We start from the raw sequence: 144179 nt of genomic DNA, 5'->3' as shown, positions 1-144179 counted from the left end.
ATGTTCCTTACATTGGAGATAATGGTTCCCTGTGGGGCAGGGCTAGGCGGTCGGTGAGTATGTATGATGGGAGCCTCTACGGCGCATGCCCGCTCTCGATTATATCTTCCTGTTGCTTTGCTGCGCCTTTGACCATGACGGCCGCCTAGGCTTCGGGGAGGGGGCTGGCTCCGGGTCCCCGGTTCCTTCCGGGTCTGGCAGGGCGGATTCTCTGGACGATGTTGGGTGCATGATTTTGCTAGCGTCTTCCAGGTGACTGATTTGTGCACCGTACCCTTGTATGAGAACTGCAGAGCCGTTGGGAATAGCCATCTGTATCGCACCTGTTGGTCTTGGAGAAAGAGTGCCAGGGGCCGGAGCGCCCTTCTTTTCTGGAGAGTGAGCATTGAAAGATCTTGGTAGATCATGAGAGATGAGCGTTGAAAGGAAAGTTCGTCCCCTGTGCGGCTGACAGCTGAGATGGCCTCTTTGGTAGTGAAGAAGTGGACCCTGGTGATGACGTCTGGGGGGAGGTCCGAGTCCATCCCCCGGCGTGGGCACAGTGTATGGGTGCGGTTCAACAAAAGCTGAGATTTGTCCAGCGGTGGGAGCAAACTCTGGAAAAAGTCCCCTATGTAGTCTGCCAGGTATTTATCGGGTATGGAGACCGGGATCCCCCGGATCCGGAGGATGTTGCGACAGGCCCTATTTTTGAGGTCCTCTTGCTTAAACTCTAGGATCTCGCACTTGTCTTGAAGGGCTCTGATTGAGCGCTGGACTTCCCCCAGAGTGGCTGTGTGGTCTTGTGAGCGATCGTCAATCTCTCCTAGCCTCTGCTCGACCTCGGTCACCCTTTGGTCAGTCTGTTCAACTTTGGTGGTGAGTTCTGACAAGCATGAGTGGAATTCAGTCTTAATGTCAGCCATAAAAGCCACTAAGTCCTCTTTGATAGCGAGGGCTCCTTTTTCTTCTTGGGATTTCTGCTGAGTAAGGCTGGGAGTGTCCTGCCTCTTACCCTTGTCTGATGTCGAGAACATAGTGGCTATATCTGGGTTTTTGCTGGCCTTCGCTTGTTTAGACATAGCGGCTAGGTGGGGCAGATGTACCAGAAGGTGCTGAAATTCCCCAGGGGGGTTCTGAGATCGTAGAGAAGAACTCGAAGGCAACTGTCTCTGTGTTTTTCTAGAGAGGTAAGCTCCGTGGGTTCGAGGCAAAGTCCGTCTATGTTACTGGACCAGTCAGTTGCGTCCTTTCGGTTAGGCCAATTGGGGTGGGAGGTCTGGGTGCCGTCAATGAAGAGGGGGGGACCAGGGGCTCGTCCCACTCCCCTGGGAAGGACGGTATCGCTGGGTGGGGATGTGGGACGGGGCGCCCCAGGAAGCGTTCGGGAGGTGAATCCTAGAGGGGGCCCCCACAGGAGCCGTCCAATGACTCAAGCCTTTGAGTTGTACAGCAAGGGGTCCCAATGGGTGTGGACCGTTGCCTAACGTACCAACTGGAGTGGGCGAGATTTTGTTGCGACGTGTCCCTCTGATGGGAGGGGACCTAACCAGGGGGTCCCCTGAACCCAAATTCTTAGCCCAGGCCTCAATTATACAGGGCTTCCGGGTGTTCCCCTGGAGTCTTTTAGCCTGGAGGGCGTGGGCCCGCAATGGAGGGTCAGGGCAGGCAGCAGTGGAGCGCGAAGCAAGAGGGGCCCCCCGCCACGTAGTGTTATGGTGTTCCAGAGGAGCGAGTCTGTGGGGGGGCATGTGCAATGCGGGAGTAGTGTGGCACCAGCGATATTTATTTGCTGCACACCCCCCAGGGCCGGGGCCCACTTTTGGGCTCTTATGGGGGGGTGTTAGTGAGAATTCTCATTTTATGGCTAATTTCCCTTACCTATAGAGTCCCCCAGCAGCTTTGCTGGATTTGAAGGGTTTATTTCTTTTTACCTGCTAAGAGTAAGACTCTTTTTCCCACTCTTAGGCATTTTTGCTATGTGTGTTCTAGGCTATTTTTGTGTTTAATGCCTATGGGATCTTTTCTCTCACCCATAGGAACCATCTTTATGCACACGTGTCCCACAGCACCCTCCATGCCGTGACACAGGGGTGTCGTAGCGACCCCCAAACATAGACTCCATACCCTGGGACTGACTACTGTCTCCCAGGGCATGTAAAGTCCCCATTGACATTACTAGTCGATTTTTATGAACTTAACTAGTACACCCCATCTTAATATGGAAGTACTGGAAGGGGTTAATAGTTTTTCCCCTATGTTCATTTTCGAGAGGGTACCTTAAAATCCCCCTCTACAAAGTTTCTGGCTGGTGGCAGTGGTTACTACCTTTTATATTCGACTGCAAATATTTCTCAATGGGATTTTCCCATTGTTCGAGGCTACCACTTTTACTGATAGTCTCTAACATACTGCTGGTTTATTTTATTATTAACTTTACTCCGGTAGGTTTTATTTGCCAGAACTTTGTTAAAACTTCTTTCTTGAGTCTTACTCCATTTTCCTAACCCAGGTCGGGGATCCTTTGTTCGTCCTTTTAGCGGGCTTCTGCCAAGAAGCCCTCCTTTCGGCACCACTGAGTCTGGGGTGGGTCTGTTGTTTGGGAGGGGGAGTAGAACCCTGGACAGAGTTGACACAGCAACTCAGGTCGCACTCTAACCTGATAGGCTGGAGGGTATCCCGCCAAGAAGACCACTCCACTGTGTGAGTGACAGCTAGGCTATATGAATGGGTCTCTTTCTATATAAAAGCAGGGTCCTGAGGACTGGAAGAGCAAGACGTCGCCAATGGAACCGAAGGGAAGAGAAGCCAGAGACATCTTCAGCATCTACACCACCAGTGAAGCCCTGCCGGATCGTCTCACCACTTTTCTTCCACACGACGAGAGGAGATCTTCAGCGAAGGAGCCTCCTTCTCTTGAGCTGGTGGGGTCAACCAGTTCACCTATCGCACCCTCGGACCTGCCTTGGTCGACTCGACAGTGCCCCGCACTTGAAGACCGGATAGCCAGGCAACTATCGACCAGGACTGCGATTAACCAAGCGTATCTTTTAAACTTCGTTTGGCAGCACCGCGGCTGGTTTCATCCCTGGGTAGTGCAGCGACTCGAACCTTCCTCCACGACGAGAGACTCTCTTCCTCTGTTGGACCCCTCGACCTGCAGGAACTAACAGGAACAAACCCCACCGCAGGAGCCACTTCTCCACGTTTAAGGTATATTGTTCCGCCAGGCCGCCCTTTCTCTGTGGTAGCCCTAGAGGTGTTTTAAATCCTTTAACTACTTTTGGGGTCGGCCGCCCTCTCTCTTAACATTGTCTTTCGCCTTGCATCTACCTCTTCAAAAGTTTTCTACTAAAGACTTGACTGCAGCTACAAGAACATTTTTGCTCCTAAGCTCTTGGTCCTGTACCACTGACTCTGGCTCAGGCCTATTGACTCTGGCTGATTTGTTAGATCTGCTCTCACTAGATTCGTTTTCAATGAGAAATGTGTTGATGCACCTAAATCTTCTAAACCCCTCTTCCTTCCTACTGTTTTAACTTGTGGAGTGCCATTTTGCTCAGTTTTCATTCACTTGTCTTTTGGTTAAAGTGTTACTATGCATTACTTGTTCACAAAACTTCAGGGAAGTGTTGCTAGGGGGTGTCTGAAGATATTTCGGTTTAACTTGTACTTTCCCTCCCTTTCGTGGAATTGGTAGAGTGCCATTTGTAGTAGGTTTTCACTGTGCCGTTTTGCTCAGTTTTCACTATACCGCAAACCTCTCTACAATTGAATAGGGAGTTGTATATGCTTTTCTTTTGACTAAACTTAACTTACTTTATTAACTCTGATATATGTGTTGACTTAGAAGTGTATAATATAAATATATATTCTCTCTTTAATACAAAACTTTGGTCAGTGTTTCCTTGCTCGGTAGTACTGTACTACCTATTGTGTCAACCCTGAATACTGCTCATCTCCCTCTTGAGATAAGTCTGACTGCTCAGCCACAGCTACCAACTAAATCTTTGTGGTACAGACTGATACCAAAGGAGATTTATTGCTCTCACCTATAGTCCTAATCTGGGGTAGTGCTCCCTAAGGGAACTGCCCTGGATTCTGCCTAACAGGGTGGGTGTTGGGCTGTTCTCCTGTGTTGCCCGCCCTGGTTGTTGCTCCGGCTGTAAGGGGGCCACCAGCTGCAGCCCCACTGCGGCCTCCTCCTCTGATTGCTGTTTCTGCGCTGTCCGCTACTGGAGATGGAGTCCGCTTCCGAGCCCCTTTAGAAGTGGGAGGGCTTTCTTCCTACACCGGCCGCCGCAGCCGCAGCTCCCGCTGCAAGGGATCCCCCACTAGGGCCCTGATACGGCCGTCTTTGCCATCCCTCCTCCCCGGGGTCAGGCTCTGAATGCCGGCACTTCGCAGAAGTGATGGGGGTGGTTGGGCTCTCCCTCCGCTGCACTGATCCCAGCTGGCGCTCCGGTCTCGGAAGGCCAACAAGTGGAGTCCCGCAGCGGTACTCTCCGCTGCGTTTCACGCTTGGGAGCCCGGGCTGGCTTTCCTGGCTGGTGTTCCGCTGGCTCCCCCTCCGCTCCGATGCTCCAGATGGGTCTGGGCCATATACGCAATCACACGCACGCCCGCCATCTTGGTTTTCTCGGGTGGCGCTGGGTGTTGGTATTCGGTCAGTGATTTCGGGCACGGTGCTCCTACGCTAGCCCTTCATCTTTGAACCACTTGTGCCCCACCGGTTCCCCTCCTCAATGCTGGTGTCGGTGGTTCATTTGGGTTATGGGAACTGCATAAATTTAGCCGCGGCAGTGGGCAATCCACGGACGGCTTCAGTGGAGCGACCACATGGAGTCGGCTCCAAGCCACACCCCCAAAGCACATTTTTGATGCGAGGCAATGGTACTCAAAAGAGCCAGCGCAGCCATTCTGCTGGTGACTGCTGAAGTGCAGCTTGGTGATGGAGGGGAATTCTGCTGAATGGGTAAATGTACCCCACAAATTCTCCCCCCGACTCTCCTGAGACTTTTACTGCCTCAGCCTGTTCTGGACCCCACTCCCACTTGACCCCCCCTTCAACGTGACCTCTGAGTAATCCTCAATGAACTTCCTACTGTAATTAGTCAGTCCAAGGAGGCTTCTTAGCTCACACAGAGTTGTGGGGTCTTTCAGTTTTAATAGTGATTCCACTTTCTTCTCCTGGGGACAGAGACCCTCAGGAGTTATTTCATGTCCCAAGAAGTTCACACGGGTCCTGCACCACTGTGCCTTTTGGAAGGACAGTTTTGCTCCGGGAAACCATCAACTGGGTCAGAACATAACGGATTTCCGCTATGTGTTCCTCCACAGTTGAGCTTTTTATCAAAGCATCATCCACATAGGCCAGGTTACCCCTTTCACCCAAGTCGGCATGGACTTACATAGGAAGTTGTTGAATTGGTTGGCAGAGTTTATGTATCCAAAGGGAGTCTGGGTCCATGTGGACTGCTGCCCCCCGAAGGTAAAGGCCAGCTTGTATTGATCCTCCCTACTGACGGGCACAGTCCAGTACCCATTTGTCAGGACAATGGCAGTGTATACCTTTGACCCCTAGATCTGGGCCTCCCCTTGGTCAATGTAACGGATAGGCTATCGGGACATGTGAACCCGTTTCTTTAGTTCCCTAAGGTCTGCACAGAGTCTCCATTGGCCATTTGGTTTTAAAATCCCCAGCATCAGATTATTAAAGGTGCTGTGGACTGGACAAATTATCCCACGGGACTCAAGGTTTTTGATTATTTCTGTCAGGGACTCGATGGATGCGAGAGGCAAGCGATATTGCTTCACAAACAGAGGAGTTATTCCAGGGTATGTGGGAATTGTTGTAGTATGGATCTCGGTGCGACCACAGTCGTACGAGTCCACAGCAAAGAGATCTTGAAAATGTAAGAACACCTGTTTCAACTTTTGGTTTTGCTCCAGAGTCTCACAGGCATCAGCGAGGTTGACCCGCTCTTCAACCATTTGCCTGAAGCCTGGAAAGACTTCAGGTTTTGCTATCTCAGTGGCCTCCTCCAGCTGGGTGGAGAGGTCTCTGGTTAGAGTATTGACCTGGACAGAGGGTTTCAGGTAGGAGAGGCAGTCATTGTTGACCTGGAATATCATCTCATCCTGCCTGATGTCACAGGTCACCTCTTCCTCCCCGTAAGGGCTGAAAGAGTGCAGTATGAAATTCCCCCCTTGCCGGGTGAAGAGCCTGTCTGGTGGTATGTCATCCTCACTGTCATTGTCAAAGCAGTCATATGGGATTGGTCCTATCAGTTCATTTCTTGGATCGAGGGAAAAATGTTGGTCATCAACCGCCATTCCAATAATGGTGCCTGCACCCAGCGTGATACTCCTGAGTTTGCTGTTATCCACCACTATGGGAATGGAGTTGCTTTCTACATTGACTAATGGTGTTGGGTTTAACCCCAACCCCTGCTGTTAGAGATGGGCATTGAGATGTACATATGCGTCAGGATTCTACAGTTTCTGTCCTCTTTTAATTTTTAATTCAAGTGGGAATCGTCAGGTCCGTCCTGGGATGGTGACCTCCTTTTCAATTTAAACTTCAACCGCATATGGAAGCAGCAATTGAGCTGACCGGAATGCTTTCTCAGAAACATCAAAGCCCATGGGATTGCCCCCTAGTCGGGACCAGGCCTTGTAATTTATCAGGTACAAATTAATGGCAAACCGATTGAGAATGTCACTGCCGAAATAGAATGCAGCAGGGACATCTCGCACGACCCAACAATTATGTTCTATGCTTTTGTAACCTATAGAAATTTTGAGGCAGAAGATGTTTGGAATTGGGAGTTTCCAGGCCCATTTCCTTATCAATCAATTTAAATGTGGGAATGGCTGGATCTTTTGGGAGCTTTCTGAACAACATGGCTTCGCTGATGAAGCTCTTTCGGTTGTTCACACACACTCGGGCGAGAGCAGACCCTTTCCCCTCATTTAAATGGATTTGGTGGAACAACTGTTCTCAAATTTTCTGAATATCAGATAAACCTTGAGCTGGTTTCTCATCACTTTTGACTACAGAGTTGGGATTTTCAGATTGTGAAACAGTATAACATTTCAACGTATTTCCTTCCAGTGTTGAATGCCACTTAAAACTGGAAGGAAGGTTGATTTTCAGGAATGGAGAGGAGTTCCCATCACCAGTTTGATGTCCTACAGCAATTACTGTAACGTCAGGTATTTGATTATTCTGGGAATTAAACTCAATATGATCACATTTTCGCTCAACCGTGTGGCATGTGCCATTTAAACCAACATGGTTAATACTCTGTTTTAATTTTATTGGCCTCTTAGTCTGAGTCCAGAGTACCTTGTTCACACAGTGCGAAGGATGTCATTCCCTAGTAGACAGGGTGTTCTCTCTGGAGTCACGACTATGACCGGGTGTTTCACCTTGTGTCGCCCAATTTTTATTTCCAAATCTGCAGTCCCCTCAACAGGAATTTCATTCCCGTCGAAGGTCTGGAGTTGTCCAGGAAGAGGGGTGAGAGGGATCTGGTGTCTCTCCCCCGTGCTGAATTTAGCTGCTCAAAGGCCCTTTTTGACAGAAGAGTGGCTTGGGATCCAGTATCCACCAGTGCAGAAAATGCACATTGCCCTTGCACTCGCACTGGGGCATAATATTCTCCCCACGTTCTCAAGCGGACAAAGGTAATGGGCATTTTGGGCAAGCTAGACTGTCAATTTCTTTATTTTGGATTCCGACACAGTGGTGGTTTGGACAATTTTCTGTGCCAGAGTCTGGGAATCTGTAATAAATATTTGACATCCGGAAATAGATGGGATTTCGGAATCCCCTTTTTCTCATAGCTCATAGCTCATAGGGTCCCTCCTTTACTATTTTTCCTCAGAATGGCAATTCTTGGTTTCAGGCATGGGTGACTCTGAATCGATCCCCACACCCACCCGGTCTTCATTCAGATCTCTTGAGACCCATTTTTCTTTGGGAGGAATTCCTCAGTCGCTGAAGGAGAAGATTGTTTTCCCAGAATCCTCTAAGGATTCTTCCCCTTCAATTGGAGGACACTAACTTCCTCCACTAGATGGGCCTTCTTGATGTCTTTATTTCTCCTACCCACCCGCTGTTCCCTGGGTTGCAGATTTTCGGGGGCAGGAGATTCTAGTTCCAATTCTGGAGTGTCCAGGGGCTTTTCACGGGTGAGGAAGGAAGCTTCCTCGAGGGCTTTACAACCCACTTGCCCCCGTGCCTCCTCCTTGGGATCCGGTGAATTATCAAGGTTCTCTCCCCGTCATTGTTCTGCCAGACCCTTGGTTTGAGGGGTTCTGAGCCACCATGTTCATCTGAGGGTTCTGCTGAGCCCTCAACATGCGACCCAGATCCTGTGTGAGGTTCTGGACCTGGCGCTCCAGTTGGGACACCCGTTCCGGTGTCATGATGCCTACCCTCGGTCATCCGGATCAAGCCCATCAGCCCCGGGAGCTGGCATCCAGATATTTAATAAAACCCCAGCAGCCTCGGCTGGGGGCTGTCTGGGTTCAGTCCTGGCGCCTTGGGCGCCAGGCTCATAGTCTTTACTTACCTCATGCAGACCATGCTGCAAATGAATCCAAGCCAAAGTGAAGCCTGGATGGGTCTATTTTACTACAGGGACTATTTTTTTTACTTGGGTGTGGTTCTAGGGACTTCTTACCTGGAACTACTTTGGAGGCTATTTAAACCACGCCCGAACAGCAGCACATGCTTCGCGTTATTCTGCATCCAGCAGCGTAACGCTCACCGCGCCTGTAGTCAGCATCCAGTCTTCAGCCACGCCCGTCTTAAATCCAGAGCTCCTTGCAATAGAAGAAAGAAGAAAGAAAGGTTAGAAAACAGGTATTATTTCAATCCTTACCTGAATTCCGGATCCATCACGTCTTCGAACTTGAAAAGGACATTATTCTACACACGTCTCATCGCCAGCTGCAGCGCCGCGCCATACTCACCAGTCCTCACAGCATTTTTCGATCCGGCGCAGCCTCCATCATTTTCTCTGCCGAATTTCACCATCTAGGGGACAAAGAAACATAAGGTGAGCCAAAAAAGCCAACAAATACAACCTCTCCACCATAGGCTTACCTGATTAACAACCGGAGGCATTATTCTGTAACAAACCGCAACTTCTTATGCCGCACCTGTAAGGAGAGAGAAACCAGCCATTTAAACACACGCATCTTTTGCCAGACAGTGTTGGGTAATACAGACTCTTACCTGAACAACATCAGCTGCCACAAGACAATCTTCCCTTGGACTCAGCTGTAACACAAGAAAGGAATGTACAAGATTGAACATCAGACATATTGAACTCTTTGAACTTTATACTTACGGGTTCTTGGCTGGGACCTCTGAGTCAATATTCATCCGGAACTCTTCCAACGCCTTCAAACCAGTGAAGTAACTGGTATCTACGCGCCCCTGCATTCAGCGCAGGATGGAGAGCTCATCATTTACAAACATAAGGTGAGCTCACTGAAAGTGAATATCGGTGGTGATAGTGGGGAGAACAGTGGGTGCCATTACTAGAATCCACGGGTGGCTAAATCCCTTTCTCCACTTGCAGGAGAATACTTCTATGGGTCAAGCAGACGAGGTTAGGCGGTCCAGTCCAGTCTGTCATCTCTGCACTACGCTTCACGATGAAGGAGGTCGCAGCTGTCCGGGTCCGATCGACGCCCCTCTGGGAGCCAGGTGAGCGTAACAGAACGCAAAGCCTATCTACAAATCCCCACCCGGGCGTTATGGAAACCTCCAAAACAGACCAACTAGCCCTATTATTAGGGGAATTTAGGGCAGAAGTGCACTCTGCGCGCTAAGACTAATGCCCTCAGGAGAGAACTGATTGTGTCAAAGGAACGCACAGATGATCTTGCTAGACAACTGCTGCAAAATTAAGCTGGGCAAACACCCCTACCTGGACTCGGGGGAAACCCAGCTCCTGTTTCATCGAGCAATCCTGTGCAAGTAATCCTACCAGGGGCTATTCCTTTAGCTCCAACCGAACGCTTTGCTGGGGACCCAAAAAGGTTCGCAGTGTTTATGAATCAATGCCGCTTGCACTTTTTATGCAGACCTGGAGCTTTTCCAAATGACCAAGCCAAAGTAGCCTTTGTACTATCATATCTTAGTGGCAGCGCAGCTGACTGGTCAATTCCACTAGTCAACCAGGATGACCCTCTTCTTCAGGATTTTCAGGGTTTTCAAAGAAGCATGGAAAGACTGTTCGCCAGACATTCACAGGGACAGGCCCTGGATAACGAACTTTTATCCCTACAACAGGGTAATCAGGATCTGCTAACCTATATCGCAACCTTCAATAGGTTGGCGGTGGAAACCGGATGGCCTGAGGAGAAACGAATTACATTATTTCATCGTGGGCTTCGGGGAGAACTCAAAGATGTTTTGGCTCAAGTTGTGAACCCACCTCAGGATTGCGCAGAATACATAGACTTAGTGGTCCAGTTAGACCACCGACTTCAGAATAGAAAGGCTGATCGAGCTAAGTTCGAGAGTCGGGTATGGGTTAAACCCAATGTTACCCCCAAAGGAATAGATGCATCAGAACCTATGCAGATCAGGGGGGGTTAAAGGACCCTTAACTCAAAAGGAAAGAGAAAAGAGACGGCAGATGCAATTGTGTCTGTACTGTGGAACCGCAGGACATTTTCTACGGGATTGCCCTATAAAACCACCCAAGAAAGTAGTAGGAGTGCTGACAAAAGTCAAATAGAGCCTGATTCGGGAAACAACCACTCCCGACAAGCGTAGAGGTCCTCTTGCCGAGCTTAAAGAAGGACACTCAGACCTCCCACCTAATTATACCAATGGTCCTAATTGATCCAAGGCAGCCATCACGTATGCACGCAGTAAGGGCATACATTGATAGCGGGGCCGTAGGGAACTACATGGACCACGAATTGGCCTCAAGGATGAATCTACCCCTTTGCAAAAAGACCGCTTCGGATGTCATCACCACAGTCGATGGAACTGAAATTGCCTCTGGGCCTGTAACTCATTCCACTGCTGAGCTGACACTGTTGGGTCAAGATGGGCATCGAGAAATATTGTGTTTGATTTAATCAAGGCCCCGCAATTCCAAATAATTCTGGGAATGCCATGGTTGGAAACACATAATCCTTGTATTGATTGGCGAGAGAAGAGAGTGACCTTCCCAGATTGTGCACACACCTGTTACCCAGAAAAAACCTTGAACAAAAGCCTGGCCACCGTTACTAATCCAGTTGTGCAGCTACCTCAGGAATATCAAGAATTTCAGGATGTTTTTCAAAAAGAACAGGCAAATACCTTACCACCTCACAGATCATACGATTGTCAAATCACCTAGTACCCGGTGTACAACCTCCATGCAGTAGAATCTACGCCCTTACGGAACCCAAAAATCTTCTCTACGACAATATCTGGACCAATACCTTGCTAATTGCTTCATTGATCCATCCAATTCTCCTGCATCCTCAGCTCTATTCTTCGTGCCTAAAAAAGAAGGTGACCTTAGAACGTGCATAGACTACCGCGCATTAAATCAGATTACGGTAAAAAACCGATACCCATTGCCTCTGATCCCCGAATTACTAGACCAAGTAAAGGATGCTTGTATCTACACTAAGTTAGACCTCCGAGGGGCATATCATCTGGTACGTGTAAAGAAAGGCGATGAATGGAAGACTGCCTTTCGCACCAAGTACGGGTTATTCGAATACCAGGTGATGCCCTTCGGGTTGTGCAATGCACCAGCAGCCTTCCAGTATTTTATGAACGATGTCCTTCGTGAACTCATTGACGTCTGTGTTGTCGTATACATAGACGATATTCTAGTGTACTCCTCCTCAGAATCAGACCATGTGAAGCACGTTTGTGCAGTCCTTGAGAAACTACGCCAGCACAAGTTATACACAAAATTGGAGGAATGTGTTTTTCATTCTACAGAAGTTGAATTCCTGGGATTTATCCTGACTCCAAAAGGAGTTTGAATGGACTCTCGAAAGGTGGACGCAATCCTCAAGTGGCCATCACCCAGTTCAGTGAAAGGGGTACAAAGCATGCTTGGATTTGCTAATTTCTATTGCAGATTTATTCCTGAATTCTCACATATTGTACACCCCATCACAGCACGTTTGCGAAAAAACAAACGTTTTTTGTGGACTGAAAAGGCTGAAAGAGCCTTCCAAGAGTTAAAATCGAAATTCACTTCTGCACCTGTCTTAAAGCATCCACGCCCTGAGCTTCCATACATAGTTGAAACCGATGCATCCAGTTTAGCCATGGGAGCTGTCCTGTCCCAGAAGGATCCTGAAACCGGTCAACTTCATCCAGTAGCATTCTGGTCAAGAAAGTTCTCAGCACCCGAATTAAACTATGCGGTTACTGATAAGGAGTTATTAGCCATCAAGTCCGCCTTCAAGGCTTGGCGGCATTATCTTCTCGGTGCCAGACATACCATCACTGTAATCACCGATCACAGGAATCTGCAGTATTTGAAAACAGCCAAGGCCCAATCATTGCGTCAACTTCGGTGGGCATTATTCTTTGCCGAATTCGATTTCGTGATCACTTATCGACCAGGTTGTAAAAATGGCAAGGCAGATGCCCTATCCCAAATAGGGATGGGAGAACTATATTCGAACCCGGAACCGGTGCCTATAATTTCAGAACAAAGAATTCTTGGCATAACTACTCTACAGACTCTAGAAGACATTCACTTAAAAATCCAACAACTTTTCGATCCAGCAGCCCTGCAGGACTGGGTAAAGAAAGGCCAAGATTATTCAGTCATCAATGACCTGCCTTACTATCAAGGACGTCTATTTCTACCACCCAAGGAACTACAAGAACTAGTCATCTCCAATTATCATGATGCCCTTATGGAAAGACACCCAGATATCGCAAAAACTGAAGCTAAAATTAAAAGACAATTCTGATGGCCCACCTGGCGAAAGGACGTAAAGTCATTTGTGATGTCTTGTGGTACCTGCGCCCAAAACAAAAGTCAGAAGAAAAAACCAGCTGGCCTTTTACAACCTTTTGATATTCCACCTACACCATGGCAAACCTTGTCTTTAGACTTCATTACAGATCTGCCTCCGTGTAATCGATTTAACACCATTCTAGTTATTGTGGATCTTTTTTCCAAAATGGGCCACTTTATTCCCTTAGAAAGATTACCTCCCGCTTCGATTTTGGCCAAGGAATTTCTCGAAAACATTGTTCGAATCCATGGATTTCCTTCCGTGTTGGTCTCTGACCGAGGTAGTGAATTCATTTAGCAATTTTGGAAGAAATGCTGTCAATTGGCGCAAATCGACGTAAGGCTATCAACCAGTCACCACCCCCAAACTGATCAGACGGAGAGGACCAACCAGACTCTTGAACATTACCTACGTTGTATGCTACACCAAACCGAAAGCAATTGGAAAGATATTTTATGGATTTCCGAATACGCATACAATAACTCTGTACATTCAGGAACCGGACAAAGCCCCTTTCATACCATATATGGACATCATCCTCGAAACTCAGAACTCGATTTGCCTCAACACTTAGAAATGCCTGCAGTGACTCATCTGCACTCTACTATTACACAAGCCTTTAAGGAAGCAATAGAAGACTTAAAACAAGCAAAGGAGAAATACAAGAAAAATGCTGATCGACATAAAAGTGAAACTCCACAATACCAGATTGGAGATCAAGTTTGGCTGGCTACAAAACACATACCTCTAAAGGGAACTCGAACTTTCAATCCTAGATATTTGGGACCTTACACTATTAAGGCCATTATCAACCCGGTGGCTGTCAAATTGGAATTACCTTCTAATATGCGGATTCATCCTGTCTTTCATGTTTCACTTCTAAAACCAGTTCAACCTGAGACTAGATTAACCAAACCACCTGACCCCATCCTAATAGATGGAGAACCTGAATTCGAGGTAAAGAATATCCTGGACTCTAAGATGGTTAAATCAAGACTTTTTTATTTAATCGACTGGAAGGGTTACGGACCACAAGAAAGGTCATGGGAGCCTAGTGACCACGTTCATGCACCTTGGTTGGTGAAGAAATTCCATCGGAACTTCCCAGACAAACCAGGACCAAGGGGAAGAACAACTTTAGGAGGCGCCTTGGGGGGGAGTGCTGTCATGATGCCTACCCACGGGCATCCGGATCAAGCCCATCAGCCCCGGGAGCAGGCATCCAGATATTTAATAAAACCCCAGCAGCCCCAGCTGGAGGCTGTCTGGGTTCAGTCCTGGCGCCTTAGGCGCCAGGCTCATAATAGAAATCAGTCCTGGCACCATAGGCGCCAGGCTCATACTCTTTACTTACCTCATGCAGACCATGCTGCAAATGAATCCAAGCCAACGTGAGGCCTGGATGGGACTATTTTACTACAGGGACTATTTTTTTTACTCGGGTGTGGCTCTAGGGACTTCTTACCTGGAACTAGCTTGGAGGCTATTTAAACCACGCCCGAACAGCAGCACATGCTTCGCGTTATTCTGCATCCAGCAGCGTAACGCTCACCGCGCCTGTAGTCAGCATCCAGTCTTCGGCCACGCCCGTCTCGAATCCAGAGCTCCTAGCAATAGAAGAAAGAAGAAGGAAAGGTTAGAAAACAGATATTATTTCAATCCTTACCTGAATTCCAGATCCATCACGTCTTCGAACTTAAAAAGGACATTATTATACACGCGTCGCATCGCCAGCTGCAGCGCCGCGCCATACTCACCAGTCCTCACAGCATTTTTCGATCCGGCGCAGCCTTCATCATTTTCTCCGCCGAATTCCACCATCTAGGGGACAAAGAAACATAAGGTGCGCCAAAAAAGCCAACAAATACAAACTCTCCACCATAGACTTACCTGATTAATAACCAGAGGCATTATTCTGGAACAAACCGCAACTTCTTACGCCGCACCTGTAAGGAGAGAGAAACCAGCAATTTAAACACACGCATCTTTTGCCGGACAGTGTTGGGTAATACAGACTCTTACCTGAACACCATCAGCTGCCACAAGACAATCTTCCCTTGGACTCAGCTGCAACACAAGAAAGGAATGTACAAGAGTGAACATCGGACATATTGAACTCTTTGAACTTTATACTTACGGTTTTCGGCTGGAACCTCTGAGTCAATATTCATCCGGAACTCTTCCAACGCCTTCAAACCAGTGAAGGAACTGGTATCTACGCGCCCCTGCATTCCGCGCAGGATGGAGAGCTCATCATTTACAAACATAAGGTGAGCTCACTGAAAGTGAATATCGGTGGTGAAAGTGGGGAGAACAGTGGGTGCCATTACTAGAACCCACGGGTGGTTAAATCCCTTTCTCCACTTGCAGGAGAATACTTCTATGGGTCAAGCAGACGAGGTTAGGCGGTCCAGTCCAGTCTGTCATCTCTGCACTACGCTTCATGTTGAAGGAGGTCGCAGCTGTCCGGGTCCGATCGACGGGTCCGATCGACGCCCCTGTGGGAGCCAGGTGAGCATAACATCCCGCTGGTACGAGGTTCTCTGTTCATACCTAGGGGGTTCACAGGAAGGGTAACTATCTCTTCATCCTCAGTACCCTGGGAATTGGGAATTTTGGTAACCCTCCACCCTTGGCCTCCCCTCTCCCTGATTGGGTAGTCTGGGCTCCTGAAAGCGGGGAAAGAAAGGAGGGTTGTCCTATAGGTTGGGGTCTGGTGGATACCGGCGAAAGAAATTTAACCCAGGATTAGGGGGATTACTGCCCTCCCGAGAGAAGTTAGGAGGGAAGTTTCCCGGGGCAGTACTTACCTGGTTGGACCCCCCCTTGGGGTGGGGGAATCCATACATATCCCAAGATAGACCGGTTGCCCTTGTATCTGGGACTTATATAATCAGGAGAGTTGGTGGTCCCATTGGTGGGATTACCTCCCTACCTGCCACCTGTTGCTGATTGGCCAGAAGGCCTTCTTTGCCTCTGATTTTGCTGGTTTTGGGTCGGTGCATTTTTAGGCACCCCCATTTCTAGGTCCAAAATGGGGGCAGCCTTCACCTCTACCAGCTTAGCGGTAGCAGGAGTGTTGGTTGGTTTGGTGTTTTTTACCTGATTGTTTTTTCTGCAGGTTAGATGCGGGTATCCTGTTCTATTACCCAGTTCAGGGATCTTTTATCTTGAAAATCCTTCATCATCTAGGTCATGATGTACTTTGGGAGCGCATGAAAGTAGGTAGTTATAAACTCTCTGCTATCTGTGCGCACCCTCCTGGTGGTTTGTGCAAAGGTGCATTTTAGCTCCTGCACAAATTCTTGTGGGGTCTGATCTTTTCTGCATTGCAAATTGTAGTCCACTTTGCGAGCCTCTTGTGGGCGGAAAAGTGCTTCAAGATGGTCGCTTTGTAGGTGGACCATCTTGAATGGTTTTGGTCTTCCAATCCAGCAAAGTAGCTGAAGTACTCCGGAGAGAACGTCCATTTGGCATAACCTATGCAGTTCTGGCTATCTTTAAGGTGGTAAGTGTCCATCATTTGTTCATAAAGTTTCAAATGCTCCCAGAATATTTTGCGTTTTTATGTTACAGTGTTATGAAATTCCTAATAGCCTTGATCTGCCAATGGGGTCTTTCATCAGACTCTCTTTAGTTTATTTGCCTTCTTTTGCCGCATCACCTGAGTCCACTTGCCCTCAGAGGCGCTACTGTTTGAGGTCCACTCTTGATCTTCTAGGCTCTCCCTGACACTGTGAGCTTGGGAGGGAATCGCAGAATAGTGGGGCCTAATTTCTTCTCCCCTGTGGCACACAGGAGAGTAGTCTTCTGACTCCTCCCTGCTTCCAGGGTTGGCGGAGGACCCCCCCTCACTGCCCTGATTGAGTGGAGGCCTTCAGAATGCTCTTTTGGGGCCTCATTTCATACTGTTTTCTGTAACTCGAACCAACTGGTCCCTTTGGAGGCAGTATTTCTGCAGATCTAATTCCCTGACTTTCTCCTCATAGGAGTCTTCCTTGTCAGAGACATCAGCCATAATATTTTGGTATCTATACAGGGACGCCCATCCATCCATTTCTGTGGTGCGCTGACCTGTCAGCTCCATTATGCTTAATTCTGACGGCCTCATGGTTTCTGGCTCATGTAAACCAGTAGACATGAAATCAGCAGTGTACAAAGTATTAAATGGCTTTGAGTCCCTTAGTACAGAGGTCATCATACTATGATCAGGGGTTGCCCTGTCCCTCTCTACTTGTTCGGGATCAATCCAGTTTAGATTAAATCTAGCATACTCTTTCTCCAACCTCACTAGTTTCTCCTTCTCAGCCCCTACCTCTTGATAATAGGCAAAGGTCTGAGCCTTTTGCTTGGCTATCAGGGCTTTACTGGCCTTTATGACCCGCTCTTGAGCTGCCACCTGCTGGTGGATCCCATCTTTCTCCTCACAGAGGGCCTCATTATCTTTTTGTGCTGCCTGTATAGTTTGGGAATACTGAGACAATTTGTGTTGCAGGAGATTCACCTCCTGAGTTTGCATATTTTTGTTTAGGTGTTCTCTTCCAAAGCACCTTCTACCCGTCTGGTGTGCTCCAATAACTTTTCGTATTTTATTTTGAGTTCATTTAGTTTCTGGAGGCCCAACTGTCTTTCCTGTAAATCTGTTTTTAGGTTGCTTGCTTCCTGACATAGGGCATCTTTCTCCTGATTTAGGGTGCCCCTCTGTTCAGCCAGGTCATCCCTTTGTTGCTGGATAGCATTTAATTTCTGGCGTTCTTGATCAAATTCTGCTTGCGAGTGGAGTTCTTTGCTATTCTCCTTTTTCCAACTTTTTGACCTGATCTTGCAGCATTGTTATTTGTCCTGAGCAGGCCCTGTTATATGCTAATTGTTGATTCAGCTTCTGTTGACTCTCTTCCAGAGAGACAGAGAGTCAACCCGTTCCCAACACTCCACTTTTAATGCATCTAATTGGGCCACTAGGTTAGATTAATTCTGTTGTTGTAGAGCCAAGTCCTCTATTAGCCGTTTAATGTAATTTCCAGATTCTACCTCAGAATCTTGGCTTTTTTGCCATTTCTATTTTCTTCATGCTTTGCCCGCATCACTCCCATATGGAGATACATGTAGGCCGTGATTCTGACAATTTTAATCTGCTCCTCTTTAATTTTCGGAGTCATGTACAACTCGCTCAAAGCTTGATATAGTAGGCCACCGTCTTGTCACATAGCCATGTCCATGGCGGTGACCGGTTGCATCGTCCCTTCTAGCCATACCACCTCATCTTGCTGCTGCCATTCCCCTCTAACAAATAATTTGTGCAGAAGGTGCTCCCTGCAAATATTAATCCCTACTGTGGCCATTTTGGAAAGTGTTCTTTCTTTAGTAATTTATTTCTATAAGGATAACCTGTATTTTGTTGCTTTTTGTCTAGTTTGGGGTTGATTTAGCTTTAATTTTATACACAGGCCTGATATCTAGGGCCTTGTTTTGGGAGGTGCTTTTTACAGCGTAACACAGTGTGCCAACCACACATAGTTTCACTACCTTGAAGGTTAGCCTGCTGTGTTAAGCTGTGACAGGTGAATACACAATCCCAATTCCCGGCACAAGCACCCCAGCTGTAAATGATTCCAATTGTGCGTCACACACCGGACACAGACTCTTGCTCTTAAACTAGGATGTAGCGCTCAATTAGAATACTTTTTCTTTATTTTCTATGAATTCAGGTTGAGCTGGCACCCAACCCGTCTCATGCCCCCTTTTACAAATACCATGGGTCACAATGGACCATGAACCAGGCTGGAAGGTGGGAATATAATATTTAATTAGTTTAAAATTCAATTTACTATTGGGCAGCAATCACCAATGGGGTGAATATTACATATAAATGATGAAATACACTTAGTTTGACCTTCTGTTATAACATAACCAAAGCACAGATGAATAGGAGCAATTTTACTGTTCGGGTAGATAGCACCCGAGTTAAGATTCCCCCCTGCAATGCTCCATCAAACCCCAATTATTTGAATTTTGAGGGGATAGAAAGGAGCTGCAAGGAGTCAGGGGTACTAGGCAGCAAACAGAATAAAAATCTGACCTTCCCTCACAAACTAAGAGAGATTTTAAACCCTTTACAATTGCATAAAATGATACTCGGAATTGGTAATAATTAATTTAAACGTGCAATTGAATAAATGAAGTAAATATGATTGATCACAGTAGCAGGAATGTAATATCACTAGCAACTACATGGCAAGGTATCAACAAAGGGCATACAGTTCAGAAACCACCTTGAGAGTAACAACAAAGTGCAGCCAAAATCGCATGTTGAAAAGTTGCATTTTGTCAGAATTCCTCTTCACTGGTTGACCCCGTAGTGTAGAAGATGAATTCTTCCCACCAATGTACCCCTCTGAATGGTACCAATCACACATACAGAGGGATCAATTAATTGAAAGATGTATGGAATTCCCGTCGAGACCCACGTAGCTGTAGAAGGAAAGAAGCACAATTAGTATCCAAGTATACTTTTAGGCTTCAAGCAGTTACTAACACTCCTTCCCCAATAACCTGATCAAGGAAAGAGCTGATCTCTGAGCATGGGTCGTATTTCGTAGTAAATACTGCAAAACAAACCACCCTTCTGGTTACAACCCCTTAAGTACAAGGCTGCCAACAATACTTTAACTGTACAATAACTTCTTACCAGAGATTCCAATATTGTTGCACACGTAGTCACTGACACAGACTAGATAAACGAGGAAACCAAACTCCGTATGGTTTACACGAAATGCATCAACAGAAAGTTACCACTCCCGCGGTGCAGCCGATGCTGTCCCACGGAGCAGCAGAGGCTGTGTCGCTGGATGGAAAACGCTCCCACGTTGCAGCAGAGGCTGTCCCACGGCGCAGCGGAGGCTGTGTCGCTGGATGGCTAACGCTTCCCACGTTGCCGTTGCAGTACAAAGAAGTACAAGAAGTCAACTAGTAACGCAATCCTTTAAACAAACCGGGTCGGAACCACACAGGCAGAATAGACAAGGAGTAGGCAATTTCAAATCCAGGGACAGAAGGTGAAGGTCGAAAAAAACAGGATATCACCGAAGTACCGAAACAGACAAGGAAGATCCAAAAATCAAGGTCGTGTTCAAAAGCAGGGAGTCAAGAAACCAGGGAATCAGGAAACAAGGTCAAGAACGAAAAAGCTCCAAAAACAATGCTTGATCAGAAGCACCGAACAAGCAGGGAGGCAGGGTTAAATAACCAGGAACACATGATCAGCGCCGCAACCTCCAGCCGCCTCGGAAAGCCGGGTTTTGAAGTACTCGTTTCCTGGTTGCACGAAGCGTGCGTAGCCTGGTACGAAACCCTGCATGCATAACAGTACCCTCCCCTAAAGACGGGTCCCGTCCCCTCGAGGACAAGAACTCCGATACCAATCGAGGAGCATGAATATGACTTACAGGTTCCCAGGTTCTCTCTTCCGGACCGTATCCTTTCCAATCCACATAATACATCCTGACACCCCTGGAAACCTTGGTATCCAGTATTTTGTGGACTTCATACTCATCTTCACCCTTCACAGACAGAGGAGGCGGGCGGGAAGGGAGCGTGGTACCAGGATGAAAAAACTTAACAAGAGATACATGGAAGACAGGGTGTACTTTCCACTTGGCAGGAAGAGACAGCCGTACAACAACAGGATTTATCACCGCCGTGATGACAAATGGCCCGATGTAGCGTGGGAGAAGTGCCCGTCTACCAGGAATATGCAAATTCTTCGTGGACAGCCAAACCTTACCCCCCATTGCGTATGTAGGGGCCGGAGAACGACGAACGTCAGCAAAACGTTTGGCATTGGACTGAGCATTTTTGAGATGAAGTTTGACCTGCGTCTGTATTGAAACAAGCTGCTGAATACAAGTGGAAGCCCCGGGGTGACGTGTAGGAAGAGCCGGAGAGAGAGGCATTGACCTAGGATGCCTACCATATAAAGCAAAAAATGGCGAAGAGCGTGTAGATGTATGGAGAGAGTTGTTATAGGCAAATTCTGCCATAGAAAGTAACGAAAGCCAGGTGTCCTGATACTGATGAGTAAGGCACCTAAGATACTGTTCCATAGTTGAGTTGAGGCGCTCGGTCTGTCCGTCTGTTTGAGGATGGTACGAGCTGGAATACCTTTCATCAATACCAAAAGAAGCGGTAAGGGATTTCCAGAAACGAGACGTAAATTGCGAGCCCCTATCCGAAATGATAATACAAGGGAGGCCAAAAAAACGGAAAACATTCTTTAGGAACAGATCCGCCAAGGCTGGGGCGGCAGGGAGACCCTGACAAGGTACGAACAACGCCAGCTTGGTAAAATAATCAATGACCACCCAGATGGTGTTGAAACCAGAAACCGGGGGCAAGTCCACCACAAAGTCCATGGAAATCATGTACCACGGATAGTCAGGAACAGGCATAGACTGAAGAAAGCATACAGGTTTGGAATGTGGACTTTTACATTGAGCACATACATAGCAACAAGCGATGTGTCCTGCAACATCTTTAGCCATAGAAGGCCACCAGCACCACCGTTGTAGAAGATCGAGGGTCTTCTTCGTACCCGGGTGTGCTGCTAACATCGAATCATGGCACCACTTGACGGCCTTCTTACGAATACCACCATCTGAAAGGAACAGCACACCCTTGATATGAGGCAAACCGTTAATAACTTCAATATTAAGTTTAGCTGCTTCCGTAGGATTGACTCTCACCCATTTCTGTAATTCATCCCGCAAGGTAGGTTGTAAGGTACAAGCACAAATCACCTGATATGGCAATAAAGGACGACCATCTGTACTTGGAGGAGATGACTCGCCATGGATGCGTGAAAGAGCATCGGCCTTCGTGTGCAAAGAACCGGGGCGGTATGTTATGGTGAAGTTGAACATTGAAAAGAACTCATGCCACCTAGCATGCCTGGCAGTAGAACACTTAACTGACTGTAAAGCTACTAAATTTTTGTGATCAGTGAAAACCTGAACTGGGTATGCTGTACCCAATAAATGATGTCGCCAGGTCAGGAAGGAGTCCCGTACCGCTAACAATTCCCTTTCAGTAATAGTGTAGTTTCGTTCATAGGATGTCAATTTTCTTGAATGAAATGTCACCGGATGCAACCCCTTGGTTTCCGGGCATTCCTGAGACAATATGGCACCAAGGGCAATGTCTGAAGCATCATCTTCTACCACAAAGGGTAGACCAGGATTAGGGTTTTGAAGCACCGGAGCGCTAGTAAATGCAGCTTTGAGACTCTGGAAGGCTTGATCACAAACCCTGTCCCAAAAAAAAACCTTTTTGTTGCTTGTTAAGGCTGTTAATGGGGCGACCAAAGTAGAAAAATCCCTAATAAACCTCCTGTAGAAATTTGCAAACCCCAAAAAGGATTGTAGAGCTTTCAACGAGGTGGGCGGAGGCCACTCTAAAACCACCTTAACCTTAGATTGACTCGTTTGAATTCCTTTACTGGTTATGTCATACCCGAGAAATTCCACTTCTGAAGCATGGAAAATACACTTCTCTAACTTAGCAAACAGATTGTTTTCACGCAGTCTATGCAACACGCGAGCAACGTGTGTTACATGTAACTCATAGGATGTGGAATATATCAAGATGTCGTCCAAGTAAACTATCAGAAATTGGTCCATCATGTCATGAAAAACATCATTGATGAAATATTGAAACGTAGCGGGGGCATTACAGAGTCCAAACGGCACGACTCTGTATTCAAACAATCCATACCTGGTTTTGAAGGCCGTTTTCCACTCATCTCCGCTACGGATTCTTACTAAATTGTAAGCACCGCGTAGATCCAATTTGGTGAATACAACCGACGAACCCAGTTGATCCAGGAGCACAGAGATGAGAGGGATGGGATATTGATTCCTAACAGTGATGGAATTGAGAGCCCTATAATCAATACACGGACGGAGATCCCCCTCCTTTTTGGGCACGAAAAATAAAGGAGAAGCCGCCGGTGAACGAGAGGGGCGTATAAACCCTGATTTTACAGACTGATCTATGTATTCTTTTAGAACGAGATCTTCTTTGTGGGTTAAGGAATAGATCCTCCCTGACGATAGCTTACCCCCAGGAACCAGATCGATAGGACAGTCGTAGGGTCTGTGCGGGGGCAAAACCGAACCACCTCCTTCATCGAACACATCTTTGAATTCAGAATATTCCGTAGGCAAAACACTGGTTATAACCGCTCCAACAGTAGAGGCAATATCCAATAGAGAATGGCAAGGACTATTTGCTGGGAGCTTGTTCTTCCAACACAGATTCTCACAATATTCTGACATAAACTCAATCCTGCCTAAGTGCCAATCAATGGACGGATTGTGTAACCGTAACCACGGAAGCCCCAATATGAGCTTGAACTGAGGTGCAGTTATAAGATCAAAGAAAATAATTTCTGAATGTCCCATTATAGTCTCCATTGCCAAATCCTCTGTTTGCTGGATCACCATTCCAGAAACCAGGGAAGAGCCATCCACAGCGTTCACGGCTATAGGATTCACTTTATCAATAATAGGAAGACCCAGATCTCTGGCATACAAGGTATCAATATAGTTTCCTGTAGCGCCAGAATCTATGATTGCTGTGGCTTGAACAATCTTGTCTTGTGATAGCTTGAAATTCACCTCCATTTCAACAGGTTGAACTAGCAGGGAGTCCTTGAAAACGTAATTACTCGGCAATTGGACTCCTTTCATTGCCGAGCTTTCGCGTTTCCCTGTCTTTTGGAGGGCTTCTTGGTGCAAGCTTTCAATAGATGTTCCGATGATCCACAATAGAAACACAGATTGTTTTTCTTACGATTCTCTCTTTCTTCTGGTGAAAGAGGACCTCGTGTAGCTGCCCCGATCTGCATTGGTTCTGGTGCAACAGTAGACGATGCAGGGTTGGTGTGGACGTCAGGAGCCACACCTTGTTTCTCCCCTTTTCGAGCTGCCTTGCGGGCGTCTATCTGAAGGACTAGTTCCAGTAGTTCTGGAAAAGAAGCTGGTACTACTGGAACCATAGCAAGGGTATCTTTTAAGGTTTCGGATAATCCCTTGTAAAACAAAGAGGCCTTCTTATCATCAGGCCAGCCCGTCTCAGCCGCTAATTGATTGAACTTTGCTAAATAGCCCAAGAGCGTCATATCCCCTTGCTGCAAACTTAACAATTCCAACTCCATGACTTGGGCCTTGTATCGAGTATCGAATACTTTCCCCATTGCTTCAATCAAGGCGTCACAATCGAACAGTAAAGGACTACCCATTTCCAAAAGAGGGTTAGCCCAGGCAGCGGCAGTACCTCCAAGATGGGACAGTAGGAAGGCTGCCTTTGTTGCAGAAGCAGGAAAAAAGAGCTAGGTCGACATAAAAAATGTAAGCGACATTGATTTAGAAACGTCCTGAAATGTTTTGGTTCCGCATGGAATCTCTCCGCTGGGGCCAAAGGAAATTGAGACGTAACATATACTGGCCTGGCCCCCGCCTGTGCAGGTTCCAGTACCGGGGCAGCCGGTAGTACTGGTGCTGCTTAAGGCATTGGCTGTATAGCCGATTGGAGTTCCAGAAATTTGTTGTTGAGGAGTGGCATGAGCATTAGCCATATCTGTTCTCAGATCTGCCACTAATTGGAGGAGGTTAGTTAAGGTCTCGTTGGGGTCCATGTTTAAAGGCTTCTGATTATGTCAGAATTCCTCTTCACTGGTTGACCCGTAGTGTAGAAGATGAATTCTTCCCACCAATGTACCCCTCTGAATGGTACCAATCACACATACAGAGGGATCAATTAATTGAAAGATGTATGGAATTCCCGTCGAGACCCACGTAGCTGTAGAAGGAAAGAAGCACAATTAGTATCCAAGTATACTTTTAGGCTTCAAGCAGTTACTAACACTCCTTCCCCACTAACCTGATCAAGGAAAGAGCTAATCTCTGAGCATGGGTCGTATTTCGTAGTAAATACTGCAAAACAAACCACCCTTCTGGTTACAACCCCTTAAGTACAAGGCTGCCAACAATACTTTAACTGTACAATAACTTCTTACCAGAGATTCCAATATTGTTGCACACGTAGTCACTGACACAGACTAGATAAACGAGGAAACCAAACTACGTATGGTTTACACGAAATGCATCAACAGAAAGTTACCACTCCCGCGGTGCAGCCGATGCTGTCCCACGGAGCAGCGGAGGCTGTGTCACTGGATGGAAAACGCTCCCACGTTGCAGCAGAGGCTGTCCCACGGCGCAGCGGAGGCTGTGTCGCTGGACGGCTAACACCTCCCAGGTTGCAGCAGAGGCTGTCCCACGGCACAGCGGAGGCTGTGTCGCTGGACGGCTAACGCCTCCCACGTTGCAGCGGAGGCTGTCCCACGGCGCAGCGGAGGCTGTGTCGCTGGATGGCTAACGCTTCCCACGTTGCCGTTGCAGTACAAAGAAGTACAAGAAGTCAACTAGTAACGCAATCCTTTAAACAAACTGGGTCGGAACCACACAGGCAGAATAGACCAAGGAGTAGGCAATTTCAAATCCAGGGACAGAACGCGAAGGACGAAAAAAACCAGGATATCACTGAAGTACCGAAACAGGCAAGGAAGATCCAAAAATCAAGGTCGGGTTCAAAAGCAGGGAGTCAAGAAACCAGGGAATCAGGAAACAAGGTCAAGAACGAAAAAGCTCCAAAAACAATGCTTGATCAGAAGCACCAAACAAGCAGGGAGGCAGGGTTAAATAACTAGGAACACATGATCAGCGCCGTGACCCAGCACGTACGTTGCGTCTCCCTAGCAACGTATTGCCTAACTTCCATGGCAACCTCCAGCCGCCTCGGAAAGCCGGGTTTTGAAGTACTCGTTTCCTGGTTGCACGAAGCGTGCGTAGCCTGGTACGAAACCCTGCACGCATAACACATTTTCCACTTTTTGCAGTTTTAAATGTCAAAACGTTTTTTTCTTTTTAAAAAACAGGTGAAATAGACAGAATTGGAATGCGGTTTTCAGGCTGGGTGATAGATGCACATCACAGGGATAATATAGAAGTGAAAGAGTGGCTCTAGCTGAATACCTGCTGAAACTTTCAATGTGGAAGGAGATTCGGTTTTGGGAAAATAAACACAGTTAACAGAGAAAGTCGGTTTGGAAAGAAAGGACAAGTTTTACTTAAACTAGATTATTAAGACTAGATGGTTAAAGTAAGACAGGGTAGGCTTCAAGGTTAATTTGCAATGTTTACCTTTTCACCCTGCATTCAGCTCTATGTAGGAATTACTTTTTTATTCAAAATATGACTAAGGATCTATGCAAGACAGAGATTAATAGAAGAATGGTGATAACGCTTAGAGATCAAGGACAGGATGCACACAGAATTCAGACAGATTTAAACAAGTTACTAGGTTATGGATAGGATTAATTAGAGAGTGGAACAAAGGCAAAGTATCAACATGGGGTAGGCTATGTGTGGCTATGGGATGGGGAAATACTCACAATCCGCACTTGGGTTTGGGATTTGGGACAGCCAACCGGGTTTCTGTACTCAAAGGCTCTGGTCACAGCATGGCCCGCTCTCCTAACAGCAAACAGCCGGGCCTGTCTGGTCACTGTATAGAAGGGTACAGCTGGCATGCAGGTAGTGAGCCAAAAGCCGGTCTGGTCACCGGATAATCCCAAAAGGGTACCACAGCTTTTCCCCCTAGTTATTGGGATTTTTAGTGGGGTTTCTGGATCAATGGTCCTGCCTGTATAGGGTCAGCTATGCTGTGGTTTGGCAGTAGAGTCTGGAATCTTGCAAAGTGAATGTGGAATATCTGGATACGAAAGCGCTGGAAAATTCAGAAGAGAGTCCTCGGTGAGCAACCCCCCTTTATTAATAAGGCGGGTGACATCACAGGATTTATTGTTGGGCAGAACTATGCTAGACCTACCCCTAAGAACCAGATAGGTCAGCCTATGTTGGTCCCCTCCTCAAGGATGGGGGTCAGTTCATGGAGTTGTGTTTTATGGCACTTTTGCAAATTACATAGGCAAATTGCATATTTCATACAGAACATGGTATTCCAACTCCCAGGTCTGTACAACACTGTTTCGCCCTTCTAATAATTTTTCGAGATTTTTAGTGGGAACCGCTTCACCCAAAATCCCACAATTTTAGGCATGTGTACATATTATCATAGAGCATATTTTCACTCATGTTTAACGTTCCTCCATATGTACTTTTTCCATGATTCACATTTTCCTGGCGTTTGCGTCCCATACATGCTATGGACAGCCACAATATCTTGTTTTGAGGCCACAACAATTACATTTAAACTGTAAAACTTTTATATTACTGCTTTGCCTGGTTGTAGAAATAACAGTTTATTCATTAACATAGTCTTTGGGGGCAGATGGGCTGGCCTTTGTCACCAAATGTCAGTTTAGCCCAGGTTCCCCCGGGAGTTTGTCTTTGGAGCTCCTTAGTTTGAGTGGATGGGAAGCGTCACTTCCAAAAGTAACACCTCTGATGGGCACGTTATATTCTTCCTTTTGGTCATTCAAGGTTTCCAGGGGCAAAAAGTAACACATCAGTGTCCCAGAAATCAATTATGGCTCCTTTTGGGGGAAGGCCACTCCTGATACCAGCACACAAATGTCCTTTGACGCCAAGCAGGAAACCTGTTTGGCTGGTTCCCTAGTACAGCCAATGCATTTATTTATTTATTTATTTACTTATTTAGTTCTGAATCAGAAGCAAGTCTGTTGAAATAAACCATTATATTAGATTTTGACCACGCCCCCCTACATTTCTAGGCAAGCACAGGGCCTTATTCACCATTACACTTTTAAAACAGATATTTTTCTTGTTTGCAAAAGCACATTTTGACGTGTGGTAAATTCTGCTGGGATGTCCCTTTCAAATTCGGTTTTCTCTTCCATCTGGATTCCAAACATTGTTTGCAGCCCTAGTCAGTTTCTCTTACACAGCAATCTGTTCCAGGCACAGGTCCACTGAAATTGACATATGTACAGAGAGCTAGGGTTTCTTTTGAAGCGTTTATTTTTTACATTTTGTAGGATAAAAGTCAAGCGTTTTTCCATATGGCTGAGAGTAAAGTTTCTGGTGATTTCCCAGATCTTGCCTGACATAGCCTGTAATTCAGTGAGAAATGCTTTCTTTTGCTAAAGCACAACTGGAATATGGCTGGGCATAGTTGGACTTACTGGATCAGAACTGTATATATATATTTTTTTTATTTATTTACTTCGCATACAATTGCTTTTGCAATTTTTACAAAAAGATGTTGCTAGTCATCTTAAAAGAGCCACATAATGAAGGAAAACAAAACCCTCAAGCAGTCGAGGAAAAAGCGAAGAAGTAGACTGGAAGACGAACAGGCATGTAATACGGGCACAAGGTGAGCAGAGGAAACGGAGTATAGCGACAACAGAGATCTGCACAGAACAGAAACAGATGCAAATGCCGAAACACCGCACAGGGGCTGCAGAATACAGGCCCCGACAGCCAGCTGTTCCCTGTTAGAGTGCTCATCCCACACAAGGGTCCTGACAGATTGTCGCTGTGGAAGTTCGTAAGGCGATCAGTTCAAAAGCACTTTCCAGAATGTTTACGGTTGCTATGGACCATTTCGTTTTCTCTCCTGACATCAACCTATTCCACCATGTTGTATCTACTTCTTCTAACATCCCCGAGTGGTCTGTACACAGGCTGGTCAGGTATGTGGCTCTTGATTTTCTTAACTCTGGGCATTGTAACAGAAGATGTTTTATTGTTTGTGGTTCATTTGATTGAGTACAAAGTCGACAGGCCTTATCATTTGTTTGCATCCTAATAGCCTGAATTTCACGTGTCGGGAGGAGGTTGAAGCGCGCTCTCATGAACAGTTTCCTTAGTTGTTTATTTGGAAATTTAGTGCAGTATGCCATAGGTTCCTTCAATTTATTGAAGTTTGGTGGAAGATCTTTGGTCAGTTAATTAGCGTTGGCTTTTTCCAGAGTTTCTATCCAGTCTTGTGCCTCGAGTTTAGATTCTACTCTGACTGGATTCGTTTTTAGATCTTCTTCGGTGCATGCAATCTCGATAAGCTTTTCTCTGAGTTTGTCCGTCCATTTGTTTAGGATGACTAGGTGACGGTTTGTTACTTCAGCGGCTACAATCTTATAGATTGGCGGGCTGTCAGGTAGGAGCGTATTCCTAAACAGTTGCATGTTTGTGCCACCGTCGCCTCTAGGGAGAGTAGGCCCAGCTCTCTTCTGATGAGCTCCATTGAGACTGCGTTAGGAAGTCCTAGGACCGTTTTCCAGATATGACTCTCTAGTTTCCGCCAGATGTCATTTGGCATACTCAAGGTTGCTCCCATGCCATAGGTCAAGGTTGGCACCACTTTCCCTTTCTAGAACTCTGTCGCTGGGACTAGCGAAAATTTGCCATATTTTCGGTCCACGATTTTCATTTGGGCAACAAGATTTTTTGTTTTTTCCCATAGAGCGCTTTGCATTGTTACCTCCTTCGCCGAATGGTCGATATGGACTCGTAGATATTTAAAACTTGGGACTACTTCGATTTCGACTTTATCCAAAGGCCTGTTGTAGCCAGCCTGAGTCTTTTTGGCACTTTTTCCAAGGATCACTATTTTCATTTTTGATTTTTGTTTATTTTTAGGTTATTCTGTTCCATGTATTGGGCCAAGTTGGAGATTTGGCGTTGTAAGTCGATTTGGGTTTGGTCAAGTAGTATCAAGTGGTCTGCGTACAGTAGACGCGATATATTTACCTTTCCCAGCTTGGGTGGAAAAGCTCTGACTGGTTCTTCCGACTCTTTAAGGTCCCCCAAAAAAGCAATAAACAGTGCCGGGGCCAGAGGGCAGCCTTGCTTCACTCCTCGCTCCGCCGGTATCTCTCGAGACAGAAGGCCTTGATTATTTAGACGGACTCTTAGCTTAGTGTTTGTATGTAGAGCCATCACAGGGCCCAGCAGTTCCCTAGGGCAATACCATTTTTTCAGTTTTTCCCATAGAATCCGCCTGTCAACTCTGTCAAAGGCCTGTGACAGATCTACAAAAGCTAGGAACACGGTAGGTGCCCCTTGCTTAACCTTGGCTTTTATCAGGTTGAGAATTAAGAGATTAACTGCTGTGCTACCTTTCTTTAAAAAGCTCATTTGAAAAGGATCATTAGCCGGGGTTAGTCTGGCCCAATTTCGAAAATATGTCAGCAGGAGGTTCGCAAATATTTTGCCTATTATTTCGAGTAGGGCGATCGGTCTGTAATTACTCGGATCTTCTCTGTTCCCTCGTTTAAAGATCGGAACCACCACCGCTTTTGTCCATGACGTTGGGAGGGTTCTTGTCTGTCTGCACTGATCAAAGATGGTATTAATGAAGGCAGCCCATTTCTCAGTGTTCTGTTTTAAGTCAATGTTACTTAGGCCATCGGGTCCGGGTGCTCTCGATTTCTTTAATTTGAGTATGACGTTCTTTATGTCATCAATTGACGATATATCAATCCATGCCGTTTCAGCTGGGCTTTCGGCCATCGATGTTTGATGAGGAGGTGCCCTAAACAGGTTTTCAAAGAATGAAACCCACGAGCTTTCGCTCACTGCGTTGGCAATTTGGTTTTCCACCTTCTTATATGATTTTTTGATAAATGCCCAAACGTCACCAGTTTTCTTTGTGCTTAGTGACCGCAGTATTTCCTCTGCGTCTTTATGGTACATTTCGTGTCTATGACCTCGCACCCAAGATTTATATTTTGAGTTTTCCTGTTTCCATGTCTTCCATGCCGTTAGCGAGTTATCCTTTTTAATTTATCTCTTCAATTTTCTCAGTGTTCTCTTTCTGTTCACGACCTCTTTGTTATATGTGTGGATATTTTGCAGTACCTTTCGTTTTTTTCCTTGCGTGTTCGTCCTGTACTGTAATAAGAAAGGTAAGTAGTCCGGGCTTTGCATCTTATCTCCTTGCGACTGAATCTCAGTTTTATAATTTTTGGTGATACATTCTATGTTTGCCACAGTTAGACAAATGCGGGTTTGTTGGGTTTTCAGCTCGATCGAATTCCTGTAACAATTGGTCACAGGTCGTAGCGATTTCCATTGTATAGCCAGCAGGTTGTGGTTGCTTTGCTGAGTTTTAATCACCAAATAATTTCCGATACTTGCCAATACAATAGGCTTTACGAGATGAAGAAATAGTCAATATTGGCACTGGATTCACCCCTTTCCCATGTGGGTATCTTAACATTCCAGGATTTCAAAGCTGCCACGTTATGGAGGTTTCTCGATTTCATAAGCCTCATCCAGGTTGTGCCTCTGTCTTCACCAGGAGATTTCATCTTCTTCGGCTCAGTGGTCTCCTTTTCACTACTGCAGTTTGCGTTTAAGTCTCCACAGATTATTATATGTGTTTGGGGGTCTTCCACGATAATGTCATCGATTGTTTTTGCAACTTGGTTACAGAAATCTACTGTAGTTGTTTTTTCTGGGTTCCAGTATGTTGTTATAAGGGCTATTTTCACTTTTTCACTTCCCTTTCCGCTTGCATCTTCCTGGGTCTATGTCGTTAGAACTGCCAGTATGCCATATGTCTCCGTTGTAGTTTTTAAACTGGAGATTCCTGAGCCCAACTTTATTGCTATCAGGAGCCCTGATGACAGTCGGCCAAACTGGCCTTTCGATCCTGGAGAGAAAGCTATCTCGAATCCGTCCAGAGATGGTTTTTCTGTTAACCAGTGCTCCTGAAGACATAAGATGTCAAAAGCACCTAAATCCTGGTTTTCGGGGTTCGTCAGATGTCGATGGCCTCTCGTGTTCCACGAGGCCATAGAAAGAAGTTTTTGAGGTGCTGATTCTTGATAGGTGGTCGGAGGGGGTAGATTTCTGATCCCACCTCCTGATGATTGCTATTTATCGCTGTGAGGATTCAACATTGCTTTTAGCCACTTCCATGGGCCCTTTGGTACTCTAGCTTCTCGACTCTCTGCGATCTTCATTTCCCGATCCTTTTCTTTTCTTCCCTCCTTGTCTGGTGTTACTCTGTTGTTCTTCGATAGCTTCAGGGTCTGTCCGTCGTTGTCTCTCCTTCCCTGGTTCATATTTTTCCCACTCATAGTGCCGCTTGCTTTCGTAATCCGTGTGGTACCTGGGGGCTTGTCTTTTCCGGTTGTATAGATCTTTCGTTTTAGATATGTAGTCCCATTTGTGTTCACCAGTTTCCTTTGTTGGCTGCGCCTTTAGATCAGTCTTAGGTAGGCGTAGTTCCGTCAGGGTGAACCCTGCTTGTTTTAGGTCTTTGTCGGCTTCATCCAGAACGCCTTTTAGTGCCTGACCTTTGATGTGTAAATAGGTTTTTGCCTTTTGGTCTCGATGGTAGGGTTCTATTAGTATGAAATCTTCGGTATTCAGATGCTGCAGACAGTGTATTTTGCTTAGTATATATAATACCGTTTTCCTGTTCAGCACTATATATTTGCTTTTACACGACGTTTGCTCTAGTTTGAACACTCTTGAATCCTTAAGGAAGCTATGCGAGTTCTTGGTTTTCTCTGTCTGTTGTTTATATGGCATGGGTCTAGTCTCACGCTCATCTCTTCTACTTGGATTTTCTTTGTAGTGCTGCTGTAATCGTTGCTTCAGTGGAGTTGACCCATGAGTAGGTTCAGTCTTGTTTTGCGGCGTTTCTTTGTCTTCTAGAAATGTTGGCACGGTTTTGCCTGTTGCCTTTTCGCCTTTTGCTTCCCTCTTGTTTGTTTGTTTGTTTATTTATTTGTATGGCGCACCTTACCCAGGGGCAACAGGGCGCAGGCAAAAAGATAATTCGAAGCTTACAGTGTTACAGAAATATACAGTTGAAGTAAAATAAAAATATTCAAGGATTACAGGAATAAGAAATATACAAATCTTCATATATAAAAAATCAATATCTATACAGGAGAGAAATATACAGATGTGTACAGGGCTGTTAGAGGCGAGGGCAAGGCCGCAAACAAGGGTATCAATATCTATACATAGGTATAGAATGTGCAACTAAATACAGGGGTTATTGGAGTTCAGTTGACTGATGAGGTGCTTTCTAAAGTGCAAATATGGTTGATCAGCTCTTAGGTTGTGTGGCAAAGAGTTCCAAAGTGTGGCAGCTTTCACCGGGAAACTGTTGCCACCAATGATGGAGAGTTTGAATCTGGGAATTATCAGACAGTTGGAATTGATAGTTCTTGTTTGTCTGATGGAAGACTTTCTCTTTACCTTGTCCATCAGATAACTAGGGGCAGCATTGTTGAGGGCTTTATGGGTTAGGGAGGCCAACTTTAGTTTGATTTTGTTGTCTGTGGAGAGCCATTTGTGTTGGCGTCTGGTGGTGGAGATATGATCTCTCTTATTAATGCCGAGGGCAGCTCTCAAGGCATTATTTTGTAGGATTTGTAGCCTGTGGATAATGGCTTTGTTAGCACCGCTATAAAGGGCATTACAATAATCGAGCCTAGATAGTATGAGTGCTCTTGCCAGTATCATACAGCTGTCATTGGATAGGAATGGTCTGCCTGCTCTTATTAATTTGCAAGTATACGCAGTGGTAGATGCTAGTGAGTTGACCTGTTTAGTGAATGACATAGTGGCATCCAGATAAAAGCCGAGGGTTTTTACTTCCCTGGATACTTTGATAAAATTACCATCTATGTTAAATTCGGCATATTCAAGGCCTAGTTTGTTGATATTAGCAGGGGTACCCAAGATGATGAGCTCTGTCTTGTCATCATTCAGGCATAGACCATGAGATGCCATCCATGCCTGAATGATGAGATATACCCTATTCACCAACTCTTTGTCCTTACTGTGATCCCCTGAAAGTGGGAGGAGAATCTGAGTGTCATCTGCATAGTTAGTGTAGGTGACACCCAGATGGTCCAGATCGTCGAACAGGGGTTTGGTGAAGATGTTGTATAGTGTGGGGGAGACGCATGAGCCCTGCGGGACTCCGCAGGTAATAGGAGAGGGGTCTGCTGCTGCTGAAGGGGAGAAGACTCTCATTGTTCTCTCACTCAGAAAGGATTCAATCCATCTGATAGCTTCTGGGGAGAAATGAGCAGCTGAATCAAGGTGTCTGCAGAGGACCTTGTGGTCGACGAGGTCGAATGCTGCGGAGAGGTCGAGTAGGAGGAGGAGTGCTGTCTTACCCTTGTCCCTCAGATCATCAATTTGGGTTTTCAGATCAATGAGGGCTGTTTCCGTGCCGTGGTGTCATGGTCGCAGTATTGTTCCTCTATAGATCCCACTGGGCCCTTGGGATTTTCTCCTCTTACGTCTGTATCGAGGTGTACAGATAGATCCATCAGTGGGCTAGCTCTCATAAATTCATCCGTCATTTTTGGCGATTTTTCTGTCAGTTGCTGACTTTTTGCTGAAGGTCCAGTTGTATGATTTGGTGTAGTGGGGCTTTCTGTTAAATTAATTATTACCTCTTTCTTTTTAGATTCTGGAGTCTCAGTTTTCTTTTTCTTTGTTTCGCCCGTGGTGGATCCACTTGCCAAACATACCACCACTTTTTTCTTTTGGATTGTCGATGAGGGTGATGTGTTTAAGCCCGTACAAGTGTTCTGGTTTTGCGGCAAAGGAAACTCACTTGAGCTTTTCAGTTTTTGTATACTGAAAATTGGTTCCATCTCTCCTATCTCCTTCTTCGCGGATGTCTGGCATGCTGTGTCCGTGCACTTTTGTACGATCTTTTTTTCAAGTACTACTTCTTTCCTTCCAGCCTCCAAACTGGCCCATTTCTCCTCCCACATTGTCGCCTGTTTGCTACTTTTCGCCTCTACGGCTGTAATGTATCCCTCTAAGAAGTTGAGCTTAGATTGGATCTTACAGAGAATCGTTGTGTTATCTTTTGTCGAATCACCAATTGTCTCATATAATTTGCAAAATGGTGCAAGAGCAATTGTAAGGGCCGCCATGATTGTAGTCATGTCTTGTTTTTTATTTGGTGATGGTCTTTGAGAGTCGGACACAATTTCACTGTGTCTCCTATGTTTAACCGGAGTGTTCTGAAAGTCCCTACTAGGGCAACTATCGAATTGTTGTGATGAAGTTTCGAGAGGCGAGCTCCCAACTGTGACTTCAGATGTTTCAGAACAGTTGAGAGAAGTTCTAGAGACATTTGAATTTAGTATTGTTGCGACCTTGACTGGTTTTGTCAGTTTTTCTCCTCTTTCTGTATGTTGAAGGTGAATTTTTGTCCAGGTTTGGTCTCTCATTAGAGTCTGTGATCCTGGAACACGTTCCTGGAATATCCGTGGGTCTGTATTTGATCTGTTTCCCAATTGGTTTTTAGATCTCAAATTGAGTCCTAAGAGTGCATGGTCCTCTTGTTGCTCCAGCTGATCCATTCTTGGAGTCTCGCGTGGTGGATGATGTTGTTTATCATGGGTCTTCATAAGTTTAAGTTGTGACGCCTTATCTTGTTCTATCTGTTCCTGGAGCTGGATTTCAGCTGTTGTTCCGATCGTAGCCGAAGTGTCGACACTTTGGATCGGCGTCTCTGTAGGACTGGTGTTGTCCGTAATAACAGAATTCAGTCGGGGCAAGACCTCCTCTGGTCCCAGCTGCGCTTGGCACTGAATTGTATTAGTTTTCAGGGGCATCTTTGAGAGCTCATCCGTTTCCCTTAAAGACCCCATTATGTTTTTTTTCCCTAGAGTCTTTGTTTAGATTTTTAGGTTCGGTAAGTAGAGCTTTTGGTTGGGTTTGTTTTTGGATCTGAGTGTCTCTTTCCTTAGTGATTGTAGAGTTTAATGGGCACATTTCGGTCAGATTCACGACATTGGGTTCTTTATTCTTTGGGCTGACCGACAGCTTTTCTGCTGCTAGTGGTCCCCTTTCACTGTGACTTGTTATGTTGTCAATGACTGTTTCCGTTTTTCTGGCTTTTATTACTGGAAACGAGACCTCAATTACTTCCAGAATTTCGGCATCAGAGATTTCGTCATCTGCCTAGTTTACGTTTTTTCTGTTGAGTCTTGAAGAAATTGAACAGGGCATTTGAGAGTAGAGGTTTCGGGAGCGTGCATGGCCCTGAGTCAGGTTTTTTAGCTGCCACTCGACTGGATTTATTTATTTCTTTAATACCACTGTGATTCTGATTGTGTCTCAGTACTCTGTCGTCTTGACTGTTTGAATTTTCAGGTCCACTTGGGATTGCTGTCTTACCCCTTTGTTTCTTAATGTATTGTCGTTTTGTACCACTCGGCTTATTGATCTTTTTTGGACCTTTAGCGGTTTCACATACGGAGGAGCATAGGTCCACCCAGTCCCCCAGATCGTGGTTCATTTCCTTGTTAGTGCTTTCTGTAGGCTCAGCACTAGTGTCAATACTCAGACTTTCCTCTGCTGTCCTCGTCGGCACAGATTTCGATTGATCTGTCGTTGGTTGGCTAGGGCTTGTTGCCCTTGTATGGAAATTCAAGTCTGTATTCCGGTCTGCAGCCACCAGTTTGTCCATATTTGTGTGTATTAATGCCCTGGTTAGCATCAGGGGCTTTTCTATCATCCCTGTAAACACTGGATTGTTCTCCCCGGGCCCCTTGTCTGCTGAACCTTCTGATGTTGTTTTTGTTGTACTACTTAAGGTCTGGCTTAGTTCAGTCATGTTTCGACTTGCTCCCGGGGGTGTGCTCATTGCCATTGCCCCTTTCTTGATCGGTGACAGAGTCGGAGGAGAAGCCGCATCTATAGAACTGATTCCCGGTTTTCCCTGTAGTAGTCTTTCTCTATGTTCCAGGTCTTTGTGTGCCTCAGTGAGCCCCCTGTGATTGTTAGTGCACAGAACCAGAGCAAGGTCCAGGTCAGTCCACCCTCCGGCAGGTTGAGCTGGGAGACCTCTCGCCCAAGCGGCGCTCCGGTCCTGTATTGACTCAGCGGCATCTAAGATGTTGCACCGGGTGGCGGCGGTCTCCTGAGAGGAAGCCAGATCAATCTCGGCGATGGCCTTAGCCGTGACCGTACTGGGGAGTTTGTCTGCTCCCCTCCCTCCCGCTCCATTGTGATGGGCGTACATCGCGAATGTGGAGGCTCCGCTAGACTTAGCGTCTGAAATGGAGGGCACAAGGTTCTTACCTCTTTTCCCCGGCGATCTCTGTTCAGCTTGTAGAACTGGCTTAGAGTTGCTCCGGAGAACTCTTGCGGTTTCCAACGGTTCCGTCAGTTCCAGTTCCCGATATGATGCCAGTCACTCCCCCGACAGTCGGGGACAGGGGCTCCTGCTCCCTGCATTAGCCTGCAGGGACTGCAGGACTGCCAAACTTTGCGAACTTTGCGTGCTCCGCGTTCTGCTCTGCGGAATACTGCTGGGCTTTTGTGGTTCCTCCCACAATAGACGAGCTGGAAGGCAGACTCTACTGCAGGACTGCTAAACTTTGCGAACTTCGCGTGCTCCGCGTTCCACGCCGCGGAATACTGCTGGGCTTTTGTGGTTCCTCCCACAATAGACAAGCTGGAAGGCAGCATATTGAACTGTATATTGTTTAACAGGTGAAAAAGAGCATCAGGGCGCTGCTTTTCAATTCTTTTCTTTGGTGCACATAAGAAAACGCACTGGCAGCATTTCTTGGTGTGCTCCCCTGTTTCATCTTGCCCAATAGGTGCTTGGCAAGACAGTGCAGCCATCATTTTGTAGCTGCAAAATGCAGTGTTGATGCGAGGCAATGGTGCTCAAAGGAGCCAGCGCAGCCATTCTGCTTGTGAATGCTGAAGTGCAGCTTGGTGATGGAGGGGAATTCTGCTGAGTGGGTAAATGTACTCCACATGCTGCATCTGCTGCCCATATCCCCAAAACCCTCCTGGAAAACCCCCTTGGTTGTAGAAGTATCTGCGGCCTGAACCTGCATCCTCTTGATGGCCCCCCTCTTCCTCAAAACCCCTGCTGCATGTTCCCCCGCCCAATGAAATGAAAATGAACTCCCCCCCATGGGCGGTGGTGTGAACTGCTGCTACTCTGTCCACTGTGTGCTTGCCCTGGCAATGGTGCTCAAAGGAGCCAGCTCAGCCATTCTGCTTGTGACTGCTGAAGTGCAGCTTGGTGATGGAGGGGAATTCTGCTGAGTGGGTAAATGTACTCCACATACTGCACCGGCTGCCCATATCCCCAAAACCCTCCTGGAAAACCCCCTTGGTTGTGAAGTATCTGCGGCCTGAACCTGCATCCTCTCGATGGCCCCCATCTTTCTCGAAACCCCTGCTGCATGTTCCCTCGCCCAATTAAATGAAATCTCCCCATGGGTGGTGGTGTGAACTGCTGCTGCTCTGTCCACTGTGTGCTCGCCCTGGTTAGTACCACCTCTTCCATTGTGTACTTTGATAGGTTTTTCTGTACTAGTTTCACTTCCTCTAACTTTCTCACCTCTGCCTTTTTCTTTATCTTCTCTTACAATAGCCTACAATGATGAACGATTGTAAGATGTATTTCTGGCCAAGATTTTGCCTACATGCCTATCAATTTCTTTAACTGCTTCTGTTTTTGTTCTGGCAATCCCCGGCATAATATGTGGTAAAATACTGCCACTGTTTTGTCCCATGCTTCTCGAGTTTCAAGGCGCCAAAGCTCAGGGATTGGCCTGAATGAGGTGTAAGGGGTCTTAGTCTAGTTCGATTTTGCGAGACATAATGGCTCCAATGTCTGACGTGTTCAGGTATTGTGTCCGTAAGACACATACGGGAGCCCTACAATTTGCAAACGGCGAACCATCTTGTGCCGTGTTCTGGGTGGTCACTCTGGAAAACCCTGCCCTTTTCCATATGTCATCAGCAGCTTCCCAAAGGATCACTACTAACAGTCCTTTCACGACCCCACTGCTAACCTCTGACCCTCTGTCATCCTTTCCATCTCGTATATCAACTTCCTAGCACCCGTTGACAATGATGGTAACCTACACCTCACGTTTTCCTTGTCAATGTGCTTCCATGGTATATATTGAGGTTGCCCCCCTCCCTTTTCTAGCAGGGGCATCTTTGTAAACCCTACCTCCCCACTCACGTTTCTAGTCAATAAGACCTGTCTGTCCTCGTTCCTAATGTCAGTGTACACGTCTATCGGTTCTGTTATGGGTATCCGAATGTCGTCGTTGGGTCCCTGTGGGATCCTCTTCCTGGGACATACTATAGCTGTCTCTCCCTTCATTCACCCTGGGCGGTCTCTGAGCCTTTCTACATATGGTATTAGATCATCAATGTTACATAGTTCGTCCACTGACAGTGTTGTGCGATTGTCTTTGCAACCTCCTGTTCCCACTCTACAGGTCCCTCTCTCCCATGTCACCCACTTATCCATGCTTGTCCTGTTGATCGGGGCCTACGTTGCTGCCCCCTCTCGTCCCCACTGTTTCATCCTTCGTTGTTGGACCCCAAGCCCATGTTACTGCAAAAGTCATTTACAAAGCCCAGTCTTCTCGCAGTTGTGTCCGTGCTGGGTTTCATGTTAGTCGATGTCATGCAGGTTGTATCTGCTTCCTTCCCCCTAGGTCCCTAGGCCTGGCCCATTCGGTTCCGTGTCACCCCTACCCTGTACTGTCATGTTATGTGGCTCTGCTCGTCCGTCCTCTCCTGCCTTGTCATCTCCCCATTCTGTTTTCCATCGGGTATTTACTGCCCTTATTGCGCGCTCATTCTCCGCTTTGCCCGCTTGCTCTCTTGCCAACCTGTCCACCTGCAACCTTCTTTGTTCCCACTCTATCAACTTGCATTTTCCCTGCTCCACTGCCTCCCTCTGCCTCTCGATCTCCTCTAGCTCTCTTATTCTTCTGTCCCATTGTTCCCTCTCCTCTCTCTTCCTTTCTCTGTGCTCCCTTTCTATCCTTTATTCCCTTTCTTTCTGCACCTGCTCCTTCCATTCCTCTCTCTTTCTAACTTCTCTTCTCTTTCCTTCTCCTTCCGGTCTGCTTTTTCCATTATCTCTGCCCAATCACACGCTTCTCTGCCCCCCTCAAACTGTCCATTGTCTTAGTTTCCCCTTTGTCTCTACATTTGTCTTGCCTTCCAGCTTCAAAATAATCTATCCCCCTATCTATTAGTTTGTTGCTATGCTCTCTAGCCCCTCCTTCGTGTCATGCTGCACTTCGCCGCTTGCTCCTTGCCCCGTGGTCAGCTGCCCTGCGCCTCTCTGCCCCTTTTTCGTAGTGTTTGGTGGTGGTTTAAAGGTCGGATTTGTATAGCCCTCTGCTGCTCCTAATTCTCGTAATGGGCACATCCCTTGTTCATCATCCTGGTCATTGGGGATCACGCTCGGGGGGGACCAGTGGAAAAGTCGAAGGCGGGGTCACGGGCCCCTGCACCTCCTGCTGGCTCAGCATTCACTGACGCCTTGCTGCATCCCCCTCGCCCTCTTGAAACATTCGCCAGAGCTCAAACATAGCCATGCAGCTTGCTAGCTTCTTCCCCTTATAGGTACCCTGTACATGCGTCAGTAGTGATTGCTGCACATCTTTGGAGAAATTTCTGTAAGGTGGCCATGGTTTAGTTAGCTTCCCCTCAGTGACTTTAGACCATTCTATGCTATACTTGCAAATGTTGTCCTTTTAGGGTGGGAGCATCTTGTACAGGTGCTGTAGGGGCGTATCACCCCTGCACTTCCCTTGATACATCGTGCTTGCTTTTACCTGACCTCAAATTGAGGGTTTCGATAGTCCGCTGTTAAGGGAGGAACACAAAGTAATCACAATACTTTGATAAATCATTATGAGTCTAAACCTGTCAGGCGTGCTTTGCGCACCGCCTCCTTCACACTCGTTGCCTTCTCAGGTGCAGCTACACTCTCGCGCATGCACCTTCCGCGTACCGCCACTTGTTCACCTCATCTGCCAATCCCAAGTTTTCCAATGATAGCTCCTCACCGTCTCGAACTCTCTGTGTCCTATGTGCAAACTCATGGGTGACGTCACCTATTCACTGACCACATAGCGATGAGAAGTCACATAATGTGCGCACAGTGTTATAGATTGTTACCCCAAAACACACAAAACCCTAACACAAAACCCACAGCTGCCTTCCTGCCTCCTAGCAGAGTATACCAATATTCTCTTGTGTTTGATCTGTACCTGCGGCGTCGCCTAGCAAATAATACGCCTCCTCTCAAGACTTAACCAGTCGAATCACCTTCCACAATCTAGGCCAGCTCCCTTGCTAAGCCTTACGAGGATACCGTCATCTATGACCCGAGCTAAAATGCCCAACCCACAGGAAACCACTATTTACATACTTCTGTCATCTGTGCCTTTTAGTCAATAGTTTAGTTTGTTCACCAGTTTGTTCACCAGAACCTTTTACCTCTAAACTCGAATGTGCCATAACCACAAATAAGGACGTCTACCTCTGCTTCTGTCATGACTAAGTTTAACAATGCTAAACAATACTTTAAAATACTCAACAATACTACAAAAATACTCTATACTCTCCCTCACACCCACAGTTACCGTGTGACTGGGTCAATACTTACTGCTCGGCTGCCGCGTCCCCCAAAGCTGCCACTTCCCCGTCTTGGTCTGCCTCCATGCTTCGCTGACTTCGGGCAGAATATTCTCCAAGCTGGCTCCTGACTGCCTTTCCATGGGTTTAGTTTAGGGTACGCATTTCCCGTCTTTCTCGAAATATGCGAGGGTCCTGCAGCCTCTCAGGTTCTGCGGCAGAGGAGACGGCTTTGTGCCGGGCTGGCGCAGCCAACCACCAGTTCTGCAACCAACTTGTTGGGTCGGACTATGCCAGAGCGAGGCTGGGGATCCGCAGATTTGGAGGGCCCAACACCCTCCCCAGAATAAACGGAGGACTCAGTCAGATGGCAAGTACAAACTGTGGTTTATTGCAAATAAAACCAACAGGGATCAGTACAAGAATACAGGACGGCTCTGGTACATCTCAACATTCCAGGCCGGTTTTGTATGACTCTGGCGTCATCACATGGGCCCTTCTCCAAAAAAACTATCAGCACCAGGGATTGGGTATTGAGAGTTCAATAACCTATACGGTCACCTATAGATGTTATTCTACTGGCTCTTGCATGTCAGGTGGCTGGCCTGTCCCATCCCCAAGAAACTATCTATTATTTTGTTGCAAAGTAGTGGGCTTAGCATTGGTTCTTGCCCCCCTGCCATCCAACCCTGAGATTCTACACTGTGATTAGAGCTGATGTCCCCAGATCTGGGACTCGATCGAGTACTCATCTTGCTGTGCATGTCTTCAAGGTGATGTGAACGAGTAGGTGTCTGCATTGTAACATGTGTGTACCACCTTTGCCTATGAGAATATACTCCTTACGTCGCAACACTTGTTGCAGTCTGGGTCTGGTTTGATGGGATCGGCTCCTCTTTCTCACCACGGAGGACTGTCCATTGTCTCGTTCGGCTGTACCATGTGTTTAGAGACCACAAATATGAACTCTTTGGTTCACATTAATGAGGATTTATTCTGCTTAACTGCAGCTGGTCTCCTTGTCGTCTGGAGATTGGAATGTGTCCTTGTATCTCTGACCTTGGCAGTGAGCTTGTATTTGCATGTCTTGCTCTCTGTGCAGCCTGAATCAGATTCTACTCATCCCATGCTCTGTGGCTTGAGGCCTGCTGTAATTTTCTTAAAGCCTTATTATACGGATTCTACATCATCCATGCTATGCTAGGTTCCCTGAAGGTTAGCTGTACGTGGTTTAATCAGGTTCCATATATAATTCTGTATGTCCACACGGCTATTGGCTTTAAGCATCAGCAAGCTTGCTGGGGATCTCTTGTGTTTTGTGGTTCTGCATTACTGCATTCGACTAGTGCAAAAAGAATAAAAGCATTGAAAGTATGTATATGTATCTGTCCTCTAGCTATAGAACTGTGCACTTATGTGCTTCATGTATACGAGTGTGTGTTTGTGTGAAGCAGTGCAGGACTGCGGCTGTGCTTCATGTTTAACGCTGCTACGTCGTGGTGTCACTAATGACGTCAATACCACAGCTTCTTGGTGCTTAGTCAAGGCTGTCCATATAGGCGTCTGTCCACGATCCCAGCCTCTTCTCCCACACAGGGAACGATTTGCAGTGTATTTGGTTTGTATGGCTGGCTGAGAGGATACCTTTCAGTGTACTTGTAAATCATGGGTGCAATCAGGATCTATCCAAAATAAGATGGGTGGCTACGACCATTTCTGACCTTTCGTCTTGTCATGAATTTGGGAGGGCGAAGGGGTGTTCTTGGTACCCCTTGTTCAGTCCCCTCTCTGGTCGACCTGTCGACCACATCCCGATATGTTAAGCCCTTAGTGCTTGGTTGCCATATTTTTGTTATTCCTCCGAGGAGTCTATAGTAGTTCACATGGTCTTCGAAAGTCCATTTCATATCACTGTACACTTCTTCCGGGTTACACCACACCCCTTTTCCTTCATAGTACTTCGCATCAAATGGATTATCTAATTTCATTGCCTCCAGTGGGAATATTACACTGTTTGCTGTTCTCTCTCTCAGTTTGCCTCTTTCCTCCACGTTTTTGTCCTTTGCTCCACCTATGTTCACATCCATCAGGACTATCATTCCAATTGTCTCTTCTGCTGCCTTTCGGCACTGGATGATACATATCTTCACCACGTATAGTATCACTTCCGCCAATATTAGTGCTACCAATATCACCTTCAACCCATCTGATAGCCATGATTGCATCCATTACCATATATATGCTATCCAGCTCTGGTCCTTTCCAGTCCCCTTGGCTTCTTCCTCCATTTTGGCATGCATCTGAGATAGATGAGTTACCGCTTCTGTCAGTGTACCATTATCTTCATCGTTGGCAGGTATGAATGTGCAACAGGAACTACTCCTACTTCCATTGCTGTAAGTAGATATATAACATATCTATTCTGGAGCCTCACCAACCTTACTGTTCAGAGCGCTTCATTTATTGATTTAAATGCATTCACTGTGGAGTTTATCATCACCATCAGCTCCCACTGGGTAATCTGCAACCACTTCGCATTTATATATGTCTGTATAGATGGAATAAATGATGTGAAGAACATTTGCCTTCTGCTGAACAGCCTGTGTTCTGCTGGCACTTCATCCAGTGTTGTTTCTGATGCTTCTGAGAAGTAATTAATGTCTCTCTTAACTCTACTCAATTTTGCCAGCTTTTCGCTTTTGCTTATCTGTTCTCCTTCCACAGACCTTTTCTTCCTTTTGTTGCTACCCATTTTTGGAAAGTCATCAAGCTTCACATCTTTTTGTGGCACGACCAATGATGGCACATTGATGTGTACCAATGAGCAAACTCCACCCCATTTGGGTGGCAGCTTCAAGTATGCCTTTGATCTGCATGCCGAGTAGTGATCCATTAGAACTGCAGTGCCCATCTTAATCACTGCGTGTTTTTCTATGCTTCGGCATCCTGTATTTTCTGCAACTTCCACTTCACTGTCTTTTTGGTACAAAGTGCTGATGTTTTCAGGGGTATTATAGGCATTGGTCCAGCTTCATTCTCCACCCACGTGAGCAACTTCGCACTTGTCATTCTCCTCTTGTTCCTTGTTCACTGGTGATTGTGGTAGGGTGAGCGCCTTGCTTCCCACCACTCATCCTTCCATCCTTCCATTCATCCTCTGTGTATACTTGACCATACATGAGTATCTGTTGTCTTTCCCAGCACCAAGGTTCTCCTCCTAACTCCTTCACCCTGGTCCATGGGCAGGGCAGTTCCTTTAACGTTATAATCCTCGTGTGTCCTTTCTGAGGCCCGTCAGTTATGTACTGTATTGCTTAGTCTAACTGCCAGTAATTGTTTATCACGTCGAGAGTCTTTATGTAACTATCAGTCAGAGTCGTGATTGGTCTATCTCGCCGAAATCATGTTTCAGAGGCTAGGCGCTCCCTTCACTGGCTACCAATAGAGGCTTGGGTCAAGTTAGGGTATTGGTCATAACTTTTAAGTGTAGACTTGATCAGATGCCATTCTACCTGCAGAGGCATATTATTGACAAAGTTAACGGTAGGGCTCTGAGGTCTGGCACTCAGAATTATTTGTTCCTTCCCCAGTGTAGAACATCGAAAGCAGAAATGGCGCATTCTTTTTGATAGTGCCTAAGCTTTGGAATCAGATTCTGGCGACAATGAGAAGCCAAAGCTCTTTGCAAACTTGCAAGAGAGATCTGAAAAAGCTACTATTTTCTTAAACCTTGTCCTGGACCCTCCTCCCTCATACTGCTAAAGACTCATTGGGCATCCAAGTCCACCCTTACGTGTTTCTCTGTGTTGTCTGTTCAACTGTCTGTGCCTTCATGCCTTAGGGTCCATAGTGCGCATTACAAATGATGTAATGTAATGTAATCTTCATACAGGAACGTTGCCTGAGACATCCACCTCAGTGTTGCCGTCTTCCCTTGAAATCTTCCTCTAGTCGCTACCATTGACAGGTACATCAGGCACTGAGCTCTTGATGCCGGTATTTCAGTTGCTATAAACTTTCTGGAGGCACTCATGGAGTAGGGGATTAATGAGCAGACATAACAGCTCTCCCCAGTGGTTTCCTTTCCTACTTTTGTCATGTCCTTGTACCACATACTCAAGCGGTGTCAGTGAGAAAGAGATCTACCTCCTTTGTGTCTGTGTCCACACTGCGCTTATCTCTTCTTACCGTGCTTGCAGTGCTCTCCTGTCCACCTTACATGGTTGTTCCACCCGCTTGGTTCGGGGCAATGTTAGTAGAGAATACAGCAGTAGCGTTAGCGACAAGCAAAATTCTCCAAAATATAAATGCAAATACCCCACTTGGAATAAAGAGACACAGCAATATAATAACATTCTGTATTATTTCACCCATCTTTACCTGTGCTGCTTGATCCTCCTGCAGCTTGAAGATATAGTTGCCTGCCTGAAATGCGCAGAAAAGAGCGTTATTGTTGTTAGTATTCAGTTAATGTTTAAGCCCCGTGGACCATGTAATCATTGACGGCTAATATGAACAACTGTTCCCACAGGCCCCTAATTCCAGGTGCCCTCATTATGGAAAGAACAGAAGGATTATTTTGTCTGAGTTGTGGGTACACTTGGGCCACATAATCTATAAAGGCAAGATAGTATACTCAGGGTGAACTGGCCCGAAATCTGCTGGGATTCCTCATATTGAGGACAAATTGCTTCACACACCTCATTTGCTTGCAGGTGATAGGCACAAGAGAGTTTGTTTTGAATGCCCAGCAATATAGTGATGTGCTTGAACATCTCATTGGCGAAGTAAGGGCCGTTGTCAGACCGTAGGACCTCACACACGCCCCATCTTGGGAATACTTCCCAGACCAGAAACTTTGCTGCTCTAAGAGTGTCAGGATGTGAACAGAGGCCTGTCTCAATCCATCTTGAGAATGGGCACACAACCACTATCATGTAGCAGTATCTTTGACATACTTGAATCATGTCAACATTATCGACATGTAAATGCTGGAATGGGCCTGCTGGCCGAGGTATGGCTCCTCTCACAACTCTCAACGTATGTCCTGCAGTGAATTGCTTACATATCAAACAATTGCTTACAAATTCAGCCACATGTACTGCCAAATTAGGGCAGAACAATGTTTCTCCATTATGGGTAGCAACAACTCATTTTCCTGTTTGTGTTGGATAGTGTAACTGTGTAAGTGCAGTGTTCAATAATGCTAGTGGCATCACCACATTTCCTGTGTTGTTCTGTCGCCACAGGGCATCTGTCAGAGATACTGTACATACCCTCCTGGTCCATAATTCGTTCTCCTCCCTTTGTGCAGCTTCCTGCAACTCCATAATCTGTGTTTCTGGCAATGCAATGTGCCCTTCCTTGAGTGCCATGTTCCATGCACCATCTCGAGCATTTGATGCTGTCTCCATTACTAGTAGTTCTCCAAAATATGCTGTGCATTTTGCTTCTGAGTCTGCTGCTTCTTTGCCCCTTGAGATAGGATCTTCCATTTGCGTGTGCACCTGGAACTTTACTATTGCTATCTGCGCAGGGTACTGAATGATGTCAATCAATTTGCCCAATAGAAGTGCATGCTGTACTGGTGTCCCATCTGCCCTCCTGAATTCTTGCTGCATCCATCGTGACAGTCCTGAATGTACTGTTGACGTCACGTATGCAGAGTCAGAGTACACTGTCACTTACTTTCCATTGCTATGCTCCAATATTAGTATTAAGGCCATTAACTCTGCTGCTTGTGTTGAATAATGTGATGGCAATCGTGCACTCACTACTACCTCACTTGTTCCATCTTCCCTCAATCTCACCACTGCAGTTCCTGTATGCCTTACCCTATAGTCTGGTCAATTGTCAATGACCCGTCAATAAACAGCACATCTCCCCTCAAGTGCTTCCTCATGTACCTTGTGCATGTCACTGAATTCCTGTATGTTCTCTGTGAAGTCATGTGCATAGTCACTTTCTTGTAAAATGTCTTCTAGGAAAATCGTTGGGTTGACAAGTCGGTACCTCACTATCTTTAATGATGCGTTTGATAGTAGCACTTCGTACCCGATGCTCTCAGTGTTGTCAGTGTGCTCTTTTGCTTCTGCAGTATCGCAAAAAGGGGATGCTCCATGTAAAGAGTGATGGTGCACCCCATGGTCATTCCTACTGCTTTCTCTACCGCGAATGCAGCGACAGCCAAAGCCTGTTGGCACTGGCAGTATCCTCTCATTAATGGGTCAAGTCTCCCACTGTAGTATGCTATTGGCTTGTGTCCCAAGCTTGTCTTCTGTGTCAGTACTGCTTTCATCAATACTCCGACAGTGTGTGAGAACAAGAATTCCTTTTTGTAGTCTGAGATCCCTCACACTGGAGGTGTGCATATGTCTTCTTTTAGCTCCTCAAATGCCTTAGTCATTTCTGTCGTCCAATTTATTACCTTGCGTACCTTTTGTGCTTCCTTGAGAGCAGCCAGTAAAGGTCTTGTGTATTTGCACATTTCATGGGTTTGGCTGTACAGTACTTCCTTCTGACAGTACTGCAGTTTGGCTTTGTCCACCTTGTATCCTTTGTCAGCTAATACTGTCAGCATGTGCACTGAGTCATGTCTACACTGGTCTTCTGTCGTGCTGCAGATCAAAATGTCATCTACATACTGCAGAACCCTGCTGTCCATCTGTACAATGCCTAGATCCATCTGGAGAACCCTGTTGAATATGGAGGATGACTCGCACTACCTTTGAGGAAGTCGTGTATTTTCCCACTTCCGGTTTCTATACATAAAGGAAGTCAGGTCTTGTGAGTCTGGGTGTAGTGGTACTGAAAAAAAAGGCATTTTTGAAGCCTATGCCCGTGAAGTAGGCAGCTTCTGCTGGAATGCTGCACAAAATGGTTGCTGGATTTGGAACCAAGCAATAATCTGCTTCTACAATGTGGTTTAGGGAGCGCAAATCCTGGATGAACCGTCACAACCCCCCTTTTGATTTTTTAACTGGGTACACCACCGTGTTGGAGGGGGATTTTGATGGCACTAGATTGCCTCTCTCCACTAGTGCTGCAATCATTTCATAAATGCCCTCATCTGCTTCTTTTGATAGTGGATACTGTTTGACTCTAGGTAAAATTGCTTATGGTTTCAGCTTTATCTTCACTCCCCCTATTCCTTTCAGAAGCCCCACATCATAGGGACTTGTGGTCCATAGGATGTTGGGTACCTTGGCCAGATCCTCCTTGCAGAAGAATGGTAGTACTTTCAGTGCCATTTACATCCTCTGTGGTACCTCTCTGTAATGTATTTTCAGCCAACACGTTGCACTCATTTTAAACACCATCTGACTCTCTGACCTCTCGTCCCTGAATATTTCTTCGTCTGTCACTGTGGCTGGCCTGCACCCTTCTGCCACCGCAATCACTGCTCGCCATGGTTGCCCTATGTCATCCATCCCATGTACTGCTATCCACTCGTTACTCACAACCACTGCCACTAGTTCTATTGGAACTATTGGCCCTTCTGCTTCATTCAGTGGTATCTCTGGTCTGAACAGATACTCATTTGGGACATGGAACATCTTCCCTGCAATCCCTGGGAGCCTTGCAATTGCAATATCTGTCCCGTACTGGAACAGCTCCCCGTCCACTGGCACCCACCTCTGTGCCTTCCGTCCACAATAGGCTTGGATGATCTCTCATACATTGAACTTGTGTATTCCTGGTGTGGAGCACACTAACCCTTTGTCTGTGAATGAAATTGTCATGTTTAGTCTGCTCATAAAGTCTCATCCCAGTATATTTACAAGTGCCTGTCAAGAGTAAAGTAAAGGCAGAGATGCATTGTGTTCTCCCATAGAAAGTGAGATATCGGGCCTCATTATAAGGGTGGCGGTAGCCGTGCTGGTAAATACCGGCACGGCTGACGCTGGAGTCCATTTTTTACCGGCACCCAGCAATGGGGATGTACCAGGGCATTCCAGCCCCGCCGGACCCGGTAATTCCCCGTTGTTACTGGACCAGCAACATTGTAATGAGGCCCATCGTCTGTGAAAGGAACCACTGCCTGAGCCCCAGCAAATCCTTGAGTATTCATGACATCACTTGACAATCTAAACGCTCCCTCTCGAATGCAGGACCTATTCGCCCCTGTATCTCCAAGAAAGGAAAATGTTTTGTCACCTATCGCTAACCCTATGCGAGGTTCCTCCGCACGGTTGGGTGTGATCGACAGGATGCAACATATCAAGTCCATCTGTGTGCTGTCCTATTGAGGATATAAGGACATCCAGTTCCCTGCCAATGGGTTATTCCCTACCATTGTGACCCCTCCCAGTTTCCTAATGGCGACCGTTCCCATGGAGTCCATGTGTGACATTGTGCCGTCGTTTTGCTGCATGATGTCTTGTATCAGTGGCGATTGCTGTGTGGTTCCTCGAATCTGTGGTACTTGCAAATACTGTGGTACAGATGCTTGCATCTGTGGTCTCTGCTGTTGGTGCTGGTCTTGTGTGTAATAGTTGTCCTGGACCCCTGATATGCCTGTTGGTACTGTACTCCCCAATTCTGCTTTATCCCCCGGCTTCTGCAAGCTCTCGAAATGTATCCTACCTGCCCGCAAGTCCAACACCGTGGTGGCTCTCTCCCTTACCCTTGCAAACCCCCTGCGAAATCCCCTGGGCCCTGCTGAACCTGCTGCCCGTGTCACCAAAACCCTCCTGAAAAGCCCCCTTGGTGTGAGGTATCTGCGGCCGGAACCCGTGTTCTCTCGATGGACACCCTGTTAAGATGGATTTCTGAACTCTGACCTGGAGGGGCAGGGGTTCAGAAGGCCAGCCTAGTTTCTTGGAACAGGGTAACCTCTGGACAAGCCAGACCAATCAGGGTAGTGATGGTGGCGATCAAGAATAAGTCTCAAGAGGGGTGAGGGTGATGGAAAGACCTCAATGAGCACACAAAGCAAGGACACTTACAAATTACTCCAGACAGGTGTTATATTAAAAATATAGACACATTTATTACAAGGCCTTTGTTACATCGACCATAGCAAAGAATCACAATAATACGAAAGTAAACCAACATATCACAATCAATACAATATATATACAAGACCGAGGGTTCTAAGGAGTTATGAGCACGTAATATGTAGACCACCTAGATGGGGAGGAAAACAGGCAGTGCAAGTAATCATTATACCCAGTTTGACATCAGAAATACACCTAACTAGGAGGAATTTCGAGCCCTACGAAGAGAGGAGCCTTATGCTCAAAAGTACCTGCACGCGCTGGTGCCAATGGATAAAGTAGGGTCTCTTCAAGGGTCTCAGGCAGTTCAGGAAGGTGAATGAAGTGATGAAGTCCCCACTACTCAAGCAATGCCTCCACTTGTGGGCAGAGGCAGGGCAAGAGTGTGGGATAGAGTCGCTATTTCGCAACAGCGGTAGAAAAGAAATGGGCTCCTGCGCGAGGGGCCACCAGTTGGGGTGGGGACTACTCACCGGTCCCCGACGCAGGCAGACCCAGACTTCTCCAGTTCAGTTCACGTTGCTGGCAGGTTCAGCTGCAAGGATCAGGACATCTCGACACCGTGTAGATTCTGTGTAGCAGGATGCAGGGTCGAGGGTGTCCCAAATGCAGCGGACGTGCACAGGTTGTTACCGCAGAAGGGCAACACGGCAACCGTGTTTAAACTGGTCCGAGGGCACTCGTCTCACTTCAGACCTGGGAATGCCAAGTGTACGAAATTCGGTTTGAGGGTGCCGTGGACACAGAGCAAGCAGTAGACCAAGTTTCGAGGGCTTCCCCGAAATGCGGCGGTGACAGAGCAAAGCGTCCTGCGTAAGCTGGTCAGCCCACTGGTTGGCCCAGGGACACTTCCGAAGAGGCTTACTTGCATGGTTTGATGAAGGTGCCGGGAATAGTTGATCCCACTATTCCAATGGTCAAAGCGCCTTTGCAGACCTTCTAGGACGATCAGATGCAGAGGGGTCTCACAGGACGACAGCAGTTCAGGGTGCCAAACCTTCAGCGGGTCACCAGCGGTTCCTCGACTCAGCTTCTTGTTGCAGGTTACTTGGCTCCTTATCCCTTGTTCGGTGTGAACTCAGGAGATCGACATGGTAGTGGTGTTTTCAGCCTCCTCTTATCCAAAGTTCCCTTCGCGCCAAAACAGAGAGGACCCAATGGGAAATCTGCTCACAAACACCCACACCATATGTGGACCTATCACATACCACGGTGGTCCCAGGCATTCAGGACACTCCAGACTCTCTGGCACCCAGGATGTGTATTGGGAACAGACATCCCAGCCCACATCCTGGAGGCACACACAAGGCATGCAGAAGCCAGCGAAAGCGTTGGGTTTCGCGGGAAAGTGCATGACCAAATAAGGACGGACCCGGGTCGGCTCGACCTGGGGAAGGTGAAGGGGCAAGACGGTAAGAGGACAGGACAAAGAACCCCGTGGCATGTCCATTTTGGAGCCATGCCACTCAGTTGTGCCAAACGCGGTAAGCGTGGATAACATGCCGAAAAAGGGTTCAGAACACAAGAGAAACGATAGCTGCCACTAGTCCTGTCCATGACACACTTGCACAGTTCATAATAAGTCCAGCGAGAATTTCTAGGGCCTTGGGAATGACTAGAGACCCAAGAGCACGGTAAAGTAAGTTACAGTGCACTCTTGTTTCATGTTACACAAAAGCTGGAACATGAGGAAAGGACTAAAGGAAACAAAGTCTCCCAGTTCTGACTGTCTTAAGGGCATGTCAGTTTCCCCTTAAGAATTGAGCGAAAGCCCAGAGGAGTGCGGCAGAAGGCTGCGCTTCTCATGCAAAGTCTAGATCAGGGTGTAAAACAACAGCAAAAAGTTTGGGGGTTGCCACATGGAGGGAAAATTACATACAATTATGAAATCTTTCCTAACACTCGCCCCTCCCAGACTAAGGACAGGGGGAACTAATCCACCCCTGGATGAGTTTCTTGTTCCGGTCGGTTAAACACTCTGGACAACCCATCAGCATTGCTATGTTGGACACCTGGCCTATGCTCAATAATGAAGTCAAAGCCTTGCAGACTTATGGACCACCTAAGCATCTTTGGATTCTCTCCCTTCATGTTCATTAGCCACTTTAAGGGTTTATGATCAGTTTGCACAGTGAAGTGGGCCCCATAGAGGTAGGGCCCAGCTTCCGTAGGGCCCACACAACAGAGAAACATTCTTTCTCTACTGTGGACCATCTGAGGTCTCTGTCCTTAAGATGGCGACTAATGAAGCCAATCGTGTCTTCATTACCCTTCTCATCTTCTTGTGATAGTGCAGCTCCTATCCCAGTGTCAGAGGCATCTTTCTGCATAATAAAAGGTCTTTGGTAATCAGGGGCCTGGCACAAGGAGTCTTTTAAGCCATTGAAGGCCTTCGTACACTCTTCACTCCAAGTTACCTTCTTGGGTTTCTTCGGAGTGGTGAGAGCAGTCAGAGGGGCAGCTATGGTGCCATAGTCTGCCATGAAATTTCTGTAATACCCCGTGAGTCCTAAGAAGGCTCTCACTTGGGTCTGAGTAGTGGGGGTAGGCCAGTCGTGTACTGCTTTTACTTTACTGGGTAGAGGCTGTATCCTCCCTCCACCTACTTCATGTCCAAGGTAAACCACTGAGCCTTGTCCAATCTGGCATTTACTGACCTTTATGGTCAAGTGGGCTTTCTCAAGAGCCTGTAACACAATCCCAAGGTGTTTCACATGGTCTTCCCAGGTGGCACTGAAAACTGCTATATCATCCAGATATGCAAGACAGAATTCATCCAACCCATTCAACACATGATTCACAAGCCTCTGGAAAGTGGCAGGTGTATTCTTCAAACCGAAAGGCATTACCCTGAACTGGTAAAGACCTTCTGGAGTTGAGAACGCTGTCTTCTCCTTGGCATGTTCTGCCAGGGCTATTTGCCAATAGCCTGCAGTGAGGTCAAACGTGCTGAAGTACTTGGAGGCACCCAAGGTATCCACCAGCTCATCTGTTCAAGGCAAGGGTTGTGCATCTGTCTTGGTGACAGCATTCAGAGCCCTGTAATCCACGCAGAACCTCAATTCAGAAGTACCTGCTTTTGGAACCAAAACCACAGGGCTGGACCAAGGACTAGTGGAGGGTTCAATCACCCCAAGATCTAACATATTGTTGACCTCCGTCTTAATGTAAGACCGTACTTTGTCTGACATCCTGTATCCCCTACTTTTGGTAGGTACACTGTCTCCTGTGTCTATGTTATGGTTGCACCAAGGTGTCAAACCAGGGGACTGTGAAAACAGGGGGGAAAATTGCCTAAGCAAACTTTTCACATCAGCCTGTTGATCAGAAGTCAGGTGAGGGGCCACTCGGACACCCTTAAACGAGCTACCTGAAGGACTGCTTTGAAACAGGTCAGGGAGAGGTTCAGACTCCTCTTCCTCAACATCTGAAGCTAATAGCAGTGCTGCGATTTCAGCTCTTGGGATGAAAGCCTTCAGCCTATTTACTTGGAACACTTTTGGAGCCTGTCCAGGCCTTCCAAGGTCCACTAAATAGTTGACCTCACCCAGGGGCTCTACCACTGTGTAAGGCCCTCACCATTTATCCTGTAAAGCTCTAGGCCTTATGGGATTCATGACCAGGACTTGCTGACCAGGTGTAAAGTTGATGAGGGAAGCTTTCTGGTCATACTAATGTTTCATCAGGGCTTGTCCTGCCATAAACTTGTCACTAGCCAGACACATCAGGAGTACCATCCTTTTTCTGAGCCCTAACACATAGTCTACTACGTTGGTAGTGATAGCGGTAGTGGGCATCTCCCATGCCTCCTTGACTATGGCTAAGGGTCCCCGCACAGGGTGACCAAACAGAAGTTCGAAGGGGCTGAAGCCAACACCCTCCTGTGGTACCTCTCGGTAGGCCAACAGTAAGCATGGTAAAAGAAGATCCCATTTTCTTCTTTGAGGTTCTTCCAGAGCCCCAATCATACTTTTTAAGGTTCTGTTAAACCGTTCCACCAGACCATTGGTCTAGGGGTGGTATGCGGAAGAAAACTTGTAGGTGACCCCACATTCTTTCCACATAGCCTGCATATACTTCGACATAAAGTTGCAGCCTCTGTCAGACACAACTTCTTTAGGGAAGCCAACCCTAGTAAAGATGCTGAGTAAAGCTTTTGCGACTGACTTGGCAGTCACAGTTTTCAATGGGATGGCCTCATGATATCTGGTGGCATGGTCGACCAATACCAGGATAAACCTATTGCCTGAGGATGTTTGGGGGTCAAGGGGACCAACTATGTCAAACCCTACCCTCTCAAATGGTACTCCCACAACTGGGAGTGGTACCAATGGAGCTTGGATTTTTGAACCACTCTTACCAGATAACTGGCAGGAGGCACAACTCCTGCAGTGACTTTCTACTTGAACCCTCATCTTGGGCCAGTAGAAGTGCATGGATAACCTTTGCTTGGTCCTCTTAATACCAAGGTGACCAGCAAGGGGAACTTCATGCACCAGCTGCAGGAGTAAGGGTTTTACAGCAAGGGGAACCACCAACCTCCTATGGTCTCCTTCTGTAGACTCTGTGGGCTCACTATACAGGAGTCCACCTTCCCAATAAATCCGATGCTTCCCAGGAGGTTCACCCTCAAGCTGGGAGCAGGCCTGTCTCCTTAGGCCTTCCAGAGACGGGCACTCACGATGGCCCTTACTGAATTCTTCCGTCAGGACCACCTTCTACTAACAAATCCTTTAGTTCAGGATGGTCATTGGGGTCAAATACTTCAGGCATCACCATCTCCTCGTCAGGTCTGGGAGACTGACCAACTACCTCCACTGCAGTGCTAGGCGAGTTAGGGGGAATATTCTCTTTCCCTCTTCTTGGTTTCTTGACTCCTTTAGCCTTGGGTTTCCCCTTTGGCTGGGGCAGGGCATTGGTCTTGGCCAATGCTGCCCTCGTTTGAGACCTTGTGCAGGGTCTGTCAGCAGTATTTCCCACAAGCCCTAAAGCTCTGAGATTATTGCCCAACAAGACCTTTCCTGGGACACTCCTCTGAATGCTCACTGGAATCCTGACTGCTGTACCATCGATAGTAAGATTTACAGGTATTAATGGGAATATGAGAGGTGGGCCGTCAGCCAACTTAGTTGGCATCAGAGTAGCTCTGGCAACTTCCTCTGGGTCTACCAAGGTAGAATCCACTACAGTTCGACTGCACCCACTATCCCTAAGAGCTGGAGTATCTACTCCATTGATCAGCACACTGTCTTTAGGAGGAGAAGGCCAGATTAGCAGAGTGGACCCCCAAGGTTTTGACCTTACATCTGGGATCCTCCTTCACGTGGTCAGTTGCTCCACAAGCAAAACAACATCCATTGGGTCTGTTTACATAGGGAGGCTTATTATAACCAGAGTTCTGTTTCGGAGGCTGACCTCCACTACCCTGTGAGTTCTCTTGTGTCATACCCTTATTTTTCTTTTTGTGGCCCTTTTGGGAAGAAGATTTATCAGTTTGCCCACCCTCCTTATCTTTGGACTTTTTCCCTTCCTCCTGCTTACCAGGATGAGTCTTTTCCTTATGGGACACTCGATGTGACACCCATAAATCTGCTGCAATGGCAAGCTTCTTAGGATCTATCTCCTTTGAATCAACCAAATGCTGCTAAAGCTGAGGGGAAGAAGATGCAAAAATATGTTCCAGCATGACAAGACTTATCATACCTTCAAAGGTAGAGACCTTATAACCTTCGACCCAGCCAGTCAAGTTTTTTAAGGATCCAGTTACATAAGATACCCACGTACCACCTTCTTTTTTCTTATACTCTCTGAATCTTTTTAAGTATTGGGCAGGAGTCTTTCAAAATTTTAAAATGAGAGTCTGCTTCAACATTGCAAAATCTGCTCTCTCAGCTTTCGACATTTCCATAATGGCACTGCAGCCAGAATGGGGCAGTCTGCTAAGTAACCAGGCAATTTTATCAGCATTGTCAACTTGTTGAACTTCACATGCATACTCAAATGTATTCAGTCAGTCCATAATGTCATTCTTTTCCTCATACACACTGAGCAGATCTTTTGGAAACCGTGGATGAGAGGAGGCCCCAGACCCATGTCCAGGACCCTTGGATCCATTGGCAACTTGAAGCTTGGCCAGTTCCAACTGGTGATCCTTGTCTTTCTGTTTTTCTGCCTGTTCTATCTTTAGTTTGGCCCTATTGAACTCAAGCTCTTCTTGGAGTTTGGCCATATTGAACTGAAGCTCCTTCTGCCTAAACAGCAGCTCTTGCTTCTTGAATTCAAGCATGGCTTCCCCATCAGCACTGGCAGAGGAAACATTGGATATTTCATCCTTCCTATCCTCATGGTCGCTGTGGACCAGTGCAGCGGCAGAACTGTCAGTTCTACCAGTGAGAGCAGCCCCACCTCCTTCTTCACTGTCCTCTGAAGCTATAGCGCTAAGCTGAGCTTCTTGCAAGGCCATGATTCTTTGGATCATTTCCATTTTGGTGCCTTGAGAGGAGACACCTCTCTCAGCACACATCTTTTTCAATGTTTCAGATTTAGAAGCATTTAAAGTTAACAAGGTACTTGTTTCCATACTGTTAGATAGGACTATGGGCTTTAAAAAGTTATACTACGACAATTCACTAATTGTCCTGGTAGGAATAACTTGAAATGCCTTCGCTCGTGCGCAACACCGGATGCCTTCAGTCCTATCCCACCGCTGCCACCAATTGGTTAAAATGGATTTCTGAACTCTGACCTGGAAGGGCAGAGGTTCAGAAGGCCAGCCTAGTTTCTTGGAACAGGGTAACCTCTGGACAAGCCAGACCAATCAGGGTAGCGATGGCGGCGGTCAAGACTAAGTCTCAAGAGGGGTGAGGGTGACAGAAAGACCTCAATGAGCACACAAAGCAAGGACACTTACAAATTACTCCAGACAGGTGTTATATTAAAAATATAGACACATTTATTAAAAGGCCTTTGTAATATCGACCATAGCAAAGAATCACAATAATACGAAAGTAAACCAACACATCACAATCAATACAATATATATACAAGACCGCGGGGTCTAAGGAGTTATGAGCACGTAATATGTAGACCACCTAGATGGGGAGGAAAGCAGGCAGTGCAAGTAATCATTAGACCCAGTTCGACATCAGAAATACACCTAACTAGGAGGAAGTCCGAGCCCTATGAAGAGAGGAGCCTTATTCTCAAAAGTACCTGCACACGCTGGTGCCAATGGATAAAGTAGCGTCTCTTCAAGGGTCTCAGGCAGGTCAGGAAGGTGAATGAAGCGATGCAGAATAAGTCCCCATTACTCAAGCAAGGTCTCCACTTGTGGGCAAAGGCAGGGTGAGAGTGCGGGATAGAGTCGCTATTTCGCAACAGCGGTAGAAAAGAAATGAGCTCCTGCGCGAGGGGCCACCGGTTGGGGTATGGACTACTCACCGGTCCCCGACGCAGGCAGACCCAGACTTCTCCAGTTCAGTTCACGTTGCTGGCAGGTTCAGCTGCGAGGATCAGGACGTCTCGACACCGTGTAGATTCTGTGTAGCAGGATGCAAGGTCGAGGGTGTCCCAAATGCAGCAGACGTGCACAGGTTGTTACCTCAGCAGGGAAACACGGCAACCGCATTTACTCTGGTCTGGGCGCACTCGTCTCACTTCAGACCTGGGAATGCCAAGTGTAGGAAATTCGGTGTGAGGGTGCCGTGTACGCAGAGCAAGCAGTAGACCAAGTTTCGAGGGCTTCCCCGAAATGGTGGCGGTGACAGAGCAAAGCATCCTGCGTAAGCTGGTCAGCCCACTGGTTGGCCCAGGGACACTTCCGAAGAGGCTTACTTGCAGGGTTTGATGAAGGTGCCGGGAATAGTTGATCCCACTATTCCAATGGATCGAAGCGCCTTCACAGACCTTCTAGGACGATCAGATGCAGAGGGGTCTCACAGGACGACAGCAGTTCAGGGTGCCAAACCTTCAGCGGGACACCAGCGGTTCCTCGACTCAGCTTCTTGTTGCAGGATACTTGGCTCCTTATCCCTTGTTCGGTGTGAACTCAGGAGATCGACATGGTAGTGGTGTTTTCAGCCTCCTCTTATCCAAAGTTCCCTTCACGCCAAAATGGAGAGGACCCAATGGGAGATCTGCTCACAAACACCCACACCATACGTGGACCTATCACAGACCACGGTGGTCCCAGGCATTCAGGACACTCCAGACTCTCTGGCACCCAGGATGTGTATTGGGGACAGACATCCCAGCCCACGTCCTGGAGGCACACACAAGGCATGCAGAAGCCCGCGAAAGCGATGGGTTTCGCGGGAAAGTGCATGACCAAATAAGGACGGACCGGGTCGGCTCGACCTGGGGAAGGTGAAGGGGCAAGACGGTCAGAGGACAGGACAAAGAACCTCGTGGCATGGCCATTTTGGAGCCACGACCTCATTTGTGCCAAACGTGGTAAGCGCGGATAACATGGCCAAAAAGGGTTCAGAACACAAGAGAAACGATAGCTGCCACCAGTCCTGTCCGTGACACACTTGCACAGTTCATAATAAGTCCAGCGAGAGTTTCTAGGGCCTTGGGAATGATTACAGACCCAAGAGCGCGGTAAAGTAAGTTACCGTGTACTCTTGTTTCATGTTACACAAAAGCTGCAACATGAGGAAAGGACTAAGGGAAACAAAGTCTCCCAGTACTGACTGTCTTAAGGGCATGTCAGTTTCCTCATAAGAATTGAGCGAAAGCCCAGAGGAGTGCGGCAGAAGGCTGCGCTTCTCCGGCAAAGTCTAGTTCAGGGTGTAAAAAAACAGCAAAAAGTTTGGGCGTTGCCACATGGAGGGAAAATTACATACAGTTATGAAATCTTTCCTAACAACCCCTCTTCCTCGAAACCCTTGCATGTTTCCCCACCCAATGAATTCTCCCCCCATTGGCGGTTGTGTGAACTGCTGCTGTTGTGTGCCCTGTGTTCTTGCGCTTTTTAGTACCGCCCCTTACATTGTGTACATCGATAGTTTTTTCTGTACTAATTTCGCTTCCTCGAACTTTCTCTCCTCTGCCTTTTTCTTTAGCTTCTCTTGCAATAGCCTACAATGATGAACGATCGTGAGCTGTATTTCGGGCCAAGATTTTGCTTCCATGCCTACCAAATTCCATAACTGCTTCTGGCAATTCCCGGCATAATATGTGGTAAAATACTGCCACTGTTTTGTGCCACGGTTTTCGAGTTTCAAGGTGCCAACGCTCTTGGATCGGCCTGACTGTAGTGTAAGGGGTCTTCGTCTGGTTCTATTTTGCGAGACATAATGGCTCCAATGTCTGAGGTGTGCGGGTATTGGAAACCCCACACTTTTCCATACATCATCAGCTGCTTCATCGAGGATTCCTATTATCAGTCCTTTCACGTCTCCCACTGCTAACCTCTGACCCGCTTGTTGGGTCAAACTCCCAGGTAGGGTCGAGGACTATTAGGAGTTTGCGGACTCAAAATTCAAGGAAGGCCCAACACCTTCCCTTCCCAAAAGGAATGCAGGCCCAGACAAACAGCAAGTTCAACTGCGGTTTATTGCAGCCAAAACCAACAGAGATCAGAACAAGGATAGCAGGACTATCCTGGAACCTCTCGTTGTGCCATGGCTCGCAAGCAGGTTTTGTTACTTCCTGACGTCAGAATGACATTGCAACTTGGGCCCTTCTCCAGAAAACCTATTGTCGTCTGGGATTGGGCATTGAGTGGTAGTCCACCTATAGTGAACACTATGGCCCTCATTACGACCCTGGCGGAATTCGGAAAACGATGGCGGAAATGCAATACCGCCATCGAATAGCGCTCGGTGCGACTATGACCCGTCACCGCAAAGTACGAAGCCATTAGCGACACCGTAGTGAACGCCAACGCTAACTGCACCAAGCACGCGCGCGCGCGCCATGCCAAACCGCAAACACCACCATGGCGCAAGGGTACGCCAATTCCGACCCTAGCGGACATGTACCTAACGCCATCAAGCATGGCGGAATGTACCATTCCGCCATGGTGAGAAGTACGGCATCGCGAATCAACCGTAAACGGCCCCACTGAGTGCCTGTACACCGCTCCCTGCCCACAAAGTACAACTCCCCGTAGGTGCAATGAAGTCACAATGCAACCATTGAAATGTACAAGTCACCCATACATGCCAACGAACAAAAGAAACACAACAGGGGCCAATGGGAGCTGCAGGGCACAGATGGCACGAATACAGAAGCCATCCCAATGGACATGACCACAGTCCCCCACCAAGAAACGCACGCAAACACAGGCACCTGTGACCAGCAATATTCCGAGAATCACATCATTCCACCAGTCCACCTGGCTGACCGGCATCTGTTACACAAAACCCAATCCCCCGCCCCTGAGCATGACAACATTCAAACTGTCATATTGGCAGCCCCCATCCCTGACCTCACGGGCTTCGTAGGCAAACGCGCCCAGTACAGTACCACGCAACTAAACTCCGAAGCTGGAACCCAATGCAGATCTCCTCACAATACATCGCCCCCCAAATAGGCATATGCCACATCACTTGCAAAGAAGAACGCTACACGTGCCAAATCAGAATAGAAATTTAATGCACATCAAAATCACCAAGCCCATACAGCCATCAGGCCATGAACTCCAAAACACTTTTCACCATTGTGGGCTGCATCCGCAAGAAATGACCAGCCACTACTTGTGTGACGCCCTGTTCCCTCATGGTACACAGAGCCACATTCATGTACGAAAAGGCAACATGGAAGCGCACAGAACCGCAGGGCCGTCCCAATGGGGAGGCACTAGTCCAGCTGAAAGGCCGAAATGTTGCTCCGAGCCACCAGTACTGCGTAAGGGCATGTGGCCCATTGGCGATCGTCCCATAAGATCGTAATGCTGCTCCACTGATTAACACGAAGCAGCAGGTGTCGGGAGTAAAACCCATCTGCAGGAGTGGCATACAGATGGCAGTGGCAAAAGGGGAGGAGATACCTGTCAACCAAAAGAAAAGAAAAAGAACAGAATGGCCATCAGAACTACATTCGAACAACTCACTTCAATGATCACACTAAATCCACAGCCATATGCATGCTAGCCCACTCCAAAGGATCATCACCACCCCAAAACCACTTGCGACTCATAACCATCTATATCGAGGTGCAAACACCATCACAAACGAGTGTACCTGTGCATGCGTCTGTCAAAACAGAATCCATCAGATGGGAATGTTAACGTGCATGGACACAAGTGTCTGAGGGCGCGTCGAGACAGGGAGGGCTCAACAAGGCCAGATAGACGATGGTCCCACTATGGCAGCCCTGCATCACATAGCGTAGGGGAGGCGGATAGATCCCAAGAAGCCCTGTACATGGCAAACTCTGTATCAAATCACCTGCCCATGCATCCATTCATCATTCCCTCACCCCGGGATTAAAACGCCTGAATATTTACTCACATAACATTAGAAATATCCATTGAGTCTGTGCGTTATGCAGCCTGCAAAATCCACAGTGCCCCAGCCCGTAATTCCAGTGTAGTGAAGTAACATGTATTTGGGAACGTCCGGCCTCATCGCCCACGTCGCCATTGCGCATCCCAAACCATTCATATCAATCATTGCATCCTCGCCATGGCCCCTGTCTCAAGGACATTGAACAATAGTACGTTATATTTGCAGTCAGACCTGTGGGCATTTCCTCGCCGCTAGCTGAAAACCGAAAGCGCCGCCCTTCGAATTCCTCATTTGCAACATCACGTCGAAGAGGCATCTGTGGCCGTTTGAAATCACTAATTATTCCATCGAGTGCGGCTGTGTGTGAAAATGGCAACTGCCTTCACCCACAAATGGGACGCCCCGCCCGTCGTTGCAACTCGGTACAGTGATGCATGAGGGCCCACCGTTACTCGAGTACTACGTTCCACTGACCCTTCACAAGTCTGTTCGCGACTGCACAGATAGTATGTGAAACAATGGGACCACAGCAGAATGAACATATCAACCAATGTTACACGGCCATCGGGTACAAATACATGATTGCAATAGCAAGATGCCATTCCCCGAATTGCAGCGTTGTGCGCGGGACGTGCTCGGCCAAAGGGGAGAGCAGTTTGCACAGGTGGAATGAATCACCACAGGTGGAGGCCATACAGCCTGAAAACACATAAATTGCACAGCCAGTCTCCTCCCACAACCACACCGAAATGCTACCGGCAGGACTCGCGATGTTGGCCCTGGGGGACCTGATAGCACTGCAAGTACTCCAACTCCAAGAAGAAGACGAACACCAACTACAACCGGCCGCACGGAGGAGACGCAGGAGGAGGAGGAGGCCAAGGCAGGGCCAGCAAGGGCCGCCAGCACAGCCACTACCACCACGCAGGCAGCCCGCAACCCCACGCCTCCGAGCACATCCGTTCAACCTCACTGATGAGCAGATCCACAACCTCTACCGTCTGGACCGGGACACCATAGCCGCCATTGTGGACATGACACAGGCTGACCTTGTCAGCATGATAGATAGCCCAACCGCCATCCCACCCCTACTGAAGGTGGTGTCTGTACTCCACTTCCTGGCCACAGGCACCTACCAGCACACAGTCGGACAGTTGCATGGCATTTCTCAGCCACTGTTCTCACGGACACTATTGCAAGTGCTCGATGCCCTCCTGCAGCACGCAGACGACTACATCTCCCTACCACGCTCGGAGCAGGAAATTACCAACACAAAAGTGGGATTCCATGCACTTGCCGGCATACCGGGTTGCATTGGTGCCATCGACTGCACCCATGTGGAATTGGTCGTCCCACATGCCATGGAGGCCCAGTACCGCAACCGAAAACAATTTCATTCTCTGAATGTACAAATGGTGTGTGACTCCAACAGGATCATTACACATTGTTGTGCCCGATTCCCTGGATCAACCCATGATTCTATGGTCTTGAGGAACTCTACATTACCACGCTACATGGAGCGACACGCAGGGAACAGATCCTAGCTACTCGGTGAGTCTCATTACATGCATGATAATGTGGGGTATGTGATTCGGCAATGACCTGGCAGGAAGGGGGAGGGGGGTGTGCGTACGTAGCAATGGCATTCCACATCATACGTTTCTCGTCCACATACAGGTGATGCTGGATATGCACTGAAGAGATGGCTCCTCACACCAGTCCGGAACCCACGGGACCAGCATGAGGAGGACTACAACCATGCCCACTCACGTACCCGTGTAGTCATTGAACAGGCATTCGGCCTACTGAAGGGTCGTTTCCGCTGCCTCAGCAGGTCTGGCGGGGCACTCCTGTACCGCCATGAGAAGGTTGCAAAGATGGTGATGGCATGTGTCATGCTCCACAACATGTGCGTACGTAGAAATGTGCCCATGCCCCCTGACGCAGAACTGCAAGCACCTGATGATGGTCATGATGAGGGTGGGGATGTGGCAGCACCTCATGGAGTCTGCGAGGCACCGGAGGGCCGTGACATTCGTCAGCATCTCATTGATGTATGCTTCTAGCACTCACGCCTGGTGGCTGATACATGGACACGGGACTCGTGGCACTGTGTGTGTCTGGGACATGCACAATATGGACTGTACGCCTATGATGGCCTAGTACACAAAGATCAATGTCCACACATCTCATTGGTTGATCGTGCACTGTTTATGGCATATGTGATATCATGTTGTACACCCTATCGACCCGCCACCCAAGTGAGCCCAACACACCCCCTCCACCCTCCTACCTCCCCCCCGAACACCAGTGTCCAAAGATGCTCATTGTCAGTGGGCAGTCGCTATTGCAAGCCCCCTCTGCGGGTATCAGGGGCACCCCTGCCTGTGGAGCGCAGGTTCCTCCCAGATCTACGTTGGGGGCTGCCCTGGACGGAACTTGCAACGGATGATGTCTCTGCCTGCTCACGTCCATGCATGTCCCTAAGGGTTTGCGAGAGCTCAGTGAGCACACGGCGCATTGCGGCAAGTTCGGCACATACGTCCTTGGACGTCGCATGCAGTTCCCCCCTCAGGCTCTCGGTGCATCTCTCCATTTGGACTCCCAGGCTCTCGGTGCTACTCTCCATTTGTGCCCTTAGTGTCTCTGTACCTCTCTCCATTTCTGCCCTAAGTGTCTCAGTTGATGTTTCTATGTCTGCCTTAGTGCCCCCACATTCATCGGCATGGTGCTTGAGGAGCGTGGCCAGTTGCTGCTGTTGCACGATTAACTGGTCGAGGGACTGTTGCCTCTGCTGGGCCATGGCCATTTGCGGGGGTGTCACAGAGGGGCTGTTGTCCTCATGTTGCCTTGCCACAGGGCTTGTGGGGGATGGCCAGTCGTCGTCTTGTGGGTGCCCCTGCGTGGTATCCTCATGTTGTACGGGATGGGACAGACAGGGGGATTGGGACAGGTCATGGATGGATCTGACTTCGACATCCCCGTCTTCTGTGTCGGAGCATGCTGCCATCAATGGGGTGTCACCTATGGTGCTGCTGCCACCAGAGGCAGTGCCTTCTGTGGCATCCGTTGGGGGGACCTGTGGTGGTGGTGTTGTGGGCATGCTGGCTGCTGGGGTGCCTGTTGATGTTCCCTCCTCTGTGCTGCCACCTGATTTGTGCTGCTGCCGTGTCTTGATGCGTGCAGCTGAGGTGGAGGGTCTTTGGCCGTTGGTCTTGGCCCTCTTTGCAGGTGTGCTGGTAGGGGTGTCCTGAAGCTCGTCGTTTGGATCGGACCCTGTGGTGGAGTAAAGGAGGGCGAGGGTTATTGATGGGTCTGTGGGAATTGGAATGGCATTGTATCACATGCATTGGGGTGGTACCTGAGGGTGATTTGGGTCGGGGCCTTGGAGGTGCTTTCATTTGTGTGTGGAGTGAGGGTGCAGTTGTTTGGCAGCCTGCAGTTAGGGTGTGCCTGCTGCACGTGTAGTGCGTGTTTTAGGGGTTTTTAATTATTTATGTATTTATTGTGGGTTTTAACGTGCGCTATCAGGCCGATGTGTGTGGACGTTCTCCTGGACATGTGTTTCTGTTGCACTATGTGGACGCATGGTACTTCACATGGATGGACTTTGTGGATTTGGCATTGTTTTATTTGGCCCACCTACCTGAATCTTCGGATGTCTGCACTCCTTTCTCCATCCCTCCGACTCCCTCTATGCTCTCCATTCCGATGGTGGAGGCACAGATTTCTTCCCAGGGGGTCAACTTGATGGGTGATTCAGGACCTCCCCCGGTGGCTGTGGCAATGTTGCGGTTGGCAGAGAGTATGCTGCGGACGCGTATCCGCAGGTCGTCCCATCGCTTACGGCATTGCTGTGGGGTGCGGGGTGCGGTCCCCACCGCACTTACCCGCTGTGCCACCAGAGCCCATATGGCCTTCTTGTTTGCAAGTGCCGTCCTGGTCATTTGCGTGCAGAAGACGACGGCAGCATTCTCCTGGAGGGTCTCTGTTAGCACGGTGAGTTCCTCACGGGAGAAGTGGACCTGCCGCTTGCGGTCGCACGCTTTCTTCGCTACTTTTCCCATTTTTCTTGGTTTCGCTAGGGTGGATGACGGGTTGGGGTGTGTTTCAGGGTAGTGATTTTAGTGGTTGTGTGGTTTTAGTGGTTTTATAGGTGTACGGCGGGATGTTTCCCGTTCCGGGCCCATGTTTTAACTTCCGTTTCCGTATATTTCCGGTCACCGTACTTTCCGGTAGGCGCACACTGCGGTGTCCGCTGTGATGGGTGGCGGTATTGCACCTAGGGCGCCGTACGGCGGCGGTGTGGGCCGTTTTGGGGTCATTTCCGCCATCGCGGACTTTGCACTTCCGCCATGCCGTGGTGCTCGTGCCCGATGGGTCGGAATGGGCCGCACTTTGCTCCTTCGTGCAATGGCGGAAACGCTATTTACGCTGTGGCGGTCCGGTCAGTCACTTTCCGCCAGGGTCGTAATGAGGGCCTATAAATGTTAGTTTATTGGCTCTTGCATGTCAGGTGGCTGGCCTGGGCAATCCCTGATTATCTAATTCTAGACAATGTTGCAGTGTGAGGGTCTTACCAATGGGTCATGCCCGTTGCTACCCACCCCTAGGCTCCTGAGCTGTGATTGGCTAGAGCTGCTCTCCCCAGGCCTGGGATTTGAAATGGTTCTCAGCTCAAGGTGTACCTTTTCAAGGTAATAAGTATGACTATGTGTCTGCATTGTAACTTATGTGCACCACTATTGACTTTGAGAGTGCCGTTCATATCATGAAATTCTTGCCTTCTCGTGTTACAAGCTTCTGTCTGGTGGCGTGAGACCACATCTCTTCCCAGCGCCGGTTTCGATTCATCATCCAGGCTTGGTGAGTCACGTGTCTAGAGACCCGGTTTGAGCCTCTTCTAAGCTCTGAATTGTCCTCAATATTAGAGAATTATTTGCTTTAGCTTCCGCTGGTGTTACTGTTGTTCAGGGAATGGAATGTCACTTGTATCTCTGGCCTTGGCAGCCAGCTTTGTTTCACACATTTGCTTCTGCGTGCAGCCTGAATTCAGCTCAGCTCTTCGCCGGGGGTCTGTGGCCTGCTGTGATTTTCCAAGTCATGTTATGGCTTTTGTATGTCGTGCTATTCTACACCCTCCATATGTTAGTCATACTGGACTGTCAGGTCCCATAGGTGCTTCTGCAGTTCCATCAAATTAGTTGCATATAAGCATCTACAAGCATTCATTCAGGATCTCTTTGCTTTGCGGGGCTGCATTTAAGCTAGTGATAATAAAGCGAAGGCAGTATGTGCATGTCTCTGTCCTCTAACTATAGAACTGTGCATCTGTGTTCTTGGTGTAATCGAGTGTGTGTGTGTTTCATTGTGCGGATGGCAGATATGCTTCTTGTCTAACGCTGCTAAATCGTGGTGTCTCTAACGACGTCATTGGCCTCGGCTTCATGGCGCTTTAGTCAATGCTGGTAATTGAAGTCTCCTTAGTTGCCGCCTTAGTGTCTTCATCCACTCTGGGTAAGGTCTGTACCGCCCCTTGTCTGTAAGGGTGACGGAGTGGGTACCTTTTGGTGTATTTGTCAATGGTTGGAGCACTGGGAATTGGTGCAAAATAGTATGGAAGGTCACAATACCTTTGGTTCCTCTTCTGCATCATATACTTCATTGGTTCGGGGAGGAAGGGATGATTTTGCCCATCCCTCTTCAGTCCCCCCTCTGGTCGACTTGTCGACCACATCCTTATATGGCTGTCCTCCTGCCATGGGTTGCCATATCTTCGTTATTCCTCCGAGATGCCCATAAACATGTGTGTGTAACAGCATATTCCTTCGGGGTTGCACCCGACCCATTTCCCTACATAGAACTTTGGACCATGGGGGTTGTGCAGCTTTATCACTTCTGCTGGGAATAATTCACTCTGGAAAATCCTCTATCTCAACTTCTGTCATTCTGCAACAATTTCATCTTTCGTTCCTCCTCCTATGTTCACATCCATCAGGATCTGCATTACAACTGCCTCTTCTGCTGTCTTCTTGCACCTTTCAATTCATATTTTAATTCCGAATGCTGATGCTATTTCCAGTATTAATGCTCCAGCTAGTATCTTTAGTCCATCTGACAGCCATGATGGCATCCATGACCATATGTATGCTAGCCAGCTCGTGCCCGTCCCTGTTCCTCGGGCCTCATCTTCCATCTTCGCATGCATTTGTGCCAGTTGCTCAACTGAATCTGAGAGAGTTCCATTATCTTCATCGTTAGCTGGTACGAATTGCAACATGAACTCCGATCTTGGTGCAAACTCCTCCTTCCATTGCCGTGAGGAGATCCAGGACATATCTATTTTGGAGTGCCACCAAAGTTATTGCTCTGAGTTCTTCTTTGATGGCGTTGAACCCATTCACTGTCCAGTTAATAGTTACCATCAGCTCCCAACAAGTGATCTGTAACCACTTGGCATCTGTAGTCATGGTATTAATGATGTAAAGAACATTTGGGTTCTACGAAATTGTCTGTGTTCTGCTGGTATTTTGTCCAATGCCGCTTCTGACTTTGCCGAGAAGTAATTCCCCCCTCTCTTCAATCTACTCAATGCACTTGTCTTCTCCATCTTCTCTGCTTGTGCTGTTGGTGCTATCTTGATCAACTTCTTCTTTTGCCTGTTGTCCATTTTGGGGAAGTCATCAAGCTTCACTTCCTTTCTGGGTACCACCAATGATGGCATGTTGATGTGCACCAAGGTAACTTCTTATAGGCTTTTGATCCACATGCCGAATAGTGGTCCATCAGCACTGCTGTTCCACTCCCATGCCTGGAAGCTGTTCTATTGTCTTGCATCCAGTGTTCTCACCAACTTCTATATCACCATTGTTCTGATAGCACAGGGCTGGTGTCTTCAGTGGAATTATTGGCATTGGTCCAGCTTCGTTCTCTATCCATGTCAGTAGATTAGTGCTTGTATCCCATTCCTTCAGGCATTTGGTGTTTTCTTAGTGGACATGGTTTACTGCAGATTGTGACAGTTTCAGTGCTTTACTTCCCACCACTCTGTCTTCCCAGCAGTTATTAGTGTATACTCGTCCCTAGGTCAAAATCTGTGGTCTTTCACAGCGACCAGGCTCTCCTCCTATCTCCTTCACTCTTGTCCAGGGACATGGTAATTCTTCAGTGTGATAGTCTTTGTTTCTCCTTTCTCAGGCCTGTCAGTTATACACTGCAATCCTTCATGTAGCTGCCAATAATTGTTCATCATGTCTAGTGTCTATGTAATTAGCTTCATAGGGGAAGGTCTTTTTGGACATCCATCTCAGTGTTGATGTCCTCCCTTGAAATCTTCCTCACATCTGCACCATGGCGAGGTACATCAGGCACTGCGCTCTAGCTGCGGGATTTTCTGTTACGATGAACATTCAAGAAGCACTCATGGCGTAGGGGAAAAAAGAGCAGACATAACAGCTCTCCCTGGAGGTGTCCCAGCCCACTTTGAACATGTGCTTATACCACATGTTACTTGTTACCCGTGCCGTGTCTGTGAGATACATGTCAACTCCCTTCATCCCTACATCAGCACTACGCTTACCTCTCCTTAGCTTATCAGCAGTGCCTTCTCTTTCACATGGCATGGTCGTCCTTCCTGTTAGGGATGGGGTAATGTTAGTAGGGGATGCAGCGGTAATACTCATAGCAGTATAAAGTGACTAGAACACGATGGCCAGTACGATACTGGGAATTAGGACACACACCATGAATATAATATTTGTTATTGTCTTTGTCATGACCACTTATGCTGTTGGATCCTTGCAGCTGATGAGATGATAAAGTTAACCGCCTGAAAATAGTAAAGAAAACAGTTATTGATTTAATATTGGTCAGTACCATCAAGCTCCGCAAACTAAATAATCACTAATGGTGAAAGCAAATGTCACTTCCAAGACCTGTCTCCCTCAGGGGTTTCTTAATGTGGGCAGAACGGGATATGCACTGTGTTGAAGTTGTGGATATGCTTGGGACAAATACTCTATGAACAGAATTAAATATACCGTAGGGGATCGAGCTCACAAACTAGTTTGAAAATGCTTCAGGGTGATCAATGGGAGGTAACATCGGGAGGATAATCTATGCAGCCCTCTTTACATTCACGTTTTATTACTTTCACTTGCACTTGCGTGTGCGGAAAGGAAAACAACAAACAAACAGTGTTTAATCTATCTAGACAAGTATGCCAGTGGGTACATCTGTTACTTGGGGTCTTCGAACCATTGTGTGACCTGGCTTCCCTAACTCTGTGGGATCTGTTTGCTCATGTAGTTCATCGGGATCTTGACCGTTGGCCCTGTTGGTCGCTGCTCTTCCATTGCCAGGTGAGGCCACTGCTTTGTAGAGCTTGACGTCCTGGATGTGATTCCACATAGTCCTTCCTGCTGTTCTGCTCACCTGGTATCCACAGGGACGCCACTCAGCCCTGGTTGGATGATTTTCACTCTCGAACCCTCTCTCAGTCCCTTGGTATGGCCTCTGATTAAAGATGAGTCTGCAATATAGGAGAGCTGGATTCAATAGCAGATTGTCTTTATGTTTTCCCACCTCCCTTGGCCTCAACTCCTTCCTCCCCCTTCGGCCTTCTCCTTACCTTAATATTGTAAAAGGTGGATTCTCCGTCCTGCTCCTCGTGGCAGGGGCACCTAGATGTGGGGGGGCGAGCAGCGACCAAGTTACTTCACTGGTTCAAGCCCCTCTGTGGGAATCCAGGCCTGCTGTAACTCCTCAGGTTTGCTGCGTTACAGTCTTTATATGCAGTTCTTATGTTCCTCTTAGTTCGAATAATAATGTCTTGATTCTTTCCTTTTAGGTATGGAAAGGTATTTTGGTGTTGTCATGCAGTTTGAAGATGAGCATGGGCCGGTAGGCGAAAGCACGGTGTGCGCGATGCTGTCCGGTGAGTAATGCGCGATGCGCGGCGCTGTTTAGCCTTTTATATTGCTAACCTGTGTCTTTTCTCTCCTTGCAGGTTGCGATGTTCCTCGCTGAGCACCGTAATGTTCCAGCGATGATACTGACCAGGAGATGACTACCCAGGTAAGAATTGTGTGGCTTTCTTCATTCGGGAGGAAACGTGAGGAAACGCTTACTAATGCTGTCTTTCTTTCTCCTCTTTCCAGGTTATGGTATTCCAGGATGCATGCGGTGCCAGATGATGGAGTTTGTACCTTCAGGTGAGTGGAACTGAAGTCGGCGATGGATTGAAGACAGGATACTGTTCCAGGTAAGTTCCAGGTAAGTTTCGTAGTGTTCTTTCTCTCTCTGCAGGTCCTTGGTTTCAGGTAAACTGGCATCAAAGAACTGGACACGGTGAGCGTTACGCTGCCCACAGCAGAATAACGCAAAGCATGTTCTGTTGTTTTGGTGCGGTGTAAATAGTCTCAGGTAAAGTAGTCCAGGTAAAATAGTCCCAGGCCTGCCACACCCAAAGTAGTCCAGGTAAAGTAGTCCCAGGCCTGCCACACCCAAAAGACTAGACCGCATAGCTCAGTTCCTTGTAACTGAGCTATGTGTGTGCCTCCATGTTGGCTGAACCCCCCCCCCAAGTTAAATAGTCCCAAGTAAATAGTCCCATTCTAATGTTGGTCTTCATGATGGTTATGAGCCTGGCGCCAAAGGCGCCAGGACTGACTCCAAGAGAGTCTTGGATGAGGTTTTAAGGCCTTTGACCTGGCCCTAACTGGAAGGCTGACTTGCCAGTGAGGGCCAGGGGCAAGGGTCATGACAGCACTCCCCCCAAAGCCCCTCTCACGGTGGCACTTCTGCCTGGTCCTGGTTTGGCTGGGTAATTCTGATGGAACTTTTTAATTACGCGATCTGTCTTGAGGGCCGTATCCTTTCCAATAAACTAAGTAGTATAGTTTAGATCTGGTGTATTTTGAGTCTAGGATATCCTTTACTTCAAACTCTGGTTCTCCGTCAACTAATACTGGTTTTGGTGGTGTTGTAACCCGAGTACCAGGTTGTACCGGTTTCAGGAGTGATACTGATAACTGCCACTGGATTTATTATGGATTGAATAGAATAAGGTCCCAGATATCAGGGACGAAAGGTCTGAGTCCCTTTTATGGGTACAAATTTTGATGCTAACCAGACCTTGGGCCTCATTACGAGTAGCCCAGTAAAAGCGGGTTCATTATCGGCATGCCGGAATGAGCGGGTCCGTGCTCGTATGAACCCGCTAATAGCGGGTGATTATGAGTGCGCGAGCACGCGCGTTCCCCCATGCCGGTAATGGCAATACCGCCATGCCGCTAAAGGCCCTCCAACCCCCCTATACCGGCATCGCGGGACCCGCCGATAGTGGTACAGCCTCATACCAACCCCTAAATACAGGCACGGTAATACCACCATGGTAATACCGTGTTTGCAAAAAAAGGACCCGGAAATTATGTCATCGCGCAGGAACGGGAAATGGGTCGGCGGCCATCTTTAAAAACACAATCCATTGCCATCCTCCCCAACCACCAGTCCATTTGTGTTGTGCTGTGCCAGAAAATACTCAGGATGTCCAAGGCAACCAGGAAGATGACCCCCCAGAAGCGGAAACAGCATTTCTCTGACGCTGAGCTTAATATGCTGGCAGACACCCTGGCCCAGCATGCAGACATCATCAGGTCTAACGAAATGAAGCATGCTGCTCAGATGAAAAAGAAGCAAATCTGGCAGGAGGTTGCCCAGAGGGTGTCGGCTGTGGGAACCACCCCACGGACTGTGCGCGACTGTCGCAAGTGGTGGGACGACCTACGCCTAAGGGTGAGGAACATCCTGGCAGTCAACAGGAGGGCCGCCATGGCGACAGGCGGGGGGCCACACTCACCAGCGAAGCTAATGCCATGGGAGGAGACAGCCAGTTCATTCATAGATCCCGAGTCTATAGAGGGATTCAGAGAGATGGAGATGGGCGCCGCATCATCCCCAGAAGAAGGTGAGTGACCCAGCACATCCCTGTAAGGTAAACCATGATGTGGCACAAGTGACGTGGAAGTGAGACTAGGCAAGGCAATGCATGTCCCAGGCCCACATCAACATATCCAGTCAAGAATGCGTGCCACACCCTGCCACACACAAATGCATGCTGAATGCCAATCCCAATCCCAACACACAGGCAACATGACTCGACCGTGCCCATGTAACTCACCACACAGACACCATATCAATGCCATGCCACTAGCCATGCATTGATTGCCCACATGCCCCCTCAGAACACCAAATGCCACACCCCTGTATTAATTGGATGCATGAATGTATGAACATATCACAGCGCTATAGAATATCGCTGCCATGTGATACCATCACTGATGACCTGCATCTCTTCTATCCCCCAGGCACTGATGAGCAAGATGGCAGGCAGGACAGGGGTACAAGGGCATCTACATCACGGCAAGGGACAAGGACCACCGCCACCCCCACCCCCCAGCCCGAGAAACTGGCCAGACCAACAGGCAGTGTGCCAGACCAGGCAGAAACCCAGCAGGAAACAGCTGCAGCCAGCGTGGCCCACACACATGGAGTCCAGCAGCAGCCACCCACAACAGTGGGAGGTGTTTCCATTCCCGCACCGCCAACCACCGCGGACGTTGCGGATGCTGATGTGGACACCGAGGGTGACACAGTCGTGTCCACCACACCCACCCCAAGCCCCATTACCCCCCCATACAGAGGCCGACAGCAGCGACGATCCCTGCCTCCACGACTCTGACCTCGGAGAGTCCGACATATGCCCCTTCGAGGAGGACAGTTCCCTGGACGTGGGCCCCACGCAAGCGCCATCCACCACCCTGGCTACCCCCACCCTGGCTACCATCACCCCGGGTACCACCACCCCGGCCACCAGCACTCCCGCTACCAACGACTCCTTTGAGGCTCACCTGTCGAAGGTGGAGGCACGACAGGAGTCGATGCAAGACCTACTGCGGCAACATATTGCCGATGGGAAGGACTCCATGAGGGCCATCGCTACAGCCATCGCTGCTAACACTGCTGCCGTTGAGGCGTCCACAACTGCCATGAGGGAGTGTCTGGGGGCAGTTACGCAGCCCTGATGTCCAACCTGCCTCAAATGCAGCGCCCACACTTTGGAGCAGGCATGGGACCGGCCACTGACATGTCCACTGTTACGACCCCTTTGACCTCAGCCCCCTCAAGCCCTGTGCGGATGACCCGGAGGAGTGCAAGGCGCTTGGACATGCCACCCCCGGATCCCAAAAAGGTGAAGAAGTAGAGTGGCCAGACAATGCCATTGGACAAATGGACGTTGGTCAAGGGAACAATCTTTGGTGTACATTTGGGGACATTTGGGGTTTGTAGGCAGGGTGAGGGAGTTCACTGGGGTATTTTTGGGGTTTGTAGGGCAGGTGAGGGAGTTCACTGGGGGTTGTGAGGGGAATGTTTACATTATTACATGTCTGAAAAATACACCCGTTGTGTGCAAGAAAATCAATGGCTGGACATACTTCATTTTGTGCATGTATATTTAATGTGTGATGGTGTACAGTGGCAAACTTCAAACAGAACAAGTGTACATGTCCACATGCAGCCAGTGTGTCACTGGCACATGACCTTCAGGGTCCCTGCATTTCAGAAGTATTTGTGGATTAGTCCTTGGCGTACAGCATGGCCATCCCGTGCATCACGTACTGGCAGGGGGGCTCCTTCGCCTCCATCCCCTTCATCCTCACCCGGCCCATGCATGTCAATGCCATGTGGCAGTGGTACATTCCTTCGGACGCACATGTTGTGCAGTATGACACAGGCCATGGTGATCTTTGCCACCTTCTCATGCCTGTATAGGAGTACCCCACCAGACCTGCTGAGGCAGCGGAACCGTGCCTTCAACAGGCCAAAGGTCTGCTTAATCACAACACGGGTACGGGTGTGCACACGATTGTACTCCTCCTCATGGCTGTTCTGTGGATTCTGTACAGGGGTGAGTAACCACGGCCTCAAGGGATATCCTCCATCACCTGCAAGCAGACACAAATAGGCGTGTGTTACTCTGAACTGCCACCTTCAGGGAGCACAGTCATGGCGGCAGCTATTTGGTGTGGGCATGCACATGTCCCTGTACGCATGCAAAGGTGTTACCTAGATGCAATCTATACTGTCATGAGGTGTGGTAGTCTGGATGGCGTTCAATACATGATGCAGGGTGTAATCATGCATGCTGAGGCAGATGTGCAGTGCTATTGCAACAATGTTTAGCCCCCAATGCATGCTGTTCATTCTCCACTATGCATGGTCACACTGACCACCTTGCCACAGTTGCCATCCTGTTCTTTCATGCATTGCTTGCCATCACCATGGTGGCCTGGTTGTGCCTCTTACTTGTTGACATTGATATGCATTATTTGTGATATGTGGCCCAGTGATGTGTCATGTTCCGTTTGAATGGTTCAGGTCAGGAGTGTTTAGCTCTGCATGCATTCTCCAATCACCAGCTATTGCCACGCAGGTGCAGTATTCCGCCCCCCTTTCCCACCCAGGTGCAGTATTCCCCCTTCCCACCCTGGTGCAGTATTCCCCCCCTTTGCCACCCAGGTGCAGTATTCCCCCCCTTTCCCACTCAGATGCAGTATTCCCCCCCTTTCCCACCCAGGTTCAGTATTCCACCCCTTATGCATCCCCACACATCAGTGCCCCGAAGCACTGCCATGGGATGGTTGTGCAACTCACCAAGCAGCCAGGCACGTGGTCCAGCATGTCGCTCCATGTGATGGGGTAGCGTGGAGTTACGCAGTACCATGGCATCATGTGTTGATCCAGGAAATCGGGCACAGCAATGTGTGATGATCTTGCTGGAGTCACATACCATTTGCACATGGATAGAGTGGTATTGCTTGCGATTGCAGTACACCGCCTCTATGGCATGGGGGACTACCAATTCCACGTTGGTGCAGTCGAGTGCACCGACACAATTGGGCATGCCTGCCAGTGCATGGAAGCCTACTTTGGTGTCTGCTATCTCCTGGGTAGTCCGTGGTACGGATATGTGGCTGCTTGCATGCTTCAGGAGGGCATCCAGCACTTGGTTCAACATGCGTGAAAATAGTGGCTGTGAAATGCCATGCAGCTGGCCCACTGTGTGTTGGTAGGTGCCTGTGACCAGGAAGTGTAGCACAGACACCACCTTTAGTAGCGGGGGGATGGCAGTGCGTATTTCAATGAGGCTGGCAATGTCGTTTTGTATCATGTCCACTATGGTTGTGATGGTGTCACGGTCCAACCAGTACAGGGTGTGGATCTGCTCAGGGGTTAGGTTGAAAGGCCTGGGTCTGGTGCGAGGGATTGGTGGTTGTCTACGAGGCACTGCTTCCTGTGTGCTGGTGGTAATTGCTGGGCCTATCTCACCCTCCTTCTCCTCCTGCGTCTCCTCTGTGCTGCCTGTTGTTGCTGCTGTAGTTGTTGTTGCTGTTGTTGCTGTAGTTGTAGCAGTATGGGCATGTCCTCCAGCGCCATGATTGCAACAGCTAGTGGTAGCATTTTGCTGTTGGAAGGGGTGTGGGTGTGCTCATTTTATACTGGCCCAGCCTCCATTGACTCCACCTGTGGGGATTGTGTGCACCTGTGGCAGTTGCCTTGTATCCTGATTGCTGTTTGCGGGTGGTCTGCAATGCCTGTATGGCCGGCATCGTGCAGCCCGTGATTACCGGCTTTGCGATGCCGGTATTTGCATGTCTGCGTGGGTTGGGACTTCCCCCTATTACCGGCATGCTGGTATTTGCTCCCTGAAGGGGCGCGTGTACGCGCCTATGCCGCTATTAGCGGCACCGTTATTTAGGGTGCCGCTAATACCGGGTTTGCGGGTCGGAATACAATGAAGCGGTAAACGATGCTGTTATTACCATACCGGCATCGTTTTTGCCTTACCACCAACCTCGTAATTTAGGCCCCTTGTCTCCAATTTGATAGTCAGGGGCTTTACTACGAGGTTGGTCAGCGAATTTCTTTTGTCTGTTCTTGGCTTGGAGTAAATGTTCTGCTGCTTCTTTGAAGGCCTGGGAAATAGTCATATGTAGGGTTTTAACCACTGGCATTTCCAAAGGGGTTAGGAGATCCAATTCTAAGGTATGTGGATGTCTACCCTATATAGTGTAGAAAGGGGTTTGTCCAGTGCTGGTGTGTAATGAATTATTATAGGCATATTCAGCTATTCATAAGAAGTCCTTCCAATTTCTTTCCACTTGATGTAACATTCAACGTAAGTATTGCTCGAGGATTTGGTTTGTTCTTTCTGTTTGGCCATCTGTTTGAGGATGGTGATTTGTGGATAGTCGAATGTCAATTTGGGCCATTGAACAGCATTTCCTCCAGAAGTTGGATACAAATTGACTACCTCGATCTGAGATCAAGACCAATGGAAAGCCATGTAGCTGTACAATTTCCTCCAGGAATACTTTTGCCAAATTGGATGCATTTGGAAGACCCTTAAAAGGAATAAAGTGTGCCATTTTAGAGAACAAGTCTACAACTACTAAGATGGTGTTGAATCCTTGACTGGGAGGTAGATCTGTAATGAAATCAAGGGACAGTGTGTGCAATGGTGCGGGAGGAATTTCCAATGGTTGGAGAAGACCAGCTGGTTTCTGCTTCTGGGACTTGTTTTGTGCACACGCACCGCAAGATTGGATAAATTGTATGATGTCTTTACGCTATGTGGGCCACCAATAGTTTTGTTTTACTTTAGCTAGAGTTTTGGCAATTCCAGGATGACCTTCAATCAGGGAGTCTTGATAACCCGAAATAACCTGCTCTTGTAAAACTTTACTTGGCAAGTATAGACGGTTCCTAAAATATGGTAACTGGTCTTTAGTGGTGTAATGTTCTCCTTGAGTACACCACTCTTGTGAGAAAGTGGGATCCATTATGAGTTGGATCTTGTTTTGGAGTACACCCAGTGTCAATGTTGTCGTAAGACCCAGGAATTTGTCTTCTGGAATGATGGCTACTGGATCTGGAGTTATGTATACCTTTTCATCAACACCCATGCGGGACAAGGCGTCAGCCTTTCCGTTTTGGACTCCTGGCCGGTAGGTGATCACATAGTCATATTCAGTGAAGAAAAGAGCCCACCGCAGTTGACGGGCTGATTGAGCCTTTGCTGTCTTTAGGTATTGCAGGTTTCAATGATCAGTTATGACCGTGACAGTATGTCTAGCACCACGAAGATAGTGTTGCCATGCCTTAAAAGCTGATTTTATAGCCAAGAGTTATTTGTCTGTGATAGCATAGTTGAGTTCGGGAGGTGAGAATTTTCGTGACCAGAAGGCCACGGGTGTAACTGGCCACATCCTGGGTCTCTTTGTGAGAGAACAGCTCCCATAGCCATGCTAGAGGCATCTGTTTCAACTATATAAGGTAGGTCTGGGCGAGGATGCCATAGAACTGGAGCAGAAGTGAATTTATTCTTAAGTTCTTGAAAGGACTTCTCTGCTTCTTCGGTCCAATGGAACTTTTATTGTTTTTTTCTCAATAGTGATGTAATTGGATGCACTATTTGGGAAAAATCTGTGATGAATCGGTGGTAAAAGTTTGCAAAGCCCAACATACTCTGGATTCCTTTAAATGAAATTGGTGACGGCCAGTTAAGAATGGCATCTACCTTGTGCCTATCCATTCTGATACCTTTTGGTATGAGGATAAAACCGAGGAACTCCACTTCGGTGACATGAAAAGAGCATTTTTCAAGTTTAGCATACAGTTTATGTTGGCTTAGTTTAGTAAGGACGGAATGGACATGCCTGACATGATCTTCTTTTGTAGCAGAATACACTAAGGTGTCATCAATGTAAACCAGGGCGCAAACGTTGATCAACTCCCGCAAAACATCATTCATAAAGTACTCGAATGCAGCGGGTGCATTTTCAAAGTCCAAAAGGCATTACCTGGTATTCATACACGCCGTATTTGGTACGAAAGGCGGTTTTCCATTTGTCTCCTTTCTTCACTCGAACAAGATCCTACGCTGTCATGCATCCTTCAGTCCACATCCCACATGTGTACAATCTCCCCTTACCGGCTGTGCCTCAGGCTTTGCACCCCACAACACAGCAGAGAGTACGCCCATCTGACCACGTGGCCCACCTGTAGCATTGGAGATACGGAGTGGCGTTGCCGGGCTCACGGGCACCGTTCCTTCATGCCTGGCGGGTTCCGTGGTGGCGGTGGGCTCCCTAGGCAGGTAGGCGGAGACTCGCTGTCTCGGGGCACAGAGAGAACGTCAGGCACGGGACCCGGTCACATGACAAGGCTTCATGGACTGTAACCCGTTATGCCTTCTCGTCACGTGATACACGTAACAAGATCACGTGAGCGCTCAAACTGGAAATAAAACAGCAGCTCTCCCGGAGAACATTGCTTCTCAGCTGTTTTACCTGGCGAGTGGTGTTTTTGTACTTCAGATAATTCATCTTGGCTTTTTGGACCACGGACCGTATCTTTGGACTTCCTCGCCTACTCCTTCTGCTATTCTCTTACCAAGTGTTTACTCGGCTTGACCTCGGATTGTTATATGGACTGTTTATTGGCTTTTCCCTTGGCACTTTGGATACCTACTGACTTGGACCCTTTTGCTTCCAGAGCTACATGATACTAGAAGCTTTGGTTCATTGACTCTGTCATTCCTTCTTACAGGTGCTGCTGGTGGGCTAATTGGTTATTCATATCCTGTCGCATCTTTCTCACATTCCGGCCCCCCATAAGGAACAGGATTACACTCTGATACTCGACTCTCCTTCAGTTCCACCCTCTGCTATTCCAACAGGTAGGTGATTGTGTTTTCCTTATCGTTAAGTACTGTAGGATGTGTTATTGACCTGTTCCCTTAACCTGCACATTCTTTTACAGCAGCCACTCGGAGGACTCTGTGTTCCTGTTCCATCCACCACCTATGGCCCTAATCCTCAAACAGCGAGTAGATTCTATTCTTCACTGTTTGCTGCTTAGGGACGGAGGCCCATTTACTCCACGCTACAATCAAGTCGTGACATACGCCCCCCTAAGGTCCAGTTTGGTATAGATTAGGGCATCTTTGACTTGATCCAATAATTCTGGAATAAGGGGCAGTGGATAACATTTTTTACTGTGATCTGGTTTAATGCACGATAGTCAATGCTAGTCCTCAAATCTCCTTCCTTCTTTGGTACGAAGAATAAGGGACTGGCTGCCGGTGATTTAGATGGGCAGATAAATCCATTTGCCAGGTAGTGATCAAGATAAGATTTCAAATGGAGGTTTTCTGGTTCAGTAAGTGCATAGATTCAACCACAAGGAATTTGTGCACCAGGTATGAGGTCGATCTGACAATCAAAGGGCCTATGCGGTGGTAGACTATTGGCTTGTTCTTGCTGGAACACATCTTGAAAATCTTGGTATTCATTTGGTAGGGTACTAGTCACACCTAGTACAATCGCCGCCGTACTGGGAGTAGCAGGTGTACATAAGTCTGTTTTCCCCTTTTTTTGTTAATAACAGGTGCGAGCACAATCATCGGAAAAGGCCAACTTCTTGGCACACCAATCTATTAGAGGGTTGCGAGCTACCAACCATGGCATCCCTAAGATTAGTCAAAACTGAGGAGCTTTGATGAGATCGAATGCAATAGATTCTCGGTGTCCATCCCAGCGCAGTAGCGTTAGTGCTGCTGTGCATTGGGTTACTGGTCCGGAAGCTATTTCTGTCCCATCAACAGTAGTAACTTTTTCAGTAGTCAATTTAGAGCATAAGGGAAGCCCCATCTCTGCTGCCAGATCTTGGTCTTCATAATTCCCAACTGCTCCGCTGTCAATGTATGCTTCGACAGCATGCATCCGAGACGGTTGTTGGTGATTGATCAAAATTACTGGTAATGTAAAGTGTGAGGTCTGTGGCTCATCCTTCTTGTTCGACAAGCGGACCTCTACGCTTGCCGGGCTTGGTAGTTTTCCCCCGACTCCTTGTTATTATCTTCCTTCTCTGTGGTTCCAACAGTTCTCCTTGGTGGTTTCACTGGCCACTCTTTGAGGAAGTGGCCTGATTTTTTGCAATATAAGCATAATTGCGGTTGCTTTCTCTTGTCTCTTTCGGATTTAGTTAAAGGGGGCCGTACACCTCCGATTTGCATGGTTGCTACCGTATTTTCCAATGTACATGGAACATTATCCTTTGACTGGACCTACATAGCTCGAGTGTCTAACCTTATCCGGTCCGCTTTTTGGTCTTGTAATCTGTGATCTAATTGCACCACAAGGTTGATGAATTCTTCACAGTCTTTAGGTGGGTTAACCACTTGAGCAAGGACATCTACGCTTGCCGGGCTTGGTAGTTTTCCGCCGACTCCTTGTTATTATCTTCCTTCTCTGTGGTTCCAACAGTTCTCCTTGGTGGTTTCACTGGCCACTCTTTGAGGAAGTGGCCTGATTTTTTGCAATATAAGCATATTTGCGGTTGCTGTCTCTTTCGGATTTAGTTAAAGGGGGCCGTACACCTCCGATTTGTATGGTTGCTACCGTGTTTTCCAATGTACATGGAACATTATCCTTTGACTGGACCTACATAGCTCGAGTGTCTAACCTTATCCGGTCCGCTTTTTGGTCTTGTAATCTGTGATCTAATTGCACCACAAGGTTGATGAATTCTTCACAGTCTTTAGGTGGGTTAACCACTTGAGCAAGGACATCCTTTAGTTCCCCTCGTAGACCCCGATGAAATAGTGGGGTCCTTTTTTCCTCAGGCCACCCAGCTTCAATTACTAGTCTGTTAAATGTTCCTATATATGTAAGCAAGTCTTGACTTTCTTGACGGAGTGACAAATGTTTGTTGTCTAATGCTTGGCCTTAGGTATGACGAGCAAAGATTTTTTCCATTTCCATCTGGAAACCCCCAAAGTCATGTAACAACGGGTTATCCTGACTTACCAATGGTACCGACCAATCCGCAGCACTGCCACTCAGATATGACAAGACAAAAGCAACCCGCGCTTGGTCATTAGGAAAAGGCCCAGGTCTGCAAAGGAAATGAAGACGCACTGGTTCATGAACGTTGCGTACTTCTTGGGGTCCCCTGTAAATCGTTCAGGTGGAGCTAAAGGAACTGCCCCAGGAAGGGTTATTTGAACTGGATTGGTGGAAGAAGATGGGACAGGTGCTGGCGGAATGTTACCAGGCAATGGGGTCTGTCCTGCCTGTGATTGGAGCAATTGTCTACTTATTTTGTCGGTACGATCCTTAGTAACAATCAAATCCCTCCTAAGAGTGTTGGTTTCTTGCCTGGCTGAATGTACTTCAGCGCGTAATTGTCCCACAAACTGAGCTAACTGGTCTGTCTCTGAAGTCTCCATGACGCCCAGGTGGATAATATTATTGATATGATATGATATGATATGGCATTTGTAACGTGCCTATACACAAGTGTATTGAGGCTTTGCGTTCTGTTACGCTCACCTGGTATCCACATGGATGCCACCCAGCCCTGGTTGGATGATTAGCACTCTCGAACCCTCTCCTGGTCCCTTGGTAAGGCCTCTGGTTAAAGATGGGTCTGCAATATAGGAGAGCTGGATTCAATACCAGATTGCCTTTATGTTTTCCCACCTCCCTTGGCCTCATCTCCTTCCTCCCCCTTGGGCCTTCTCCTCACCTTAATATTGTAAAAGGTGGATTCTCCGTCCTGCTCCTCGTGGCAGGGGTGCGTAGATGTGGGGGGCGAGCAGCAACCAAGTTACTTCACTGGTGCAAGCCCCCCTGTGGGAATCCAGGCCTGCTGCGACTCCATAGGTTTGCTGTGTTACAGTCTTTATATGCAGTTCTTATGTTCCTCTTAGTTCAAATAATAATGTCTTGCTTCTTTCCTTTTAGGTATGGAAAGGTATTTGGTGTTGTCATGCAGTTTGAAGATGAGCATGGGCCGGTAGGCGAAAGCACAGTGTGCGTGATGCTGTCCGGTGAGTAATGAGCGATGCGCGGCGCTGTTTCACCTTTTATATTGCTAACCTGTGTCATTTCTCTTCTTGCAGGTTGCGATGTTCCTCGCTGAGCCCCGTAAAGTTCCAGCGATGATACTGACCAGGAGATGACTACCCAGGTAAGAATTGTGTGGATTTCTACATTCGGGAGGAAATGTGAGTAAACGCTTACTAATGCTGTCTTCCATTCTCCTCTTTCCAGGTTATGGTATTCCAGGATGCATGCGGTGCCGGATGATGGAGTTCGTACCTTCAGGTGAGTGGAACTGAAGTCAGCGATGGATTGAAGACAGGATACTGTTCCAGGTAAGTTTCGTAGTGTTCTTTCTCTCTCTGCAGGTCCTTGGTTTCAGGTAATCTGGCATCAAAGAACTGGACACGGTGAGCCTTACGCTGCCCACAGCAGAATAACGCAAAGCATGTTCTGCTGTTTGGGTGTGGTTTAAATAGTCTCAGGTAAAGTAGTCCAAGTAAAATAGTCCCAGGCCTGCCACACCCAAAGTAGTCCAGGTAAAGTAGTCCCAGGCCTGCCACACCCAAAAGACTAGACCGCATAGCTCAGTTCCTTGTAACTGAGCTATGTGTGTGACTCCATGTTGGCTGAACCCCCCCAAGTTAAATAGTCGCAAGCAAATAGTCCCATTCTAATGTTGGTCTTCATGATGGTTATGAGTCTGGCGCCAAAGGCCAGGACTGACTCCTAGAGAGTCTTGGATGAGGTTTTAAAGCCTTTGACCTGGCCCTAACTGGAAGGCTGACTTGCCAGTGAGGGCCAGGGGCTAGGGTCATGACACCTGCGAGCCTCACGGCTCGATCTGCTACAGCCACAACAATGTGTGGGCCTGTGTACCTGGGTGCATTCCAATGCCTCAGGAAACTCCTGAGGACCACAGTGTCTCCTACCATTACTGAATGTTTTTGTCCTTGCTCTTATTCTGTATTATTGCAGCCACTTTCTACTTTGTCTTCAGGCCTGCCCTGGGTCCTCTCTATCTGGCGAGAGATAAAGGAAGAGCTAGAGATCAAGGAAGTAATATATGCATACAATTCTTGACCCAATACATGTGCACTGTTTTCACATTCCTTTAATGTCCTTGTGGGAAAAGCCAAGGGAAGATTCATGCGTCATCCAGTCACTGCCTTGTGGGGGGTTAAATGGTGGTCGGACCCTGGCTTGTTGTGCAACTCAAAGAGTGCCAGAGGCAAACAGTGGAGCCAGTTTTTCTTGGTGCTCTTGGTGAATTTTGGCAATGCACTCCTTCAGTCCATTCAGGCGTTCACACATACCGTTTGCTTGTGAGTGGTACACAAAGTTGAATTTGTGCTTGATGCCTAGCAAGGCTGTGATGTGTTCGAACAGTTCATTGGCAAAGTGAGGGCTATTGTCAGACTGCAGGACCTCACATACGCCCCATCTTGGGAACAAATCCTGGACCAGAAACTTTGCTGCTCTGAGAGCATCGACATAAGAGCATGGCCCGCCTCTATCTACCTGGAGAATGGGCAAACCACCACTATCATGTAGCGGTACCCCTGACAGACTGGGATCATGTCCACGTAGTCTACATGGAGGTGTAGAAATGACCCTACAGGTCTTGGTATGGCTCCTTTGACAACTCTCAAGGTGTGACCTGCTGCGAACTGCTGAAAAGTTAAGGAGCCACTAATGAATTCAGACTCATGTTCATTCATGTATGGGCAAAACCACGTTTCTCCAATGCGTGTAGCAGTGACCTCCTTTCCTGTGTGCTCTGGGTAATGCAATTGTGCTAGTGCTGTTTTCAACAATGCTAGTGACATCACCACCTTCCCTGTGTTGTTCTGTCGCCATAAGGTGTCTGTCGGAGACATTGAGCATCCTCTATTTGCCCATAGCTCCTTTTCCTCCTGCGGTGCAGCTCCCTGTAGTTCCTTGATTTGTGTCTCTGGTAGTGCATTGTACCCTCCCTTCATCACCATGTTTCTCACCCCTCCCTGGATTTTTGGTCTTTTGTCTTATTCCCATAATCGGCCAAAGTACGCTGCGCAATTTGCCTCATAATTTGCTGCTTCTTTCCCTCTTTAGATTGGGTCCTCCCCCTTTGTGTGGGTCTGGCATTTCACTAGTGCCACCTCCTGTGGATAGGCAATCACGGCAATCAGCTTGCCCAAGAGTAGTGCATGCTGCACATGGGTCCCATTCACTCTCCTGAACCCTCTCCTGAGCCATCGTGCCAGCGCTGAATGTACTGCTGATTTGACACAGGCACTGTCAGATTATATTGTCACAATTTTCCCTACACTGTGTTCTAGTGCCAGTATGAGAGCCACTAGATCTGCTTCTTGTGCTGAATTGATGAATAATGGGATGGTAGCTGTGCGCACACAACCACTGCACTTGTCCCGTCCTCTTTCAGTCTTACCACTGCAGTTTCAGTCCTTCTGACCCAGTCAGTCTGGTCAATCATCAATGACCCATCAATGTACAGTACGTTTCCTCCTCTAGTGCATCTTCCTCCACCTTGCATGTCTCACTGAACAACTCTATGTTCTTTGTACAGTCATGTGCATAGATAGTCACGTGGTTTGTGGACATGTGTCAAGAATAGGGCTGGGTTGACTGTCCTGCATCTTACTATCTTCAGTCCTGGCTTTGATAGTATTAGATTGTATCCTGATGCCCTTTGAGTGGTCAGTGTGCATTTTGGCTTGTGTAGGACCGCAAATAGGGTATGCTCCACATAAAGGGTGGTAGTGCAGCCCATCGTCACTGTTGACCTTTCCACTGCGAAGGCTGCTGCAGTCAATATTTCTTTGCACGGATAATGTCCTCTCATCACTGGGTCAAGCTGTCTGCTATAGTAAGCAATTGGCTTAGGGCCCATGCTTGTCGTCTGAGTCAGTACTGCCTTCATCACTACCCCATCAGTGTGGGAGAACAGAAAAAACTCCCTTTTGTAGTCTGGGGTCCCTAACATGGGAGCTGTGCTTATTGCTTGTTTCAGTTCTTCAAAGGTGTCAGTCATTTCTGTGGTCCATCCCAGTGTCTTTGTTCCCTTCTGGTCTTCCTTCAGTGCAGTCAATAGTGGCCTTCTGTATGTGCTGTAATCGAAAACCCATGTTCTGCAGTAATTGTACAACCCCAAAAATTGTTGCAGCTTCCTCACTGTTTTGGGCTGGGGTGTGTTTCATATTGTCTCTGCTCTCTTTGGGGCAATGTGTCGGCCCTTTTTAGATATCACCTGTCCAATGTAGAGTACCTCCTTTTGACAGTACTGTAGTTTGGCCTTGTCCACCTTGTACCCCTTGTCTGCTAAAACTGTCAGCATGTGTACTGAGTCCTGCCTGCACTTATCTACTGTCTCGCTGCAAATCAAAATGTCGTCCACATACTGTAGGACTGTGCTTTCTGTCTGTATGTTGCTTAGGTCCATCTGGATCACCCTGCTAAAGATGGTTAGTGACTCACAGTACCCTTGTGGCATAACAAGTACGTTTACACTTCTGGTTACGGTACATAAAGCTGGTTAGGTCTTGTGAGTCTGGCTCTAATTGTACTGAGAAAAATGCATTCTTTAGGTCAATGACAGTGAAACAGGTGGCTTCCGCTGGAATGCCACACAAAATTGTTGCCAGGTTTACTGACACTGGATACTCTGCTTCTACAATATGGTTAAACGGCCTTAGGTCCTGGATAAAACGCCATGAACCCGGTTGGCCTTGCGTACGGGGTACACTGCTGTGTTGCATGGAGATTCTGATGATATCAGTATGCCTCTCTCAATGAGGGCATTGATTGTCTCATAGATGCCCTCAACTGCCTCTTTGTTTAGGGGATACTGCTTTACTCTTGGCAAAATTGCTCCTGGTTTCAGTTCATTCTTCACTCCCCCATGCTCTTATTGCACCCCACCTCATAGGGACTTGTGGTCCATAAGCGGTCTGGTTCTTTTAAAAAAAAATGTATTTGTATTTGGTTAAAAAAAAACCTTTACAAAAGACAAAATCGATATCATGCATAAAAATATCCATTGACAACAATACTAAAACAATGCTATCTACATCATTACGCTACTAAAATGTCTTAAAAAATTCATCGCATACTACAACCTATTATACCAATGAAGCACATTTTACATTTTTGGCTTTACATCATTAACTGATTTCAGCTATGGTTTCAAAAAGAGTGAGTTCTTTTTCAATAATCCTTAAAAAATGGCCTAATGCTAAAATTAATGGGTAATGGGCACAATTCATAAGTCTATCCCATAAAAGTGCAGTGCAATGTCACGACCCTCGCCCAAAACCCCCTCTGGCAAACCCATTGGCCAGGTGGAGTCAGGACTCGGGCCTCTAGAGCCTGGCATCCTCTTCAAAAGCCCTCATGGGGCCAGTCCTGGCGCCTATGGCGCCAGGCTCTTACACCATGAACAACAATGTGCTTGGGAACTACTTTATTGTATTGTCAGCCAACATTGAGGCATCCACATAGCTTGGTTCCCTAAGAACCAAGCTATGCGGTCTAGTGTTTTGGGTGTGGCAGGCCTGGAACTACTTTCCCTGGTACTACTTTACCTGGGCTATATAAACCACACCCTGACTGCAGAACATGCTTCGTGTTACTTTGCAGCTTGCAACGTGACGCTCACCGTGTCCAGCTATTCCCTCGAACATCGGAGAAGCAGAACCTGCAAGGAGACAAAAGGAACATCATTAGCAGCATCATCTTACCTGCAGTCTTCATCTTTAAACACTCGCAGCTACTGAGAACAGCTTCCTTGAATCTGCATGCCTCCCGGACAGAATGACCTGAAAGAGGAATATAGAGGCAACATTAAAGAAAGCTGTAGAGAAATTACGAATTGCTGAAAAGGCTTACCTGGCTGGTCGCCTCTCGGCTGGCACCACTCCGGACATTCCTCTCGCGCTGAAGAACACTGCAACCTACAAGGAAGGGAAACACAGGTTAGCAAAGGCAAGCCTTCGCAGCGCTGCGCATAGCGCTTACTTACCGCATCATAGCGCTCTTAATGTGCCATCATTTAGCAGCGGGGCTCAACCAAGCCAGTTCGCCGAGCTGAAGCTCCGCATACCTAAGGGAGAAAAAAGAGATATTTTAAACAAAGAAAGGCATGCAGGATAGCAACAAAACTAAAGAACAGCAATAAGACCTACCTGAACAATATCAAAAGGGCCGGCGCCAGTGAAGTAACTGGACCGCATTCGCCCACGAAAGACAAGGCGCCCCTGCAAAGAAGGCAGGACAGAGAGCACGCCTAATTCTACCACAAGGTGAGGAGAGGGCGCCAGAGGGACTGAAAGCATATGGGGTGGAGGGAGGATACTTACCCCAGTCGGTCAGTCTTGAATACAGTCCTCCTGTATTTTCAGGCAGAACCTTCCCCGCAGACCACATCAGGGCAAAGCTGAGAAGCATACCAGCGAGTAACCCGGCTGGGTGGCGTCCCTGTGGATACCAGGTGAGCATAACAGAACACGAAGCCTACCATAACAAATCCACCTGGGCGCCATGGAGACATCAGAAATGGACCAATTGGCCCAATTACTAGGAGAGCTTCGTGCCGAGGTTCATTCTGCCCGACAAGAGACTAATGCCCTCCGGAGAGACCTAATAGTGACCAAAGAACGCACTGAAGAGATTAGCAGGCAATACTTGCAATCACAGGCAGGACAGACGCCTCTACCTGGAAGCTATCCAATGATGCAAAACCCCGCCAAACCACCCACTCCGGTACAGATCACGTTACCTGGAACAGTACCCCTGGCACCACCAGAAAGGTTCTCAGGCGACCCACGGAAGTATGCAGCATTCATCAATCAGTGCCGCCTTCACTTTCTTTGTAGGCCTGGAGCATTTCCAAATGACCAAGCTCGGGTAGCTTTTGTTTTATCATACCTGAGTGGTAGTGCAGCAGATTGGTTGGTGCCATTGGTAACCCATGACGATCCTCTATTACATGACTTTGGGGGGTTCCAGAGAGAAATGGAAAAACATTTTGCTCGCCATACCCAGGAACAAGCAGTAGACAATGAACTCTTGTCCCTCCGACAGAGGAATCAGGACTTTTTAACGTACATTACTACCTTCAACAGACTGGTTGCCGAAGCTAGGTGGCCAGAAAACAAAAGAACCACGTTATTCCATCGAGGCTTACGAGGCGAATTAAAGGACGTCTTAGCCCAGGTGGTTGATCCACCCAGAGACTGTGCAGAATTCATAAATCTGGTCATGCAGCTAGACCACCGGTTGCAGGACCGAAAGGCAGACCGGTCTAAGACAGACCTTCGGACCATGTATGTTCGACCAAGGGAAAACACACCCCGTGTACCTGAAAATGCTGTAGAACCCATGCAGATTGGAGGGATATGGCCTCCATTAACAAAACAAGAGCGGGACAAAAGAAGACAACAACAGCTTTGTTTGTATTGTGGGAAACCAGGACATTTCCTGAAGGACTGTCCAGTAAAACCCCCAAGAAGAACAGTTGGGCCACAGAGAAGGATGAAGCTAAGAAATCGGGAAACTACCAGTTTGTCGAGTGAGAAGAAAGAGTTGCTGACCTCGCAATTTGCAATACCAGTGATCTTAATTAACCACCAACAGTCGTTAAGAATGCATGCCGTTGAAGCATACATCGATAGCAGAGCAGTTGGAAATTAAAGCCGGGTTTGGCATGGATAGAATGAATGGCCACTGCAACTATCGCACCCATAATTCCTTCTTTTACAAAGGGAGATTCCTGTGCTACCCATTTCCGCGAAGCGATGGCATATTCATTCTTTACTTACTCAGAGAGACTGGGGTTCCACCTGACTGACAGTTTAGGTCGATTAATTTCATTTAGGAGAAGCAAGTTATTGATGTTAAAACAATCAATAGACCATGCGAAACGAGTCTCTATACGTGCATGGTCACAGTGGTAATCGGATGGATCAACACTGGCGTAGCTAAATGCAACAATGTATTTGAGATGGCGAAAAAGTCAATCATAGAGGTGGCATTGCCATGGCTCCATGTATGCTGCTGGCCCACTGCAAGGTTCTTTAGAAATGATATCTTCAGAGTGTCAAGATAAGCAACCCATTTGGTACCTTGAATGCGTGCTACCTGCTTTGCTATCTTGCCCTTATCATACTTTTCCTCATTGCTCATTAGACACAAAGAATTGAAATCTCAGCAATAATAATCTTAGACGAAGGCCTCAAGTTGTATAAACATTCGAGGCATTGATCCAGATCATCAAACATTCTCCTCTAATACTACTTTCAGTGGATTCCAGTATAAAGATAGTAAAAACAACGGGTCTTCGTCTTTCACATACATGACAATTTAATTTGCTAGCACATTAGATGAAGAATATACATTAGTCGATTTGCATTTCACCTATTGCTGATCGCTATTGCAAGCCCACCCATCGGACGTCCAGCTATGCCCTTAGTTACATGCCTACAAAAGGTATAGTAACCTTCTAGAGATAGATCAATTAGACTCATTGTTTCCTGTAAAAGAATAATGTCAGGATAAACTTCATCAAAGAAGGTGGACAACCACCCATGGAGCGCCAGATGCCCACATGAATTCCATGGGATAATAGCTAAGCCCACTTTCTTTATTTGCTAAGTTGTAGTGAATGCAAATGAGTTTATGCAGAAGCCCGTTGCAAAAACTGCGGATGCTCCCTTGTATCGGAATGAACATGGAGAAAAATTGCATATATCAGCTCATAGCCATGACAGTAGGGAATCACAATCTGGCATGGGTTGATGCATGAATGCGTTCAATCGCCTCTTTCAAAAATACAACAACTACAATTTAGCAAATAAAGAAAGTGGGCTTAGCCATAATCTCATGTCCGGTACTTTAGCCATGTCCTCCCCCCTGAATGATGGCGGCACCTCCAGCACCATCGCCATTCTCTGTGGTACCTCTCTGAAGTGAACTTGCAACCAAAATGTTACTCTAATTTCGAACACCATCTCTACTTCCAGTCTCTCTTCTCTGAATAGCTCCTCATCTGTCACTGTTGTGAGCCTACACATTTCTGCAACTGCAATTATTGCTCTCCATGCCCTTCCTATGTCATTCACTGCATGTACTGCAATCCAATCCTCTCGTGCCAACACTGCCTCAATCTCAACGGACACTATTGTTCCTTCTGACTCATCCAGTGGTGTCTTTGGCCGGAAAAAGTACTTGCTTGGTACTTGCTACACCTTCCCTGCAATGGCTGGCATCCAGGCAATGGCAATGTCTGTCCCTTTCTGGAACATCTCTCAGTCAACTGTCACCCCCCACTGTACAGTGGATCCACAATATACTTGAACAATCTGTCTTACATTTAACATGTGTATGCCTGGTGTTGAGCATATTATGCCTTTGTCTGTGAAGGAAATGGTCATGTTTAGTCACTCATGAGGTCTCGTCCCGATATGTTCACAGGTGTCTGTCGAGAGTGAAGTAAAGGTAGTGATAAGTCATGATCTCCTACAGATAGGGAGATGATATCAGTGAAATGAACCACTTCTTGAGCCCCAGAGAATCCTTGAGTGTTCATGGCTGTTATCGGGCCAATCTCATTCTCTCACGCTCTCTTACAATCACTGACACAGAGAGCTGCATCAGTGTCAACCATCTTTATTTGTCTCCAACATGTAACTCGCTGTAACTTCCCTTTCCCTGTCCCTCCCCTTCCGCCCCCCCTTCCCGCCCTGGAATGTTCCCTTATGCAAGACATAGTCGCCCCAGTGTCAACAGAAAGGAAAATTATTTGTCACCTATCGCCACCCTTATGCATGGTTCCTCCGCAGTGTTGAGTGTGATAGACAGGATGGTACACACCAAGTTAGTCTGTGGGCTGTCCTATTGAGGATACATAGATAGTCCATTCCCTGTGAAAGGGTTGTTCCCCACCATGGTGAGCCCTCCAACCTGTCGTACCAGTACTGTCGCTATTGCATCCGTGTGCTCCTGCGTGTCATCGTCTTGTAGCTGTGCTTGCTGCTGGGTGTTTCCCTTGATTTAAGGTGCCTGTAGATACCGTGATAGTGGTGCTGCCATTTGTGGTGCCTGTGGTTGTACCTGTGACTGTGTTGGTGCTGACGATTGTGTGTGTACTTGTGCCATCTGCGGATATGTCCCCTACACTTGGCCCTGTGGTTGTTGGTTGAGTGCATTATAATCTTCCTGGCCCCCTTGATACGACTGCTGGCCTTGGCCTCCCCAATTCTTTTGTACTCCTTTGAAATCAGCATGCTCTTGAATGTGTCTTAGCTGTCCACATGTCCAGCACTGTGGTGGTTCCCTCCCTTGCACAGGAAAAACCCCTGATACATCCCCTGGGCCCTGCTGCATTTGCTGCCCATTACCCTGAAACCCACCCTTGGTTGTGGTGCATCTGTTGCCCGTAGCCATGCCCCCTAGGTAATCATCCCCTTCCTCGGAATCCCTGATGTGGGTTGCCCCGCCCCATATACCCTCCTCCCATGGGCAGTACGACCTGTGGTGGCTGTTGATACTGCTGCTGTGCCTGCGATGGTGGGAAGGGGCTGGTTATCACCGCCCCTTCCATTGCATGTTTCGAGAACTTCTATTGCACTAATTTGGCCTTGTCTGCTTTCCTATCTTCTGCTTTCTGTTTAACTTTCTCCTGCTACAATCTGCAATGGTGCACTATTGTGAGCTGTATTTCTGGCCATCCCTTTGCTTCCATCCCCACCAATTTCTTCAAACTCTTCTGTACTTGTTCTGGTAGTCCCTGCACTAAAATGTGGTAAAATATTGCTATAGGTTTGTCCCACTGCTCTCGAGTTTCGAGGCGCCAAAGCTCTTGTATCTCCTGAATATACCTCAAAGGGTCTTTGTCATCCTTCCCTCATTTTGCGTGACGTAATTGCCCCACTGTCTGACGTGTCTGAGTACTGTGTTTATAATGCCTGCTATACTGTGGCCCTGCATGTTGCGAACGGTGCCCCGTCTTGTCCTGTATTGTCACCCCTGGGAAACCCGCCCTCTTCCATACGTCATCAGCTGCGTCTCCTAGTATGGAGACTAAGAGCCCCTTTACATCACCCACTGCCAGTTGGTGACCCGCTGTCATCTTTTCCATCTCATAAATCGATTTCCCCACTCCCTCACTCAATGATGGTAATCCATACTTCACATTCTCCTTGTCGGTGTGCTTCAATGGCACATACTGAGGTCTAGACCCCCCTCTATCTAATAAGGACATTTGCAAATAAGCCGCCCCCACCCTTGGTGTCCATCGGTTCAGTCTGATTTGTCGAGGTCCGCTGTTATCCACAACATCTGTGCATACATCTATTGGTTCTAATGTGGGTACCCTTTTTCTGTCGTTATAGGCCCTAGATAGTCTTCCTCGTGGGTAGGCTGTTGCAGTGTCCCCCGTCCTTTGTCCTGGGAGATCCCTTAGTCGATTGATATATGTGTTGTTTGCGGTGGACATGTCATCCCTCTGCTGCGCACGTTTCCCTGAGCCCACCCCTCCTTCACTCTGTCTGTCAGCCCTGGCTTCCCATGATGTCCATTTGTCTGTCCTCATGGGCTGTGACTCCCCATGGTCCTCCCTCTCGTCCCCACTGTGCTTGTCATCGTTGTCAGAGTCTATATCCATTTTTCTACAAGAGTCATCGGCAAAACTCAATCTCCTTGACGCCGAGTCTGCGCTATGCTTTGTGCTAAGGTTGATATCCACTAAATTGTACCTGCTGCCTCCTTCTCAGTCCCCTAGGCTCGATCCGCTTCCCTCTGTCACGCTCCTGCCTTTATCCCTGTCCCTTTCCAGCACTGCCTGTGCCTGTGCTGCCCGTCTTGCTCTCTCGTCTTCCTCCCTGCATGCTCGTTCTCTTGCCGGTCTGTCCAATTGTAACTTCCTCTGTTCCCTTCCTGCTAACTTACGTTTTTCTTGCTCTGCTATCTCCCTTCACCTCTTAGCCTTCTCCATTTCTCTCTCCATATTCTCTCTCATCTCCCTTTCTGCTCTCTTCCTTTCCTTGAGATTCCTTCCTATACTTTCTTCCTGCTCCCTTTCCAAGTGCTCTCGCTCCTCTTCCCTTCTCTGTTCCCTCTCTTCTCGCTCCAAAATGTCCTCTCTTCCCTGGTCTCTGTCCTCCTGCTCTAGTCTCACCTCCCTGTCCTTTTCCCTTCTTTCTTCCGCTTCCATCAATTCTGCCCATTCTGTAGTCTGCTGTCTCTCTCTAGTTTCTGAATGGCTTCTGTCGCCCCTTCTGCCTCTCCATCCGTTTTCCCATTAAGCTTTAAGAGCACCTGTGCAGCTATCCATTCGCTCGTGCTTAAGTTCCCAAACTCCTCCTTCGCACGCTGCTCTGCCTCGTTGCTCACCCCTTTGCTACTTGGTGGCTGCCCTGTGCCCTTCGGTTTGTCCTCTTTAGTGTATGGTGGTGGCTTATATGTCGGATTTGAATTCCCCTCTGCTGCCCTTTGCTCTCTCATCAGATACATTCCCTGCTCATCGTCTGTATCATCAGATTGGTGGAGCAGGAGGAGGTGCAGGGGTGTGTGTTTCCTCTTCCTTCACCTCCTGCTGGCTCAGCATCCACTGACGCCTCACTGTTTCCACCTCTCCCTCCTGAAACATGCACCACCACTCGAATATGGCCATGCGTTTGGTCAATTTCTTCCCCTTATAGGAACCCTGTATGTGTGTCAATAGTGATTGCTGCATGTCCTTGGAGAAACTCCCACATGGTGGCCATGGCTTTGGTAATTTACCTTCTGTACTTTTGGACCATTCTATACTGTACTTGCAGATTATTTCTTTGTAAGGGGGTAACGTTTTACACAACTGCTAAAGGGGGATGACTCCCCTGCTAATGTCCTGATACACTTTAATACTATTTACCTGACCTTAAATTGAGGGTTCTGATAATCCGCTGTTAAAAGCGTTACAAAACACCAATAGAACTTCTCAATTTCTATGAGCCTCTCTGGCTCTGCACCATATCAGGTATGCTCCGGGCAATGCCCCTGTCCCCCCGCCTTCACAATCGCTGCCTCCTAGGGCACACAACCACAATCCTACGCATGCGCCTTCTGTGCGCCACCACTGGATCACCTCGTCTGCCAATCCCAAGTTCACAATGCTAGCTCCTCACCGTTAAAACCCTCATTCCTATGCTCTAACCTAAGGGCGATATCACCAAGCAAAATTCACAATACAGGTAGATGGACGATCGTGCACACCCAAAAATGACCTGTTACTCCAACCCCAATCAAACCCCACAGCTGTCTTCCTGCTTCTCCAGAGCTGAATATACCAATATTCTCTTGTGATCAAACTGCACCGTTGAATAGCCTCATGTGTGAAACACCTCTCTCCAGGAGACTTAACCAATTAACTCAACTTCTGCAATCTAGGATAGCTCCAGCTAACCATAACGGGGATACCATCATCTATGACCTGAGCTAAAAGGCCCAACCCACAGGAATACTTTGTTACAAAACTCTTGTCATCCGAATCCTCTCGGCTACTTAGTCCATACTGCTCATCAGAACCTTTACCTCGAAGACGCCCTAACATAGAAAAAGGACTTCTACCTCTGCTCCTCGTCCCTACTCACTACAACAATACTAGACAATACTTTGACGCTACGAGACCATGCTCTGTCAATACTCACCAACACCAAACGATACCCCACAATACTCAATCTCCTCCCTCACATCCACAATTGCTGTTAGTCTGGACCAATCCAATACTTACTTTCCGCGTTACGCTGACACTGCTCAGCTGCCGACACCCCGTCAAGGCGCTCGCTTCCCCGTCCTAGTCTGATTGGAGTGCTCGCAGCTCTCGGGCAGGATGATTTCCAAAACAGCTCCTGAAGGCCTTTAAACGGGCTATGCTTTGTGCTAAGGGCTGGTGCAGGTAACCATCCTCTGGCTACCAGCTTGTTGGGTCAAACTCCCAGGTAGGGTTGCGGGATACTAGGAGTTCGTGGACTCAGAACTCACAGAAAGCCCAACACCTTCCCTTCCCAAAAGGAACACAAGCCAAGACGGAGTGTCAGTTCCACTGCAGTTTATTACAGTCAAAACCAACAGGAACCAGTACAAAGATAGCAGGACAATCCTGGAACCTCTCTTCGTGCCCTGGCTCGCAGGCCAGTTTTGTTACTTCCTGATGTCAGAATGACATTGTAACTTGCGCCCTTCTCCAGAAAACCTATCATCGTCTGGGATTGGGCACTGAGTGGTAGTCCACCTATAGTGGACACTATACATGTTAGTTTATTGGCTTTTGTATGTCAGGTGGCTGGCCTGGGCCATCCTCAATTATCTAATTCTAGACAATGTTGCAGTGTGAGGGTCTTGCCATTGGTTCATGCCTGTTGCTACCCACCCATAGGGTCCTGGACTGTGATTGGCTAGAGCTGTTCTCCCCAGGCCTGAGATTTGAAATGGTTCTCACCTCGAGGTGTACCTTTTCAAGGTAATAAGTATAACTATGTGTCTGCATTGTAACTTTTGTACACCACCATTGTCTATGAGAGTGCTGTTCATATCATGCAACTCTTGCCTTCTCGTGTTACGACTTTGTTGCAAGCTTCTGTCTGGCGGTGTGAGACTGCGTCTCTTTCCAGCGCCGGTTTCGATTCATCATCCAGGCTTGGCGAGTCACATGTCTAGAGACCGTGTTTGAGCCCCTTCTGAGCTCTGAATTGTCCTCAATATTGGAGAATTATTCACTCTAGCTTCAGCTGGTGTTACTGTCATTCAGGGAATGGAATGTCACTCTTAGCTCTGTCCTTGGCAGCCAGCTTCATTTCACACATTTGCTTCTGTGTGCAGCCTGAATTCAGCTCAGCTCAGCTCGTCGCCAAGGGTCTGTGACCTGCTGTGATTTTCCAAGTCATGTTATGGCTTCTGTATGTCGTGCTATTCTACGCCCTCCATATGTTAGTCATACTGGAGTGTCAGGTGCAATAGGTACTCATGCAGTTCCATGAAATTAGTTGCATGTAAGCATCTGCATGCATTCATTCGTGATCTCTTTGCTTCTTGCAGTTTTTCTGTGGCTGCGTTTAAGCTAGTGACAAAATAATAAAGTAAGAGCAGTATGTGCATGTCTCTGTCCTCTAACTATAGAACTGCGCATCTGTGTTCTTCGTGTAATTGAGTGTGTGTGTGTTTCATTGTGCGGATGGCACGTGTGCTTCTTGTCTAATGCTGCTAAATCGCGGTGTCTCTAACAACGTTATTGGCCTTGGCTTCATGGCGCTTTAGTCAATGTTGTCAATTGAAGTCTCCTTAGTTGCCGCCTGAGGGTCTTCCTACACTCTGGGTAAGGTCTGCACTGCCCCTGGTCTGTAAGGGTGGCGGATTGGGTACCTTTCAGTGTATTTGTCAATGGTTGGAGCACTGGCAATTGGTACGAAATAGTATGGACGGTCACAATACCTTTGGATCCTCTTCTGCATCATATACTTCATTGGTGGGGGAGGAAGAGGTGATTTTGCCCATCCGTCTTCACGCTGTCATCCTTTCCATCTCGTATATCACTTCCCAGCACCCACTGACAACAATGGTAACCTACACCTCACATGTTCCTTGTCAATGTGCTTGCATGGTATATATGGAGGTCGCTCCCTTCCCTTTTCTAGCAGGGGCATCTGTGGGAACCCTATCTACCCACTCACACTTCTATTCAATCGGACCTGTCTGTCCTTGTTCCTAATGTCAGTGTACATGTCTACCGGTTCTGTTATGGGTATCCGAATGTCATTGTTGGGTCCCTCCCGGATCCTCTCCCTGGAATGTACTATAGCTAGGTCATCGATGTTACATAGTTCGTCCAGTGACCGTGGTGTGCGCTAGTCTTTGCCTCCTCCTGTTCCCCCTGTACTGGTCCCTCTCTCCCATGTCACCCGCGTGTCCGTACTTGTCTCTGTTGATCGGAGCCTACGTTGCTCACCCCTCTCCTCCCCACTGTTTCATCCTTCATTGTCGGACTCCGAGCCCATGTTACTGCAAAAGTCATCTAAAAAGCTCAGTCTTCTCATGGTTGTGTCCGTGTTGGGTTTCTTGTTAATGTCGCTGTCACGCAGGTCGTATCTGCTTCCTCCCCCCCAATCCCCTAGGCCTGCCCTGTTCGGTTCTGTGTCACCCCTGCTCTGTACTGTCGTGCTATCAGTCTCTGCTCGCCCGCCCCCTCCTGCCTTATCATCTCTCTGTTCCGTTGTCCATCGGGTCTTTACTGCCCTTATTGTACGCTCATTCTCCTCTATGCGCGCGGTCTCTCTTGCCAACCTGTCCACCTGCAACTTTCTTTGTTCCCTCTCTATCTCCTGCCTCCCTCCGCCTCTCGATCTTCTCTAGCTCTCTTATTCTCCTGTCCCGCTTTTCCCGCTCCTCTCTCTTCCTTTCTCTGTGCTCCCTTTCTATCCTTTCTTCCCTTTCTTTCTGCACCTGCTCCTTCTCTTCCTCTCACCTCCTTTCCCTGCCCTCTCTTTCTAACCTCTCGTCCCTTTCCTTCTCTCTTTGGTCCACTTCTTCCATTATCTCTGCCCAGTCACTCGCTTTTCTGCCCCCTCAAACCTTCCATTGCCTTAGTTGCACCCTCTGTTCCCCATCTGTGTTCACTTCCAGCTTCAAAAGAATCTGTCCCCCTATCGAATTTGTTTGTTGCCATGCCTCCTACACCCTCCTTCGCTTCCTGCTCCGCTTCGCCACTTGCTTCTCACCCTGTGGTCAGCCCTGCGTCTCTGCCCCTCTTCCCTGGTGTAAATGGTTTAAATGTCAGATTTGAATACCCCTCTGCTGCTATTAATGCTCGTAATGGTTACATCCCTTGTTCATCGCCCGTGTCATCGGAGATCATCCTCGGGGGGACCTGTGAGGGAGCGGAAGGCGGGGTCACGGGCCCCTACATCTCCTGATGGCTCAGTATCCACGGGACGCCCCGTCAGTAGTGATTGCTGCACATCTTTGGAGAAACTTCTGCAAGGTAGCCATAGTTTAGTTAGCTCCCCCTCGGTGCCTTTAGACCATTCTATGCTATACTTGCACATTTTGTGGGAGCGTGTTACACAGGTGCTGTAGGGGCGTGTCACCCCTGCACTTCCCTTGATAGATCGCGCTTGCTATTACCTGACCTCAAATTGAGGGTTTCGATAGTCCGCTGTTAAGGGAGGAGCACAATATAATCACAATACTTTGACAAATCACTTCGGGCCTCTTCGGCTCCTCAACTTGTCAGGCTTGCACTACGCACCACCTCCTTCACAATCGTTGCCTCCCCAGGCACACCCACACTCTTGCGCATGCCCCTTCCGTACACCATCACTTGTTCACCTCGTCTGCCAATCCCAAGTTTTCCAATGCTAGCTCCTCACTGTCTCATACTCTCTGTGTCCTATGTGCAAAGCTACGGGTGACGTAACCTATTCACTGACCACATAGCGCTGAGAAGTCACATACTGCATGTACAATGTTATAGCCCGTCACCCCAAAACACACAAAACCCTAACACAAACCCCCCAGCTGTCTCCCTGCCTCCTAGCACAGTATACCAATATTCTCTCGTGTTTGATCTGTACCTCCTGCATCGCCTAGCAAATAATACGCCTCCTCTCGAGACTTAACCAGTCGAATCACCTTCTGCAATCTAGGCCAGCTCCCTTGCTAAGCCTTACGGAGATACCATCATCTATGACCCGAGCTAAAATGCCCAACCCACAGGAAACCTCTATTTACATAATTCTGTCATCCGTTTCTTTGAGTCAATAGTCTAGGTTGTTCACCAGAACCTTTTACCTCTAAACTCAAATGTGCCCTAAGCACAAATAATGATGTCTACCTCTGCTCCTGTCCCTACTAAGTTTAACAATGCTAAACACAACTTTAACAATACTTGACAATACTAAACAATACTCCACAATACTCCATACCCTCCCTCACACTGACAGTTGCTGTGTGACTGGGTCAATACTTACACTCCATATGTCTACTGACGCTGCTCGGCTGCTGCATCCCCCAAAGCTGCCACTTCCCCGTCCTGGTCTGCCTGGACGCCTCGCTGACTTTGGGCAGGATATTCTCAAAGCTGGCTCTTGACGTGCTTTCCACGGGTACGTGTTCCCTGTCTTTCGTGCCGGGCTGGCGCAGCCAACCATCAGCTCTGCTACCAACTTGTTGGGTGGGGCTCCCAGGTATTCCAGAGCAAGGCTGGGGGTCCGCGGAAGTGGAGGCCCCAACACCCTACCCGGAATAAACGGAGGACTCAGTCCTAAGGACTCAGTACGGCAATTACAAACTGCGGTTTATTGCAAATAAAACCAACAGGATCAATACAAGAATGCAGGACGACTCCAGTACATCTCAACGTTCCATGGTGTGCAGGCCGGTTTTGTATGTCTCTGATGTCATCATTTGGGCCCTTCACCAAAAAAACAATCAGCATGAGGGATTGGCTAGAGTCAATAACCTATATGGTCATCTATAGATGTTATTCTACTGGCTCTTGCCTGTCAGGTGGCTGGCTTGTCCCATCCGCAATATATGATCTATTCCATTGTTGCAGAGTAGTGGGCTTACCATTGGTTCTTGCCCTCTTGCGATCCAGCCCTGGGATTCTACACTGTGATTGGTTAGAGCTGATCCCCCCAGGCCTGGGACTCGATCGAGTTCTCAGCTCGCTGTGCACCTCTTCAAGGTGAAGTGAACGATTATGTGTCTGCATTGTAACTTGTGTGTACCACCTTTGCCCTTGAGAATAGGCTCCTTACGTCGCAACACTTGTTGCAGACAGGGTCTGCCAATGACCACCTTCCATCTGCAGTGGACCCTCCTCTGTGTGAGCATACTCCTGGGTGGCGAAAACTGCCCCTAAGCTTGAAAGTGTGGAAATGGCTATGTGTGACTTTCATGTTTCCCAAATGTATTTTCCACCTTACCCCTTGTGTGTGTATTTTGTTTCTGGCACACTGGAAATCGCCCATTGGTGAAATTGTGTCTTTAGTGTGTGCGTGAGTGACCCTGCCTTGCTATGTGGACCTGTGTTGAGTTTCTGTCATTGGGTTTAGTCCACTCTGTCCCCTGCACCTGAGGGATGTGGGGGATTTGTGGAATTCCTCCAGCCCTGGGAAAGGACTCCAAAGAAAACCAGTTACCCCTGTCGTTAAAACTGTTCCCAACCCAGCTACCAGAATTCCAGAGCCAACAATCTGGCCTGACCTTTTTACCAACTTGTCCTACTCTGTAATATCCATCCCCACACTGTCCTGTCCTCCCTGAGCCCTGCCAAATGAGTTCCACTTGTGTGTCCATCATGGGTGGGGTCGTGGGTTCTGGAAAGCCACTTGTCTCACACCCAACAATTAATCTCCCGTCGGGGCCTCAGCTACCCTGAACTCTGTAATTTCAATTCCCCCTGACCTGGGACTCGCACATAATCTAGTTTACCCTATTGTGCAAATGGTTAGGGGTGGACTCTAGAAGTACACTTATCCTCAACCATGTAATTACCTGAAAATGTGTGCCCAGCCCTGCATCCCAGCTCCCCTGGAAACCACACAAAAAACATGTTCCTGGCAACAGCCAAACAAACCAGCTGACCGTGGGGTTTGAGGGCAGAAAGGCCTCCAATCTAAGGTACCCTTGTGCCCAGTCTACCCTTTATGTTCTTCCTGTTTCCCAAACTGTTCTATTTCTCCTCTCTGCCTGGCGTCCCCCTGGTATTTCTCTTTGTCTCTTTCTTTCTTTGTCTCTTTCTGCCTCTCTTTCTCCCTCCCGTGCCCCTGTGCACACTCTCTCACTAGGCACCCCCTCTCTCACCTAGCACCCCCTCTCTCTCTTTTCCTTTCTTTTTCTGTACCCCCTCTCAGCCCTCTGTCACTACCAACCCCCTTCTCCCATTTCCTCTCCAACACTTCCCTTTCGGTGGGTCCCTGCCCCCCCCCCCTGCATCCAAGAGTACTCTCCAGGCCCATACTAGTTGGTGTGCCTAGTTAGCATGCCTTCCATCACTGCCCTGCCTTGTGCCTGCTGTCCAGTGTAGGCAATCAACTGTGTCCAGTGTGTCTAATTTGTCCTGCTCTGCTGGCAATGAGTTTACTCCACTACCTGTAATAAATCTGCGCCTGGTTTCTCAAAGGACTTTGGTGCCTCATTGTATTCCCGCTTTTCAGTGCAGCCTGCCTGTTTTTGCCAGAGGGGGGACCCAGTCCGTCTGTGTACACAACGCACCCCCACCGGGTCTGTTGACTCCCTGGTCCTAAACTGTGGCCCTGACTGGGGTCTTCAACACGGCCTCCCCATTTTGGGATGCCTCTCCCTTCCACAGTTGCCTATCTGTTATCTGTCGTTGCTTACTATTCCACCATGGTCGCCGCCACCACCTCCCCCCCCCACCTCCAAAGAACCTTAGACCATGTTGGTGAATGCCCTGGTCCCACTGGTTCTGTGGATCCACGCAAAGCATCCTGAGTGCTTGTCTTGTGTCCTTCTGAAAGGATTGCCTGTGTGCTTTGTTATTGGCTTTCCTCCATCATGGCTGTGACCTGTGCACGTCAGTGGCCAACTTCTATCTACAGTGGGTTCCTCCCCCATGAAAGCATGCTCTGGGATCAAGATCGCTGTCTCCATGCTTCTGTGCCTACCTCTGAACTGCGGGAAATCCAACATTTCATCATGGCTGTCAATGTCGGGAGCGGTTAAGACAGTGGTTGTGTGTGCCCTCTACATTTATTGGGGGCTGCAGAACCACACAACCAACTCTTTGTACCTCCAAAATGTGCTGAAATGGGGCATACACCCCCAAAGAAAGCTCAGCAGAGGGAGACTTGCCTAAGTGAATCACATCTTTGCATCTTTACTGACCTTGCTCTTGCCCTGGTGCCAGACTTTGGCCAATGTCCAGATGGTGGTAACTTACTTTCTTTACTCTTTCGTGGCTACACTCTAATCTTCTCTTACCCTATTTTCCAGTAGCGTATGTGAATTGATCTCCTTTTAGCTTCTCTCTGCTTAATTTTACCCCACTCCTCAGGGTCGCTCTGTTACTCATACAAGTTTAAAAGTGTTGTGTGTGTATGGGATTTTTTATGTGCAAATCTAGCTTCGAAGCAAAGGAGTGGTGTACATACTGGTCACAACAGGGGCGATATACGGAATGTGCAGGGGTAGCAAATGAGCTATGATGAAGAAAGGCAGCAAGGGAAGGACGAACTACGGAACAAAAAATGTTGGGTTGAGTAGAGTCATCAATGATTGGCGAGAAGTTCTTTGAATAGTAGGAGCTTTAGGTCGTTCCTGGTGAGCATGATGGAGGCCAATCTTTTCTGCGTTGGTAACTTGTTCCAGAGATAGTATGCGTAGGAGGAAAATACTAGTTTCCTGTTTTCCCTTTTTACAGTTCTTTATTTCCTGTCTTGTGATGTGGAGATGACCAAGGCTTGCACAATTGTTCTGCAACTCAGGGTAAAGATTAAAGGCTTGACTTTATGGAGGAGTGAAAGCTGGTACCATGCTTTGTGGAGCTTTTTGTTAATGTGTGTTTTTAATTAGAGGTCACAGTCGATGGTAAAGCCGAGATATTTTTCACTGGGTGAGAGTTGAAGCATGAAGCCGTATAGCTTATGTCAGTCAGCTAATTCTGGACTTGGGCATGCTTGGTGGGGTTTCCCTGGCAAATGAATTCAGTCTTTGGCCCTCATTACGGGTGAGCCAGTCCTGTAAAAATGCTGGAAAAAATGCTGGTACTCTGTTATTTTTACCAGCCATGCTTACTCCGAGTCTGCAGGTAGGGACAGTGGCCTACTGTCAGGCTTGACCTGACAGGAGTTCAGGCCCCTACTGGCAGAGAAATCATTGAGTCCTATGGATCCATGCGATGGGAATTTACTGCCATTGCCGGCCCCTGTAATATCCCAGCAACACCGGGATATCGCGCACTGGTAACAGTAAGGCAAGTTTGCTGGTAACCCGGAGTATTCCAGAAGCATAGGCAGGTCAACGGCAAACTCGTAATGAGGGACTGTGTCTGGTTAATTGTCAGATAGGTGCTTAACCTCCAGGCTTTGGGGAGGGACAAGCAGTGGGGGAGTCAATGGATGCTGCTGCCTCATTCTTTCACTGCCCCATACTTTTTTAATCCCTCTTCTGTGTGCCTTGTCCCTTCATTCCCTTTCCTTCCACTTGGCCACCTCCCATAGCACTTTCACTCATGCCACGCATCTGCACCATTTAGCCAGGCTGTGCTTTTTCACTGGCACCACTGCAGAGCGGTCTGGTCTCCTCTCTGGCCTCTATACACTGTGCCGTTCCCCTTTGCCTCCTCAGGCTTACTCCTGTTGTCTGCTTCCCAGTGCTCCAGATCAAATTTTGAAGTGGGAGTATTTTACTTGGGAGTAAAATTATTTTTGTGGGAGTAAAAATGTAATTCCATTTCCCAATGGGAGTATTTTTTAAAAGCTATTAAACATGTTTTTAAAGGAAAATGGAAATGGTTTTGTAATAAATATTTCTTTGCACCAGGTTATTTATGTCAATTAAAAGATACGTTTACTTCTTACGATCGGGCATCAATAATAGCGATGTTGTCCTCTTGTACTACATGCACTAACGTATCCATGGAGCTGTTTGGGTGAAAGCAGGGACACAAGGTGATACGTGTCTGTTTGATATTTTTAGTTGGGAGTATGCTTAGTCCCCCTTTTTTTGGGGGGGGGAGTATTTGCCTGCTTATAGAGAGTAAAAGAGGCGGATACACCCCTTATGTGTAGGGCTGCTACTTCCTATTCCTGTCCTGGGTTTCCTTTAGTACTCTCTGCCTCGCAGAGCTTTCTCCTTCTTTTTTCTCTCTGGTTAGCAACTCCTGCAATGATTGAGCCCTCCCTTTAGGGCCTGAATACTGGGATGGGCTGATAGACACATACCTGATGTTCCCAGATTGCTCCTCACTATTTTTATGACTACTCCTGTCATTCGTATTTGTGTGTATCTGTCGAGTACTTTAGTTACCTGTACTTACCAGTTTGCAGCCGATTGAATTTTGAATACCCTCATACTGTGATGCTATGCCCCCTAGTTCTGTAACATATTGATTGTTTCCTACATTGATATGCCCTCCCCCATGTAAGGACACTCATCATGTTGGCTTTGCCCTTAATGCAAGTACAAAATTCCATGCCTCATCTGCCAGTCACACACACAAACACAAACACACACAGATATACATACACACACACATATATATGTATATGTACATATACACATATGCGTGCACAGAAAGACACAAAGAGATACAGACACACACATACATTCATACACATTCACCCACTTGTCACGCACCAATACTGTTTCTCTGTCATTCACACGAGCACTCGGAATATTCACACGTTTGCTCGCTCGCATGTACATCATTCACACTGCATTCATTCATATGCGTGGACTTACAGACACACCCTTGCATACATACATACAACATACATGGCAACATTCTGTGACCAAAAATGTGTAGGAATCTTAAAGTTTCAAAAATAGTCCGGCGAGGAGGTAATGATAGGAATAGGGCGCATCAGCGGCCCATTGTCATTGAATGAGCCCGCCGCCGCGGGTGCTTTCAATGACAATGACGAGCCCTCCACGCCTTCTGCCACCACGCCAGCTTGGGGAGCCCTTAAAAGACTCCCCGGAGCTGGTGTGGTGGGGGCTAATGGCGCCTTTTGTCAAAGGCACCCACGGCGGAGGGGCGAATGTAGCTCGCCGCCATGGGCGCCTTTTACATCAAAAGCCTGCATGCTGTGCCTTGTCCCGCTACCCTCTAAACATGTTTTTTAAACTTTCAACAACAAAAGAATCGGTATTTGTTGCCACTAAATCGGTAGGCGGTAGGACTGCTTAAAAAGCGGTATCCTACTGCCTAAATCGGTAGGGTTGGCAAGTATGCATACAAGCACTTACACACATCCTTGCATGCATTCATACATACATACATATAATCCTTGCATACATAAACAAAAACTTTGTTTTCCTTACCTGCTGTTTCCCGGCAGTCTTGCCGCTTCCTCAGCAGCTCCATAGTCCTCCGGCTAACGCGCTCCACGCAGACCAGAAGCAGGGAGAGCCACTTGGTTCCTGATATGTGCCGAGTGTGGGAGCCGCTGCTTAGTCAGCAGGGTGAAATCTGTAAATGCCCACACAGTGCTGTGAGCTGATTGGCCATTTACAGATTTTGGTTGGGTCTGGCCTGCTCAGGTCCTACCCGGTCTACGCCTCTGGTGCTGCTGCCCACTATAACAGTATAACTCAGTATAACACTCTGCACTATTTTCTCTTTCCTGTTGTGCTAGTTATACCCAGTGCCTGTTTTCCCTGTGCTACCACAAGGCTATCTTCTTGGGCCCCTTTATGCTGTCTAACACAAAACTGTTACCACCTATAAACTGCACTATTGCCCTTCATGCCAGGTGTGTGCCTGGGCATCTCACTGTTGGATGTACAGCTTGAAACAAGTGCCATACTCTATTTCTTCTTTGTGGTGTCCCCCTGTCTTTATATCTTGTAACTGCAGTAAACTGACTGTTGTACTCGCCCTGGTGATGGTCTATGTTATGTCCAGTGCTGTCTAAATTGGATGTGTGTATCCATCTACATTACCGTAGCTTCCTTCTCTTTGTTGGCTTCTCTGTGTTCTGTTCTCACTATCACCCTGCCCTTTTCAGTGTTCCCTATTGTTGCCAATTGTAACATTGTTGTCTACTCCCAGGTGTTGTCAGGAATGTGGCATTAGCCACCGCGGGCGTTGTGGATTTTCCCATACCCAGGGCGTTGAGAGACCCAGAGGATGACCACGGAGCATTGGCGCATCTGTCAGTGACTCTATTTCAGTCTCAGCCACACCAGTGATTCACAGATGAGGCGCAGGTGAGCGTTCAGAGACCCAGAGGTCTCTGTGTCTCCCAAGCAGTGGGCTCTTATGCCATGCCACACCTGAGTTCAGCTCCCTACCATCTCCATTTTGTGACTGTGAACCTGGGGACAGAGATCGGTTAACTGCTGAGGAGGTTGCCATTATCCACGTTGCAGTAACTGTATGCATACGGTGCCGCCCCAAAGGGGCTGGAAGCACCAAGGCATAACAGGTGCGGAGAGGAAGTGCTCCCCCCTACCCCCGCCTGCTTTCTCACTAGTGAGGCACAGGCAGAAAAAGGAAGTGCACAGGGAGAGCAGCCTCTTTGCACGTCTGCTCCCCCTGCAGCAGGATCAGCGTTGAGTGGCAGCGCTTGGCCAGTAATTCAGTCAAGAGAAGCAAGTAATACTGAGCAAAGGGTAATACCCACGACTATCCCACAGCACACCCGAAACGGAAGGACTTCACCTGCAGTAAGCGATCTGGTGTGGAGTACGGCAGTGAGGTTGAGCTAGGATTGGGCCAGCGATGAACCCGGATGGTCGGGCGCCCATCAGGGAGGTGCAATCGTGAAGCCAGCTTGAGGCGGGGCAGGCGCTCTGGCAAGAGGTTTTCACAGGCTCCAGGGCGGGCGAAGGTGTGCCGGGGGGATTGTGCTCGCACTTTGGCGAGCCCCAGGAAGGATTTCAGGCAGTCCCGTGGGTCAGGATCACTGAGGACCAGCGGGCTCCGAAAGGTCGTCCAACCCCGCCCGCTGCACCTTCAAACTTAACGGTCCGTGGAGCCGCTGGCGGCGAAGAAATGAATATACCGAAAGGAGCCGTGTGTATAGAGCAGAGGGGAGATTAAAGGAAAGGACCTAAAAAATGGAGCAAAGCGTGGTGGCCATTTTGGAAGTGGCTGGAGAGCACCAGAAATAGAATAAGGACTCTACCACATGGGGGTGGCGTGACAGCCCTTTTAGTTGGAGACAAATACAGGACACTTCTTCAAACAAGGATTTTAACTACTTTGGAACACTGAATACATTCTTTCAGTTGGTATGTAAAAAAACAATTATCAACTTAAAGTAAACTTTTAACATTGAATTTCCCAACACATCCTTCACACATTCAATTCAATCCATTCCCCTAATTCCAAAATTCACATATCAGAAAAATCAAAATCAACAGTCCAGAGTTCAATTAATTCCCACCCACCATCTTAGATGTTCCCTCCCGAGCTGGCAACACAGCATCTAACATTTTCATCACAGCAATGACCAACCTAATCTGATCCCCTATTAACATCCATTTCCACCATTCCAACCTTGTAAGGGTGACCCCATTCATTTAAAATCATCCCCAAATAAATATTGTATCTCTGTCAATGCTTCACAATTAATTACTAAATGCTCCGGGTTTCCACAAACTGCTTGTTCTCACAGTACCGACAGACAGAATTTACGACTCTAGCCATTTTTCTCCTAAACTGAACCTCTCTTGTGTGTAAGATGTTTAAATAACATCAGAGAAGTAAATCCCGATACTTCGGTGAGGGGAACTTAAACATAAATGTAGGCAACACATTGACCTTCCCACTCTCAATGGCCAGAGTTTCTCAAGATTTTAAACCTCCACATTGATCAATAGTAGAGATCCAGTCCTGCAGCAACAACTTCTTTTTTGCTTTCATTGGATTAAGCAATAACGTTTTTAAATGAACATCCCTTTCCCTCAAGAAAGCTACTACCTTCATCCTCCATTGCTCCAACGGTCCTTCTACCACTCTACTATCCAACGCCAAGATCTTAAAAGGCTTTTCCACACTGATCAAGGCAGATTTCCTGTATAATGAAATAGCCTTCCAAGCCACTATCGACTCCAAAGACTGTAGCCTCAGTTCAAACCTGATTGCACACATTGGAAGGTCATTTGGGAGTTTAAGCCATTGCGGGCTTAAAGTAAATATAGGAAAGCAGGGGTGCTTGTCGGAAGTGCTGCAGAAACACAAGGAGCAAGTGAAAGCAGCAACACCCACATGCTAGGGTGACTGATCGTCATCGGCATTCATCTTCCTCGTCACTGCGCTTTGAGGAAAAGAATAAATAAGCAATTTATAAATGCATGCATAACATCTCAGAGGAGCTGCAAGCAACAGGCACAAAGTCCCCAGGAGTCAGGGGCAGCAGAAATAAAAGGAGGACCATACATGCATTTTTTGGGAAAATCGAGCAACTAAGCAAAGGCGAGTCCTCGGTCACAACGAAATTCCTCCATCTCAACAAACGAAGCATGCGTCTGTGTGTGAATGCACTAGAGGAAAGGCCTTAGAACGTGGCCGAAGCGCGGTGGCCATCTTAAGGGAGAATGAGGTTTCGGGCTACAAAACAAGGGCAATAGAAACAAAAGAAGGACTCTATCACGTGATACAAAAGCAGCACTGTGCTTAGAGGGAAGTGAGCAGCAGCCTTTCCGGGGGAACCGGGCAAGATTTGTGCGCTGGATATATCGCAATAAAGGTCAAAGAAAAGAAGGGAGAGTGGAAAATCCGGAAGAGATGGCAGACCTAGTTAGAAGAATCAGAGCACAGCATCCCATAGTTAGATTTTAGTGTGTGTGCTTTACTGTTTTGTTGTTTGGAATTCAATACAATTTCTTTCCATAGTTCGGTCTTTTGTGTTCCTGATTTGATTATTGAAATGAAACCTTCTTTGTTTGGTTTTCTGGACTCAATATTATTTTGACAGTTTTTTTGATATTTATTTGATTGTTTATATAATTAGTCTGGTCAGAGCGACTGGGGGTCCCCCACTTGAGTGATTCCCTTCACTCGCTTGGGGCACCACCCACGGCATGCCCAGATTAATTCCTAGGTTTCATGTGATCAACTGACTTGCGACCTTTCGCAGTAGTCACTATTTGACATTAATATTACTAACAGTATGCACCTTTTTAGCCAACTGTAAGATACAATTTTGTATATTGTACTAGAGCTTTAGACAATTTAATACTCTTTTAGACTATTTGTATAAAATAAATATAATATTACAAATCAATTGCTTGTTCTATGTGTGATGATCTGTTGTGCAGCTGGGGGAGTCCCTTTCCTTGTATATATGGTTGAATGATGTCCCTTGAATGAATTTTTTGGCCTTTCCGTTGGCTTGACCTCCATGTAATATTATTCGTTGCTTCCCTCCAGCCAGCGAAGTAGGGGAAACCCATCGTTTGTTTTGCTGCTCCAGAAGAATCAGAGCAGCCACAATGGACAGAGGCGTGGATTGGCTCTTAGCACTAGCAACTGCTAAGGAAGAGAAAGAAACTGTGGTAGTGCTACAATATGTTGAGGGCGAGGAGTATGTGCCAGGTACCCCCCCTTCCCCTGTAGAGTGGGCAGCCGGAGCCCAAGTAGAAGGGATGTGAGACACTGGGGGAGTACTCTGAAGCGCCGAAGAGAATGGACTGAGTGCTAAAAAGGAAAGGCATGGATGAGGAGAATGACCAATCAGCATCCAAGAGAAGTTAATCGGCAGAGGTTAATGGGGAGACGGACATGCTAAAGCAGAAGCAGCAGGTGAACTCCAGGGCTAACAAGCCGCTAGGTGCCTTAGCGGCAGCGGCAAACCAGTGCTCTTTAGGTGAGAGGATCGCAAAAATGGTAGAGATGCATGTGGAGAGAGAGCACTGAGCAGGACAAATAATGTAGAAATGTGCAGGGATAATGATGGGTTGCAGGCTGGGGTGAATTTGGAGAGGAGCACAAGCGCAGTGCTGAGGGAGCAAAGTAGGCACGCCTTAGGGGGAAGCAACGCAGCCATGGGGGCAGGGAGGTGCCTGTGATGAGCCAAGCGACAACTACTTTGCTGCCACTGCGGGTTGGGGGGTGGAAACCCCAGTCCTATACAGGAGTGAACAGGGAACGAGGGTGGTAGCCAGTCCCCTACCTGCGGGCTTGCCTGGGGAGGCTTGGGGGCTCGGGAAAAGGGGCAACCAAGGGGCAGAAAGGCGGGTAGACCTACTTGCTTCAGCGGTGGGGGTCAGGAGGGGCTCAGGGTATACACCCATGACTACAAGGACAGCGGGCCTAGTGTGGCACGTGCCACTAGAGGTCAAGGAAAAAATATGGAGCAAGGTGTTCATCGACATATTTACTTTGCTCGCGCTAGAGCAGGTGGGGCTGGACATAGTAGGAGAGGCCAAGAAGGAGGATGACAGGAGGGATAGCAGGAAGAGAGTGAGGAAGCATAGGAACATTATTAATTGCTATATGCCTTCAGGAGGTACACCTTCATCATGGTGGAAAACTACCCAGGTGGCGCAGCTGTGCTCATCACTTATGAGAGAAGCATCTAGGAGGCACATGAGGAGTATGGGGGGACGCTTCGCTCAGATACGATGAGGGCTTCAGGTTGAAGATACAAATGTTTCCCAGCATCCATAAAATGATATCCAGCAACGGGCACAGGAGCATGCCGGTGGGGTCGCAGCGGCCAGGGAGGAGTGAATATCCGAATTGGGGACACAGGGGGGGCATTGGAATGGCGAGAGGAGAATGTGTCCCCATCAGGATGGGGGTGGTGCCTGGCCTAGGGACAGCGGATTGGGGAGGGCCACCTCCTGCTGGAAATTCGAAAAAGGAAACTGCACGTGGGGAGACAAGTGCAAGTTCAGGCACGTGTGCAGCATGTGCAGCAGAGACCACACGCTGCCCTGCTGCGACTCCGTAGGTTTGCTGCTTTACAGTCTTTATATGCAGTTCTTATGTTCTTCTTAGTTCGAATAATAATGTCTTGCTTCTTTCCTTTTAGGTATGGAAAGGTATTTTGGTGTTGTCATGCAGTTTGAAGATGAGAATGGGCCGGTAGGCGAAAGCGCGGTGTGCGCAATGCTGTCCGGTGAGTAATGCGCGATGCGTGGCGCTGTTTCGCCTTTTATATTGCTAACTTGTGTCTTTTCTCTCCTTGCAGGTTGCGATGTTCCTTGCCGAGCGCCGTAATGTTCCAGAAATGATACTGACCAGGAGATGACTACCCAGGTAAGAATTGTGTGGCTTTCTTCATTCGGGAGGAAACGTGAGTAAACGCTTACTAATGCTGTCTTTGTTTCTCCTCTTTCCAGGTTATGGTATTCCAGGATGCATACGGTGCCGGATGATGGAGTTCGTACCTTCAGGTGAGTGGAACTGAAGTCGGCGATGGATTGAAGACAGGATACTGTTCCAGGTAAGTTTCGTAGTGTTCTTTCTCTCTCTCTGCAGGTCCTTGGTTTCATGTAAGCTAGCATCAAAGAACTGGACACGGTGAGCGTTACGCTGCCCACAGCAGAATAACGCAAAGCATGTTCTGCTTGTTTGGGTGCGGTTTAAATAGTCTCAGGTAAAGTAGTCCAGGTAAAATAGTCCCAGGCCTGCCACACCCAAAGTAGTCCAGGTAAAGTAGTCCCAGGCCTGCCACACCCAAAAGACTAGACCGCATAGCTCAGTTCCTTGTAACTGAGCTATGTGTGTGCCTCCATGTTGGCTGAACCCCCGCAAGTTAAATAGTCCCAAGTAAATAGTCCCATTCTAATGTTGGTCTTCATGATGGTTATGAACCTGGCGCTAGAGGCGCCAGGACTGACTCCAAGAGAGTCTTGGATGAGGTTTTAAAGCCTTTGACCTGGCCCTAACTGGAAGGCTGACTTGCCAGTGAGGGCCAGGGGCAAGGGTCATGACAGCACTCCCCACCCCCCCATGCCTCTCTCACGGTGGCACATCTGCCTGGTCCTGGTTTGGCTGGGTAATTCTGATGGAACTTTTTAATTAAGCGAGGTGCATGGATTTATTCACTAGGTTCCCATGATCTGTCTTGAGGGCTGTATCCCTCCCAATCAACTAAGTAGTATAGTTTGGATCTGGTGTATTTCGAATCTAGGATATCCTTTACCTCAAACTCTGGTTCTCCGTCAACTAATACTGGTTTTTGTGGTGTTGTAACCCGAGTTCCGGGTTGTACCGGTTTCAGGAGTGATACGTGAAACACAGGATGAATCTGCATAGTGGGTGGTAGGGCTAATTTAACTGCCACTGGATTTATTGTGGATTCAATAGAATAAGGTCCCAGATATCAGGGATGAAAGGTCAGAGTCCCTTTTTATGGGCACATATTTTGATGCTAACCAGACCTTGGGGGTCATTCCGAGGTTGGTGCTAAGGGAACAACGATGCCGGTAAAGGAATACCGGCGTCGATTACCGGGCTATTCTAACCAGCCAGACCAATATTAGCGGCATCGTAAAGTACGGTGCCGTTAATAGCCGTCTGGGCGCAGGCACGTGACCCACCATGCCGGCAATAGCGGCATGCCGTAAACTGGAGTAGATCACAGGTGAAGCGGACATGCAAATAACGGCCTCATGAAGGCGGAAAAAGTGGTTACCGGCATGCCGTAAATGCCGGCATCGCCGACCTACCGTCAAATGCCCTGAGCAGTGTTCCCAACTGCCACAGGTGGAAGCAAGGGAGTCAGGCCCAGTACAAAAGGAGCACACCCACACACCAAACCCCCTCCCACACCAAGATGATTCCAATAGTAGTAGCATTACTGGAGCTGGAGGACATGCTTGCATTGCCACAACATCAACAACAACAGTGGCACCACAGAGGAGACGCAGGAGGAGAAGGAGGGTGAGACAGGTCCAGCATGCCCCACCAGTGCAGCCACTGTTAACACGCCGGCAGCCCCCAATCCCTTGCATCAGAGCCAGTCCTTTCAACCTAACCCCTGAGCAGATCCACACCCTGTACCGTCTGGACCGGGACACCATCACCACCATAGTGGACCTGATACACGACGACATAGTGAGCCTCATTGAAATACGCATCGCCATCCCCCCTCTACTGAAGGTAGTGTCTGTGTTCCACTTCCTTGCCACAGGCACCTACCAGCACACAGTGGGGCACATGCATGGCATATCACAACCCTTTTTTTTCCTGGATTCTGAACCAAGTACTGGAGGCCCCCCTCAAGCACACAAGGGACTACATATTCCTACCACGGACTCCCCAGGAGATATTTGATACAAAAGTTGCTTTCCATGCACTGGCAGGCATGCCAAATTGTGTAGGTGCCCTCAACTGCACCCACGTGGAGTTGGTGGTCCTGCATGCCATGGAGGTGGTGTATCGCAACCGCAAGCAATACCACTCCATCAATGTGCAGATGGTATGCAACGCCAGCAAGATCATCACACATTGTTGTGCCCGATATCCCGGATCAACTCATGACTCTATGGTACTGCGGAACTCCACGCTACCACGCTTCATGGAGCGACATGCTGGATGACATGCCTGGCTGCTTGGTAAGTTGCAGGACATGGCATTGAAATGGGGGGGAGAGATGCACACACCACCATGCTGCCAATGTTGATGTGACTGCACGATGTGCACATCACCGAACACTGTGCCCCAAACCATCACAAACGGTACATGACACCCAAATCCCATATGAATGAAGTAAGGTCGACTCCTATCACTACATGACTAACAGGAAACCACCCCACATCCCACAAAACATGCACCACTCATCAGTGGCCCTTGCCCTCCGTAACGCCATCCTGCACCATGCAGTTCATATGCACTATGTTACTGTCTCCAGCATATCACCACACAGGACAAGCATCCCTGTGAGTGCATCAAACTGAACCTACTAGGGAATCCACTGTCTGGCACAGGGCCGGCACACTCACAGGAGTGCTGCATGTCACCATGGGAATGATCAGCGCTGATTGCCCAATATTGCACAGACTACTGCCAACGCTCCCTCTAAGTAACTCTCACAGAACACAACACCTCACTAATTTGACACTAACACAGCTGTATGCATACACGATGCATGTGCAACAAGACGTCAGTGCACACCATGTATCATCTTGAAGATGCAACCCACACCATTAGTCCATGGCACAGGACACATTGAGGGACTGAAAGTGACATCAGTACATCCAGGGACATGTGCATGTGGGCAACGATAACCTGCAGGCATGTGTGACTAGTACAGCTGTCCATCATGAATCGCCTAACATTTACCTTTAATTGCCTCTCATGCAGGTGATAGTGGCTATCCTTTGAAGCGTGGCTCCTCACCCCTGTCCGAAACCCACAGAACAGGCATGAGGAGGACTACAATCGTTCCCATACCCGTGCCCGTGTGGTCATCGAGCAGACCTTTGGCCTGTTGAAAGCACCATTTCACTGCCTCAGCCGGTCGGATGGGGCACTCCGCTACAGGCATGAGAAAGTGGCCAAGATCATCATGGCACGTGTCATGCTGCACAATATGTGCATCCGCCGGAACGTGCCCCTGCCCCCTGACATTGAACTGCTACCACCTGGTGAGGATGAAGGGGAAGAAGATGTGGCTGGACATCATCGCGGTGCCGATGCACAGGAGGGACGTGCTGTGCGCCAGTCAGTGATTGTACAAAATGTCTGACACACATGGCAGCAGAGGGTGACATGATGGTTGGACAGAGGGCACTGGGTGTGGGGGTACATTTACACTATGCACTGTAAATGAATAAATGACATATGCTCAATGATGAATGTCCACTTAGGTCTTGTTTTTCACACAACGGGTGTATTAAATATAACAATGTAAACGTAAGTACAAAAACCCTCCACTACCCTCCCCCCACAACTTCCCCACACACCCTCACGCGCTCCCTCTACCCCCAAAACTCCCCCACACACCCTCACCTCCCTCCCACTTCCTCCACAACTCCCCCACACAAGTCCCATTGAGTCTCCAAAGGCTACATGAGGCTGCCCTGACAATTAATCGGCACTCCCTGGTCCAGGGGCGGCATGTCTTGCCGGCGCTGGGTAGGGGCCGACCTGCGGAGCAGGCTTGTTTGCGTAGAACTTGAGGAAGACGATGTGGCCGCCTGCTGTGGTTCTGTAGCGGGATGCCCTGCCTCCCTGGCATCCGCTATGCGGCCTAACACCTGCCGGAGGGCTGAGACCTCCTCGCAGAGGCGGCTGGTGTTGTCAGAGAATGATCTCACCATGGAGGCAGTGTTGTCCGTGATGGACCTGCTTAGTGCGGCTAAATCCTGACGCCACTCCTCTCTGGCCAGCCTGTTGCCCTAGACAAACTCATGCACAAGGGCAGTTAGCAGATCAGACCGCTGCGGCCCTGCTGGTGCACCTGTGGAGGTAGTCGGCCCCTGGCTGTCCTGCCCAGCCTGCTCAGCCTCCCTAGCCCTGGAAATTGGACTGAAGTGTCCCTCTGTCTGCTCATGACCAGACTGCTCCAGGGTGGTGGCGTGCTCTGTATCGAGCGACGATACTTGGGGGGATGCCGGTGGAGTTGGGGTATGGACCACATCCAAAACATCGTCCTCAATGGGGACCCAGATGTCTTCCTGTGTGTCCTCCACAGTCAGGGGTGCCGTGGCTGCAACCTCCCCAGCCAAACTCGACTCCTCCGATTGTGGTGCCTCGCATGTATCATCAAGCTGACCAATGGGTGGAGGTGGTAGTGGTGCTTCGCCCTCCACGGGCCTTGTTGGCACCGGTGCAATGGGTACCTGAGCTGGCTTGGATGTTGGTACACGGCGCTCCCTGGGTTATCCCCTCGAGGTTGAAGGCCGGTTGCTGTCATCCCGGGACCTCTTCCGGGGTGTGGCCTGTGCAGGGGTTGCGTCCTGCCCATTGCTGTCATGGTCAGTGCCTGTGGGGGTCATGCCAGAAACTCGTGAGAAAACAAGAGCAAACTCGGAAAAACTCCCTACATGGACACAACAGGTAATAGATTCATTGTTTACGTACATATCCAAAGCAAGGAAACCGCAAGAAGAACTAATGAACAAAACAGCAGAGACTGTATTGCCAAGCATACATGTTCCAACGAAAGGAACAAGCATTAATTTCACAGTACAGCCATACACTAGACCAATGCCAGTATGGCTACAAATGTTCCTAGCCAGAGAAAAGAAACTATACGAGGAACAAGAGAAAGCAGCGAGAATTCGATCAACTGAAATGGCGCAGATGAGGCGACCTGCACCATGGACCAGAATACCTGAGAACTCTTCAGTAAGCAAGAGCCATACAGATGCAGTAATAGCAAACTACATGAAAACCCTAAGAATCAAGAGAAGCATGCATGAAGATAACAATGAACTGAATGATTACCTGGATAGCACAGCTCACCTAGGTAAGAACATTTGGTACCAGCGCATGAAGGCAGTTGGAAGACGAAATTCCGAAGGAGAATGCTTTGTGTGTGCACTCCTACCATACAGCATGGGGAAGTTCAAGATCTTATTGGCTGTAGAAATTGATGTCCTGGCAGCACACTTTCTCTCACACATAGCAATGTGTAATACCAGAGGCCAGTTCATGGGAAGTGATGCCTTGTTGATATGGGCAACTGTACCAGCTTACCCCGATGAAGATGATTATGTCCAAGACATTAAAACAAGAAACAGAGCTCATACTAGGAATCATGTGATCAGGTACGAGAAACCTGGAGTTAAAGGAGCAGGAATAAGATGGGAAGTGAACCCAAGACTAAATGTCCAAGGGAAAACTCCAGCAGAGGCTCAAATTTGGAAAAACAGAGGCCAAATGCAGATTTGGAGAACAGTGCTTTCACCAGACGGATGGGAGAAAGGAGTAGTGATCTGCAGAGCATGGATAGTCCTCAGAGCCTGCAAGGAAGCAATAGAAAACTCACAAAGACTGTGCAAACCACTATGGCCTAAACTTACAAAGCTACTAACATGGGTCGAAGACAGAGGAGGACCCGTGCAGATAGTGCCACTACAAAGTCCAAAATTGTGCTTCAGGAACAATGGCACAAGAAAAATGGGGGAGAATCAGAACTGTGGACGAATTTATGAAGCTCCAGGAATGACGCATGGAACTGCAGTGATCATGAATCATTATTGGGCATGTGGATCCAAAGCGTACATCAGACTACCGAAAAACTGGGGAGGCATATGCACAATAGTGAACGTCCACGTTCCAGCATTAGTGATCCCGAAAAGTGACCTGAACATTAATAGTTTCCCGAAAGCAGATGCTCCTCTGAGGAAGAAGAGATCTGTGGAACTGATAACCTGAATGAAGAGAGAGAATTACTTCTCTGCTAAATCAGAAGAAGCATTTCATGCAATCCCATATGGACACAGGCTGTTCAGCCTCACCTCATCAGTGTTCACAATGATTTTCATGCCTCGAATCCAAGTTGGAGCAAATACTAAAGGGTTGCATATAATCAGATGGGAGTTACTGCAAACCATCAACACGACAATAAAAGGATTCAATGCAATCAAGGAAGAGTTAAGAGCCATCCGACTGATGACTCTCCAGAACAGATATGTACTTGACATGATCACAGCTATGGATGGAGGAGTTTGTGCAAAAATAGGAGAATCATGTTGCACGTGTATAGCTTCTCATGACGAGGAAAATGGAACTTTAACAGAAGCTATAAGTATGCTGACAAACCTGCAGAACCAGATGATCAATGAAACCGACGAAGTTGATGATGACAGCTGGTTTGGATCACTGTTTTCATGGGTTCCACAATGGATGGCGGATGCATTCAAATTCTTGGGAGCCTGCTAGTGATGATATTATTAGGATTTTGTGTCATCAAGATAATAATCTTGCAATGCCAGAAAACTGCAAAGAAAGCCACAGGGATGAAGATCATGATTGATGTCAAACCAGGATGGAAGCCCAGAGATCTGACTGATGACGAAATAAGAGACTTTGTGAAGGCTAGCAAGCACGCACCAGAAGGTACAAAGTTTCTCTATCCCAGAAAATGCAGAAATTATGAAGGAAGATGGATTTACTGCAGCCCAAATGGACAATGTCAGCTGATGATGTGGAACAAAGACGAACATGTAAAAAACGCAGGAAGCCTGAAGGGAGTTATAAAGATATGTGGCCTCATTATGACGCTGGCGCTAAGGGGTTAACGGCGCCGTAAAAGGCTGCGGCGCCGTTAACCCCTTGGCGCCTAATTACGAGGTCCCTTTGTGGCTCCCGACCTTAACGGCTGGTCTGGACCAGCCGTTAAAGTAGAGACCCGCATAGGGACCTTGGAGGTAATTACGGTACCGCAATTTGCGGTACCGTAATTACCACCTTCCCCATTCCCATTGAGCCCTATGGGACAAAAATGGGAATGGGGAAGGGCCAATGGTGCATGGGGAATTACCGCCCCGACAACCTTGGAATGGGGTGGTAATTCTCCATTGCACCATGGCGGACTCGTTACAATACCGGCAGCAACCATGGTGCTAATAGCGCCATTGGTTATAGACTCCAAAGAGACACTTCTTCAGGCCATCATGTGTAGATCCAGAAGATGAAGAAGGAATGACCTCAAGAGAAGAAGTGAAAGAGACTCCAGAAGAACAGAACAAAATGGATCTAGAGAAGGAAGTGAAAGTGGTAGATGAATCGCCCAGAGGGGGGGAGTGTAGAGGAGGTCTCAAAGAAAGCCTGCACTCCAATCATCCATTTTGAAGTACCAGGAACATACACACCAAAATACGTGATGTATGACGAGCAAATAAACCAGCAGATAGCTGCAGTAGGACTCTGCCCAGTGCCCATTAAAAGAACAGCACCTATTGATGTATCTATACCTCGAAAACCATGGACAGTAAGATATCCATTGAGAAAACCTTACCAGCAAATAGGACGAAATGAAGACTGCCTAAGTACTGTCCCGGAAGAACCCAGAAAGGCCTTAATGCAAGACGAATGGTGACGTCATGAAGGCCCGGACTACCTATAGATAGAAGAAATGACGACCAAAGAATGATGCAAAGAGATGAAACGCCATGAATAAAGATATTGTGAACATAAAAGAGAACAATGTTGAAACATGAAGGAGCTTAAGTTGTAAGCAAGAATGAAGATATCCAGCTAGTTAACGCCTGTACATATGCTTGAAACGCAAGAAAGCTAAGAAAACAGTGTGGCTTGCTCTGCTAAGTAGAAGAATAGAGTGGCAAGCTGTTACGCTCACCTGGCTCCCACGGAGGCATCGATCGGAACTGGACAGCTGCGGTCTCCACCAATGTGACACGTAGGGCCGAGATGACGGACTGGACTGGCCCACCTAGCTTTGTTTGCTTGGCCCGTAGGAATATTCTTCTGCAAATGGAGAAAGGGAATTAACCACCCGTGGAGTTGAGCGTAAATCCCCCCACCCCCGCTGTTCTCCCCACAGATCACCTTTGATGTCCCCTCTTATAGTCTCACCTGATGGTTTGAAAAGATGAGCTCTCCATCCTGCTTTGAGCGCAGGGGCGCGTTGATAATCAATTGCTTCACTGGCTCGAAGGAATTGGTGAGTTCCAGAACAATATTGACTCCGAGATTACCGGCAAGACGCCGTAAGTATAAAGTTTGTAAGAGTTCAAATGCCTGACTTTCACTCTTGTCCGATTCCTTGCAGGTTGCAGCTTCACCCTAATGAAGAGTTCCTCGTGGCAATCGGTAGTATTCTGGTAAGGATTTGTATTTTCCAACACAGTTCGATAAAATAATGTCAATATGTAACCTGTTGCTTTCTTCCTTATTCAGGCGCTGAGAGAAAGTATGAAGTCTCGGGGAATAATACCTCCGGCGGTAAAATCAGGTAAGTCTATTGTGGTGAGGAGGGTTCCCCTTGTTAGTCCCTTTATTTCACCTTGTTGTCCTTTTGTTTCCCCTTAGGGGCCGGGGTTCGGCGAAGATGCAGTGGAAGCTGCGCTGACCCGTGAAAAGGAATAGTACCCCCGGTGGTAAAATCAGGTAGGTCTATGGGGGGGTAACTAATATTCCTCTATGTATTCCCTTGGCTCACCTTGCTGTTCTTGTCTTCTCCTTAGGTGCCGGAGTGCGGCGGGAACATGCAGGAGGATGCGGTGGAATGTGAAGATGCTGCGAAGGCCGGTGAGATCAGCACGGCGCTGCAGCAGGCGAGGCGACGCGCATAAAATAACTTCTTTCTTTCAGCTCAAAGGCACGATGGATCAGGAATTCAGGTAAGGATCAAAGGTATTGCTCTTGTTCTAACATTTTCTCCTTCTTTCTCCCTTTTTCTAGGAGCTCCAAACTCGAGGCGGGCGTGGCAGAAGGCTGGATGCAGACTTGCAGGCACGGTGAGCGTTACGCTGCTGGATGCAGAATAACGCGAAGCATGTGCTGCTATTCAGGCGTGGTTTAAATAGCCTCAAAAGTAGTCCCAGGTAAGTATTCCTCCCCAGACCCGCCCGAGTAAAAAAATAGTCCTTATGTAAAGTAGTCCCTTCCAAGCCTCCTTTGGCTTGGAGCTCTTGCAGCATGGTCTGCATCAGGTAAATTTGCAGCATGTTCTGCATCAGGTAAGTTTTAATCTATGAGCCTGGCGCCTATGGCGCCAGGACTGATTCTCCATATGAGCCTGGTGCCATAGGCACCAGGACTGGACCCAAATAGCCCCTAGCAGGGGTTGTTGGGCTTGCTTAGGATAACTTGATGCCTGCTTCTGGGGTTGCTGGACTTGGTCTGTGTCCCCGGGGGTAGGCATCATGACAGCACTCCCCCCCAAGGCCCCTCCTAAAGTCGTTCTTCCCTGTGGTTTTGGTTTGTCTGGGAAATTTCGGTGGAATTTTTTCACCAATCGGGGTGCATGAACATGGTCACTAGGTTCCCATGACCTTTCCTGTGGTCCATAACCTTTCCAGTCGATTAAATAAAAGAGTTTTGACTTTATCAGCTTGGAGTCCAGGATGTTCTTAACTTCAAATTTGGGTTCTCCGTCTACAAGGATAGGGTCTGGTGGCTTGGTTAGTCTTGTCCCTGGTTGCACTGACTTCAAAAGTGACACATGAAAGACGGGGTGAATTCGCATATTAGCAGGTAAGTCCAACTTGACAGCCACCGGGTTGATAATGGCCTTAATTGATTAAGATCCCAAATATCTGGGGTTAAAGATCTGTGTTCCCTTTAGAGGTATATGTTTTGTGGCTAACCATACTTGGTCCCCTATTTGGTATTGTGGAGTATCACTTCTATGCCGATCAGCATCTTTCTTGTATTTTTCTTTCGCCTGTTTTAAATGTGTAGTTGCTTCCTTAAAGGCTTGTGCAATCGTAGCGTGCAGATGGTCCACTGCGGGCATTTCTAAGTGTTGGGGTGAGTCAAGGTCTGAGGTTCGAGGATGGTGCCCATATAAGGTATAAAAGGGGCTTTGTCCAGTTCCAGAGTTTACTGAATTATTGTATGCATATGCGGTGATCCAAAGAATGTCTTTCCAATTACTCTCAGTCTGATGTAACATACAACGCAGGTATTGTTCGAGAGTCTGGTTGGTCCTCTCCGTTTGACCATCGGTCTGGGGGTGGTGACTGGTCGATAATCTCACATCGATTTGCGCCAATTGACAGCATTTTTTCCAAAAATGTGAAATGAATTGACTGCCCCGGTCAGAGACCAATATGCACGGACATCTGTGTATGCGAACAATGTTTTCGAGGAACTCCTTGCCCAGGATTGAAGCTGAAGGTAATCCCTTTAAATGAATAAAGTGGGCCATCTTGGAAAAAAGATCCACAATAACTAGAATGGTGTTAAATCCATTGCATAGGGGTAGATCAGTAATAAAATCTAACGATAAGGTGTGCCATGGTGTAGGCGGAATGTCTAAAGGTTGAAAGAGTCCAGCTGGTTTTTTCTTTTGACTTTTGTTTTGGGCGCAAATGCCACAAGACATCACAATTGATTTAATATCCTTTCGCCAGGTGGGCCACCAGAATTGTCTTTTAATTTTAGCTTCAGTTTTTGCAATACCTGGGTGCCCCTCCATTTGGGTATCATGATAACGGGAAATGACTAGCTCTTGTAGTTCCTTTTGTGGCAGAAATAGCCGCCCTTGGTAATAAGGCAGATCATTGGTGACAGAGTAGTCCAGGCCTTTTTTAACCCAGTCCTGCAGGGCTGTAGGATCAAAGAGTTGCTGGATCTTTACCTGAATGTCCTCTAGTGTCTGTAGAGTAGTCTTGCCAAGAATTCTTTGTTCGGAAATTATAGATACTGGTTCTGGGTTCACTTCTGCCTCTCCCATCCCTATTCGGGATAAGGCGTCTGCTTTACCATTCTTACAACCTGGTCGATAGGTTATTACAAACTCGAACTCGGCCAAGAACAATGCCCATCGGAGTTGGCGTGACGATTAGGCCTTGGCTGTCTTTAAATACTGTAAGTTCCGGTGATCTTAAGTATTCCTCCCCAGACCCGCCCGAGTAAAAAAATAGTCCCTAAGTAAAGTAGTCCCTTCCAAGCCTCCTTTGGCTTGGAGCTCTTGCAGCATGGTCTGCATCAGGTAAGTTTGCAGCATGGTCTGCATCAGGTAAGTTTTAATCTATGAGCCTGGCGCCTATGACTGATTCTCCATATGAGCCTGGTGCCATGGGCACCAGGACTGGACCCAAATAGCCCTTAGCAGGGGTTGTTGGGCTTGCTTAGGATAACTTGATGCCTGCTTCCGGGGTTGCTGGACTTGGTCTGGGTCCCCGGGGGTAGGCATCATGACACAAGCGCCATTGTACACAATCTACCTCAAAATGAAGCATGTTATATAAGTGCTAGTCCACTTTGCACTAAAATCAGAACCAAGCTAGGTTACTATAAACCAAACGCAAGAAGATTCATATTCTAGCAAACACGAGGAAAGAAGGCTGAATCAAAACTCGGCAGAGGCAGCTTGTGCCAGGGAAGCCAATAGAAGCTATGAACGGTAGCTACTTTTAATTGAAGCTAAGAACAGAATATCCTGTCTCTGAAGGATCGAGATAAGACGGCGAAGGCAGGTGGCGGGTGAAACGAATATCAAATACACAAATTGAGAGAAACGAGGCAAATCCATGGTGTGGTAGCATGTGACCATCCGAGCAAGAAGAAGCACTGGTTCACACCTACGCTTGGCATCCGCCCAGACAGAGATATCAGAACTTTCTCGAGACAAGAAGATGCAGTTTCGAGGCCAACCACGGTGAACTAATTGACACATATCCCATAAAGTGATGATTGATTGAAGGAAGGCAGGGTGAATTGGGGGACACCCTGCACCTGGTTGACCGTTCTGCGTGCTGCTAAGCAAAGTGGAAATCTATGCATGGGTTTGATGCCAACCCAATCACCACGGACCAAATAATCTAGGGTCCTATAGTTAGTAGAACCAATGGGACGTCGTACTTTTAGTGACGTCTACAGTAGTCAATTTTGAAGGAAGGGCTTAGACACCCACCTGATAGTGTTTACCCAATCCCCTCCCTCCGTTACCATATACAGATATAGCACCTATATTAAAGTTACCTTTTCCTAACCAATAGAATTGCATGTTAACCTTTGAGTGTTACACCTCAGATTATGACGTGTTTTGAGTATAAAAATTATGTTTTGTATGAAGTTCGAGGGAGTGGAAGTGAGACGGACCATCGCATCACTGATGATTTCCATGTTTCCCCGTTTTTGTACTTGTCATTAAACGGACTCTTCTTTGCCAAACCATTGAGTTGTCCTTATTGATTGGTGTTGGAGTAATAAATCTGCAGCCACATCAATTTCAAAGTGCAGCTATATTGTCTTAAAGTACTTCGGAGCAAACCCTGACTCTATGGGGCAGATGGTGGTCTCCACAGTACAGCACCAAGACTTCCCAAGAAGAAGGGAGCGAGACACGGAGCGCTCCTGCCTAGAGGGAATCACTACACCTGGTTGCTAGAGCAGGTGGGGTGAATCCTCACAGGTTTGGAGTGTATTTCCTCCAGACCTCCGAGACCATTCCCAGTCAGGTAAGGTTCTCACAATTACTTAGGGCTCCCTCTCTATCCTCCGTTGCTAGTGATAATTTTGGGGAAATAAGAATGCTCCTTCACTATAAATATTCACCAGCCAACACTGACCTTGAATAATCCAGAATTCTGGTGCCTCTTCAGGGCATTTATGCAAACTTATTTGCCATGTGTCTGTTCTATAGAAGTTGCAGGTTAGGCCCAGCCTGAGCAAAAACAAAGAGGTGATGGCTGGAGGTTTTACAATGAATCGTTACCTCTGGTATTGCTCTGGGCAACCCTCCATACCATCGTTCTTTGCCTGCCAAGCCATTACAGAGGGAAAAATCATATGCAAATTAGGCTTGGTCTCGCCCCAAAAGGGGTCACATCCCTTCAGCACGAGACCACAAGCATCCCCAGACATGTTTCGGCCTTGTTGAGCCTCATTAGGGAGGGGTAGCTTGGGTCAATACTCTGAGTCAGAAGCAGAGCTGACAGTTTCAAAGGCCTCACTTGGACACAAACATGGGAGATTAAGCTAACCATGACCGGATAGTGATGCAAATTCCAGTCACAACTGCTAAACTGTGCCCAGGTTTTTCAGTAACCCTTTCAACGTAAGTCGTCCCTGCTGCATTGATCTCAATCTGTGGAACAATTTTCAGATTATCAGGTCAATGACCAGGAGTCAACTGCTGCTCTTAAAGATAACCTTTACCCTGCTTTCTCTTTTGGTTTTGAGTATCGAGGTTGAGTGCGGGCACATGCTTCTTCATTCCAAAACAAAAAGCAATTAGCTCAGTGGGTAAAGCACCAGCCAAGGTGTATATATGTGTAACCTGCATTTATGCTGCATAATTTAAACACCCAAGAGACACTTTAGTTTGTGCCAACAGATATGTAAAGGAACAAAAGTCATACGGAGCATAACATTTTGTAGGTCTATATGTAATAAGGCGGGTATAGGGCTAAGATTTTCCATTTCAGATGACAAAACATGGCTACAAGCCCTAATTCTAATCGTAAAGCAACCATAGGAAGACAATCTGGTAGACTTAAAAAGGTGCCCCACAATTTGACTTCGACCCTATCCCAAATTATACTTCTCGTCAAATCACCAATCTCTATACCATACCTTAAAGCTGGAATTACCTTAATTTTATAAAAGTCCACCAGCGGCACCAACAAAAAATGACAGACTTTTACATATATTCTTTTCATCTCACCTGCTGATTGACTGGCTTTCTCTATCACACAAGCAACTTTGGCACCTCTATTAGGGGTTGCTTCTACGACAAAACCCAAGTAGGTTATACTTGTTTTAGGTGTCAAAGGGTGATTATTAAGGGCCTCATCACGAGTTCGGCTGTATTCCCGGCTGTAATACCACCGACTGTAATAGTCCTAGCACCGACCGGTCCGGCTGTATTACCGCCGGATCACGAGTTGGGTGTTAACGGTAAATCCCCATTCCCCATTGGGTCCATTGTATTCAATGGGGCATTTTCAGCGCTAATTATGCGGGCTAATACAGCTGACGGTAATACAGCCAAAAACAGGGGATTTTCACCTCCAGAGAAAGGCTGGAGGTAAAACAGCCCATTTAGCGCCCAACTCGTGATAGGGCCAGCCCTTAAATGCGACTCTAATACCGTTACCACCGCATTTAAGGGCTACAGCCCAACTCGTGATGAGGCCCTAAGAGCCCATTTAAAACCTATTACTTTCTAGCCATTCTTGCAGAACCTAATGATATGTGTCTTTTTTTCATTAGTGAAAAGCTCATTTTTAAGGCATAACTTTCCATTGAACCCGCAAGACGCTATAGTCCCACCTGAGTCCTATCTAAAAGGACAACATCATCTGCGTACGTAAGGTACCAGAATGGAAGGGCATGTATTTGAGGAGGTACAAAGCTTGCAGACTGCAGATGTTCCCCCAAATCTGACAGGCAAGGGGCCAAAACACACTCTTGCCTTAATCCTCTAAAAGTCTTAAACTTATCAGTCAGAGCCCTTTGCTCGTTCAATCTCACCTGCAAAACAGTATCGTCATACAAATCCTTACCAGAACATTACCGGCTGCCACGAGGAACTCTTCAGTAGGGTCAAGCTGCAACCTGCAAGGAATCGGACAAGAGTGAAAGTCAGGCATTTGAACTCTTACGAACTACATACATACGGCGTCTTGCCGGGAATATCAGAGTCAATATTGTCCTGGAACTCACCAATTCCTTCGAGCCAGTGAAGCAACTGGTTATCTACGTGCTCCTGCGCTCAATGCAGGATGGAGAGCTCCTCTTTTCAAATCATCAGGTGAGACTATAAGAGGGAACATCCAAGGTGATCAGTGGGGAGAACAGCGGAGTGGGGGGATTTACGCTCAACTCCACGGGTGGTTAATTCCCTTTCTCCACTTGCAGAAGAATATTCCTACGGGCCAAGCAAACGAAGCTAGGTGGGCCAGTCCAGTCCGTCATCTCAGCCCTACGCGTCACATTGGTGGAGACCGCAGCAGTCCAGTCCAGATCGACGCCTCTGTGGGAGCCAGGTGAGCGTAACATTCGGTCCTAATGTTTTATGCTCTCCTTTTTATATTTTAAGTGGTCAATGTAGTTTAAGGAATTCATGGTGGCAACAGTAAAGACAGACACAAGTGATCACAATTCAAGGGTGTTTATTAAACTGTATGCAGGTAGGAAAATGCCTTATCTAAACCTAAATCTAAGATGAGAGCAAGCTTCGACCATCAAACGAAAATAAGGCTGTCCTTCTGGCGTCTTTGTCAAAATAAATGGCTTATACTAAAAAAAAAAACTATTGCCATATCCTTACAACTAAATATAGAAAAAGTGTGAGATAGGGGTTTCAATAAAGAAAGACGTGTTCACAAATAATAAGTCGTGATGTGATTGCTACGGGTATTCACTGCCCACGTTTTGAGCACGGGATAAGGTGGCTCTCCCTAGCATTCAACTCAAATAAACAGTTCCTTTTCTCGATGAACTTTGGGTGGTGAGTTCACCTATGGATACCCCTCTTCTGGGCGCAGATCCCTATCGATTCTCAGCCTCCCACCGGCGGGTTCACCATAGCTTTTCTTGTATATGCAAATCTTAATGCAAATCTTAATGTCTTTTTAAACAGTTCTCCATCGACATCCCTCGGCCGGGTTCACTTTTGTCAACACACTGTTTCTTGGGACTTCAGACTTTGCCCTTCTTTAATGGCATTCCTCCGCCAGGTTCACTCTTTACACACTTTACAATTCCTTTTGCTGTCAACTATTGTGGGATTCACTTCCCCTGCTTTCTCTTGATGTAGGATTCACTTCTCTTGCTTTCTCTTGATGCGGGATTAACTTCCCTTGCTTTCTCTTGATGCAGGGATTCACTTCCCTTGCTTTCTCTTAACATTTTGTTGGTCAAAGACTTTCGATTGTACAGGGATTTTGCTAGACCTTCTGTAGGACCACTTTGACCTGTTTGGCAGCTCTCCATCGGCCTTTTGGTATCATCAGTTTCAACAAGCATGGTATAGACCAGAGTCTCCCGAGTGAGCGCCCACATGGTGCCGAATCCCTCTGCAGCTAGTCTGCCCTTTATTCTTAACAGTTCTTTAAATTTCCCTAAATTGTTACTTTGTAGCTTTCATTCAACACAGCTCCGTTTCTTATTGATTCTCCCTTCGACTCACTGGCTGTGATGAAGCGCTTGTCTTTCTCTTCGGAGTCAAGGTTGGTACCACAGAGACAAACGTTTCTCCCCGGCTTGCTTATCAGTGGAGGAAGGTCTCATGTACTGTTGACATCTGCTGCAACACATGCTGGCTTTTGTTTTCGGTCTTACGATTTCTTCTGTGGAGGGTTCAGGGCCTTGGTCGGAAAGGGCAAGGTCACTTCTCTCCTTTTCACTCCGTCAGTATGTGCCGTCTTGAACTGCCGTGCTGAGTAAGCTCTCACGTTGTGCGGTCTGCCTTGATCATACTGTGCTCTCTTGCTCCACCTTTTATCCTGTGGGGAAAGGAAAGGGCCGTCAGGTGTGTGTGATTCTGGACAATTGCCTTACTTTGCCTGATCCTTGTATTGGGACAAAGGTAAAAGGCTTGGGTGTTTGTCTGTTCTCTTTCATGTTGTTCGAAAGTGTTTGTGTCGGAAAAGAGCGGATTGGGGGGCAGTGTTTTTGAATGTCCTATGTAGTAGGATTGGGAAAAGGTGTTGAAAGAAGGGAGATACCGCATCTCACCCGTCGGTATCCCACGACCCCAGGACACCCTCAAGGTGATTCTCCCTCACTGGGTCACCCCCAGGAACTGTGCCCTGGCCACCTGGATGACAGATCCCCGGGGACTAGCTAGGGAGACACCTTCAGGTTTCTCACATATCCTTCCCATAGGTGATGTGGTCATACCAGTTCATTGGCGGGGTTTCCTGTTAAGAGCGGTCAAAGAACAGGGTTGAGAGATGTCCAGGAACTCTCGCATATTCCACTGATCGGTTTTAACAATTAGAGATGAAGTGGTCCTATCTGATTCTCTACAATTCCTATGAATGAATTGGGTTTCAAATGCTGTCTTAGATTTTAATGGCTCTGAGTTTTTCCAGTCCCATATAGGAAAGTTTGGGGAGTCATAATGTTCCTTCCAGGATCTCTGGGGCAGAAAATCTCTGACAGGGAGTGGAGATTCCTCTAAGAAAGTAGAGAAGATGGGGAAGTCTTGCCCCAGAATAACTTCTTCAGGAGCCCTGGAATTATGGCTGATGGTATTTCACAGGACCTACCCCGGATTTCTATGTGTACTGGTATTTTCGGATACACTTTGTTGTCTCCTTGTACACAAGTTACTTGGACCATGGTCACTTAGTTTAGACCTTGTGTTGTAACTAAATCGGCCCATATAGTGGTCTGCTTACTAACTGAGTCTATTAAGGCTTTTACCTATTTCCCATTCACCCAAGACTTTTTGTATGTGAACTCGGTAGGGGTTTGACATAGGTAGATGCTAAAGGTATCTAGCTCTTCCTCGGTTTCTTCCCACTCTTCACCCTTCAAACAGCCTATTTCCATTGGTTCGTCTTTTATATTCTTGTGACAATGGGCCTCATTACGGGTCCGGCGGTAAAAATACAGTGTTACCATGATGGCGGTCCTACCGTGTCCATCACCTCGTGGTGTCGGAAACAAGGTAGGATTACTGCTTGCCGGCTGCGCGCATCACTAATGCGTGGAACCTGGTGCCACAGCCAACACTATAACACCTGCGGAGACGGATGTACCGCCACAAATGTTGGCAGAGCATCCACCTCCACCGCATGCATGCCGGACATTGCAGCACTGCATACACGGAGCCGTAAACAGAGTAACTGGAAATAACGTGATCGCCGGAACAGGAAAGAGAGTGGCGGTCATTGCAAAAATCACAATCCACTGCAATCCCCCTGTACCAGAAGCCATCCAGCATCAGTGAGTGGGCCAACACACACAGGGACATGGCTGCAAGAATACTCCAAAACCGCATGGGCAACCTACGCTTCAGTGAAGCTGAACTCACGATGCTGGTGGACCATATTGTGGCAAATGCAGGTAAGCTATTCTCTGCTGACCAGCGGAGCTGCACACAACTGAGGCGCAAGGACATATGGGCTGAGGCTGCCCAGAAGGTGACAGCTGGGGGTGCCACAGTCCATAACGTCAAGGACTGCCACAAGTGTTGGGATGACCTCCGCCTAAATGTGAGGAACCTTCTGGCAGCCCACAGGCGTAAATGCACTGCAACAGGTGGCCGACCACACTCACCCCTAAAGCCGCTCCAATGGGAGGACAAGTGCAGCAGTCTGCTGCATCTCGAGGGCATTAAGGGAGTCGGTGCAGCTGAGGCAGGAGTTGGGTCACCTGGTGAGGCTGGTGAGTGCAGAAAGTGCACAATTAAGAAGCTGAATCAAGCTAATCCTGCCCCCTCCTCACCATCAGCGCACAGAAATGCCCATATCACGGTCCACATCACCCCGACCACACCCAGTACTCCCATGGCCCCCCCTCACAGAATACAGTGCACAGGCAGTCAGATGCTCTGCCCCCAAGTATAACTCATACACACCCACATGACGATGCAGCACACATCAATGCGTGTAACCAGACACTTATGTGTAAGTAGACCACCACTCATGTGACAGGTCCAGCAAACACATGAGGAAGACCCATTAAAGTGACTGCCACAGCTGCAGCAGCCAACCTGCACGTCTGTGGTGTGTGCTGTACCCCTGCCATGCAGAGTTGCCATGTAATCACTGTCACGGTGAACAGTGTTGACACTGCACATGCCCCCCCCCCCAAATGTGACAGTATGGGACTCAACATAAATGTAAATCAAGAACATCCTGCCACCTGACCTCCTGTTCCCTGTACTGGGTACATCTGAGTACAACTGTCATGTCAGCATATGTACATTGGTAATGGCTCCAGTAGCAAGGTGCCGGTAGCACTGGCATGGTCAATACATGACCCATAATGAGTGCCACCTGCACACTGCAGCACACACACCCATGCTGGCACCCCCATATACAGCTGCATGTACAGCATGGCCATGGCATAGGCCACACACCCAGGACCCGCCGAATCCGCACATGCGCACACAGAAGAAGGACACTCCAACCGGACCAAATACCTATACCACAAAACATAACCTACGAGTGCAACTATGTGCATTCTGGACACGAGTATTGCATGTTTGTCTGCCATGCTGCCACTGCCAGCACACCACAATACTGGTACACACTCACCTGCACAGAAACATGGGCACACACTGATTGTGAAGTGCATGTTATTCCTGTGAACCTGGCAGCCCTACCATGAACATACCCCACACATCCTGCCCAGTCAAGCAGGTCACAAATGGACTCCAGGCATGCCTCCCACCAATTTTGATACACATCCCAAATTACTGTACACTGGCAGACACGCATGGCACTACCCACAGCCCAATATGGGTGTACATGTGAGCATACCCAGCAGAGCTGTGTCACATGTGCCGTCTGCACATTGCCTGCAGTTCACTCAAGGCAACACATGCATGAGATGCACATAACATGCATCATTGCCTGCACCCACAATGTGATCCAGCTCAATGACTGTGTTGCATATAATTGTACTATACTCATCCTCTCTGTCCACTAACAGCATGCCTTTCATTCACTCACAGGAACATCATCTGACACCGATGGCGGACAACCAGTGATTTCGAAGGAGACCAGACATGCACGTCGCACAGCACACCGTCCCTAAACATTTGCTGCAGGAACCTCAGCCATCCGGGAAGTCACATCAGCCCAGGTACAAAACGCAGAGGAGACCGACACCCCTGCTGCCCCTGGGACACAGCAAGCTCCTCAGGCCAATATCCTGGTTGCCCCTGCGACACAGCAAGCACCTTAGGCCAACATCCCTGCTGTCCCTGGGACAATGCAAGCCCCTCAGGCCAACATTCCTGCTGCCCCTGGGACACAGCAAGCCCCTCAGGCCAACATCCCTGCTGCACGTGCAATCCCACAGGGAGGTGCACCACCACCACCCCACCAGGCGAGTCCCATGGCACGGACAGCAGTACAGAGGAAGTGGCCATTGAGGCAGCCAGAATCGGCAGCGAGGAGAACCAGAACACCCCTGAAGTACTGGGCACATTCAGCCCCATGAGCCCCAGGAGTCCCATGAGCTCTCCTACCCCATCATTACAGGAAATCACCAGCTGTACCCAACGGATGGAGGAACGGCAGGATATGCTGGCCACACTGGTTCAGCAGCACCTCAAGGAGTCGAGGCTACAACGTGAAAGCAACCAGTCCATTGGGCGACGAGTTGCAGGTGCCATTGGGCGTTCTGCCTAAGAAAACATGATGATGTCATGGAGGGTCCGTGAGAGCAACAGTTTCCATTCGAACATCGCGGAAACAATGGCGCTGGCCCTACAGCTCATCATGACGCGTCTACCGCCGTATAACCACCCAATGCCCTCTACCAGCACCACACCTACTAGTTCCCAAGCAGACAGTCCTAGGAGAAGGTCCATGCGCCTGTCTGGGTCGTCACTGAGGGACAAACATGCAGCCAAGCGTGGCAGGAGGTAGTGTTGATCGACTGACACTTGTTGCACATGTTGCCATTTTTGGGCTGGGAGGTGGGTGGGTACGTTTGGCAGGGGGGGTCCATAGTTGGGCTAGGTAGTTGGGGCCTTGGAGGTGGGTGGGTACGTTTGGATGGAGGAGGGGGGTTCATAGTTGGTTTAGGTAGTTGGGGCTTGGGAGGTCGGTGGGTACGTTTGGGAGGGGGAGGGGAGGTCCGTAGTTGGGATAGGTAGTTTGGGCCTGGGAGGTCGGTGGGTATGTTTGGGTGGGTATTGTTGTGCACCTGTTTAATTTTGTAATCATCATTGATTGATATATTTTTTTATTGATATTTTATTTCTATCGCGCTCGTACACAAGTGTTATACACTTAACACTTATACACATAATACACTGGGTTGTGAATGTGAATAACGAGTGGCCAATCTTCTTCGGTGTGTGTATAAATTATTTAATGTAAGTGTTACAAATTATGTGTGCGATAATGTGCTCCATGTGCTTGTGAGGATTGTTCAGAAATAAATGTGAATAAGTACTTCCCGTGCATGTTGTCCATCCATGGAACCCCACCCTAGTTGCACACCCATCCCATCATCATCATCCTCCTCATCTGCTGGGTCCATGTCCGGGGGCAGTGCAATGTTCCGGCTTATACATGTATTGTGCAGCATGGCACATGCCAGCACAATTTTGCCAACCTTTATGGGGCTATACATCATTGCCCCACCAGATCTGCTCAGACAGTGGAACCTGGCCTTCAGCAGTCCAAAGGTTTGCTCTATGATGATAGTAAGGACACCGAGAAATTATCCCCAATATGGGTAGGTACGCACACCCTCTTACTGGTTAAATATTGATACTATGAGTAGCGAGGTTTGCAGCAGTGGCAAGGCGTAGAAGGGTAAATTCTCGGAGCCCCTTCTGTATAATAGAATGAACAAAGTGAGTAGTGCCTGCCAGTCAACGCTCCCTCAGATGACGTCATTCACTTCAAGGTTGAACTTGGTAAAGTAATTAGTCCATTACAATGTAAGTGGAAATGTAAACACAAGTATTTATTCACAAACGCGGACACTGCACGCCAACACGTGTTTCAGCCCTCTCCGGGCCGTCCTCAGGGCGTATTAACATTGAGATAGTAAGTAACTGTAAAAAAACCTAAATGAACCATGACCAATTACATTTAAACCAAAAGTAACCACATTGTTGTGTTGCAAAATAATGAAATGAATCCGTCAAATTGTGATTATAAACATAAACCAGGTAAATTATACAGTACAAAGGAGCAGTGGAGGAAGAGGCAAACAAAGAAAAGGGTAGGGGGAGAGAGGAGAAAAAATGTTATTTTCAAATTAGATGTGAGTTGGTTTTATAGATCATTAATTACTGTGTGCCAAATCACTAATTATTAGAACAGTCTGTTATTTTCAAATTAGATGTGAGTTGGTTTTATACAATCATTGATGACTGTGTGCCAAATCACTAATTATTAGAACAGTCTGTAAAGTTAGTAATTAATTAGGCAAGGATGTTACACCTTATAGACAGAGTGGACAATCCATTACAATGGCGTACCTTGTATATTGAGAGAAAAATAGTATCAGCGAATCTTCAATGAGCACATTTTCTGGTACCTAAAAAATATCAAAGTGCATGATGTAGTCTAATGGGTACTCTAAGTTCTGAAAAATTTGCAACTGCGAGATTTTAAAATGACAGTCTATGTTATATAATGGCGTTTCCTCGCTTACCTAAGGTTAGGTTTCTTGATTATAACTCGATGATGAATAGTTTACTGGATAATCCTAGCGTCTTGAGTGTTCGAGCGAAATCTATTTTTACAAAAAAGATGCATGAGGGATTGTTGTAAGGTGTGCTTGGTAGTACTACATACTGTTAGAAAAGTCACTGTTCACGGGAGCGCTAGTAACGCTTACTTTAAAACGCCTCAATGCGTGTGCAGCACGGCGATTTCTGCCGGCTGCCTGCAACTCCCTGGAAGGAATGTGGGTGCGGCTGGGTTAGCCTATAGCTGCTCAGGCAGACTGTTTGAGAGTTCCGGTCATGTGACCATCCAGTTGCTGTTGCTTAGCAACTTTGTGGGTGTCAGAGAAGTACTCGGGTTTGCAAGTACATATCGCAGCTTCGCTGCGAGCGTAATTAATACAGGTGCTCCTTTACTTTGTGAAAGCTGGGAGGCAAAGGTACATATTTAGAACGTTTAAGCAGAACTAATTGAATTCTGACACTAACATCGCTTCGTTAGTGTAATCTGCGATTGAGCAATACGTGACCAAATTGAGTAATAAAACGCCCACAATAACCTAGTATTAGGGGGCCATTAAGCTAGAATGGGCTCTAAATGTTGACATTATAGTCATCTGGTCCTATTATTCAAAATTAAACGAACTATCTGCATTGGTGTAACGACAGTGAGTTACAGAAAACACTGTTATTATTGAAAGCATAAACGGTCAGGTGGCCAAATTTACACATTAGTTGGTTGTGAAGGCGATGGTAATGAGATATAGCTAATATTTCATGTGCAAATACACCTAAATGATATATGTTGGTACCAAGGTAATTGTTCAAATAGAATGAGATTTTGTGTATTGATGGGGTATAATGAATCTAATTACTGTGCTGGTAGCATGTGTAAAGTATATGTTTAAGAAGGATTTTTGCATTGACCCCCTAATCTACTGGGTTGCCATGAGAAGAAAAAGATCCGGTTGATAGAAATAATGATCCGATTGGTAATGTCTCATAATTGTAGTCCAAAGGGATTGTCCACCCCTCTATAGTGTAACACCTGCCTTACAGAGTAACCTTAAATGTGAACATTGTGTCGAGATTAGACATTTAGTATTAAAGAAAAACATTCAATTCATGCTCTTGATTGAGTCCAAGTTGAACACATCTTAGTTTACATATCATCCGGGCTTCCGCTTGTCATAGATACAGTTGTCGATCACCTCCTCTAGCATGCGGTTTGATGTGTTGCAAACCTACAAATCTGATTTCCTTTCTGTGCGCCATCTGGTGTTCTTTTTGCCAGTGTACTGCAAATGGTAATTTGATGTCTTGACTGTTGAGATTTGCTAAGTGTTCTCTGATTCTAACCCTCGGTTTTCTGATGGTACTGCCAACGTAATCCTTCTTACAGACACAAATGATTCCATATATAATAAATTTGGAGCGACAATTTATGAAATCCGTAATTTTGGTAGTCAAATTACCATGACAGGTAAAAACTTTGGTAGGCGATAAGGCAAATTGACAAAAATTACAGGTCCCACACTTGTGGAATCCGCTAGGTTTAATGCCCTGCGTAAGCCAATTAGACTGTCTGTCGGAACCAGGTTTCATAAAAGAGGGACACAGTAAGTTTCTAAGTGTAGGAACTCTAGAGAAGATTATTCTTGGTTTTTCTTTTTGTAGGTCTCCAAGTCAGGATCCAAATGTAAAATATTCCAATGTTTATTAAGAATGTGATAGATAAATTTAGAATCACTGCAGTACTTCCTTATGAAGTTCACATGTTGTGGAAATTCAGCAAGTTGTTTATTTTTGGACTGGGTAAGTAAAGAAGATCGTGTGATTGTTTTCACGTTCCTCAGGGCATGATTTATGTTAGTTTTCGTGTATCCTCTTTCTTGGAATCTGGTTCCTATAGACTTACATTCTGAAAGAAAAGTCATGTCTTCACTGCAGTTTCTCCTTGCTCTGAGGAATTCTCCTCGAGGGATATTGTTAATAACATTTCTTCTGTGACTGCTTTTTGCATGCAAAATGGAGTTAACTGCAGTTGTTTTTCGAAAGGTACAAGTTTGCAAGGTTTGGTTGACTATATAGATTCTAAGATCTAAAAACTCAATTTCAGTAGCATCAATATGACCTGTAAATTGTATCCCAAATTGGTTGTGGTTAAGGAACTGCATAAAGTCCTGGAACTGATCAGGTGTGCCTGCCCATATTAAGAAAACATCATCAATATATCTTCTCCAGACTGGAATAAGCTCAATGTATGGATTGTTATGAAACACATGTGAGTCCTCAAAGAAAGCCATGAAGAGGTTTGCCAAAGCGGGAGCATACTTAGCTCCCATGGCAATCCCCTTGGTTTGGGTGTAGTACTCATCATTAAAGATAAATTGATTATGGTTTAGAGTAAAATCAACAAGGTTCTTAAGCATTTGTACATGTGTTGCATGTGATGCTGAGTGTAGTCTGAAGGAATAGTCCAATGTTTTGATAGCTAATGTGTGATCGATTGAAGTGTACAGGGCAGTAACATCAAGGGTTACCAAATGGTAATGAGATTTCCATACGGTATTATTCAGAATCTGTAAGACATGAGTTGTATCTTTCAGGAAAGCTGGTATTTTTGGAACTAAGTCCTTAATACATGAGTCAATGTAGGTTGCTAGGTTCTCTGTGACCCCCCCTTGCCCGCTCATTATAGGTCTCACTGGTGGGAGATTTTCAAACGGTTTATGTATCTTGGGTAATAGATACAAAGTAGGCATAAATGGTGTGGTATTGGTGAGAAAGAGTTTCTCCTCGTCTGTTAGCATCCCTTTTTGGTGCCACTTAAGAATCAAACTTTTTAGTCCTTGTACTGTCTGGGTCGTCGGGTTACTATTAAGTTTTCGATAACATCCAGGGGTGTCTAGATGTTCTTGTGCCATTCTAATATAATCTGTTTTGTTAAGGATAACAATATTCCCCCCTTTGTCTGCCTCCTTAATCACTATAGTGTTGTCTCCCGAGAGTTCATGAAGAGCCAATTGTTCCGTTTTGGAGAGATTAAGTTTTTTACTGAAGAAATCCTTGCATTGGCCATCAATATATTGATGAATTTCCCTGGTGATAGACCTATAGAAATATCTATAATGTTATCACCCGAAATTGGTGGCATAAATTTGGATCTGTTCTTATGTTCAGCAATATCCATATTACGTTGATGTATCCCTAAATCTCTTTGGATATCACTGATTGATTGAACATTGTCAATTGTAAGGTTCGCCAGAAGGTGTACATTTTCAATCTCTTGTATGCTTTTACTGCTAATCGGTGGTAGTGTTGCCTTTTGTTCAAAGAATACCGGTTTGTCATGAAAATACTTTTTCAATTTCAATTTTCTGATGAATTTATAGAGGTCTATTTGAACCTCAGTCATATCGGCTTTAGAGCTGGGTGCAAAGGAGAAACCATAATTGAGAACATTGATCTGTTGTGGTGATAGTTGTTTGGTAGAGAGATTGATGACTAGATTTTGAGGATTGGCCTTAGTTTGGATGTTTTGAGACTTGATCTGGTAAATCTTTTCCTTACATCTCCGGTTCCCTCTCCTCTTGGCTCCCCTTCCTCTTCCTCCTCTGAGGTTGTTGGGTTGGTTGGTATATTTGGGCCTAAAGGGAGTATTTTCTGAAAACGTACATTCTTGTAGTTAGTATTGGGATTCTGAGCGTTGCCCTTTTTGTATCTTTTAATTTCTGCCAAAAAACCTCTTCTGTTATGATGTTTTTCCTCACACGTTTGTACCTCATCTATGTTATGTATCCCTGCTGCACTCATTGTTGCTGGTTCCTGATCTGAATCATGATCTGATGTGACTGGTGAAACATTAGGAGTCTTAATGTGTGCTAGGTCTCCATCATATTTAGCCTGGAATGTATAAACTCTATCATTTATGTAGTCCCGTTCATCTCGATAGAATTTCCTAAATTTCCTAATTTTGATGTCATCTTGATAATCTTCTAAGATAGAGTGCATTTTCTCATAGTTTTTGTCTTTAGTTAGGTTTTTTTACAGTTACCTACTATCTCAATGTTAATACGCCCTGAGGACGGCCCGGAGAGGGCTGAAACACGTGTTGGCGTGCAGTGTCCGCTTTTTTGAATAAATACTTGTGTTTACATTTCCACTTACATTGTAATAGACTAATTACTTTACCAAGTTCAACCTTGAAGTGAATGACGTCATCTGAGGGAGCGTTGACTGGCAGGCACTATTCACTTTGTTCATTCTGCTCTATGATGCCCTATGTATGTATGTGTGCCCAGTTGTAGGCCCCCTCATGCATTTTCCATAGTCTTCTGACGGGTGTCATGAGCTATGGCGTGAGGGGTATCCAGGATCACCTGCATGGGATTGACAGAAAGGTGATTGGATGTTTATGGTGGAAATGTGGTGTTGGCGATGATAGCATGTACAGAGTCTCAGTATTTTGTTAGCACACAACATAGTACATACCACAGATTTCACAATGCATTTTGCTAAATTAGCTTGTCTCCATTTTTCAATATTTCACACTTGGCTCACTCATTCCTACTGAGACTGTTTGGCGTGCTCACTGTCTGCATTCATGATATTGCGTTCTAGGCAACTTCATGTCTTACTCCTTTCAATGTACACAATGGTGTGTTTCTGCGTACTAGGTGCCTCGTGTCTTGTATGGTGCTGACAAAACCTGCCTCATGCACCCGCAGTGCACAAGAGTGAAGACACGAGTGTGCGCAGTGGGAGAAATAAGCATTGTTTACATTGGAGCACCTGTTACTTTCTCACCAGTGCCAATACTCCCATTCACATGTCACCATTCCATGGTGTGCCACTCCATGATTAGGGGGTATTTCCATTAGCCAGTACATGGATTCTTGTGACATGGCAGACTGTCATGGGCCTATTGCAGCGGTAAACTGCGTGATCTCTGGTGAGTGTCTATTTGCCCTCCCCCACTACACAGAGGTAATGCATTGGTTGTTCTACTCACCCAACAGCCATGAGCCCTCTGGTGAGTGTCTATTTTCCCCCCCACTACACAAAGGACATGTATTGGTCATTCTACTCACCCAACAGCCAGGCACACTCTGGTGAGTGTCTATTTGCCCCCCACTACAAAGAGGTCATGCATTGGTCATTCCACTCACCCAACAGCGAGGAGCACTCTGGTGAGTGTCTATTTGCCCCCCACTACACAGAGGTCATTCATTGGTCATTATACTCACCTAACTGCCAGGAGTACTCTGGTGAGAGTCATTTTGCCCCCCCACTTCACAGAGGTCATGCATTGGTCATTCTTACCACCCAATAGCCAGGTGTTCTCTCGATGTAACGTGCCATTAACCCTGGCAACGAGGAGTTTCGCAAAACGATTGAGTCGTGTGTCGATCGCGGAAAATGTGCACAGCAATGGGTGATGAGTTGTTCTGCATCACAGATCATGTGCACGTTGAGGGAGTGGAATAGTCTCTGATTTCTATACACCGCCTCAATGGCATGTCTGGCAACCAACTCCAGATGCGTGCAATCTAATGCACCAATGCAATTGGGCATGTCGGCAAGGCCATTGAAGGCCACTTTGGTGGCATTAACCTGTGCAGGGGTTTCGTGGTAGGGCAATGTGTTCTCCCACATAGCGCAGCAGCACATCCAGTACCTGGAACATTATCCTTGAAAAACAGGGTTGTGACAACCCTTGCAGCTCACTGATGGTGTGCTGGTATGTGCCAGTTGCAAGGAAGTGCAGTACTGACACTACCTTCATCAAGTGTGGAATTGCAGCCTGGATGTTTATCATGCTGCAGATGTCGTCATTTATGAGGGTGACTATTGATATAATGGTCTCCCTGTCAAGCTGGTATAAGGTGTGGATTTGGCTTGCGGGTAGGTTCCAGGGCGAGGCCCTGATGCAGGGTATTGGTGGCTGCCTGCGGCGTGGTACCTGCTGCACATTGATGTTTGGGATGGCCACCTGGTTCCTCATTTGCCTCCTGCGCCTACGCCTCCTCCTCCTCCTCTGCCTCAGTGCTGCTTCTGCCTCAATAGCTGCTTGCAGGCTCCCCAGCCCAATTGCTGCTACACCGACTGCCTGCTTGTGTTGGGGGATGGGTTTGGTGTGGTCCTTTTGTAAATTCCCAGCAGCCAATGGTGTGCAGCTGGGCTAATTTTGTACACCTGTAGTCTGTTTGCCAGCATGTTTGCGTTGGGAGGGGTGTTTGGTGTGGGTGTAGTCATTTTGTGCATTCACAGTGGTCAATGCCTGCGTGCTCTGCCTTGCTCATACTGTGCTCTGTTGCTCCAACTTTAATCCCTGTGGGGAAAGGAAAGGGCTGTCAAGTGTGTGTGTGATTTTTGTCAATTGCTTGACTTTGCCCAACCCTTGTATTGGGACATGTCAGGTAAACGGCTCGGGTGTTAGTCTGTTCTCTTTCGTGTTGTGCGAAAGTGTTTGCGTTGGAAAGGCGAGAGGAGGCAGTGTTATTGAAGGTCCTACATAGTAGGATGGGGAAAAGGTGTTGAAAGAAGGGGGTTACCGCATCTCACCCATCGGTGTCCCACTTCCCGAGGACCCCCCATCCAGGTAATCCTCCCTCACTGGTCTGCACCCTGGAACTGGGACCAATAGCGATGGCTGTGTCCTGGCCAGCTGGATGACAGATACCCAGGGACTAGTTAGGAGACAGCTTCAGGTTTCTCACAGTAGACTAACATCTATTCCAATTTATACTAACATACAAGCTATATATACAATGCTCAATAACTGATACGCTGGAAGTCAAGGTTTTTGAGCTGATGTGCTAACTGCTGTCCCAGAGCAAAGAAACAGTGTTTTACGCCTGAAAAACCTTCTATTATAACAGTATATTTTTGCTGCCGCAAAGGAACCTCTACTGGTAGTACTGCCACTATGTTTGCATTACAGATTTTTGACATGGGCTTGAAAGAACCCCTGCCAGGTAGAATGTTGAAAGGGAGCAGTGCTTCGGCTGCCGACCATCTTGCCTTTGGTACACGGGATTACCATGTTTTTATCTAAACAAGGAATTTCCTTCAAAGATTACCCACAATTTAGAACACTGAAAGGAAGTCATGCATTGACGGCCATCTTGTCAGCCGAGTTACCATGTGTTTTAGCTGAAAACCAAACTGATCAAAATTTACACTAGGACAAAAATAGGATTGAACAATTTTCAGTTTTAAGGTATTCAAGGATTACTAAACCGGTCATATAGCTCAGCAAGTGAAGTACTTGTTTGAAAGAGATGTGTGCAACCTGCAGGTCACAGGTCTGAATCCCTACTGATCTGTATCGGTCCATCTTCATTCAGAGGACGATAAATTGAATAAACTTACATTTTGTAACAGTGCAGCATATTTTAAATCGAATATCAATAAATAGTGGTGATATAAATCATTGTGGCAGGCCTCACCTGCCCTCCTTGTAATGGCCCGCTGCTCAAGTTAAGGGCGCGAACAATGTGACTCCACCTTAACGTGTGCGGTGCTGCTGTTACCAGCAGGGTCAGCCTGCTGGTGCAGGTCATATGATGAGAGCCTGGAGGATAGCTCAGGGGCAATGCAGTCATGGAAACGAGAAACACTGATTAGAGGTTAGAGTCCCTCATGAAGCATGATATATAAAAAAACAATGAATCCATTTAATTAATTACTCTCCTCATTAGAACTTGCGATGACAAAAGGCGTGTGGGACAGGCTTTTAAAAATGGACACAAAAAAAACAATTAAATGAGTTGATTGTTCAGTGTTGGATACAGTAACATTACCAATACTCAAAAGGCACTTTGATATAATGGAGGTACTAGGGTCTGGTAAGTTGTAATACATGTTTATTACGTAAAGTAGTTACAGGCAAGTAAGTACCATCAAGGAAGTACTGTGACATCCACACACCACCCAAGCAGCCTTCAACTGTCATTCCTAGAATTCCAGAACCCCAAACCCTGTCAACCTTCCATGAGACCTAAAGATTCTACATGACCTCACAGCTCAAGTAAGCAGGTAAGAACACTGAACTTGCACGCAGATGTAAACACCACCAAACAGCACTCAGCCACATAATCAAGCTACAAGCTTTGATTATAACACATCTCCCTCCTTACACCCGCTAACAACAACACCCGCTAGCAGAAACCTGCAACTTACACCAGTCCAGAGATAACAATTCTACCACTGGAAATCTGCGGCAACACTATCTCAGAGATACACTACCACTGAAACAACATGCCACGACACAAAATCTCACAAAGATCTTAAACGGAAATCACAAGATAAAGAAAACCCACTAGAACAAGACCACAGACCATCCCCAAAGACTGAAGGGCCCACACCAGCCAGAAAACCCACTGATGAACAACCAACAATACAAATGGCAGAAACCATATTAACAAATCCTACCCCGATAGAGACCCCGCACACCACAACCGCTAAACTAACACAGTCAACTCTCAAACCCTACACAGACATGTGACCACCATGTCCATGCCCAACATACCCAACTCACCAACACAAAACCTCAAACTCTCACTGCCCCTTAACCACAAAATAGACAGCACCTCACTGCCCCTTTAACCTAGACAGCACCACACTGCCACCTTAACCGCAAAACATAGACAGTACTAACTGCCCCTTCAGCAACAAATTGACAGCACCTCACTGTTCCATAACCACATAATAGACAGCATCCAACTGCCCTTAATTAACTGCGAAACATAGACAGTACCACACTGCCCCCTTAACCTAGACAGCACCCAACTGCCCCCTTAACATAGACAGCCCCCAAATGCCCCCTAAACCTAGACAGCACCACACTGCCACCCTAAATGCAAAACATAGACAGTACCTCACTGCCCCTTATCTAGAAAGCACCTTTAACCCCCCTGCAGAGCCCACCTGGCCACTCCAGAATAAACAGGGAAAATCTCCCCTACGAACAAACACAAAACAAAAATGACACAAACAGATAAACTGTCAGGGTGCAGGGAGTTGAAAGAGGGAGTCAGGGCTTAGTGAGGGGCCCAGGGCGCAAACACAAAATGGAACAAACCCAAAGGAACAGCCTCCAGCCTTATAGGAGGCTTCTCTGTCCCTTTTGCAGGCAGATGGCTCGCCGGACCACAATTCCCAGCAGCCTCCGGGCCAGGAACTACTTTTTCACTCCCAGGTTGGGGGGGGCTTGTGCTTAAGCTCCCGACCGGAACGGACGCATCCTTCAGAGCTCCTGCCGACGGGGATCACGCGAGGGGCCACGCCCCAAGGAACCAGCATTCCGGCCCCTCGCATAAAACAGATAAGTGCAGCAAAGCCATAGCGAGCGAGCGATCAACTCCCACATGGGATTTAGCAGCGCAGCTACCGAGGGAGAGCGCGGAACAAACAGAGAAGCATCGGAACTTCCGATCCGTTGAGGGGCTCGTGCAGGGGGCATCGCCCAGCCATATTATGTCCCCTATTAGGGGCAAAAGCTAAGTGCCTATCAGCGCTCCATAGCATTTAACCAACGCTGATTACGGCAACCATGACCCATTACGACTAACGCGCGCAGCGTTTATTTACTAACGTGTCTTCAGCCACGTGCGGTAAACTTTGGCAGCACGAAGAGCATTTCTGACCGCAGCCACGTGCGGCAAACTTTGGCAGCACGCAGTGTTTAGATATTAGGCCACGTGTGGCAAACTTTGGCGGCATGATG

This window comes from Ambystoma mexicanum, chromosome 12, assembly GCF_040938575.1.
Source record: "Ambystoma mexicanum isolate Mex_15411 chromosome 12, UKY_AmexF1_1, whole genome shotgun sequence".
Lineage (NCBI taxonomy): Eukaryota > Metazoa > Chordata > Amphibia > Caudata > Ambystomatidae > Ambystoma > Ambystoma mexicanum.
This window is presented reverse-complemented; position numbering follows the sequence as displayed.